The sequence below is a fragment of the Eschrichtius robustus genome, chromosome 11 (assembly GCF_028021215.1).
Source record: "Eschrichtius robustus isolate mEscRob2 chromosome 11, mEscRob2.pri, whole genome shotgun sequence".
Taxonomy (NCBI): Eukaryota; Metazoa; Chordata; class Mammalia; order Artiodactyla; family Eschrichtiidae; genus Eschrichtius; species Eschrichtius robustus.
The window spans coordinates 109,243,630-109,365,525 of record NC_090834.1 but is presented as its reverse complement, the minus strand read 5'-3'; the positions used below and the strand labels follow the sequence as shown (position 1 = coordinate 109,365,525).

Genomic DNA, 121,896 nt, shown 5'->3' with positions numbered 1-121,896 from the left:
CGGGGCAAAAGCCCCCGCCTGCCTCTCCATAAGACAGAGGTGTGGCGACTTCCCTGGTGGCGCAGTGGTTAAGAATCCGCCTGCCAATGCAGGAGACACGGGTTCGATCCCTGGTCCGGGAAGACCCCACATGCCGCGGAGCAACTAAGCCCGTGCGCCACAACTACTGAGGCTGCGCTCTAGAGCCCACGCGGTGCAACTACTGAGCGTGCGTGTTGCAACTACTGAAGCCCGCGCGCCTAGAGCCTGTGCTCCGCAATAAGAGAAGCCACCGCAATGAGAAGCCCGCACGCCACAATGAAGAGTAGCCCCCGTTCACTGCAACTAGAGAAAGCACGGGTACAGCAATGAAGACCCAATGCAGCTAAAAAAAAAAAAAAAAAAAAAGACAGAGGTGTGGTTACCAGGGACTCCCAGGGGCAGAAAGAATGGTACCCAAGCTTATGACGCTGCACCAGAGGGATCCAGGCAGTTGGTGGTTTCTGAGTCCAGCAGGCGCTTTCAGAATGTGGGGATCAGAGCTCAGTCCTGGACATGTGGCTTGAGATCCCTGGAAGAAGAAAAGGGGGGAGAGACTGAAGGAAATAGAACGAAGGCAAACTGCCCCCCCCCACAAGCCTCCTGACCCTGAGAGGTATGAGCGAAGGGCTTTGGGGACTCTACCCCAAGCTGGAGGTGACCAACAATAGCGGGGAGAATCTCATCACAAGCAGCGTCTAAGATGAAATTTGGGAGAAGGCAATGGAGGAAGAGACTGGGTACTATGTTATGCTTGTTATACTCTTCTACGAAAAGCTTTAACAGATATGAAATGGCCAATGAGTTCATGAAAAGATGCTTAACATCACTAATCATTAGGGAGATGCAGATCAAAACTACCAGGAGAGGGAATTCCCTGGTGGTCCAGTGGTTAGGACTCCGGGCTTTCACTGCCGAGGGCGCAGGTTCAATCCCTGCTCAGGGAATTAAGATCCCACAAACTGCACGGCGTGGCCAAAAAAAACTACCAGGAGATACCACTTCACACCCATTAGGATGCCTATTGTAAAAAAGGAAACAAAACAGAAAAGAATAAGTGTTGGTGAAGAAGTGGAGAAAGCAGAACCCTTGTGCAAAGAGGGAATTTGACATGGTACAGCCGCTGAGAAAAACAGTGCGTGGACCTAGAAAAATGGTACAGATGAACTGGTGTGCAGGGCAGAAATAGAGACACAGATGTAGAGAACAAACGTATGGACACCAAGGGGGGAAAGTGGCGGGGTGGTGGTGGTGGTGTGATGAATTGGGAGATTGGGATTGACATGTATACACTCATATGTATAAAACAGATAACTAATAAGAACCTGCTGTTTAAAAAAATAAATAAAATAAAATTCAAAAATTAGAAAACAGTGTGTGGTTCCTCAAAAAACTAAACATAGAATTACCATTTGATCCACTAGTTCCACTTTGCAGTACATCCCCCAAAGAATTGAAAGTAGGGACTTGAACAGATATTTGGGCACCAGTGTTCCTGGAGCATTATTCACAATAGCTAAAAGGTGGTAACAACCAGTGTCCGTCAACAGATGAATGAATTTTTAAAACGTGGTCTAACCGGGACTTCCCTGGTGGGTAGGACTCTGCGCTCCCAATGCAGGGGACCCGGGTTCGATCCCTGGCAGGTAACTAGATCCCGCATGCATGCTGCAACTAAGAGCCCACATGCCACAACGAAGACCTGGTGCAGCCAAAATAAATAAATATTAAACAACAACACATGATCTATCCATACAACGGAATATTTTTCGGTCTAAAAAGGATAAAATTCTGACATATGTTATGACATGGATGAACCTCAGAGACACTGTGCTGAATAAAATCGGCCAGACATGAAAGGACACATATTGCATAGTTCCACTTATATGAGGTCCCTAGAATAGACAAATTCATTGAGACAGACAGTAGAATGGTGCTTTCCAGGGGCCAGATGGGGGAAGGAACAGGGAGTTGTTGTTTAATGGGTACAGAGTTTCAGTTCTGCAGGATGAAAAGAGTTCCAGAAATTGGTTGCACAACAATATGAATTTACTTAACCCTACTGAACTGTGCACTTAAAAATGTTTAAGATGGCAAAGTTGGTCGTCTCAGATGAGAAAGACCAACTTCCTAGGATAGGCAGTAGGACAGTGTGAGGACCCCACTGGGCCCATGGTCATGAATTGAAAGGAAAACCAGTTGAGCCAGTCACGGGATGTTCCTCTGGAATATTCAGCCTTTTCAGGGGCAGTTGAGAAGGGCAGGTGGAGAGGAGCCAGTTGGGTTTGCCTAAGGTGGGGGTTTGCCAGGTGGATGTAAGAGAGGAAGAGAGTGATGTGTTAGGATAGGCCAGCTGCTAAAACAAAGAGCCCTCAAATCACCCTGGCTAAATAGCACAAAGCTTTGCTTCTGGCTCACATAAAATCCTTTTTTGTTCTTGGTCAGGCGTCTCTCCTCCACACGGTCACTCTGGGATCCAGTTTCCCTCCTTCTTTCAATGCTGTTGTCTTCACTCTCAGCTCCCTAGGTCTGAGAGTGGGAAAGAAGGTGTGAGGAAGGCATATCAAATATTTAACCTCCTTGGCCCTGAAGGGACACGTTTGACCTCTGTGTGTGTCTTAGTCCATTCATGTGGTGGGCAGGCAGCCTTCCTTCCATGTGGAGATTCAGGGAACCAGGTACTTTCCAACGAGAGCCACTGCCTTGGCTTTCCTCCCTTGGAACCAGGGAAGCAGGAGGGCAAAGAGGCTCTCCCAGGAGGGAGAAGTGACCCACACAAGGAGTCACGTGGTCCTAGTCCATTGCAAGGGGGTGGGGGACCGGGAAATGTGGTCTTCCCGTGTTCCCAGGAAGGAGAAGGGCACCTGTGTAGAGGAAGTACTCATGGAGTCTCTGCCAGGAGGGGCAGGCGTGTTTATGAGGGCGTGGAATCTACACTGGGGGTGGGGAGAAGGGAAGGCTGGAGGGGAGAAAGTGGTAATTACAGCTTGCACGGAGGGTTAAAAAGGGTCAGAAATGGTAGCCAGGTAAGGTCCCAGTGGAGCGCCCTAAGCTCAGACGATAGGAGCTGGCGGACCCAAAGTAGGATGCTGGAAATGCGTTTCAGGACTGGGCTGTTTCTGGTGGTGAGGCAGTGCAGGGCCATGTGTACGGGTCAGTGCGGGTGGACGGGTGGATGAGAGGCCAGGAGACCAGGAGCACAGCATTCTTTCTCTTTTCACCCTCCAGCTGTGGGTCAGGCTCTGTTGGAAGCTCTTTGTAACTGTTCGCTCATTTAATCCTCTAACAACCATATGAGGCAGTGACTCAAATTGTTCCCACTACCTAGGGAACCCCAGCCCATTCATTCACGGCGCACCCACGATGCGCAGCCACTGAAGGGGGAAGATGGAAGAGGGGTCGGTAGACGCAGCGGCCAGCCCAGGAGAGGGTGAGGAGTCTCACGGCAGGAGGGCCAGGGCTGTGGGGCTTTGGGGGAGGGCTGCGCGGGTCCTTGGCCTCAGTCTGGAGGCCTGGCTTCCTGGGAGGATCTGCTGACCCATCGCTGCTACCAGGATCACTCGTGCCTTCGGGGAACCAGAACCTTTGTTCTGTCCCAAGTCTCGAGCTGCTCTCCGCCCAAGAGCCCTCCCCCGCACCCTCCCCCCGGCCAGGCTGGCGCCACAGCTTCGGGCGGTGCCTTGTTGTTATCGTGGTAATAAAAGCTCTAATTGCAAAAGCGGCTTCATCAAGCCTGTCGGCGGAAACCAGAAAAGGCTTTCGCTCTCCTAACCGAACACCGGAGCAGCTCCCACCGGGTCCCAAGCGCGGGGAAGGGGCTTGTAGAGCAGGGAGGCCCGGCGGTCCAGCTGGGACGCCCCCCTGAGACCCTGACGCAGAGGCACGTCTGGGGCGCCCCCAGCCGCCCCCCACCTGACCCTCGGCGCAGCGTGCTCTCACCCACAGCAGAGGGGCGCAGGAATCCCAACCGGCCGGATTCCTTTCCCCAGGAGCAACCCCTGGCCTTGGAATTTGGCCTGGCAGCTGGGCTGGGAGTGGTGGGTACGCCCACTGCTTCCCAGAACCCGGTGGATTCCAAAGCCATCTTCCCCCCTTCTTCATTCCCGTGTCCCCCTCCCTGACACCAACCGTCCCTCTGCCCTGTCAGATGGCCTCCTGAGAAGCTCTGGTACTGGCCAAGGTCACACAGAGGGTTGCCAGGGGGGCCTCACCTCTGGGAGGCTTCTTCAGGCCGGGGTGGGAGTTGGGGGCTGCCAGCTCCCTTGCTTCCAAGCTGGTCACTAAGGAGGGGGTTGGGGATGGAGCTCGGGGCATCCAGGCGAGGGTGTCTCCTCCGAGGAGGAAGGGGCCAGATCCTGAGCTTGGAGAATGCGGAGTGGGGATGGCCCGGCGCCAGCCATGGCATCCTGGGTAAGCAGAACCACTGCCTCGCTCCTGTGCCCCTGGGGCTCAGCTTATGCATCTGCTCATGGGGCCCTTGGGCCCTGCTGGCTTTTCTCCACAGAGAGGAGAGTCACCCCAAGGCCACCTGACACAAGTCCAGCCTGCAGGGCCCAGGGCTGACCAAGGAGAAAGTAGTCCAGTGGGGTGCAGTTCCTGAACCAAGGTTTCCCAACTGCTAGCCCAGGAGTCTGGTCCCCACAGTGTGACTTCCATCATAACAGGGATCTTTTAAAAACCGCATTTATTTATTTATTTTAAAATTTATTTATTTATTTATTTATTTTTGGCTGTGTTGGGTCTTCGTTGCTGCGCGCGGGCTTTCTCTAGTTGCGGCGAGTGGGGGGCTACTCTTCGTTGCGGTGCGCGGGCTTCTCATTACGGTGGCTTCTCTTGCTGCGGAGCATGGGCTCTAGGCGTGTGGGCTTCAGTAGTTGTGGCACGTGGGCTCAGTAGTTGTGGCTCTCGGGCTTAGTTGCTACGCGGCATGTGGGATCTTCCCAGACCAGGGCTCGAACCCGTGACCCCTGCCTTGGCAGGTGGATTCTTAACCACTGTGCCACCAGGGAAGCCCAAAACTGCCTTTATTGTGTTATAAAAAAGTAAGGCAGGGACTACCCTGGTGGCGCAGTGGTTAAGAATCCGCCTGCCAGTGCAGGAGACACAGGTTCGAGCCCTGGTCCGGGAGGATCCCACATGCTGCGGAGCAACTAAGCCCTTGTGCCGCAACTACTGAGCCTGCGCTCTAGAGCCCGTGAGCCACAACTACTGAGCCCACGAGCCACAACTACTGAAGCCCGCGCGCCTAGAACCCATGCTCCACAACAAGAGAAGCCACCGCAATGAGAAGCCCGCGCGCCGCAACAAAGAGTAGCCCCCGCTCACTGCAACTAGAGAAAGCTGGCACGCAGCAACGGAGACCCAATGCAACCAAAAATAAATGAATAAATAAATAAAATAAAAGTAAGGCATGTAGGGCACAAAACCACGGGACAGGTTTTCACCAAAATTGGAAGGTGACTTGGGAAGGCTCTGCTGTGGGGACACAGGAAGTGCACTCAGGGCTGCCCCGGGGATCACTGCAGGACAGTGATGGAGAGCCGTTATCAGGGTCTACCACTGGGGCCCCAGGAGGGCCTCCTGTGCCCTAGGGCCTCAGATTTAGATTTCTGGTGTCATTTCTAAATAAGGATAATCAGAGACATGGTCAGGCTTGAAAACGTTCTTCACACCGTACCACTTCAGTGCTCCAAAAACCATAATTATTTTTGATTAATCTTGCTATTAGCTTGTGAACAGTAAAATTATCTTGTATAGGACCCTTTGCATGTGTGTTAAAAGCATTGATTCGTTCAAATTCAATGTTTCAAATATGCCCCAGTTTTGATAATTATGTTGAGGTACCAGCATGCCTTGGAAATATTGCAGGTTGGGTTCCAGACCACCTCAATAAAGCGAGTATCGCAACAAAGCAAGTCACATGAAATTTTCGGTTTCCTAGTGCATATCAAAGTTATATTTACAGTATACTGTAGTCTATTAAGTGTGCAGTAGCATTACGTCTAAAAAAACAGTGTACACCCTGTCAACTGAAAAAAAGCGCAAAGCTTAAAAGTTGAAAATTACGTTTTATTGGGAGGACATTCTGACAGCTCGGAGGAATTGCTCCGAAGAGGTAAGGGAGGAACCAGGATATATAGGGATTTTTGCAACAAAAACCAGGTAGTCAGAACATTAAAGGATTACTGTTAAATAAAGAAAATCAGACATCTCGAGTTAATGAATTTAGCGCTTTTCTGTGTATGGGAAGATGCAAGAGTCTGGGCTCATTGAAGTAATTTCTTTGAAATGCACCTTAACTCTCTAGGGCCAGCATCCTATTCTTTCCCATCCTGAGTCCCCTGAGAGTGCACTGTTGAGTACAGCTGCAATGGCTGATGGTTTGACAGCCACAACATCCTTTGTTCACTAATATGGCAGGTGACATTCTTCGTCCACATACTTTTAAAAATACTTTATTGCCAAAAAATGCTAACCATCATCTGAGCCTTCTCTGAGCGGTAATCTTTTTGCAATATGTCAACTGAAAAAAATGCACAACCTAGGGGCTTCCCTGGTGGTGCAGTGGTTGAGAGTCCGCCTGCCAATGCAGGGGACACGGGTTCGAGCCCTGGTCTGGGAGGATCCCACATGCCGCGGAGCAACTGGGCCCGTGAGCCACAATTACTGAGCCTGCGCGTCTGGAGCCTGTGCTCCGCAACAAGAGAGGCCGCGATAGTGAGAGGCCCGTGCACCGCGATGAAGAGTGGCCCCCGCTCGCCACAACTGGAGAGGGCCCTCGCACAGAAACGAAGACCCAACACAGTCAAAAATTAATTAATTAATTAATTATTTTTAAAAAATGCACAACCTAAAAACTGAGTTATGTTTCACTTGGGGACCTTCCTGAGGACTACAGTCTGGGAAACAGCCTCTCAGATAGCTCTGAGGAAACATTCCAAAGAGGTAAGGAAGGAGCCGGGATATATAGGATTTTTTGTTGGAAAACAAACAAACAAACAAACTTATAGTCAAACATCAAAAGATTACTGCTAATCACGAAAACCAGACATCTCAAGTTAATGATTTTAGTGCTTTTCTCTGTGTGGGAAGATGCAAGAGTCTGGGCTTGTTGAAATTATTCCTTTGACAGGCATCTTAGCTATCTAAGGCCAGTATCGTGTTATTCTCCATCCTGAATTCCCCTCACGGTGCGATGCAGGGGGATGGCTGCAGTGGTTGATGGCTTGATGCCACAACATTTGTTTTTTACTGAAATAGCGGGCAATATTATTTGTCCACAAAAACATCAAAGATCACTGATCACAGATCACAGCGGCAAATATAATAATAATAAAAGTTTGAAATATTGCCAAAATTACCAAAACGTGACACAGATATGAAGTGAACAAATGCTGTTGGAAAAATGCTACCAATAGACTTGCTCCATGCAGGGTTGCCACAAACCTTCGATTTGGAAAAAATGTATCTGTGAGGAGCAATAAAACAAGTTATGCCTGCATTTCTTCATTTTTGAAAGTGCTAGGAGCCTCAAAGAATGGAAGAGTCCCCAGGCCCTGGTAGACTTCTGGGAGGTCCTGCATCGCTACAGTTCCTGCAGGCTTTGCTTCCCTCATGGTACTTGGGATGAGTTGCTGCAGGGCCACTCTTACTAACAACAGATGATGGCTGCTCTCTGCCAGTCTCTGGGAATCCAGAGAACAATCAGTAGAAGGGCACAGCTACCCTTTGTGTGGCCTTGACTTTGAGCCCAGCCCTCTCCCTGCTGGCTTCCGTGACTCCCCCCAACAAACCTGTAGGGTAGGAACAATTATCTCCATCTGGTATAGAGGGGTAGGTAACTTGTCCTAGGTCACACAGTTGGTGGAGGCAAAAGCTCCAAAGACAGGTTTTTACCTCTAATGCTATACTCAGGATACCTGCATATGGGGGATGGGGCGAGGGCCTGTCCCAACCACCGGACGCATGGGCATACAAGTCACCTGCTTTCATTAAACTCTCTGGGCCCTAGGTCCTACCTGTGGCCTTGAAGCATTGAGGCTAGGTGTACGGTAGAAGGATGCCTCTGAGAAAGGCTGAGACCTCTGGAAGCTGCTGGCCTGCCAAGTCTCTAGCTGACAGAGCTTCCTGGGCTGGGGCCAAACCCAGGCACTGAGTGAAGGGGCCCAGTTCCATGTCACACTGCTGGCAGGGCTGTAACCCAATCTTTTTTTTCTTAATTTATTTTTTTTATACAGCAGGTTCTTATTAGTTATCTATCTTAATTAATTTTTTAAAAAATTTATTTATTTATTTATTTTTGGCTGTGTTGGGTCTTTGTTTCTGTGCGAGGGCTTTCTCTAGTTGCGGCGAGCAGGGGCCACTCTTCATCGCGGTGCGCGGGCCTCTCGCTATCGCGGCCTCTCTTGTTGCAGAGCACAGGCTCCAGACGCGCAGGCTCAGTAGTTGTGGCTCACAGGCCCAGCTGCTCCGTGGCATGTGGGATCCTCCCAGACCAGGCCTCGAACCCGTGTCCCCTGCTTTGGCAGGTGGATTCTCAACCACTGCGCCACCAGGGAAGCCCTATTTTATACATATTAGTATATATATGTCAATCTCAATCTCCCAATTCACACCCCCCCCCCTTGGTGTCCATACGTTTGTTCTCTACATCTGTGTTTCTGTTTTGTAACCCAATCTTGAGCAGGTAGGATTTCAGTCCATTGATCTCTCTGCGCTCACATTAATATTTTAAGGCTCAGAGCTGAAGTTGGGGTGCTGGGTCTTGAGTGTAGCCTGGGAGGGGGTGGTGAGCACAGCCCAGACAGGGCTGTCCTTCTCCAGCCCTCTAGGGAACTCCCACTGTGCCAAGTGCCTAGGACTTTCTGGGTCAAAGGTGCTTTTGGTGCAGAAGGATGGGATTCTCCTACATTCAGAGGGTGGAGTCCTGGGTGGGTCCTGGGTCCTGTCCTTACCAGCTGCCTGCCTTGGACAAATGGTTTTACCTCCTGGTAAACCATTCTCACCTGAGAGATGAAGTGCTAATTACACTCACCACACTGCTGGCAGTGAAAGTTCAAAGATGCTGGATACAAGTAAGGGGCTTGCACAGGGCCCGCTCCTACCAAGTGCTTGACAAGTGGCCCCTCTCTTTTGAGAGGAGGTAGACTCACAAAGCCTTTCCTAGGAACAGGCCTTGCAGCTGGAGCTGGGGGCAGGGCTGGGGCCCCTGGGTGGATCCCGTTGTTCCTTGGGGCAGGCCCCTGGCCTGTGCAGTGGCCCTGGTGACTCCTCTGCCAGGTTCCTCAGGCCAGACCAGAGGAACCAGTCTGCAGGAATGCCAGAGACTGGACAGGGACCTCCTAATCTGCCCCCTCTAATCTGTCCAAGGCACATCACCCACACCGTGTGTCTGCTCTCAGAATTCAGCATCAAGGAGCTTTTGGAAAATTTTTTCCGATGTCCTAGAAGAAAAGATTTTACACTTGGAACACACTCTCTCCAGCACCAGTGGCTGCCACAGCAAATTCCTCTCCAAGCTCTGTCCACCTGTGCACAAATGATCACATTCTGGTCATCAGAATGTACATTCCAGTTTGCATTCTTTTCTTATACGACGTCGTCTTCCGAGGCTGAGTTGCTACAAGTGTGTGCATTATTCATTGCCGAATGCCAGCTGCTGGCCGAGAAGCCACGCCATGCAGCACGCTGCACGTAACAATACGGGGCGGGGGGGTTCCTGCTCGCCGCACACTTCCTGTACATCCTCTCGCTCATCCCTCACAACAACCCTGTGCCCTGTGGATTATAACCCCCATGTTACAGCTGAGGAAACTGAGGCTCAACCCAAAGTCATACAGTTAGGAAGTGCTGAGCCAGAACTTCATTTGTTCAGCAAATACTTCCGAGGGCCTACAAACCTCAGGGCCTGCTGGGCACTGTGATGAAGAACAAGATACTTAGGTGCCTGCTCTCCTGGAGGTTCCAGTCTGGTGCGGACACGGACAATACACAATAGAGCAACTAACAAGGGGGAGGGGGGAGGGAGAGGGGGGCGTGGGGTGGGCAGCGTTGCTCGTCCAGATTGGAGCAGGGGCCAGGCAGAGCTGCTTTCCTCACTGCCCAGTACTGCCAAGCCCTCTGGCTGGCACACTGAAGGCACTCGAGAAATGTGCGGAAAATGAACCCTGCTTACCAACTTCCCTCCTGTCTGATACACCAACATCTTTTATAGAGCAGTCCAGGGCGCTAGACAAACATTGAGGTTATTTCCAGCTTTCTTCAGTGAGAGACAACACGGTGATGGGCAGCTTTAGGCATAGGGCTTTTTGCTGCTGATGACTTCTTTTCTTGGGAGGAAGTCTTGAGAATAGGGTTGCTACCTCAAGGGTCATGGGCATATTTATCCTTCTGGATTTCTCCTTTGGGTGGTGATACGCCTGGCACTTCTCCTGAGCACCTACCGTGTGCTGTATACATCATCACAGATGACTCTGGAAAGTAGCTATTATTATGCCCCTTGCAGAGGTAAGCAGACTGAGGCTCCTGACTGCCCGGTAGAGATGCCTTCTCAACTAGCTCAAACACCCCTAATGTAAAACCTAATATTTTAGCATTACTATATGCCAAGCTTCCTCAGTCTCTGCTTCGGCGGTGTTGCGTGGAATTGACCACCCCGGTGCTAAGGGTGGGTCCTGACGGGCCAGGCCAAGGATGGGCCATTGAGAGCTAAGTCCAGGACTTTAGTTTGACTGTAGGAGAGGGAAGTTTTGTCCATATGGACATGGTGCTCTTCACACAAAGGAGCCAGGACACCTGCCTTGCTCCTCACCTTGGCCAAGGGACCTCACCTGAGTTGTTCAGCCTCTGCAGGACTCAGTCTTCATATCCATTTAATGGAAGCAGTAACAGATATAACTTTCCAACACTTTTAATGAGGCAATTTTTTATTCCCACAGGGAACTGCGATCCCACAAAGGGGTCTGTGGGTTCTAGTAGCCTAAACCGGGCTTGAAATGACAGAGGCTCAACCCCTACTTCCTGTGCCCCTTCCTCCTGGCCAGGTTTCTGGCGTTCCTCTGAGATTACCAGGCTGCTGTCACGGGACAGTGGGATAAAGGCCTGTCACCTGGGCAGGCCATAGACACAGCCCCACCATCTGAGGGCTGGTATTTTTAGACAAAGTCCTTGGCTCTCTTATCTAAATGGCCTGACTGTAGACCTTGATTTCTCAGCTTTTCCAACATCCAATGGGACTCCTCCTCCGCCCCCGCCTCATGCTGGATGGCTCCCAGCTCCCTCCAGTTCAATGTCCAGGCCCACCTCCACAGTTGCCTTGACAAAAGCCCCCTTTCATCATAATCCTTTTGTTCAATGAGCGCATTTTTCTGGGAGCAAGTTCAGCCAAGTGCACACTGCTAAAAAGAGATGTTTTCTTCCCGAAGACTGTGAAACCCCCACATAGAAGCCATTTCCTGCATGCCAGGCGCTGAATTTCCTAAGCAGCCAGGGAACCCTGTTGTCCCAGCTCATGCCCGGTAAAAACAGGATCTGTAATTTTAAAATTTATCCATACTCCAATTGCTTTAGGAAAGGATTGGGGCGGCGGGGTGAGAGAGGAGTGAGGGACATGGGGCAGTTCATGGGGTAAATGTGGTAAATGGGAGCAGGGGCCCTTGCCTCCCCTCCGCGGGCAAAGGTGCGTTAGTCACAGTCACGGGGCTGCCTCCAGCGTGGGGGCGGGCGGGGCGGCACCCACAAAGCCAGCAGCCCCGTGGCACTCACCTTTGGCCAGTACTCAGGGCAGCTGCGGGGATGCCGCCCCGCCCGCCCCGAGCCTCTAGGCCCTGGCATCCTCAGCACCACGGACAGGGAAACTGAGGCTGCAAGAGGCTTCAGAGGGCTCCGCGGCCAGCTGTGCGGCCTTGAACCAGTCGCCTCTTCCCCCTTTCGGGCCTCGGTTTGTGTGACCCGGGGACAATAATTTCTCAGGCTCCAGCTTGGACGGGGCGTGGCCGCGCCTCGCAGGGAGCTGAGCCGGCGCTGGGAAGTGTTATAAAAACACAACGTACGGAGCTGCAGAAGGAGGTGCCTCGCCCCAAGGTCATGCGGAAAGAGAAGCCAGCCTCCAGGGATCGGCTTCCTAACTGCCCGCGGCCAGGTCCCGGCCTCTAATGTCCTGAAGGATTCGAGGGGTCAAGCAAAGTTTCAGCCACCAAAGCCAAGTGCTGGCTCCCCCGAGGCTCAAGGGCCGCGCAGCCCCCACCGGCTCTCGGCCACCCCCGCCCCCACCCCGCCGCCTCGCTAGCTTTCTCCATTCTCGCGACCCCGGGCACCGGCTCAACGCCCCGCCCCCTCGAGGCCCCGCCTCCCGCGGCCGCAGGAAACGAAACGGGGGGGGGGGGCCGTGTGCTGCCGCAGCCAATGGGGAGGCGGCGTGGCGAGAGCGGAGGCGGTTGTGATGCGCCAGGCCGACGGGCGGCGGCCAATCAGCGGCGAGCGCGAGGGCGGGCTGTGACGCGGAAGGCGCTCCTCGTGCGGCGGCGGTATAGGAGCGAGCGCTACGACCAGCAGGACCAGCCGAGCGCCGCCGCCGCCGCCCGCCGCTTGCCGCCTCTACGCCGCCGCCGCCCCGCGCCCGCCCGCCGCGCCCCCAACCGCCGCCGCCCCCGGCCTGCCCGTCAGCGAGCGGGCGAGCGGCCTCCGCGCCCGGCCTCCGTGAGGGGGGCGTCCAGCCGGACCCTGAGCCTCGCCCTCTCGCGTTGCGGCCGACCGCGCCTCCTCGGTCGCCTGCCCGGCATGAAGACCAAGTTCTGCAACGGGGGCGAGGCGGAGCCCTCGCCGCTCGGACTGCTGCTGAGCTGCGGCGGCGGCAGCGGCAGCGCGGCTCCGGCGCCCGGCGTGGGGCAGCAGCGCGACGCCGCCAGTGACCTCGAGCCCAAGCAGCTGGGCGGGCGGCAGCCGCAGCTCGCGCTGCCCCCGCCGCCGCCGCCGCCGCTGCCGCTGCCCCCACCGCCGCCGGCCGACGATCAGCCCGAGCCCAGGACGCGGCGCAGGGCCTATCTGTGGTGCAAGGAGTTCCTGTCCGGCGCCTGGCGGGGCCTTCGCGAGGACCAGTTCCACATCAGTGTCATCAGGTTGGTGTCGGCGGCGCGCCGGGGCGGGCGGGAGGGAGGGTGGGCTGCGCGGATGCGGTCGGGGGGCGGGGCCGGGGGCTTTGCGGCCCGCGAAGCCACCTTTCAGGAGCCTTTGTGAAATCCAGGCCAGATCCCGTGAAACGGGCCCCCGAAGACCTTCCAGAAGGCAGGCTGTTGAAAACATACCGCTTTCGTGGGAAAACACGTCTCTTCTAAGGAGAACAGTACTGTTCAATCATAAAGTACATTTTGTCCAGAAGCTTAAACTGTGTCTAGCAAGTCACTTTGGGTTTAGGGCCTTGAATGAAGGAGGGATGTTTTGGCTGGCTTAAAAAAAATCACTTGGTGACTGACTTTTAGTTCCTCAATTCCATGATTAGGTTTTTCCCACTGAAAGAGACATTTGTTAGCGGTGAAGGGGTGACGTTTGTTAGTTCCCCACTAACCGCTCAGACATGTAGGTGTGTGACCAGCCAAAGTTAGGGTGTGTGGCTCCAAAAATAACTAGGAGCAAGGGAGAAAGAATTTCCCCCCCTTTTCTAAGCTTAAAAGAACTAATCATAAGTTTAAATTACAAAAAAAGTAAGTGTGTACGTATTCAGACTTAACAGCAAAACATAAACTTGGCTTTTGTCCCTCTTGCTCCCATGAGATGATCACTTAACATTTAGTGGGCATCCTTCTATTGAGACCTTTAAAAATGTGTTTTCTTTTTCTGCTAATTTTCTTGTAACTGGTTGACCAGGTTGAGTGCAGTATCTAGAAACTGGCTGGCTGCCGCCGATAAGCCCCAAATCCAATTTTAGTCATTTGATTCCTTTTCTGTGCCCGGTGCTTCGCCAGAGCCGCAGATGCAGCAAAATTAACTGAGCTTCACTTTCTTTTTGTGCCTGTGGCCTCTCTTACAGATATGCCTAGGAGCAGTGAGAATCATAAAGGTAGAAAGAGAAAAGAAAACCAAAGAATTGCTTAATGAAACCTTTTTTTGTTTTTTCCTGAAATGAAACTGTCTCCCAAACTATCACATTTAGTTAGGGCTGAAAATTCTCAGTGAGAAGATCATCCTGGGCCATGTGATCTTCAGAAGGTCATCCAGCTGTAAAATGGAAAACGTAGAGGGGCAGTGCCTGAGGTCAGTGGCTCTGTGCTGACATCAGCGTGAGCTGCCAGGTCTCTTGAACCCACGTCCTACTCCAGTGCTCTTGCCTGTTGCCTCTGAAAACGTTTTGGACACCCTGGATCCAGCTGTAAGATGTTTTTGAGGTGCTTTTCTGGGGAGTGTCACTCATTAGATAAACCTTTGTGTTTTGCTCAAACCTGACATTCTGAAAGCACTGAGGATGTCGATGAAAAAACTAATCAGTAGTCAATCTAAGAAAGAAATGGAAAATTTTATTCAAGTCAGACTGAGGGTTATAACCCAGAGACAGCCTCTCACAGAGCTCTGAAAACTGTTCGGAAGAGGTCAAGGGGGAGGCCCAAATATATGTGATTGTTGCAAAGGGGGTGCGCGTGCAGTCAAGCACACATCTCAGCCGAAGGTTGCTGCTAGTCACGAGGAATGACTTCTCAGTTAATGCTCTTAGTGCCTTTCTAAGTGTGGGAAGGTGCAAGAATGAAATATTTCTCCAGAAGATATAGTATCTCTCTGAGGGTCAGTTCTGTCATTTTTCTGAGGGCACAAAGTACTTCATCCTGATCTTTGCCCTGAATTCCTTTCAGGGTGTATTGTAAGTCAGCGACTACAGTGGCTAATGATTTGATTCTCATTGAACTGGATAGTGGGCAGGATTCTTTATTCTGCAGTCCCTTCCCTTTCGGTTGTAATTTCAACCAAGGTTTGGGAGGCATTTCGTGACCAATCTGTCCCACTGCGTTAAGAATGCTCATTCCCAGGTCAGGTGAAGATTTCGTTAATAGGCCACTTAATGTGCTGTTAGTGGACTAGGCCCTGTTAACAGTAGCGAAAAGCCTCTGGACCACCTATCTTAGTAGTCTGTTATGCTCCAGGAAAAGTTTCCTTCTTTTCTTTTCTTTAAATTTTTTTTTTTATTATTTATTTTTGGCTGCGTTGGGTCTTTGTTGCTGTGCACAGGCTTTCTCTAGTTGCGGCGAGCAGGGGCTACTCTTTGTTGCGGTGCGCGGGCTTCTCATTGCGGTGGCTTCTCTTATTGCGGAGCATGGGCTCTAGGCACGCGGGCTTCAGTAGTTGTGGCACGCGGGCTCAGTAGTTGTGGCTCGCGGGCTCTAGAGCACAGGCTCAGTAGTTGTGGCGCACAGGCTTAGTTGCTCCGCGGCATGTGGGATCTTCCCGGGCCAGGGCTCGAACCCATGTCCCCTGCATTGGCGGTGGCTTCTTAACCACTGCGCCACCAGGGAAGCCCCGAAGGTTCCTTCTTGTTGCTTCTTCCCATATCTAGAGCTATACTATTATAATCGTTGGTCTTATAGAACTATAAGTTTGGTCAATCATTTCAAGTTGGCTGATCATCATTAATTTTATTGGAGGCTTAGTCATACACTTGGTAATGCAAGAAACAGTAATCTTGTAAAATAGGCAGATTACTGGTAATATAGCTAGTGACATTAATAAGATCATAAGTAAGTATTTAAACTAAGAACTTCCATTAGGTTTGGCCCAGTATCGCCCCAGGTCGTCTGACCAGTCTGTTCTGGGCCAGTTGCTGTCTTTAAGGGAAATAATATACTGGCGTTGTATGTGAAGTTCACCAAAGATGTCTTCAAGTGCAAGGTGAGTGAGTGGCGGGTCATTGTGACCCCTAACAGGATTGGGAAAGGAGTTACATGGTTGGCTCCAGAAGAAGAAAAATTGATCTTTATGGTTGAGCAGGTGTTTCTGTCACTGGGGAGGTCTGGTTAACACGTAATGCAGATGCGCGATGCACACCAGAGGGGAGGGAGGAGGCCAAATGGGCAGAGAAAAATTTTATGTTTAAATTTTTCTTGTTTTGCCTTAAAATATGAATTTTTATTTCATCAAGGATGTTTTGTTTCTTTTCTCCAGGAATCAGTGGTCTTGGAAGACACAGCTTTCCTTTTGGTTTGGTGGACCTTTTAAAATAATGTTGTATGGTATGATACACTGCCTCTCAGTCCTGTTTTCTGGAATAGAATGTAGTTATGGAATGAGTTTAATAAGGAGAAAAGAGGTGATTTAGGATATGGGAAAGTGGGTGATGCCTAGCTTTAAAAAAAAGGCAAAAGAGGTAGTTCAAGTGGGGAAAGGTATACACTTGGTTGAAATTCAGTGGCCCTCCGTAGACAGTTCATGCACAGGTTCTGGCTGTCACGTGCTCTGATCCATCTCTGCAGCCCCGGCTTTTTGCTGAGTGCTGGTCTCTGGGGTGTGTGAGACCTCACCGCCTCAGTGCAGTCCATCCAGTCTGTCCCACACTTAACCCTTTTGCTCCTCCCCACCCTGGAATATGCTTCTCCTGCTTTTTTTCTTTGAGTTATTAACAGCAGCTGGCTGGTGCCTCAGGATTATTTCTCACCCTTTGCATTTGCTCAGAAAGCCCTCCTCAGCACTCAGTGGCAACTCAACCCTAGTGAACTGCTTTTGTGCCCACACCTCCTGTCTGCTCCAGGCCCGCTGTCCTTGCTTAGACCCTGTAACAGGAGGCACCTGTGGATATCCTTGTGCTTTGGGTGACCCACCCCCCTCCGTTCTGTATCCCATTGCCAGGGATTTCTCAAATATCCTGACTCCTTTGTTTAAAAGTTTACTGTGGCGTCCTGTAGCTGGAGAATAAAATCCAAACTTGTTTGCATGGTTTATACTTGGGCCCCAGCCTTAATTTTTCAGGGTGGTTCTTTTTTTGTTGCTGTTTTAAAATCATTCCTTTCCCCTAACCAGCAGCAACTAACAGTGAGCTAGTTACACTTGTCCTTGCACTTCTTGAATGAGCTTTGTGGTTTCAGTCTCCAGACCTTTCTTTGTTCCTACACTCTGCTTGGCAGCCTGGTGTCTGCCTTTTTTTTTTTTTTTTTAAAATAAATTTATTCATTTATTTATTTATTTATTTAATTTTTGGCTGTGTTGGGTCCTTGTTGCTGCACATGGGCTTTCTTTTAGTTGCGGTGAGCGGGGGCTACTCTTCGTTGCGGTGTGTGGGCTTATTGCGGTGGCTTCTCTTGTTGCAGAGCACGGGCTCTTGGCACGCGGGCTTCAGTAGTTGTGGCACACAGGCTTAGTTGCTCCGCGGCATGTGGGATCTTCCTGGACCAGGGCTCCAACCTGTGTCCCCTGCACCGGCAGGCGGATTCTTAACCACTGCGCCACCAGGGAAACCCCCTGGTGTCTGCTTTTAAAATACCTCCTTCAAGGCCTAACTTAGAGAGCCAGACAGAATTAGTTTCTTCCTCGTTTAGGTTTCTTCCATATCACTTCATGCATACACACCTTTATGTCACAGCACTTACCACATTGTGTGTGTTTATTTGTTCAAGTCTGTTAGATTGAATTCCTAGAGGGCATGTCGTGTTCATCTTTGTATCTCCAGTAGTAGAAGAGTGCCTGAGTTTAGCCCCTGGATTTTAGCTTAAATTGGCTTCTTTGCTGTCCTCCTAATGTGATGACAGGGCTCTTTGTAATCAGACTACTGGTTGCCTGAGTCCCTCCAGCTATGAGTGGTATAGGGAAAGATAAAAATTACCGTAACATGAAAATTGTCATTAAGGTACTGACCACTTGGAAATTTTGTCCATGCCCGGACATCACAGCTGAACACTAGCTTCTGTCTCCGCCCGTCAAATCAACGTTTGTTATTATCACTCTCATTGCTGGTGGATAAAACAGTCACAGTGAGTTGTGAAATGAAATTGTAAATCTTGCAAAAGATGCAAGATATCATGAAGTTTGATGAAAGAAATGTTTGTGGACTATTAAAGTTATACACACATCTCCCCACAGACCCACTACCAGTTGAGAAATGATAGGATAGATGGTACCATGGGCCCTTCAAAATCAGATCATTTAAATATCAAAAGACAGAGAGGGCCTTGAAAAGACTGGCAAAGTCCTCAGCTGTATTTGCAAAAGTATACAGTAAAAGTCGAAGGAGTGAATTGTGCTTTATGGTGCTATCTTAAAGGGTTTTGGAAAAATTATGCCAAAACTCCCTACTTGATTTCCTTTATATGTACATAGTTACTTTGATAATCTAAATTATGTTACATGTAAAGACATAAATCTGTTTCATTTTTCAAGATAAAGTTTCATTTACACTTTGTTTTTACTACACACTGTGAAAATTTGGTCCCTTAAGGGGCCTTACTTCTTTTTTAAAAAAAATGAATAAACTTAACTTTTTTTAGAGCAGTTTTAGATTCACAGCCAAATTGGGCAGAAAGTACAGAGTTCCCATTATACCCCCCCTCCCCCCACAGCCTCTCTCACTGTTGACATCATTCTTCTCCTGCAGTGGTACATTTGTTAAGTCCACGAACCTACACTGACACATCATCACCCAAAGTCCACTCTTGGCGGTGTACCTTGTACAGGTTTGGACAAATGTATAATGATGTGTACTGTATCCACCACTGTAGGATCCTGCAGAATAGCCTCATGGCCCAAAAAGTCCTCTGTCCTCTGCCGATTTATCCCTCCCTCCCCTCAAACCCTGATCTTTTTAGTGTCTCCATAGTTTTGCCTTTTCTAGAGTGTCATATGGTTGGAATCATACAGTATAACCTTTTCAGATTGTCTTCTTTCATTTAATAATATGCATTTAAGTTTGCTCCGTGTCTTTTCATGGCTTGATAGCATATTTTGTTTTAGTGCTGAATCATGTTCCATTGTATGGGCGTACCACGGTTTATCCATTTGCCTGCTGAAGGATATCTTTTTTTTTTTTTTTTAAGTCTTTATTGAATTTGTTACAATATTGCTTCTGTTTTATGTTTTGGTTTTTTGGCCCCGAGGCATGTGGGATCTTAGCTCCCTGACAAGGGATCAAACACGTACCCCCTGCATTGGAAGGTGAAGTCTTAACCACTGGACCGCCAGAGAAGTCCCTGAAGGATATCTTGATTGCGTCCAAGTTTTGACAGTTACGAATACAGCTGTTGTGAACATCTGTGTGCAGGTTTTTCTCTGGACATGTTTTCAGTTCATTTGGGTAAATACCAACAAGCCCAGGTGCTGGATTATATGGTAAGAGTATGTTTAGTTTGGTAAGAAACTGCCACACCATCTTCCAAAGTGGCTGCACCATTTTGCATCGCCACCAGCAGTGAATGAGAGTTCCTGTTGCTCCACATCCTCACCAGCATTTGGTGTTGTCAGTGGTCTGGATTTTGGCCATTCTAGTAGGTGTGTAGTGGTATCTTGTTTTAATTTGTGATTCTCTAATGGCAAATGATGTCGAGCATCTTTTCCTATGCTTACTTGCCATCTATCTTCCTTGCTCAGGTGGTTGCTTGGATCTTCCGCCCATTTTTAATCAGGTTGTTTTCTTATTGTTGAATGAATTTCAAGAGTTCTTTGAATATTTTGGATAATAGTCCTTTATCAGATGTCTGTTGCAAATATTTCCTTCCAATTTGTGGCTTGCTTTGCGTTCTCTTGATAGTGTCTTTTGCAGGGGAGAATTTTTTAATGTTAATTAAGTCCAGCTTATCAGTTATTTCTTTCATGGGTCATGTCTCTGGAGTTGTATCTAAAACATCATCACCATACCCAAGGTCAACTAGATTTTCTTTAATGTTAAGTTCTAGTTTTATAGTTTTGCATCTTAGGTTTAGGTCAATGATCCATTTTGAGTTAATTTTTGTGAAGGTACAAGGTCTGTGTCTAGATTTAATTTTTTTGTCTGGGGCTGTTCAGTCCTTCCAGCACCATTTGTTGAAAAGACTATCCTTTCTCCACAGTTATTGTTTTTGCTCTTTGTCAAGATCAGTTGACTGTATTGATGTGGGTCTGTTTCTGGCTTCTGCATTCTGTTCCATTGATTTATTTGTCTTTTTTTTTTTCTTTTGGCCAGTATCATGCTATCTTGATTCCTGTAGCTTTATAGTAAGTCTTGAAATCTGTACGATCAGTCCTCAGACTTTGTTGTTCTTCAGTATTGAGTTGGCTATTCTAGGTCTTTTGCTTCTCCATGTAACTTTAGAATCAGTTTGTTGATATGCGCAAAATAACTTGCTGGGATTTTTATTGGGATTGCATTGAATCTATAAATCCAGTAGGGAAGAACTGACATCTTGAGAATATTGAGTCTTCCTATTCACAAACATGGAATATCTCTCCATTTATTTAGTTCTTTGATATCTTTCGTTAGAATTTTGTAGTTTTCCTCATATAGATCTGGTACATATTTTGGTAGATTTATACCTCAATATTTAATTTGGGGGGGTGCTAATGTAAATGGTAACACGTCTTTAATTTCATTGTCTACTTGTTCATTGCTGGTATACAGGAAAGCAACTGATTTTTGTATATTAACCTTGTATCGCATAACCTTGCTATAATTGCTTATTAACTCCAGGAGTTTTTTTCTTCAGTCTAGTCTCTTGGCTTGCTCATCTCTGACCCTTATGCCCACGGCCTCCTTCCCGGTTTTCCTCTCTGGCGGAGCCTGGCAGTCAGCCTAGACTCCCTCCATGATCTCACCATCCTCTGTCCGCTGGCAGGGAATCTTGTACTGCCCTAGGACAACCCTCATCTTTAGCTTTGCATTAGCCCATCTTGCATCCACAACCAGACTGCCATCTCCCTGTAAATCAACATTCACTCATCTCATTGTGCCTAGTACTTTTTTTGTTGAATATCACAGAAGTCCAGGGCCTGGTGATGAAACAATAAAAACATAAGGCCCAGGAGGTCCATGTGGGCTAGAAGGGATGTGGGGCACTTTGTGGAGAAAGTGGGAGCATCCCTGAACTCTGAAACGTGGAAGGACCTTTCAGGTGGGAAGAGGAGGCAGAGGTGTGCTGTGTCCCAAGGATGCTAAGGTTGGTGGCTTGAAATGGGTACTTTAGAAATACTTTCTGAGGGACATTTGGTAATGTCCAGACACATTTTTGATTGTCACGATTTCGTGGTGGTGGTGGTGGTGTTACTGGCATCTAGTGGGTAGAGGGCAGGGGTACTGCTCAACATCCCACAGTGCACAGGACAGCACTTCCCTCTCCGTGCTCTGAACGTGGACGGTGCTGAGGTTGAGCAGCCTGGAGCAGAGGACTGAAGCCCGAGCTTTTCTCTGTCCCGCACACTTTTTTTTTTTTTTTTTTTTAAATAAATGTATTTATTTTATTTGTTTATTTTTGGCCGTGTTGGGTCTTCGTTTCTGTGCACGGGCTTTCTCTAGTTGAGGCGAGCGGGGGCTACTCTTCGTTGCGGTTCGTGGGCTTCTCATTGCGGTGGCTTCTCTTGTTGCAGAGCACGGGCTCTAGGCGCGTGGGCTTCAGCAGTTGCAGCATGCGGGCTTCAGTAGTTGTGGCATGCAGGCTCAGTAGTTGTGGCTCACGGGCTCTAGAGCACAGGCTCAGTAGTTGTGGCACATGGGCTCAGTTGCTCTGCGGCATGTGGGATCTTCCCAGACCAGGGCTCGAACCCATGTGCCCCGCGTTGGCAGGCGGATTCTTAACCACTGCGCCACCAGGGAAGCTCTGTCCCACACACTCTTAAAGATTAACCTTTGCTTTGCAGTTGGTAATGATAATAAGCAACTGACATTATCTTCTGTAATCTTCACAGACCCCTACTAGATACTGTTACACCATTTTACAGAGTAATTTGCCCAAGACCATGCAGCTGTCTGCAGAGCCAGCAACCCACCTGGGACAAAGCCTGTTCTCATAACTGTGCCTGCAGACTTGGTGTTGAGAGGGCTGGGAGTTAAGACACCTGTTCCTGATTACTGTGTATTGATGCTGTCATTTTACTCAAGTGCTTTTTTCCCCCTGAGCTGTGGTCGTTTCAAGTTGAATTTTAGATGGTTAGAAGAAATTTTGCAAAAATCTCCTTTATTCTTGTTTGTGCTCTAAATTCAGTAGCTCTTTTGATATTACGCTTCTATTTTCCGTGCAGGCCCTGAACCTTAAGGAGACTGAGTCCTGTGTGTGCTGGGCTTTGCGCCATGTTACTTGCGGACAGTTTGCAGAGGTTTCAGTGACTTTTTTGGTTTTCAGCAAAGTACAGTTGGTTCGGTGCAGACCAGAAACTTCCCATCTCAGTTTAGCAGGTGAAAACCTTTGTGCTAAAGGCTTCTCTGGAGCAGGCAGTGTCTCAGGTTTCTCGTTGTCTGAGCTGACTCACCTAGATGGACTCCTTTTCCAAATGGTTAAAGATACCTACATGTTTTTGATGGATGAATGGATGAGCAGAGTGTGGCATATACCTGCAATCAGATGTTATTCAGCTGTGATAAAAAGGAGAGTCTGACACGTTACAACATGGCTGAACCTGGAGGACGTTCTGCTAAGTGAAATAAGCCAGTCACAAAAAGACAAATACTGTGTGATGTCACTGCTGTGAGGTCCTTAGAGAAGGCAAATTCATAGGGACACAGTAGCCTGGTGGGTGCCCGGGGCTGGAGGATGGGGAACGGAGAGTTAGTGTTTAAAGGGCACGGAGTGTCAGCTTTATGAGATGAACAGTTCTGGAGGTAGAAGATGGTGATGGTTGCACAAGAGTGTGAATGTACTTAATGCCACTGAACTGTACACTTACAGATGTTTAAGATGGCAAATTGTATGTTATGTGTGTTTCACCTCAACTTAAATATGGGGAAAAAAAGGTAATCTAGAGGTTTGACGTGAGGAATGGCATATTTCAAGACCATGGGCACTTCACTAACTTGTTGTATCACTACAGCATGCATTTTCCCCATGTAGAATGCTGTAGAATAAAACAGAAATAACCTCGTTAAGACTTGGTAAGTCTGCAAATAAAGGATACAAACCATTTGTAAAGCTACTTGTATTAAATACATGTTGCTAAAATAAAAACTGTGTTATACAGTAAACTACTATCTAGTGAAGTGATTTTACTCCAAAACTTAAAAAATTGTTTCTGTGGGGCAGAGAGTCCACACAATAGTGCAGAGGCTCTCTCCCCTGCATTCACTTTATCACGTGTAGTTAAAATTACCAACTACTTCCTGTCACACACTGAGTACTTGAAGCACAGGGTGTGACATTCCCAAGTGCCCAGGACCTGCTCCGTGTAGACCAGCTTCCTGCTGCCGTGTTAAAGTGACACACAACACAGCATGAATGGACCACATCTACTGGACTGTTCGGCCTTATCATTGACTCGGATTTGACCTCCTTTCTACACATGGAGTATATTTTCAATCTATGAGAACTTTTCAGAGCAAGCAAACTTGAATGATAGTTTTTATAGCCAACACCTGCCAGTAGCATTCAGTGTTTTTCGCAAGGTGGGTGAACAGTCTGGGAGGATTTGTGAAGCGGCCAGGAACCAAGATGGCATCTTGCGCTGCAGCTTCGTGGTTGGAGAAGGAGTGATGAGGGAAGCGCCATGTCGTGGTCCCACCCTGAGGACTGAGCCATAGCAGGTGGGGAGCTGGAAGGATAGTTTTTACAGTTGCTGTGGCCCAGCCACCTTCCTTTGCTTCCCCGTGTTACGGTTGAGTACTCTCTGTATTTGAGTGGGGAGCCCTCTTGCCGCCTCTGGCCTCCTGGGTAAAGTACAGCCGTGCCATAAATGGTGAGCTGATAGACCTTTAAGTCAGGAGTGTTTCCTCATTTGCCTCATGGCGGGGAAATGTTCATTTTTTCCTTCCTCCTCGAAAATCTCCACTGCCATTAAGTCTGGAAATAAACTGTACTTTATCCCAAATGTGAGGGTAACCTGTTTGAAGTGTAGTGACCTGTTAGCAAGTTAAGAGGATCTTGATTGATTTTGTGCCTTACCAGGGTTTTGGGGTTTGTCCTGTGTTTAGGTAGCATGTAAATTTCCCCGAGACGCTTCATTGTCTAACACAGTCGACTTTTGTTGGAAAAGATTATGCTTCAGGTTCTGGAACAGTGGGGCTAACGTAGAAAAAGATGAGTTGAGGGAGGAGAGAATCAACTTGCCTAAACCTAGAACTGCCTCTAAAGTTGAAGGTTGGAAAAGTCACCAAGAAACAAATTGATCATTATTATTATAGATTGATATCATTGAAAAACATTTTGTCTTTTTAAAGGGCTCAGTCAGGCAGTTCAGGGCTGAAAATGAGGCCCGGGCCTAAAAATCCTGAAACGTACACAGGGTATTATCTGTTATGTGACTAGAGGAAAGAAATTAGCAGGAAAGTTTCAATTAACTGGAGCCCAAGTTACTAAACATTTTCCTTACTTTTTTTTATTTTTATTTTTTTTAATTTTTTTAATTTAATTTAATTAATTAATTAATTTATTTATGGCTGTGTTGGGTCTTCGTTTCTGTGTGAGGGCTTCCTCCAGTTGCGGCAAGTGGGGGCCGCTCTTCATCGCGGTGTGCGGGCCCCCCACCATCGCGGCCTCTCCCGTTGCGGAGCACAGGCTCCAGACGCGCAGGCTCAGTAGTTGTGGCTCACGGGCCCAGTCGCTCCGCGGCATGTGGGATCCTCCCAGACCAGGGCCCGAACCTGTGTCCCCTGCACCGGCAGGCAGACTCCCAACCACTGCGCCACCAGGGAAGCCCTCCTTAATTTTTTTTTTAAGAGAAAGTGTGAAAATAAGAAAAAGCAGGGCTTCCCTGGTGGCGCAGTGGTTAAGAATCTGCCTGCCAAAGCAGGGGACACGGGTTCGAGCTCTGGTCTGGGAAGATCCCACATGCCGCAGAGCGACTAAGCCCGTGAGCCACAACTACTGAGCCTGTGCGTCTGGAGCCTGTGCTCTGCAACAAGAGAGGCCGCGACGGTGAGAGGCCCGCGCACCGTGATGAAGAGTGGCCTCCGCTCTCCACAACTGGAGAAAGCCCCCGCACAGAAACGAAGACCCAACACAGCCCAAAATAAATATAAATAAATAAATAAATTTAAAAAAAATAAATAAATAAAAAGCAATATTACTTTAAGCATTAAGAACATTCCCTGGCCCGCCTTGGAAGCCGTTCACATCTGAGTTCCTCTGTGTGTGTCTTAACCTCCCTAGCGCTCTGTAGTGATATTTCATGTTCAGAATAAGGGCCCCAGGCCAGGGAGGGGCTTGAAACGTGAACGGGTACATCACATTTGCCACCCCGTGTTTAAAGCAGGAACGGAGGGAGGTACAAAGAGTTTTTAGATTTTCCACAAGAGTGTTTTATTTGTTAGCCTCTCATTATCTTGTGGTTAGGATGGTACTTCATACCGACCTGATGATTAACCAGGAAGTCAGTTGAGTGGGATAGCTCCCTCCTTGAGCATTCATTCCTTTTATTTGTGAAGGGATTACACAGGACAGTTGGAAAAAAACAAGGGTTATTTTTGCTCATTTTGTTAAAGAAAAAAAATCTTTGAGTAGATAATCAGTGTACTGGCTTTAAGATTCAAACATTACGAAAGGGTGTCTTTCTCCTATCTCTGACCCCGGTGCCTCTCCCTAGAAGCAAGCACTTCCAGAGAGATGTCATGCATATATTAGTATGTGTGGGTGTATTCGTTTCTTCAGCAAACACTGAGAGCTGCAATGTGCTAGGCCCTGTGCGAGGGGCTGAGAATGTGTAGCTTCCCCTCCCTCTTTAATACTTAACAGTAGATCACTTTTTTTTTTTTTAAACATCTTTATTGGAGTATAATTGCTTTACAATGGTGTGTTAGTTTCTGCTCCGTAACAAAGTGAATTAGTTATACATATACATATGTTCCCATATCTCTTCCCTCTTGCGTCTCCCTCCCTCCCACCCTCCCTATCCCACCCCTCTAGGTGGTCTCAAAGCACCTAGCTGATCTCCCTGTGCTACGCGGCTGCTTCCCACTAGCTATCTATTTTACATTTGGTAGTGTATATATGTCCATGCCACTCTCTCACCCTGTCACGTCTTACCCCTCCCCCTCCCCATATCCTCAAGTCCATTCTCTAGTAGGTCTGTGTCTTTATTCCCGTCTTGCCACTAGGTTCTTCGTGACCTTTTTTTTTTTTTCTTAGATTCCATATATATGTGTTAGCATACTGTACTTGTTTTTCTCTTTCTGACTTACTTCACTCTGTATGACAGACTCTAACTCCATCCACCTCACTACCAATACGTCCATTTCATTTCTTTTTATGGCTGAGTAATATTCCATTGTATATATGTGCCACATCTTCTTTATCCATTCATCCGATGATGGACACTTAGGTTGCTTCCATGTCCTGGCTATTGTAAATAGAGCTGCAATGAACATTTTGGTACATGGCCATCATCAAAAAATCTAGAAACAATAAATGCTGGAGAGGGTGTGGAGAAAAGGGAACACTCTTGCACTGTTGGTGGGAATGTAAATTGATACAGCCACTATGGAGAAACAGTATGGAGGTTCCTTAAAAAACTAAAAATAGAACTACCATACGACCCAGCAATCCCACTACTAGATCCCTTTTTTTGCACTAAAAGCAGCACTGTGTCTTGGAGATTGTTTTATATTGGTATTTATTGAGCTACCTTATTCTTTTGAATAGCCATATAGTGTTATATTTTAATTGAAATATCATTTTGATCTTTTCAGGACAGTTTGAATACTAGAATTTCTGCTTTGTTAAGTTAATCACGGTAATAAAAGATTCCATTCATTAAGTGCTCACTCTTGCCAGGTACTACGCTGACTGTGCTTATCTCATTTAACCCCGGGCAACGAGCCTCAGGGAGAGGAATTCTTAACCCCTGGGGCCCAGAGAGGCTGAGTAGCTTGCCAGGAGTTAGTGTTAATAAGTGGTGACTCCTGTCTAGTTCTAACACAGTGTGATGGTTATTTCAGCTAGTCACTCAGGTACGCACTTCAGTTTAGGCAGAGATTACATACACCTGTCTCTATTTTTGCCCAGATTTTTTTGTAATAAGCAGTTCTCTACAATAGCACCTATTGCTTGCAAGGTATGTGCAAAAGTATCCTGAGAGTATGATGTCTGGCAAGGCCTTCAAATGACCTTGAGCGTGTTGACGAGTCCTATATTTTAGGTAAGTAGTAAAGTCAAGTGGCATCTCTACGCTGAGATCCAGTCGGTGCTCCCATGGGTCGGAAACCTCCGCAGGTAGGCATCCTGCCACAGTCCAGGGCCGAGTGACATTCGTATGGACGAGTCATGTGGAGAAGGCAGGGTCGCCCCAGGGGTCTGACCTTTTCAGGGACCCTGTTTTACTGATGAGAGCTGCAAACAGACCTGGTTTGTGAGTCACCCTTTGTCCGTTTTGGACTGTGAATAAGGGTGAGTAGGATTCTGTAGGGTGTACATACGATGGCAGGTAATTAATGCCTGAAGTTATGGTTGTGGCCTTTTACTGCTTTCCCCTGCACATAGGCTACTGGAAATTTCATCTCTTCCGAGTCTTCCTCTCTTAGTTTTCCTGCATTGCGTTTGGCCTGCCAGCGCAGGGGTGGAATTCAGGATGCTGCACTAAAGAGTACCGTGGAAGCCACCCGGTTCAGAGATGTTCACAACTACTGAAGCATAATTTTAAAACTTTGACAAGTCCAGAGATTATGAACAGCACGAAAGTGAGCCAATCGGCAGGAGGAGGGCAAAGGGCACGGGAGGCCGGTGTTGGCAAACCTTCCCTCCCCAGGCTTTATTCTGGAATCTTTTCTCTTGACGGTTTTGACAATGGCCTGGATGCCTGGATGGTGGCAGGTGCCTGGGCTGTGGAAACCAGGTAATGGGAGAGTGGAGGAGAAGGCGGTGGGCTGTGTGTGTGTGTGTGTGTGTGTGTGAGCCCTCCCTGACAGGCCTCGAACTGGGGGGCTGCGGGAGTAGGCCACAAAAAGATAACGTGGGGAGGAGAAAAAGAAGTGTATGGCCAGGACCAGAGGGAAGCACCTTTGGTCGTGCTGGTGGGGGACAGGTGCCACCTCCAAATAGAGTTACAGGTAGGTGTGGGAAGCTGGAAACCCAGTGTGACACAGAGGTTTCCTGAAACTCGGTAACTTCTCTCATTCCAAAGTCCTTAGTAATGCTTCTTCTTTTTCCAGATCCTAAAATCAGAGGCATCTTTTTGAGGGCTTGATTTCTCCTAGGGTCTAGCAGTTTCATTGGAAGTGTTCACTGCTTGGGAGCAGATTTTAATCAAATGGTGATTGCCATGGATCATACACACGGAGCTTAATATTAAGAGGACGGTCATTCATAGGTTCAAATAAATCAATGAATGGTCGATTTAATAAACTACTTAAGGCAAGTTATCACTGGTTTAGAAAGGAAAAAAACAGCATTATTGAGACGTAATTCACGTAATACAAAATTCACCCTTTTAAATGGTACAGTTCAGTGTTTTTTACTATTTTTACAGAGTTACACAGCAATCACTGCTGTTTTTTCAGAACAGTTTCATCACCTCAAAATGAAACCCTGTACCATTAGCATTCTCTTCCCATTCTCCCCTCCCTAGCTCCTGACAACCACTGATCTACTTAATTTTTATGGATTTGTCTCTTCTGGACGTTTCATATAGATGGACTCATACAACATGTATGGCCTTTTGTGACCAGTTTCTTTCACTTAGCATCGTGTTTTCTAGGTTTATCCATGTTGTAGCATGTACTGGTACTTCATTCCTTTTTACGGCTGAATAATATTTCATTGCTTTATATACCACAGTTTGTTTATTCACTCATTAATTGATGGACATTTGGATTCTTTCCCTTTTTTGGCTATTATAAACATTTGTGTTCAGTGTTTGTGAGGACATATGTTTTCATTTCTCTTGGGTATATGTCTAGGAGTGAAATTGCTGGGTCATTTGGTAACTCAACATTTAACTTTTTGAAGATGTCACTGATCTTTTGAGCCCTCTGTCAGAGGATCTCCACAGACCCCAACAAATATCCCTATTGAGTTTGAGAGGATATTGGACAAGATTATTGTTGCTTTGACCCATTGTGATCTTTTTACCAGCGCCTTTTTTCCCCTTGCTACCAGTGATCTTGGTTTTATACATATACTAAATTGCCAACTGATTTTTGAGAAGAGTTCATTATAGTATATGCTGGTGATTGTGTATTAGATGCCATAAAGTTTTATGTGAAACAACCTCTCTTTATTAAAAATTACAAACATTTATAAAGTAGTAAAGAATAAAATTTTGAAAATAATAAAATAGCTTTATCAAATCTGAACATTTGGCTTCGGGTTCCCTTCTTTTGCCCAGAGGTAACCACCATTTTGCATTGGTGTTAAAATTCTGTTTCATTCTGAAATAAGATTCTGATCTTTAGAACAGAATTTTGAAGTCTTTTATAACCTGTGTATTTGGTCTGAGTGCTGAAACATTAGAGCATTTTTTGCGACAGGTGTACTTGTAGTAGGGTGGTTCACGTATGGGGGGTTAATAATCCTGTGAGTCATGGAGCATTTGGTTCATGTTTGACTGTAGGTAACCAATTGTCATCTAGGCTTCTATTTTAAGAAGACGTTTCACACCAGGAAGGCGTGATGATATTTCCTGCTGCGAGGAACTTTGAGAGACAGTAGCATCAAATGCCAGATCTTAGTTTCGTGGAGTGGTTTTTGTTTTGAAATGATTTTGTGGAATTTGTCAGGGTTCTTTAAAAATTAATTGCAATCGGGCTTCCCTGGTGGCACAGTGGTTGGGAATCCACCTGCCAATGCAGGGGACATGGGTTCGAGCCCTGGTCCGGGAGGATCCCACATGCCGCGGAACAACTAAGCCCTTGCACCACAACTACTGAGCCTGAGCTCTAGAGCCTTCGAGCCACAGCTATTGAAGCCCGCGTGCCTAGAGCCCGTGCTCCGCAACAGGAGAGGCCACCGCAGTGAGAAGCCCGCGCACAGCAACGAAGACCCAACGCAGCCATAAACAAACAAACAAACAAGTAAATAGGAAATCTCTTAAAAATATAAATAAATAAAATTAATTGCAATCAATATGATGCCAACTGTGACACAGTTCCTTTGACTGCAAGATGTAAAATAGATAATCTAAAATTTTAGTTGATCAGGTCTAGATCAACTAAAATTTTAGATTATTTGCTATTTTACATCTTCCAGTTTTCTTTTCTCCTCTTAATGATTAGTGCAGTAAATTGTATGGCTTCATTTGAGGCAGGTAATGAATTGACATTTATCAGTTTGGGGGGAAGTTACTTAGCATAGAATCACTAAGGCATATCATCAAGAAATCCATTTAAATAAAGTTGCTAACTTTCAGTATGTTTCATAGTTTATTTTCGTTAACTATTTTTCCCATATTGATGTACTTACAAATATTCCCTTTGCAATAATTTTTTGACTTTAAAATATTTCATGCCATTTGTTAACTTTATATCTTGAAGCATTAAAAAATTTCATTATCTTCACTAGCAGTTTAATGTTTTAAAAAATTATATTTTTGATAATGTCAAGTTTTAATTGATTAAAAAACAGGTCAATTGAGATATGAGACAGGAGTTCTGACACTACTGACAGGTGAAGAGTGAACCAGTGTGGCTCTGTTTTAGGACACTTTGGCAGTAAGCATCAAGAAATTTTAAAATGGTAGTGCCCCTTGGTCCAGAAAACCCAGCTTTAAAGGATCTCCTCAGATTGTGCATAAAGATTGAGATATAGGTATACATTTTATAGAGTTGTGTGTAGAAGTAAAAAATAATGGGAAAACTCTAGCATTAGGCAGTTGGTAATTTTGCATCTGATCAGCAGTCTGTAAAAGCAGCTCTGTATTCTGCTCGTTATTCCGTTGGTACTGTTTGAGGGACCTGTGGGGTGACGATTAGGGACGCACACTCAGCTGGATCCCTAGGGCACTGTAGAATTCTCGCCAGCAGTGACTTCTCTTTTCAGTGTCCTACCTGCCATGGCTTGCTTACATATGTTGAATATGAAATAAATATGTTATTCTCATCTTATTTGATATTTTGCTTATGTGAGTATCTCTGTGCCTCCTAAATTTAATTGACATGTATGTTTATTATAAAGATCTTCTGCCACATGTTAAAAAGGTAGAAGTTTCAGACTTCTTTGGAATCCTTGAGCGTTCCTGGGGTTTTACTTGGAAGGATATTCTTGACAAATCCCATGGTAAATTGGCTGTTGTGTTTCTGCTGTCGTTTCTGTGGCGTATCTTCCCATCGTATCTTCTTCCTAGTCGTATTATTTAGCTCGTTGGTGTCTGACTTTTTTCTAGGTGGTTTCTGACAGTTTGGGTCATCTGTGACAATGACGTTGTTTTATTTATTTTGATTGTTACTTAAAAATCATCCATGTTTTACTTCTTCCCACTAGGGCCTATTGGGCGAGCGGCTACAGATAATACAAGAGATGAAGGATTTCCAGGTTGTGGGCTTGTTTGTGGCCAAGCCGGCCTGCTTTCCTTCTTTGGGACTCTGGGGATAAACTGAGTCGAGTTACACAGCTTAGAACAGTAGTTCATCTGTTTGCTCTCGCCGTGGACTGAGCTTTCGAGAGTATGTGACAGGAAGGAAAACTAGGGCTTTTAACTGATGTCATGCCTGTCCTGTTGCTTGGTAGCCAGAAGCCCGTGCTGGCTGTGCCTGGACGTGGCAGGCCCTTGTGACAAGCCATGCACTTGGGGCGTGGGCCTGAGTGGAGGGGAAAGGAGAAGGCTGCCCGGGCCCTTCTGTTTCTGTGCTTTCCTGCTCCCCATGTCTTCCTGAGCTGGGGTGGACAGCTAGCTTGCTTCCTGGGAAAGTAGGTCCTTATTCTTGCAGAGGTTCCAGATGCCATGATTGCTTTTCTTTAAATAAGCTGTTGAAAAATATTCTTTAAAATGACTTTTATTTACATCTGTGAAACGTTGTTTCTGTAGAAGCACATTCAAGTTTCATTGGTGAAGAAAAATGAGATTTTTTTTTTCTTTTCTAAACCATTGAGATATAGTTCACATATCACATAATTCACCTGCTTAAATTGTAGGATTCAGTGGTTTTTAGTATATGGGTTTTTTTTTTTTTGGCCGTGCAGCATGTGGGATCTTAGGTCCCCCACCAGGGATTGAACCCGCGTCCCCTGCATTGGAAGCTCAGAGTCTTAACCAGTGGACCGCCAGGGAAGTCCCAGCGTATGGTTTTTAATATATCCACAGGTATGTGCAGCCATCGCCACAATCAATTTTAGAACAATTCCATACCTCAAAAGGAAACCCTGTCCCCTTTAGTCCCCTTCTGCCCTAGCCCTAGGCACCCACTCTGTAGATTTCCTCGTTCTGGACATTTCATATGAATGGAATCATTTAATATCTGGTCTTTTGTTCTGGCTTCTTTCACTGAGCATGTTTTTAGGGTTCATCCATGTTGTAGCATGTGTCAGGACTTCATTCCTTTTTTAAAAATTGTGGTAAAATATGCATGACATAAAATTTACCATTTTAACCATATTTAAGTGTATAGTTTAGTGGCATTAAGTCGGTCACGTTGTTGTTCAACCATCACCACTGTTCATCGCAAGAATGTTTTCATCTTGCTAAACTGAACCTCTGTGCCCATTAAACCGTAATTCCTCATCCCTGCCGGTAACCCCTCTTTGAATTCATTAGCTCACTCCGAATCTGTTTTAGTTATTTTGTGTGTGTTTCCTGGAATGAGGTATGTCCTTTTGAAGTCTAGCCCTGCTGACAGCTTGATTTTAGCCCTGTGAGACCTGTCTAGAGGCATCTGACCTCCAGAACTGTAAGATAATAAATGTGTGTTGTTTAAAGCCACGAAGTTTGTGGTCGTAAGTGACAGCAGCCACAGGAACAGAGCCATTTGTCTTATGCAAGTTAGTACAGACTTGTCCTGACGTTGGGCTCCTGTGATGGATGGCGGTGCCCGCAGCACCACTGTGTGTCTGGCATGGCACGTGGGGCCCTCCTGCTTGTGTCCCGTCTCTCAGCATGAGGGTTAAAAGCAAGGATTCTGGAGCCAGATGCCGTCTTCCATCGTGGCTCTGCCACTTTCTTGCTTTGTTTCCTCCTCTGTGAGATGGAGGCAGTACTGGCACTGCCCTGTAGGTTGTCCGGAGGATGGAATGACCCCACCCTTGCTGCATGCTCAGGACGTTGCGGCCCCAGGGCTCCGTGACCCTGAGGTCTTACAGTGACTGAATTTAAGTGCTGCTCCTTTACAGAGGAGTGCATTTTTGAGGGTCACAGAGGTTTAGCAGCGTGCCCAAGATTACACAGCTAGTAAGTGCAGAACTAGGGTTTGAATCGGCTCCCTGGCTCTGAAGCCTGTGGCTTTTCTTTTACATGATGCCCTCCCCCAGGAGGAGGGGACTGTCCCTTGGGGAGCTTACAGTCTAATTAGAGAGCCAAGGCTGACCGCCAGCCTATCAGAGAACAATGTGAGATGGTCAGTTACCCAATGTAGCAGGGAGGAGTTTGGAGAAGGGAGGTTCCGGGAGAGTGCTGTGGGTCATTGTCATTTTCAGAAAGTCTCCATTGAGCATCCACCATCTGGGGCTGCTGGGCCTTGAGAATTGAAGTTAGACGTGGCCCCTGTCTTCAGGAGCTAGCAGGGAAGACAGCAGAAGATTCTTGAGGAGGTTGGGCTTTGAACTTGGTTTTAAACAGTAGGTAGTTTTTATTTTCTTATAAACTTATTTATTTTATTTATTTATTTTTCGCTGCGTCGGGTCTTCGTTGCTGCGCGCGGGCTTTCTCTAGTTGCGACGAGCGGGGGCTACTCTTCGTTGCAGTGCACGGGCTTCTCATTGTGGTGGCTTCTCGTTGCGGAGCACGGGCTCTAGGCGTGCGGGCTTCAGCAGTTGTAGCACACGGGCTTCAGTAGTTGTGGCTCGCGGGCTCTAGAGCGCAGGCTCAGTAGTTGTGGTGCACAGGCTTAGTTGCTCCGCGGCATGTGAGATCTTCCTGGACCAGGGCTCGAACCCGTGTCCCCTGCATTGGCAGGCGGATTCTTAACCACTGTGCCACCAGGGAAGCCCAGTAGGTAGTTTTTAGATGGCAGAGAAGAGTGAGGAGTTTCCAGACTGGAAGAACAGGAGTAAGTGGATGTGGTGACACTGTATCAGTTACTACTAGGTTTAGCTGCTTATAACAGAGGACCCCAGAGTCACAGGGGTTAAACAATATGGAAATTTATTTCCGTTGTGCATTAAAGAGGTCCAGGAGTAGCCAGGCTGAGCAGGTGTGGCAGCTTCACGGCTTGATGGGGATGCAGACTCCTTTCAACTAACCGCTCTGCTGTTCCTAGGATGTGGCCGTTAATCTCGTGATCTAAGAAGCTGCTAAAGCTCTGGCCACATGTGCTAGTTAGGATCCTGGCAAGAAAACGGAAACACCACTAGGTATTTCAGCAGCCATAGAGGATTTAATATAGGGAACTGGGTGAACAGGCAGTGGAGAACCAAAAAAGCAAAAAGGGAACACAAGTGATTAAAATAAGGAATACTAGGTGGTGCAGGAAGCAGGCTCCCGGGGCTGGGGGACAAGGGAAGAGGTTGGGGTGATCAGAACCTGGAAGCTGAGAGGAGGGACCCACGGAGTTGGGATCCCGACCTCCAAGGAGAGGGCACTGCTTGGCTATTGCTGGGGACCCCGAGGCTGGTGTGGGGTCGCCCAATGAAGTGAGGACGGGAACGGGCGGGTTGCTGCCGCAGCACGCGGGCGGGAACGGGCGGGTTGCTGCCGCAGCACGCGGGCAGGAGCGGCAGGCAGACACGTCTGTGCCAGAACCTGATGAATGGGAGCAGCTGATAAAGGAGGTTTGTCATCGGCAGTGTCCCAGCCCAGCATCACAGCAGAACTGGAGTGGGAATTTGGAGCCCAGAGGCAGTAGCTTAGCTCTGACCCACCACTGTCTCCTCGGTCCACACAGCAGGATGGATGGGGAAGAGGGGGCAAGCGCGTGAGCATGTCTGACGTTGATTTCCCAAAAGCCACATAGACACTTCCTTGACATTTTATTTGCCAGCACTTGGTCGAACAGGCCCGGCCAGCTGTAGAGGCAGCTGGTAAATAGAGTCCTGACGCATTGCACGTTGCTGCCTGAGCACAGCCCAGGTTCTCTAACCCAGGAGGGTGGGGAGTGTCCGCCACAGGGGTGGAACTTTGAGCATTTTTGTGGCACCGTTAATGCAGCAACGTTAACAACCTCCAGATAAAAAGTTCTCCCTGTTATCTTTCTTCCTCACACAAAGTGAACTCTGTCTCTTGGACCATTTCTTGGCGGTGCTTGTCACTGCGTGCTCAGGATCCCTGTCTGACTGGGTGTGTGATGATGCAATTTAGGTTTGTATTTAGCCTCACTTCGGGGAACGTAGCTCCACTAAGACTGTCAGTGGATAGAACAGGGAAAGAGGCTGCTGGCTTCTGTGACTGGGGGACGTCGTTCTAGGAAGCTCTGGTCCACCTTGCTGATAACTTTTTCTCCACGAGTTTCACCTATACTGCTGTGTGACATTGATGCATCTGACAGGCAGGTGTAGACTCAGGGTTTGCTGAAGCGTCTGGTTCAGACATTGTCCCATGATTTTGAATTCTGTCTTACAGTTTTATGTCTGCTTTCTTCATTAGAGCGGAAGTTTCTCGAGGGCAGGAACCAGAGCCTGTTTCAGTTTTGTGTTACCCGAGCTTCCAGCATAGTGCTTTGCTTATGTAATAGCTCCTTACAGTTTATTGACTAGCTATGAATGGGGTTTGGGGACTCTGAAGTCTACTACAGATGAGGTGCCTCTGGTCTCGAATTCCTGATTGTACAGTATTTTGTGTTCAATCCCTGCATTAACTAACCACCCTCTGCATCTAATCATTTCCAACCCAGGCAGGTGATTTGTCCCCGGGGCTATGCTTTCCTGTTTAAACGTCCCCTGTAACTTGTTGCTTGTCTTTGGTAGTCACAGTAGAAGGTTTAGGGTGTTGAGAGCTCTGAGAGCTCCAATAATTGTTAATTATTAGAGCTCTCAGAGCTCCAGTAATTGTTAATGTTGCAAATTTTTTGAAAAGGCTGTTAGGCAAACCTGGTTAAGAAGGGGTGGATCTTTCCACTTCATAGTGGAAGGTCCTGGAGGAGATGGTTTAAGTATTGCCCCAAGAGTTTAACCTGGCAGTGATGGGTATATGATGGGAATTTTGGATCATACATGAATGTGGGCTGGAAGGGAGGCATCTGGGATTTCCCCCCATTACCAGGGCTGAAGAGGGTCTCCTCGCTCCTTGTCACTCTCTGAGGCAGATGCCACATGCAATTATAAAAACTCCCCCCATCACTATCCTAGAAGAACAGATCCAGAATTTGCCTGTTTTTAATGTGACTCGTGGAATTGATCTGAGAACTGCGGAGTTAATCGTTTATGTTGCTAGTATCCTGAGAGATTAAATGAAGACTTAGATGAGGACAGTTCTTGTGGAATGGGTCCTGACTTCTCATCCACAGCGGTTTAGCTTGCTTCCAAAATACAGGCACTTATGGTCCTCTTGTTTCTGGCAGAGGTGGCCTCAGTAACATGCTGTTCCAGTGCTCCTTACCCGACACTCTGGCCACCGTTGGTGACGAGCCTCGGAAGGTGCTCCTGCGGCTGTACGGCGCGATTCTGAAGATGGTGAGTTCCTCGGCTGCTTGGGGATGGGAGGGGCCTGGTCACAGTTCTCCTCCTCTTTCCCAATTACCTGGGAAGAGACTTAAAATACGTTGTTAGTGGTGTTGTAAGAGCTATTTAAATATATCGCTTTTGCTTTAATTGGGCTGCACAACTTGGTTTTTTGTTTATATTCTAAGTAAATTCTGTCTTTACTTATTATCTGTTAGTAAACTAGTACAAATACGCCCAGCTTTATATCCAGAGGAAGTACAATGTTGGTTAAATCTTTAATAGTGCTGGATAATGCTTGGATTTTCCACACACTGAAATTTTCAGCTCAGATTTAGGTTGTAAAATTCGAATGTGGGGAAAGTATTGTTTGTATAGCATCATCAAAAAGGGTTTACAGGATAGTCCCAGTGGAAAAGTATGAGCTCAGTGAAGCCGAATTTATTAACTACCTCCCTTTGAGATTTCTTTAAAACTTTGAATTGGTTAGATTCCTAATCTTTCTAAATTTTTATATTACTTAAATAATTGAATCTTTCAGTTAAAGTACCTTATTTGTTGAATTGTCTTAACCAATTATAGGATATCCCAAATGTCTGGATTTAAAAAAAAAACTATACCATGAATTTATCATTTTACTGACCACACATATAAATGTGTGTATGTTTCTGTGGTAGAATTTTGATATCCATTTAAATCTTCCTTGGAAGGGCCCATTTTGATCTTCATGAAACAGAGAATAGTTTTCTGACTCAGTTTTTTTTTTTAAAGACTAATCTCTTTCAGCTCAGTCTAAAAAGCAGGTCATGTCCATATCTGTGATGATTCGATTATATGTTGAGAAATACTAAATTTAAAATTGGCACTCTGCATATTAACTCATTTAAAAAAATTGTCATGATGTGACTACTGAACCTTTTCATTGCGTAATTTTCCCTTAACCCTGTCCAGATGTGAGAGTGGTCAGGGTCTGAGGTTAGGAACAAGCTAGCGTGTCTGAGGAAACCTGAGGCCACTTTGGCACTAGGTTCACGTGCTGACTGACAGCCGACCCTGCCCCCTGACTGACAGTGTACAAGCAGAACAGGGTCTGTGCTTACCACGCAGTCCAGTTTTTTATTTAATCAAGTTGCAGTTTCAGAACAGTTCTTGAACTACCCAATTAATGTCCTTTTGGGACTTTTAATGAAATCAACCTTCAGCCATCTTTTTCTCTGAGGACCTTCTGTAACAATTAAGTCCCATTTCTGCCCGTTCGTTTCGTGTGCTTTCATTTAAGCAGCACTTTAAAAATACTTTAATAGCCAGCTGCTGGAATTGCATGCGATATGAGACTGTTGTTTAAATCTGATTTATGGAGGCTTTGTTTCTGTTTCAACTTAAATAGGAGCGTTTTCAGTGTGCACGGTGCGCTCCTCCTAGGCCGGGGGCAGGCCCTGTGCCCTGAGAGCAGCAGAGCCCCGTGGAGGTGAGGGGGTGCTCTGACGCATGCTGTCCAGGACGCCGGTCACCAGCCACGTGTGGCCCTCATATGCCTGAAAAGTGGCAAGTGCAGCCAAGGAATGGAGTTTTACATTCTACGTAATTTTACTTAATTTACATTGCAGTGGTTACATGGCGCTGGTGGCTGCTGCGTTGGCTGGCACGTGTGCCCTGTTAAGGACAGGTAACTTAGCAACAGCCGGCTGCAGCGCAGGCTGTGACCTCGCGGTTTTCTTTTCCCCTAATAAAGATTCACCATCAGTAGTTAATGTTTTGTCCTTTTCGAAATTTTAGCAGTCTAGAATTATTACCTGATAGTACTTAAGTGCAATAGAAATGTCTGGAGATAGAGTTTGTTTGAACAGAATTCGATGTCCCTATTTATTTTTAAGGGGAAAAAAAAAGACTATTAGGTAACTCAGTAGAAAAATAGAGAAGAGTTGAAGCCACTTAAAATGGAATTAACTTTTACCAAACGAATGGATCAGAGTATGTTTCACATGCAGTTAATGGGGGAGGAGGGGGCAGCACTCTAGATTTAGCTTCTCAATTCTATTTTTACTAGGCTGTTAGTTTCCATTCCTGAAACTGCATCTGCTGATGAAGAGTAGAAGCTATGCTTGAAAGCACATGGGTAGAAAGGGAAGCAAGTAGCTCACGAGATGGATAATGAGCAAACGTCTGACAGTCTCACAACTGACTCTGACGACAAACTCATTTTTGTTAGAAAAAAGCTGTTCCTTTGCTTTATAGGTGGGACTCAGTGTTTTCAATATCATTACTCAGTTGATTGAGTCCCTAGTTCAAGTACACTTTTTTGTTGAAGTTTGAACTTAGTAAAACCATGAAACCTACAGCCTCAAGTATTTTTGGTTCCCAAGTTCTTTGAGGTTTGGCAGGGGCACTCGCTGCCAGTTTGAGTTTCGGACATTAATGGCCATTGTAAGCTGCTGGCCATTTGAATACTTTGGCAACATGAGGAGGGGAAGAAATTCAGGAACTCCGAACAGGAACTTCAGTTTAAGAGAGAAGGAAAGTAAGGGGCCGAGACTAAGCAGTCAGTAAGACTCGAGGCCGGCGGCAGTGCCGTGCGCTTTACAAGTTGAGCTCTCACAGCTCGGTGCCAGGGATTTCACCAAAAATGGCCAAAATTGATAGTAACTTGCCAGGATTTGCATTAATTACGAGATGTGGCTGAGCAACTGTGGAACCCAAATAATAAGTCACATTACTTTCATAAATGCATGGATTGAAGACAAATATCACACAAATCAAACGTTATGCTTTCCTTATTTTTGACTCTACTTAGAGGAAAGCACACACGCACATCCCTATACATGCATGTGCATTTGTACAAATATAACTTTCCTAAATTGGCCATGTAAATGCAGTTGTCACATCCTTCAAGGTGGATTAGAATGAGCTCCTTCCCTGAAACATGTTAATTGATGACTGCACATAATGATAGACGTATGTGTTTTCTCGGAATGTTTAGCTGTTTTGCTTAATTACGTGATAGACTGGTTTAGTTTAGTATGTCCCTTCTTTCCCTTTCTCCTCCTCGTTCCAGCTTTGGAATTTTTTACCTCTGTGAGAATCAGATATTATGTAGCAGTATTTTTTTGATTTACATTTGCAATCATTTACAAGTAACTTGGTTTAAAATAACGAGATGCTTCTCGACTTTCTTGTTTTTCTTCATCTTGGTGTTGCGAGATGTCTGACTTCCTTTATTTCCATAGCAGCCCTGAAATGACTGCTCTCTGGTGCAGGTCACTAAGGGTTAAGTAGCAGAAGGCCAAGGTAAAACCTCCTGGTTGGGTTTAAGGCCCACAGTTCTGTCCCACAAACAGCTACCTCTGCCACCCCCCATTTCTGTATAAGACGAGACATAAGCAGACTTCCCAGCTGTACCCTGGAGGTTTTGTTTAGGATTAGTGTTAATTTTAGGGCGTATGGAAAGTCCTGTGTTGGACAAGGGGAAAAATGGGTCCTTTTGAGAATAAAACAAGGTAAGACACACACAGCTTCGAAAAACTGCCACACCACACGATATTATTTGCAGGAGATTATTAAACATAAAAATATTGGTGTGATCTTAAAACAATGAATGTCAGTAGAATTCAGTGTCTATTTCACATAGGCCAGCTTTAACTTTAATGACGAGGAGGTTATTCTCATTAGCTGCATAGACGATGGAAACCGAATTCAACTATAAAATTACCCGTGACTAAAGCAGGTAGGATAGCTCGGTAGAAGTTTTGAGAAGTACTGGTTTAGCCTTTGCCATTGTGGAAAGAGATATAATTGCTAGAAGAGAGCTTGAAACGATAAAATTAGCTGTCAATGTAACTTGATTTTTTTCCTTTCTGGTATTGGGAAGGAACATGAGCTCTGCATCGTCCAGTAGCAGCCTTTTCCCAGAAGCAAGTTTGGCTGATTACAAATAACCAGTTTGCTTATTTATCATGAATTGTGGAAGACACAAATGTCAGTACGTATTGTTCTTTCAATGTAACCTGTGCCAGTTGGCGGAAGTCTCAGAGGGCTTTGTCCCTGCCTCTGTCAGAGCAGTGACTGTGTCGAGCCAGTCCCTTCTCTGCACGAATGGAGAGATTTGGCCTCACCGTTTTGCACGGTCTCACAGGCATGAACGTTTATAATACACCAACGATCTCTCGAGTGCTGTCTGGGAAAATTTTGTTTTTGTTCTTTGAGTAGTAGAAGGCTAATATTAGTGTTTGTTGATGTACTAACAATAATTAAATGAGAGGCATCAAGGCACAACGCAGATTTGTATCAGTGACTCAAAAGAGTACCGTTTGGGACACGGTCTTTTTTGAATCCAGAAAACAAAATGTCTTCTTCCCTGTTTTCTCTTAACCCCAGTTTAATTAAAAATTCAGTCACGATAAATTACAGAGCAGCCTACAGATAGTTGGCAGTAACCTCTTGGCTGCTGAGAAGCTGCCTGCTTGCAGCACTTCCCGCTGGAGCTGAGACGGCATGGCTGCTCCGTGCAGAGCCCTGCTCGGTCCCGAGAGGCTGAGCGCGTGTCCCCGCTAACTGAACACGGCGCATTCGATTTTTTTTCTCATTGTATTAGGTCATCATGACCTAATTTACTCTGCTTTTAAAAACCCCCCTTGTATGTGTTGAGCATGGTGTAATTATACCTATTTCTAAGGCAGTCAAAACCTCCCTCTCAGAAGTGAAACATGTTTCTAGTATTGCATGTTCCCATTTGGTCTAACCTAGTATTTCTTCCATTAATACTCTCCAAAGATAGTTGCCAAATTACAACCTACAGTGGTATCACCTTCCGTACCTGCTTTGGTGCCTTCTTTTGATAACTAAATAAACCACAGACTACTGTGTCTAATTTTGACATATGCGAAGTGTCTTTGTCTTGCTGGTCTTAAATGTTTGGGCTTTAGAGCATGAAGCCAGTACAGATTTCTGGTCCCTGGAACGCTGGTGTGACCGCAGCCCGCCCTCTTGGGAAGGAATGTCTTTGTGTTGGGTGGCGTGAAGGGCGTTGGGGGTAATGTACCACTTTAGCTGTATGTGCATGTGTTCTCTGCTGCAGGCTTGTCCATGCGATCGTGCCTGGAGCACTCTGGTTTCCAGGTGACAGACACGATTCACGGTATAGTATGAGTCCTCTGAAGTTGGAGCATTCTCTACAGCTTTAATTTCTTTCTTTTAGTTCTTGGTTTCAAGAAATGTTTTTTTAAAAACAAAGTTGTAATGCTTATGTTAAGTAGCACCAGCTACAGTTTGTGCTTGCTTAAAGAGGTACAGTAGTTAAGATTTCAGAATGTTGAATATGTCACTTTGGGTTTTTTGTTTTTTGGGGGTTTTTTTTTGGTCCAAAGCAGATCAGACCCTTTCTTCTGTTTCCTCAGTAGAAAATGACAAACATTTCGTAATTTTAGAAATTTATGGGCCTCGACTTGAAAATTCATTTGAAGTATTTAGCTTCTTCTTCCTTCATACTACTTTCAGCCTTAAGGAAATGCCATGTACATACTGATATGTTGGTTAGAGTTAGAAACTTCCTTTTCTGTCCTAGTCATTTAGTGTCCTTCTCCCCCACCCTGTGCCTCTATGAAGCTCAGCAGTGCTGATCTGACGTGGCAGGACACAGGCTGGAGAAGCGAAGGCGCTCTTCCTGGAAACGTGTTGCTTACAAGTCAACCCTTGGGGTGCTCATGCCGAAGGAACTCAGAAGCCTTTGGAGTCTTGGGGCCTCAGGTTACCCTGGATCAGACCTCAATTTTGAGAAGGTCCTGAAAGGCGCCTTCTTTACCTGGACTTCCACTCACCTGTCTTTCTTCTAGCTCATGTCTGCCTAGAGCCTTTTAGACATTCTAGTCTCCTCTTGATGTTCATCAAGGCATCCGATTTTGTGAAGTTCAACAGGATCACATTGTCTTAGATTGGTCCTTGGGTAGATCGAACATACTCTAGAAAAATGTTAGAAATCATTTGTCCAGTAAAACGTTAGGAATCATTTGTCTATTTAAATTCTCATAATCCGTATGTGTTCACTAGGTAATCACATAAGCTATACTTTAAATCATTGCATTGTCATCTCACATTTTAATGTGTTCTATAAAATATTTTCAGAAAAGGCTGTAAGAAGCCATGAAAGCAGTAAATGCAGAATGTTTTCATAGAGATCAGGAAGCAGGAAGGTTAGGGTCCGTGATACTGAGAAGAAAACGTGAGAAGAACCACATGACTGCTGTGCATTCTAGGGAGTCAGGATTCTCACCCTTTCCTGCCCCAGCTCACCTGAGAGGTGGGACACAGTCCGATCGATCGTTAACAGGGATGGTGACAGGTGTGCCCCCCCCCCCGCCCCGCCCCCCGTTGAGAACCTCTTCTCTCGTAGAGAGTCGACGTGGTCAGATAACCAGGGTGGACCTTAGACTCTTCAGAGCCACAGGCAGTATAGTCAGGAAGCCCGTGTCCCTCCAGGGCCAGACGAGCATCACAGCTACTGAACATTCAGGCTAGTGCAGCAGGATAAACACTGATAGTCTGGAGTCCCTCGGGACTCAACTCAGGAGGTTAATCTCAGGTTAGTGAAGAGATGGATGATTTTCCTAGACCAGATCTTAGATGCCCTAGAAGTTGAGTCTAGCTAACATTTGGATTATTCTTTCTTAACCACTCATTTATAGATCCCGAAGCACTTTATCAAGGCTGCAGCCAGCTTACTCCTGTTTTAAAAGAGCCTTTATCTCCACACAGCCACACATACACAGACTAGGGAAAGTGAAGATGCTGCTTTGTTTCATCTCACAAATGTGGTTTTATTAAAGTAGTTTAATCATAAAACTAGTTCCCTCAGCATTAGCAGAACCTTTTGTTAAGAACTGGCCAAGCGATGAGCGTTTATTTGGCTTAAACAAATTTAAAGAAATAAGCCTGTTACATTGCGGAATATCAGGTAACTTACTTTTTTCATAGTCTTCTTTAAAAAGTACGAAAACCTCTAAAAGCCTCTAAATGAGATTTTGCCAAAAAAGTAACATTTGAAACCTTGTACCAAATATATTTATTGTAAGAGTAACATATACTTCTAAACACTTTTTAAAGTATAGGCATATGTAAAGTAAAAAGTCAGAATCCGCTATGCTCTCACCTTACTGCCTTAGCTCAGGGGTCCCCAACCCCCGGGCCGTGGACCGGTACTGTCAGGAACCGGGCCGCACAGCAGGAGGTGCGCGCCCAGCGAGCGAAGCTTCATCTGCCCTGCCGCCCCCCATCGCTCCCCATTTCTCACATTACGCCTGAACCATCCCTCCTGCCCCCGGTCCGTGGAAAAATTGTCTTCCACGAAACGAGTCCCTGGTGCCAAAGAGGTTGGGGACCGCTGGCCCTAGCTAATAGAGTTTAGGCTTTTAGGAATTTAGGTTTTAAATCTACAAGTGCTTGGTCAATCACAGATCCGTTTCCTCTTTTGAACTCTTCTATAACTGTAAAACAAAATATCAGCCACACCCCCTTTATTATTGTTACCACTTTAGCCTATTTGTTACAGCACAGCTAATGAATACATGGGTCATAGTGAATACTTGTAGATTCTCTTGAAAACCAAGCCCAAAATAGGAAGAAAAGAATGTGGAAGATGGGAGGAAGCCATTGGCAGTATATTTTTATTACCATTGGGTGTCTTCTCTTTTTGTGTTTATGACGTCTTTGTAGCATACGATTCACTTATTTATTTAAGTGTACAATTCAGTGGTTTTTAGTATATTCACAGAGTTGGGCGTTGTCTTAAGCATGTGGGATACATTCTGACTTCTTAGGTCTTGAAGTTTCAGCGTTTATTTTTAGAAACATTTTATTATGGAGAATTTCAGATGCACACAAAAGTAGACCAGAAGAGCATAATGAACCCCAGGTACCCAGTATCCATCTTTCTCTCTGACCAGCTTTCTTTCGTCTTTACCTTCATTCATTCTCCAAGGTTATTCCAGACATTGTACTGTTTCTTCCATGACGGTTTCAGTCTGTACCCATATAAGCTGATTAAAAAAAAACATGACTACATTAGTGTTCACATTAAAATTTTTAATAATTATTTAATATTAAATAACCAGTTAGTGTCCAAATTTCTAATAAATGTTAAAATTTTTTACCTTTATTTTATAACTTACTGAAAGCTAAGTTTTATTAATATACAAGTTAGTTGGTGAAGAATTTGGAGTCACGTTAAATGCTTGTACAATATATTTTAATATCTGCTTCAAATAAATTTGTGCCTCTGAAATAAAATCCCACAGATTCCAAGTTATATTTTACCTCCTTTCTTCCTGGACAAAACAGTCCTCTGACTCTTTTTTGGCCACTCTCTCTTGTTGGCTTACCTGTGCAGGAGGCTGCTTCTCTCATCTTTCCGTGAATATTCAGTCCGCTTGGTTTGCGATTTCCTGGTCTTGCCCTTATTACCTACAGGATTGAGGGAACCTGAACATTCTGTACTGAGGAAACAGAACAGAGGGCTGGGTATGGCAGAAGTCCATCTTGCCTTCCTGATGGTGCTCTGATGGGATAAGTAATGCATTCACTTGGGGGTGGAATGGGGTGGGCAGGGGTGGGGAAATTATTAATAGAATTTATTTCGACCTAACAGCGCTAATATGTTAAAAAGCAGTGGCCTTGGAAGCAAGCCAATTTGTAACTTGGATGAGGTGACTTGCTGGCGTTGAGAGCACCATTAGACAAGGGAAAGGGAACTTCTGCTGGCTGAATAACCCCTTAACTGTATCTCCCTAAGAAGATACAGTTCAAGTAACAACAGCATAGGAATAACCATAGCCATCTAGAATTTTGTACAGGTCAAATCCCGTTACAACAAATTTCAGTAGGATATCCAAATTCCTTGTTTGTCTTTTCCTACAAAGTATCAAAATTAAAAAAATATGTACATATATTATATGCAGTATATCAGATTATAGAACTTTTTTTGTTCTTAACTGTCTTTGGGGAGAAAAAGCACAAGGATTTAATATTTGGGGGACATTTCAGCCCCATCGGTCATTCTGACACTGTTGCCAGTTCCCCCACTACTGGGATCACAGATGTAAGTCTGCCCGTCGCCCTTGGTTGCTCCTTGAGCTTCCCAGCGCAGGAGTGTTTATTTAGTTGTGCCAGCCACAAAGTGCGGTGAGCACCAGGATTTGCTGGGGAGACCAACAGTAAAGAAAAGATGGAGTCCCTATTCGCTAGGAACGTGTAGGCCGCTGGGGAGAGGGAGCAACTAAGGTATAGGTCTGAGGCCATGGTGCAGTCAGGAGGGTATTTTGGAGTTAAGGAAGGAGCGACGCTTTCATGGTACCTAGATACGCCTCCCTAGGGTTTCTATCACACCCTACGTCAAGCCATCAGCAAAAGTCTAAAAGTATTTCGGTAGTATTTTCATTTTGTAGCTTTCATTGTAACGGGATTTAACCTGTAACATCTTTTCATCGGAGAAGTGCAGATTACACAAATGAAAATATCATATATCCCCCATTTGTACTTTCTGTACTTTGTACAAAGTGTACTTAACTGTGTGTTAAAGATATTATTTGAGTATGTGTAAGTGCAGGTCTTTTGCAGATAACTTCATATGAACGTGGTTATTTATTGTGTTTACTTTTATATCGAGTAAACTAGAACATGTACTGTTTACACAAAACGTTAAATGTCTGCGGGACGTCATTTCCGTGTATGATGGACGGGAGCTGTCGCTTTAAACCACTGAGGTGTTTTGAATGATGCTAGAGTAGCTGGTGGTGCTTAACGTGGCATTTTTTTTTCCTGTCCACACTTTCTGCCCTTGGTACAGGTATTTTTGATAAAGCTGTGGAATGGAAAGGTATGTTTTTCACGGGATGTTCAAGAATCTTTTACCTTAACATTTTAAAAGAGCTTCCTTTATGGGCTCCTGTGTCTGACGTAAGCAGACTTAGTTTAATTTTAACAAATAACATTGTTCTAGGGGCAATATTTGAGTATAAAATTTTGACAGGACACGTATGAAGGTTTTTAAAGCACTTGGGGTGGGGGGTTGCTTTTAAAAGATAAGATCTGCCATGAAGAAAGGATGTGGCCAGAGAGTTGCTTATGGTAGTTCGTGGTTGAGGTGTGTTATTGACTGAATCCTGGTTACCAATAATTTGCAATTTCATTGAGGAAAGTGATGAAAGTATCTCTCAATACGTTAACATACGAAATAAGTTTGGGCCTTTATTAAACTGGCACGGGCCTCTCTTGGGTGGAGGGAGACCCCACGCTGAGCTCGTGGTGCCCTGATGGTCAGGCTCGGCCGCGCAGGCCAGGCGCCGGGCTTCCTGCCCACACAGGGCACCCTCGCCCACCCTGTGCTGACCTCGACGGCCGCGAGCCCATGTGCGCCCCCTGCCCTTGCAGGACAGCACCTTCCTGGGGCTGGCGTTGCCTCCAAAGACCCACCTGGCTAAACAAGATAAGCCAGCCCAGCGCCTATCTTGAGGAGGCCTGATTGGGAGAGCAGCCGCCACTGACTTTCCTCCAGCAATGAAATTGTGAAAAGGTACTCGGGGTGGTGGTGAGACTCACAGCTGTGTGGTCTCGACAGCACATCCCTTTTCTCGTAAAGAAATGAAGTGCTTCCTCAGGTGTCGGTCCTAGTGTGGGACGCTGGTGGTGCATTTAGACTGCGCTGAGAAACACTCGCTAAAGATCTGAGATGTTTTGTAAACCCCGACTGTTCTGATGGTTGCAAAGTTAGTGTCTGCTCAGTGTTCCCCATCTCACTGGAAGTGTTTGCTTTTTCTCATTCGTAGCGGTCCTGTAATAAGGAGGGATCCGAACAAGCTCAGAAAGACAATGAATTTCAAGTAAGTAATTCAGTCCGCTCTGCATTTGTGTGAGGTGTGAGCTGGTGGTGGGCAGCCTTGCCCCCCTGCTCTGGCAGCGCCCCTTCCTGCCCTGGAGTCCTGCTGTGTGTCCCAGAGGAGGGGCTCTGGGGGTACTGGGAGCCGCCGCAGTGAGACCCAGCGAACAGCCTGTGTTCCATTTCCTACTGAGGGTGTAGGGAGTGGACGTTGTGCCTTTAGGGTGATCTGAACAGCATTTGGGGTGCTAGGAGGTGGCGGCTTGGGGTGACCTGCGTGCGTGATATTCTGATGCGGAGGTAGTCTGTCACTGCCCAGGTGTCTCAGTGGCTGCCCTTCCCCGGGGCAGGCAGGAGTGTTTTTCCCTCTGCGTGGTACCCGGCTCCCAAAGGCTGCTTCCTAAAAGACGAGATTTCACTCAGAAATGCGTATATTCAGAAGAGCTTGAGGTCAAGAGCACCTGCCCCTCTTTGAGGCTCAGAGGTGGGGCGTCTGGAGCCGGGGAGAGAACAACTTCTGAGCCCACTCCCCTGGTGTGTGGTTTGTGTGTAACGGGGGGAGTGTGTGGGTGTGCGTGTGTAGCATACACACCACACACCCCGTCATATCGACCCACGTAAATACACTGGTTTTACTAATTGTATACGAATTATTAAAGTGATCAAGAAATAGAAATGTAAAAGAGGTGAGATCATATAAAGGAATAAAAGCGCTGCTGTTTTTTCCTCGTGGTTCCGTGGATGTTTTGCACGGGCCCTGCTCCGGAGACCGTGGTCTAGAGGATCTGGAATGTGTGCTCTCTGGGGTGACGCTGACTGAGAAGCTGTCAGTGGGACGTGACTGACGTTCTGTCTTCAGCCTCCTGGGCCCTTTGTGTATAGACTTCTCGTCCTTCCTGGGAGTTGAAACTGTTGGGTCACTAGGACCTCCATGACGCTAAATCTGAAGTGTGTTTCCAGCTCCCGTTTTATCTAGACTTCTTAGCAGCTAAGGCGGCCAGGACATAGGGACACGAAGTAAAGGCCCCTCGTTTCCTGCACCCCTCCTTCCCTCCTTTGTGGGCTTATTCTCCGATTGTCTTAAGTACTCAGAGTCCCCAGGCCTGAGGCCCTATTTCCACCCCCCCACCCCCCACCCCCCCGCCTTACCCGGCCACCTGATCTAAAGCTGGTCCTTGCGTTTCTCCTAGGGGCCAAGGGTCTGCAGCTCCTCCAGCCCACAGCCCTGCTTGGAACTAACACTAGCTGCTACCCGTCTCCTGGGGTGTCTCACCAGGTCCAAGACTGAACCCATACTCTCCCCACCCCTCCAACCAGCAAAATCTAAATCCGGCCTTTCTGGGCAGGCCAGGAAGCAGGGAGTCACCTTCGGTACCCTTGTCCCCTCACCCCCGTGTCCCATCCACAAGTCTGTTGGTGGTTTTCCTTTGAACCATATCTTGGATCTGTCTCCTTTCTCCCCATCTCTGGACTGTGCACCTGCCTAGTCCAAGCTGCCACCAGCTCCCCCGCTGGGCTTCCACTTCCACTCTTACTTCCTGCAGACCATTCCCTTCGTCTTTGCCAGAGCCAGCTTTTGAACTGCTCATCCGATCGTGTCAGCCTCTTGCTTAGTCCTTCGGTGGTGGCTCTCTGCCCTGGTCCCAGTTAGGTGGGCTTTTTATCCTGCCAGGTCCTGGCAGCCTGACCCCCGCCGAGCTTCCCAGTCTCATCTCACAACGCCCTCCGCCTTCCCTGCTCTCCAGCCGTGTGGCCCGAAGCTCTGTGGTTTCCTTCCTGCCACGGGGCCTTTGCAGATGCTGCTGTTTCTGGCTGGAGCGCTCTGCTCTGCAATCCGCACCACTCCCCCAGCTGCTGCTTACAGTCGGGATCTCAGCTCCCAGGTTCCTTCCACAGGGAGCCCCTTCCTGCTCTCTCATCTAGGCTTGCTCCTACAGCACCGGGTGCCTCTCCTTGGCACTTTCCGTGGCTGTAAGTTTCCGTATTACGTGTTAATGTCTGCCTGTTCTTGTGAGATTCTAAACTCAGGGCGGGATCCCGCTGCTTGTGCACACTCTTCCGTCCCTTCCTCTCGTTAGTCCAGCGTGCCCTCGCCGCCGGGGACCCGTGCGTCACTGCCACGCCACCTCCTCCTCCTGCACCGGCTGGATCTCTGCTCGGGGCCCAGCAGGCAGCGGTAGTAGGTGCTGTGATTTTGGTTTTGATCCTCCGCGTCAGAAGGTGGGCAGTTGGCTGTCAGAATGGGGAAGGTGGTTTGTGTTCTTTGAGCCTCTTTGAATGGCTGGTCTCCTCCAGCGGGAGGCCTGGCTCCACTCCCGTTTGTGGGGCGAAGCCTCGGAAGGGGGCCAGCGAGTCTCTGGTAGGCTCAGCGCCCTGGCCTGCGCTGTGTGTGTCTCACCTTTGCTCTTTGGCCTCCCCTCCCCACCAGAGAAATGCTGTTACGTCTTCTCAGGAGGGTCATAATCTCGATACTATTGCTGGACTTTTTAAAGGAGGAAAACCACACAGATGAAGTGAGAAGTCAGTCTAACCCTCCCCCAGCCCCCACCCCGGGCCCTCCCCCTCTTCTGCCCGCTCTGCCCGGGTCTCCGTCTGACCCTGTCCCCGTTGCTCCCAGAGCCACTCTTGGCTCTGTCACCGGCAACTTCTGTGTTGCCAAATCCAGGGCCCACTTTCCTCTGCCCCCTGTTCGCTGTCTCCACAGTGTCTGACACAGGACACGCTGTCGCCCGTCCTGACAGCAGGCGTCTTCGCCTCCCGCACTACCGGCTGCCCCGGTTCCCCTCCTGCTGCCCCAGCTACATCAGGGGGTGTTAGGTTGCCGTGTAAAATGTGTTTCTTGCTGTAGGCACAGCCGGTTGGAAGCATTGCTGTAGGCGCTGGGCGTCCTCAGGTTCTGTGCTGCTTCCCCCTCTTCGGCCAGTTCGTTAGCTTTAATGCTCTCCGTACACTGAGGACTTTGTATCTGGCCCAGACCCCGCGGCAGCCCCAGCAGCTTCTCTGGGCTGATTCGGGCCTCTTCTTCCTCGGTTCCTCTGCTCCGGGCATCGGCCCCTCCCAGGCCCTGCTTTGCCCCCGTCAGGGTCACCGTATCTGCTTGGGGGTGGCCACCCCGTCACGCTCCGCCAGGATACCCTCTGCTCCTTCTCTGCGCTGCCCCGATCTGCCCGTGGCCCTGCTCGGTTCCGGCCCTTTCTGTCCCTGGAACGCAGGCTCTGTCCGGGCAGCAGCCGCCGTGTGTCTTGTTCTTATTGTTTCCCTGGGGCTTAGCACATGCCGGGTACAGAGTACATGTCCAAGTTACATTTGGGGGGTGAATACATGAATGAGTATTTCTGAAGCCATCGTGATTCGTTTCAAGTTGAGGTATTGAGCTGCTCTCCTGAGAAAGCAGAACCAGCCGTGGGTGGATGGTGGGGGCCGAGCCCGGGTGCTGCGGGCGGTGGACCGGGTCACGCCCTTGCGCCCGTCCTTCACTGAGCTCGCTTTCCTTGAGGGTTTGGAGACCCGAGGATACCTGCTGTCCTTCGTAACCTACCCATCTTTCTTGCTTGTGACTTGGCATTTTCTTTCATTTTTTTCCTCTCCAAATTCTTCCCTCCACACACCACCCCCCCTTCTCCCTACTGTGAATAAATATTGAACTGCAGTATCACAGAAGAACAGAGGTATTTCTTGTTCACAGTGTGCAGAGCAGTGCTGAAGAGAATTGGGAAGTTCTTTAAGTCTCTTTCCATCTTCTCTCCACCATCCTGGCACCGGGTGGACCCTGCTCTGGAGGATCCTGGACAGCGTGGCTTTGGCCTGGGTACCAGTGATGGTGCCACGTGTGAAGTCAGCTCCCAGCAGCCTTTGCGCTGCGTGGGCACCACGTGCACTTCCTGAAGTCATACTGTGGGTTAAATCTGTGTCTAGAACTAGACATTTCAGACGTAAAGGGCTATTTCAGATTGGCTGCAAGTGTGTGTCTTACATATGCCAACCCCAGTGCCCTCCAGCTTAGTCACTCTACACAGAAAAGGGTTGAAAAACCAAATTCTAATCCCAACAAAATTCTGGCTACGTAGGACAGAGGAGATCCCGATCCTACTCTTTGGAAACAGTTGGGTTGGAGTTTTGAGGTGGGAGACTGTACAGAGGGCAAGGGGCTGCCAAGAGGCACTGACCGCAAACGGCCTGGTCTGGGCCGAGCCCGGCACCTCCTCGTCCACGATGCCAGCCTCCCATCGCTTGTGCGGGCGGCAGCAGAGGGTTCACTTCCCGTGGGGTGTCTCTGAGGCCGGAGTTGAGGTAAACGGGGCCGGCACTGACCGTACCTCCTGCCTAGGTTTGCTGTGAGGTCAGATGAGTGAGTGAAAACATTTTGCCAGCTCAATAGAGCTGTTAGGAATTCGTCCTCATTCTCTAAGCGTTTAAGAAATAAAACCCGTCTGGTCGCAAGTCCTCCTAAAATCCATTAACTTGATAGATCAGTGCTGTGTCTGGATTGCTGTCGTCTTAGTCTGCTCGGGCTGCCAGAAAAAGCTACCTGGGTTTATTCTTCATAGTTCTGGAGGCTGGAGGTCCAAGGGCAGGGTGCCAACATGGCCAGGTTCTGGTGACGGCCCCTTCCTGGCTTGTAGATGCCGTCTTCTGCCTGTGTCCTCACGTGGCGGAGAGGGAGACAGAAACGGAGAGAGAGGGCAGGCTCTCTGGGGTCTCCTCTTATAGGGATACTGACCCCATTAGGGCTCCACCCTCGTGGCTTCACCTAAATCCATCACCTCCCAAAGGCCCCATCTCCAAATAACATCGCACTGGTGGTGAGGGCTTCAACCTCTGAATTTTGGGAGGACACAGTCCAGTTCATAGCAGTCATATGTACAGGACCGCAAATTAGTGAATATAGATTGGGCCTCACAAGGTGACAATGGTTAGATCATAATTGTGGAGATTATACAAGATGGTGGATGGATTACCAACAAACCCATTTTCCCCAAAATGTAAAAATGACTGAATTACTTTTTACTTTAATGTGGCCCCGTGTCCTTTGGAAGTAGCTTTTCTTTTTTCCTTTCTCTTTTCTTCTCGCCAACTTTAGAATCATGTCCCTGCCTGATGAGTTTGTCCTGCTGAGCCTCTCCATCCATTTTGGTAAAATGAGTGTATTTAAAAGAGCTCTGTTTTATTGAGCAATGTTTCTCTGAGATCCTGTCCCCACAGCCCGTTTCTGAACAAGGGGTGACCTAGAATCACCTGAGAGTGTTTCCAGACCACACCTGGTGCCCCTCCCGACACATCGACCTAGAAGCTCCATCTGTAGAAGCTCCTTAAGAGACTTGGGTACAGGACTCCTTCCCGCCCTTCACCCCAGCCGATGGAAACTCTTAAGCTGTAATTTCCTGCTTAAGGGAAGAGGACTAAGGAATGGATTTGAATTGAGACCAAAAGGTGGATTTTGAAGGCAGAATGGCTCTAGATCCCACTTAGTTATTAGGAGTAACTAAAGGTGGAACGTAGGAGTGTCAAAGAGGTGAAGACAAGAAGACAAACATTAAATGACAGAGGGGACTGGGGATTAGAGCAGAAAACAGAAACCTTGAGCGCCCTATGCTAGGGTGCACTTTGGCACGGACCCCGCACCCCGTGGGGGACCCCGCAGGCCAGTTTCATGGACAGAGGGCCCTTTGAACCATTTTCTTTCCCTGGGCACTCTCGACCGAAAAGCAGATCGACCGTCGCCAGAATGGATGGAATTGTTGTGACCTTTGATAAGATGCCAAGGGTGAGACTCATATGAGTTTTAAAATAAATAGAAGCAATAAAATATCGATACTGTTCTATTTTTAGAACCAGTGACCTAAATTCAACTTGAATTTTAAACCTCATCAATATAGTGTGATGTTTGCCAGCATGGATCCTGAAGTTTACAGATCTGTTTCTTCGTATTTGAAGTGGGGACAGTGGTAATAAAAACAACTGGTGAAAATAATAATGATGATGATGTGCAATCAGGGTTGCTGTGGGAGTGGGTGAAACGGCTCATGTGAAAGGACTGCTGATGCCTGGCACGTGGTCCACACTCAGTAACCGGCTGGTGTGTTGCCATCTGTTTCAGGGCGCCGAGGCCATGGTTCTGGAGAGCGTTATGTTTGCCATCCTCGCAGAGAGGTCGCTGGGGCCAAAGCTCTTTGGCATCTTCCCCCAAGGCCGCCTGGAGCAGTTTATCCCGGTAAGATGTGCGGAAGGCTGGTCAGGTGATGGGAGCCACAGCGAGAAGACGGAGTCTGCCTCGTCACTGCAGGAGCCCGAGGCGCTGTGGTCCGAAATAGTAAATGTGGCCTGTGTTATCACAGAAGTAAAGAAAAACAAAATTTCTCTTGAATTTACATCAAAACCTCTGTCTTTCCTGCAAAGATACGTTCATCCATTGAGAAACATGCAGGCAGACCTTGTTTAACTGAGCTTCGCAGATCCTGGGTTTTTACAAATAGAAGGTCTGTGGTGGCCCTGCATTGTCAGACAATGGTTAGCATTTCTGAGCAATAAGATATTTTTTAATTAAGGTATGTACATTGTTTTTTGAGACATAATGTTATTGCCACTTAATAGACTGCAGTATAGTGTAAACATTACTCTTGGACATGCTGGGAAACCAAAAAATTCACGTGACTCGCTTTGTTGCGGTCGCTTTACTGTGCTGGTCTGGGACCGAACCCCCAGAATCTTCGAGGAGGCTGTTTGTGAAACCTAACAACTTCCGGGCCTTGGTTATAGAACTCGCTGCAGGACGTGGCCCTGCCCGCACTGTGCCACGTGTCTGGGTTTGCCCTGCGGGCGCCACCACTGTTCTTTCCCTTGTCTCCCACCGCCCCCCCCTCACTTCAGGGTCTCCCCTGCCCTCCTGTGCCGGTCAGGATCCTTCACGTTTCAAGGCCTTGCTCAGATCCTCTGTTTGCGGGAGTCAGGACTGTTTTCCCTTCCCTGCTGTGCTGAGCCATTGTTAGTGTTGCCCTAGCATCCGCCAGCACGCCTCGTTTAGAGTTCTGTGTGCTTAGCCCCCGCCCCGGCCCCGTGCCCCGAGCCCCGAACCCCGAAGAGGGCTTTGAGCCGCAAGAGTTCCCTGTGAAGTTGAGTGTGGGGCAACTCTGGGCCTGGTGACCGGCTCGTTTGGGTGGAGATGCCGAGCCTTGCTGGCCTGTGTTTCCGCTCATGGAAGGGCTCCCCTTCTTGAGCTGTGTGAGCTCCCTAAGGGCTAGGGGCTGCTGCCTTCATGTCTTGCCTCATGTGATGACTTGGCCACGAGAGGCCTCGGTGTGCAGGGCCGCCCGGTACAGTCGTGCAGGTGGTGCAGAGCACGAGGACACCTGGCTGACAGGGTGCTCTGCTCGCCAGGCCTGCGTCCAGCGGGGGCTGGAGGGGGCGGGGTGCCCTCTTCTCGTTCACAACGTGGTGCCGTGTGTGCCAGCTGCCAGCCCTGGGGTGTGTTTGAAGGAATGGATGTACCTCCCTGTATGGAAAAGTCCTTTCAGTCTCTTCCCTGGCGCCTGGCTGTAGGTTTGTTTTTTGGGTTTTTTTTTTAGTATAAATTTATTTATTTATTTTTGGCTGTGTTGGGTCTTTGTTGCTGTGCACGGGCTTTCTCTAGTCACAGTGAGCAGGGGCTACTCTTCGTAGCGGTGTGTGGGCTTCTCATTGCGGTGGCTTCTCTTGTTGCGGAGCATGGGCTCTAGGCGCATGGGCTTCAGTAGTTGTGGGACACGGGCTCAGCAGTTGTGGCTCATGGGCTCGAGAGTGCAGGCTCAGTAGTTGTGGCGCACGGGCTTAGTTGCTCCGTGGCATGTGGGATCTTCCCGGACCAGGGCTCCAACCCGTGTCTCCTGCATTGGCAGGTGGATTCTTAACCACTGCACCACCAGGGAAATCCCTGTAGTTTATTTATAGTTTTATTTATAGTTTTCCCATTAAAGACAGTAACATCTTGTCTAGCATGAGAATCAAATGAGATAGCAAAGTATTAGAAAGAATTTTAGAAATACAAAACATTTCGTATGGTTATAAGTGCTAACGTGGATCCATCTTAAAAAACATAACGTTGATAAAACCAAATTGCAGAAGACTACAAATGGTATCATACCATTTGTATAAAGCCCAATAAAAACCAAGATACAAATTGTTTAATAAATACACATGTGATAAAACTTCTCTTTTTAGAAAAGGTAGAGGACCAGTGAACACAACTTAGAATAATGGAAATGTCTCGAGGAGAAACAAAGCTCCTTGAGATCAGGGCACGTAGGTGGTTATGTCTGTGGAATAGTTACTGTTCTGGTTTTTTTGTTTTTTGTTTTTTTTGTAATTTTTTTTTTAATCTGTATTAAATTCGTTACAATATTGCTTCTGTTTTATGTTTTGGTTTTTTGGCCCCCTATCTCCCCCACCAGGATCGAACCCACACCCCCCTGCATTGGAAAGTGAAGTTTTAACCATTGGACTGCCAGGGAAGTCCCTGTTCTCCTTTTAAAGTTCTGTACTCGTGTACACGTTTACTACATAACATAGTAAAGATTTTTTTTTTAATTGTTTTAAAATACTAGGTTGAACCATATGAAACTGCCAGCGTTCAAGTGTTTCTGCCCGCCAGAAACAGCGATTCCATTTGGCTCAGCCTGATAGCGTATGTTATTTCCAGGTTTACCCTTGATCGCTGAATGGGGTGAGATGAAGTCCATCTCACCTGTTCCCATGGCTGTCTTCCAGCGGACACATGAGAGCAGTGACCTCTGAGAATGGTAGTCAGTCTTATATTTCTTTGTGCTGGGAAAAGAACTTGGATTCCAAGATTTGTTCACCTTTGAGCACGTTAGCTTTAAATTATCCTCGTTGCCAAACCAGTTACGGGCGTTTTTTAACAGAGCCGAATGAAGGCTGCGCCAGCCGCCTCGAGGAATCCTTGGTGTCCCGCCGCTAGACGCCGAGTCCCCTGTCCTTGTCACGACTTGATAACTTGGGAGATTCTGGGGTTGAGGGGACGATTGAGCCTGATGCTCTCAGGGAGCTGTCAGCTCCAATCACAAGGCACCTGCCATCTTTTGAGACTTCCCTGGCCGGGTGCTGGCCCGGGGCCTTGGCCTGCAGCGTCTGCTTTAGTTCAGAGCGCCCTGTCGGGGACTTGATGTCCTGGTTCCCATTTTACAGAACCCGGAAAACGAGGCACAGAGGTATAAAAGTACACCCTTGGCCACGTAGCGTTGAAATGAGCGTTAAACCCAGAATTTGAGCTGGGGTTTCTCTAACTTGGGGACACTCACTCTTAACTCCTGTGCTGTATGGCTTCGGATTCTCAGAGGAATCTGTCTTTGGGTTTCGGTAGGGAAGTGGTTGGTTTGGAAAAGATAAGAGGTGCTCCCGTGGGTAGCCGTGCAAGCGCAGCCAGGACGAGTGTGGCCTCAGGCTGCACTTGCAGGAGACGGAGGAAGCCCCCCGCCACACGTGTCCCTGGTCGGCTTCGCCCCGAGCGCCTGGCGCCCCTTCTGCTGGGAGGCTGCTCTGAGCACTGCACCGCCTGCCCTGTGTCTGGGAGGAGGGCCGCGCCGGTGGGGGAGCTGGACGCGGGCCACGGCATAAACCGCTGACGACCCGGCGCTTTGAGCCTAGGGAGGAGGCCCCCGCAGTGTGGGGTAGAGTGACGGGAGGGCAGGACCATAGGAGCGTGAGAAGGACTTTGTCACCGCGAAATGGACCTCTGTGGCTGGCCTGCCCCTCCCTGAGAAGTGCTGTCTGCAGGGCACAGTGCCCATTCTGGAGGAATTTTGTGCCCTGGATGAGACTTAGATGCCCTACAGAGACGCTTCTAGCTCTAGGGTTGTGTGATCTCATGCTTCAGGGTTACCTGGATGAATGCCATTTTCTAACTCCCCTTTTTAATTCCAGAGCCGGCGATTAGACACTGAAGAATTAAGTTTGCCAGATATTTCCGCAGAAATAGCTGAGAAAATGGCCAGATTTCATGGTATGAAAATGCCATTCAATAAGGAACCAAAATGGCTTTTTGGAACAATGGAAAAGTAAGTGATCAGCCACTGGGCTGTCACCTAGCTTCCCGCCAGTGGCTCCCAGAGGCTCCAGAGCAGCTCTTGCTTGCCGTGCGGGTCAGAGGGCTTCCCTGGTCCGCCGGCGCACAGGCTGTCCGCTGGTGATGATTGTCTCATGAATAAATTGTTCTTGCCAGTAAAAATCAATTCCTGAACCAGGAAGGAAGACTGTTTGCAGAAATGCTCCTGAACAGGCTGGATGGGCAGAAAACCCACATCCTCGAGTGTGCTGAGCCCCGGCCCTTTCCCTCCTCTCCGTCTGGGGTCAGGGGCCCTGCGGGTTTTGCATGGTTACATTGAACTAGAGCCCCAAAAGCAAGCTAGGTGAATTGAGCACTGATCCTTTGTTCCCCTCTTTTGCAAGATACCTGAATCAAGTGCTGAGAATTAAATTTACCGGGGAATCCAAAGTTAAGCAGCTCCACAAATTCCTCAGTTACAACCTGCCTTTGGAACTAGAAAACCTGAGGTGAGTGTTTGCTTCCATTTCCTAACTTAGTAAGTACATCTGTCCAGAAATGTAAATGTTCTTAAGTCACCACACCTGCTTTCAGTGAACGTTAGGAAGCATCACCTCAGGCTTGGTGTTTTACATTGGTTTTGTGGGATGAGTTTAAACATTAATTCTGTCGTCTGGAATTACAGTTTTATATGAGTGGCTTCACGGAGGAAGTAAAATTCCAGAATTCTAGTCCTGGTCAGTGACTAGGGCGGTAGGTTTTTTCTGAAACAAAAACAAAAAACAAGAACCATGGGGGCAGGCCAGCGAGTGTCAGCAGATGAGGGGAACAGATCAGCCCAAGCTAGCGGGGGATGGAGTAAGAAGCTTGACGCTGGCTTCTGAGTAGAGGCTACGCTGGTGTCTCCGGGGTGCAGCGGGCACGCAGGCTTCTAGCCTTCATCCGTCGCCCGAGTGTCAGCGTTTCCACCTTTAACTACTCACATATTTGAGTGTCTGCTGAGCCAGCATGAGGATTGGCTCTGAGGAGATGTGACCAAGACAGTCTGCAAGGAGCTTCTCTTTTGTTAGGAGAGAGAGAAAATAAGTAAATAAAAAAATGTCAGGTTGTGATGAGAGCTATGAAGGAAAGCAGAGGTCAAAACAGACTGACACAGAGGGCTCTGCCTGGGGTCCGAGGTCCGACGGCTCCGAGGAGGGCCCCCCGGAGTGGGGAGAGCGTGTGCAGAGGTCCTGCCACGGGAGGGAGCTGAAAGGGTGAGAAGTAACAGCAAAACCTTCCTTTTCCAGATCATTACTTGAATCCACTCCATCTCCAGTCGTGTTTTGTCACAATGACTGTCAGGAAGGTGAGAATTGCTACCTGTTACGCTGAAGATGGGCTCGTGTGTCTGCTGAGAAGATTCCCTCCAGTGTGTGTGATAAATGCCAGGTGCCCATGACCAGAGGGTTAGGTGCATGGAATTATGGCACAGCCATGCACGAAGTGTTGTGTGACTATTAAAAAGAGTGAGGTCGAGTTTTATACAAACCAACAGAAAAATCTCCAGGATACATCAAGAGGAGAAAAAGCAAGTTTTAGAAAAACGTGTAGGGTATCATCCCATTTCTGTAAGAAAAAATGTGAGAATATCCACTAAAACGAAGTCACATATTTGTTCAGTATTTAACTCCTTTCGGTAAACATGTCAATTGACTTTGTCAGTCTGAAAGGCATTAAAGAGTAAGATGGCCCCCTCGACCAGTCCGGGGGCCCTTGTTGCCTTCTGCACCCTGCAGCCCACGACACTGGCCAGAGCCCCCTTCTCTCTCAGCATTGGCTCACATGCTTCTAATGACTTTGGGTTTCTCTGCTTTAAAAAATTGCACTCCCATGTACCCCTTACTGTAACCAGACTCTACCCAGTGTTATTTCAAACATAACAGTTTCGTCAGAGGCCCCATCCGGCCGGGCACCTCCCCCCGATACTGCCGTGGCGCCTGGCTTTGCCTTGCTGTCCTCATCCTGCCCAGCACAGCTGGCTGAGGTCCACCCTCGGGCCCTTTCCAGGCTCTACGGCTTGTTTTTGATTTTGAGAACAGTCCCTGGTGAAGACTTGTGATCAGTGAGACGTTAGTTTGAGCCAGAATACCTGTTACTAATTAGCTGATGATTGCTGGGCAAGTCAGGTCAAGCAGGGTGTGGCCAAGTCAGCCGCAGCCTCGTGTGTGTAGCGGGTGATGGTGAACGGCCCAGACGTCACCGACGGGCTGAGGGAGGCCCCCGCCGGTGACAGCAACGCGGGGAGAGTGTGGAGGGGGCGGGAGCTGGACACTGGGTCTGGCCCCGGTTCTCCTATTAATGGCTCCCGGAAACGGACGATGTGTGCCGAAAAGCCTTGAACCTGGCTCACCAGATCCCACCCGCCAGCCCCGCCGTGAGAGATGCAGCACGTTGGGTAGGGCGTGGGGCTCTCCGAGCATGTGCCTGGGGAGCCAGTCTGGCAGCCAAGCCCCTTCTGCCCAGAATTCAGCCGTAAGGGAAGTATGGTCATGGGAGCGCTGGCTGTGCTCTCCTCCTTGGGGGCAAAGCAGTGGGGCCTGTGTGGACACCAGGACCCAGCTTCCCAGTTGGGGGCCACAGCCCGCCCGCCTCGGGGCTGCTGGGGGTGCCAGAGCTCCAGGGTACCGAGCAGACCTTTCCTTTCCTGCCCCCATGTGGAAATGCAGGGGAGCCCAGGGCCACGCTGCTCTTGGGCTGCTGGCAACAGGGCTCTCGGGCCAGACCTCCCAGGTCAGTGCTGCTCCTGGCACCCTGTCCCCTGTCCCGTGACTCAGGGCCACGTCAGCTCGCCGCGTGGTCAGGATGCCCTGACAGGCTCAGAACCACCCTGGGCCCTGCGGTTGGAGACCTGCGCCTTCAGTGACAGAACATGCCCAGAGCAAAGGTCATGTCATCCAAACCTTTTTGCAGGTAATATCTTGTTGCTGGAAGGCAGGGAGACTTCTGAAAACCAGAAACTGATGCTCATCGACTTTGAATACAGCAGTTACAACTACAGGTAAAGTCAAATGCTTTTATTTCAGGATTCTGTTAGTATTTTAACATGTGTGCGAAACGAAGGAGAAAGTAGGTCACGGTACCATCCTGAGTTGGAAGTTTCGTCCCTGGAGGCCAGCACTTTCTGTCCCAGCGGCCGTGATGGCCACGTGGGGCAAGCACAGCCTGTTCTTAGCTGTGTCAGTGGGGAGCAGGGGCCAGGTCCTCAGAATCCAGAACTTGGCCTTCCGTTGGCTTCACCAAAGCACTGACCGCAGGACGGCACTCCTGAGCAGTTGCTCAGACAGCGGGCCAGGGTGCTTTGGTCTGTCCTGTCACTGAAGCAGTCATGCTTTCGGGACCCTGGGGTCCGGGGTGGGGGGGGCTCTCAGCGGGGCTGCTGCCTCATTTTCTGTGCCTCTCGCTCTTTTTCAGGGGATTCGACATTGGGAATCATTTCTGTGAATGGATGTACGATTATAATTATGAAAAGTACCCTTTTTTCAGAGCAAACATCCTGAAGTATCCCACCAGGAAGCAACAGGTAGGAGACTCGTGCTTGTATTCAGTACACTTGCTGAGAAGTAAATCACATACCTCAGTTTTACCCAGTCAGAGATGATTACGGCTTCACTTTTAAAGATGCCCTTTTAAAACCATGGAGTTGGTTAAGCAGGTCCTTTTGCTTTAAAATGTTATTTTGTGTCAAGATAGAGACTCAGTATTTGAGTCCAGCCTTTTTAAATCCCTGTGCCAGAGGTAACCTGCATCCAGTCAGAGAGGAGCACAGCCTCCTTCGTAACTCCTTCTAGTGTTTCCCCAAAGCCCAGCCCCCGTCCTGCTCTGTGGCCTCCTTCCGGGGATCCCTGACTTCCCTCTGTTTGCTGCACTCTGTGCAGGCGGAAGTAGTCTTGTGGGCACCGTGGTTCGGTAGCTGTGGCCGAGTTCCCAGTCCCCTTTCCTGTCCTGGGTTGTGGGAGTCCAGTGACTGGAGAGTCAGTCCTGTGGGAATCTCTCCCCAGGAAGCCCTCTGTTCCATTCTTCAGCCTCTGCCGAAGCCTTGGGTTGAGGGTAAGTACGTAGTGATGCAGAAGCTAGCAGGCTGGGGAGAGGGGCACCGCGCCCACCTCTGCCAGCCTTGCAGGGCAGCAGCTCCGCCCGCGCTGGGCGGCCCTGCTGCCCGACATCCCTTCTCCCGGGATCCCCGCCTGCTCAGAACGTTTCCCAGGGGCTGGGGGTGAGGACAGGGATGCAGTCAGTTGCTGCAGTAGCTCACTCAGGAGATGTTTCTCAAGCACCTGCCTGAGTTGGGCATGGGGGGAGTCTCCAGCAGGTGGCCACGCTCAAGGGCAGCCGTTCAAATACAGACTTGCCGTGTGGCCAGACCTGGGCTGCTCTCTTCTGGCCTCATTTTCAGGCTGACCTGATGACCTTGAGTGTGTCCAGAGCAGAGTGACCAGGACGGTTTTGGACCTCAAGTTCAAGCTGTGTGGGTAGGAAGGGTGGGAGAACGTGGGGCTGTTGACCCCAGGGAGGGGAACACACAGCAGGCTTCAGGTTCCTGCCATGCTGAAAAGAAATTAGACTTTTATAAACACTGGGCAGGCAGCTCCAGAGATGAGAACTCTCAAACCAGTAAGGGGAGATTTTCAGTCAGAAGACACATTTCATTTTAGTGGAAGGCAGAGCTGTGTAACCCCTGACGCTGCACAGCAATGGAAATGTAAAGAAGCTCCATTCCTGTTTTCTGAGAGGTTTTAAAATCACATACAGGTGTTGGTCTCTATCAGATAACCTGTCTGTATCTACTGAGGTAATCTCATGCTTTTCTGTCTTTAATCCATTGAAGTGTTTTAAAATGTTAAACGATACTGAAATTCCTGAAATAAACTATTTGAACGAGTTAACGTTCTTTTGTAATGCGCTGTTGGATCCAGTTAGGCAATTTTTTATTTTAGGAGTTTTACATCTATGCATATATGTGAAACAGGACTTTAATGTTCACTTAAAAAATTATTCATACCTGCTTTTGGAATAAAAATTATACTAGTCTTACAAAATGAGTTGAGTGTCCCTTTTTATTTTCTGGAACAAATTTATCTAAGATGGTGTTGTTTGAAAGTTTGGTAGACTTTGCCCATAAAACCATCTGGGCCTAGAACTTTTGGGGGAGGGAGAGTCATTAATTACCACTTTCTTAGGGTTTCAGTCTCTTCAAATTTTCTATCTTCATTTGCCACCTTCAGCGTTTAGTGTCTCCAAGAAATTGAACCATCTAGGGTGGTGGTTCAAGCATGGGTTTTAAAAACTAATGGGCCTGGATTTGAATCCCAGATCTGCCACTGCTGGTTGTACCGTACTGACTGTTTCTGTGCTTCAGTTTTCTCATCTGCAAAAACTGTTTTGTTGTCATGGGGAGTGTGCCTGTTACACAGAATTTAATAGGTATCAGCAGTCATCTTTTTTGTGCCAGGTTTACTTCAGAATCTACGGCCCCCTGCCTAGGACAGTGCTTGATCTTGAGTGATGCCTTCTGGTGGAGGAGGGGGCGTAGTGTAAGAAAGCCAATTTTAGAGCAGGAAGATGGAAGAGGCGACACAGGGAAAGGGTGGGGGTTGCCTTCCAGCCGGGTAACCAGGTAGCAAGGGTTCTTACAGGGAAGAAAGACTGACGGCTGTTTTCTTCTTTACAAAAGCAAACAAGCCGAAGTTGGCTGTGTTCTGTGGCCTTTTGATATGGTATGAAATAGTGAAGAACAAGGCCTCTCATAAATCCTAATTCATATGTAGACTCAACGTGCAACCTGGTAGAACCTTAGGGTAAACTGTGTCTTCTCCAAACCAGAATCAGGCGCTGCCAGTTTATGGACATAAGTGTGGAAATCATCACAGCATCTTAGGGGTGGAAGGCACCTTCACAGCGCTTGGTCCGGCGCCTGCCCTGAGGCAGCAGCTGCTGACGAACGTCAGGGTGCCGTGGTGCCTCGTGCCGGCGCCGCGTGGAGCGCCAGCCAGGCTGGGGAGGTGTGGAGTAGGCTGACGCTGCTTTGCGGTCAGTGGAAGACAGGAGTGTGAGTTAGAAGAAACAGCTCTACCTAAATTACTTTCTGCAGAAGCAGTGGTCTTGCCGACAGTACGGCATCGAGTCCATTAGTTCTCTGACTGTAACCCGGTGATCCCAGCCGGGTGGGTGAGCTCCCTGGACCACGCCCCTGGGCAGAGCAGGGTGGTGGGCTTCGCTGACGTCCGGAAGAGTCACGCTTGACGTGTGCGCTTCGTGACAGCATTGACATCATCTGTTTTTTAACCATCATTGATCCTAATGTCATTGCTTTTTTTTTAAGCTCCATTTCATTTCCAATTACTTGGCTGCATTCCAAAATGAATTTGAAAACCTCAGTAATGAAGAAAAGTCCGTTATAGAAGAAGAAATGTTGCTTGAAGTCAATAGGTAATTTTTTTCCTTTGTCGGTTTGTAACGATAGCTTCCCTCTTTATATAGCGCGTACTTGGGATGGCTCCTTGCAAACAGGAGTATTTTAGGAGCTCCCTCACAGCCATACATCTCGAGGTCTTGTACGTTGTCAGAAACAGAACGTTTGGTTCTCGTCCACGTGGCTGGGTGTGTTCGGATCCCCCAGATGTCAGCACACGGCCAGTGAGGAGAGCAGGGCCTGTGCACCGGGTCAGGGCGCGTGCGTGGCGTTCCGAGCCATCATCCCCGCCGCGGACTCTGCTGCACAGCCGCTGCCACCAGGGCCTGCTCACTCTTCTCACTCGTGCTCCTGGAGAGCTGGGTGCCACCGAGTAACATGGTTCTCCTAGAAAATAATTAAAAATCTGTTTCCTCAACAGCTGTCAAAGCAGGGCTGAGAAAGCTCCAGATTCCGCAAAGGTCTAGACCGCTGTGTACTCACACTCACTTGTCTCTTTGGTCAGGAGGCCTGAGTTATTCCTAATCTTTGGGGTCTTCCATGAGATTATTAGTTAACAGTGACGGTTTGAGTGACCGTGGCCCTCCTCCCTCAGCACAGAGCCCCTCCTCGGTGTCCTCGGAACTGTCCCCAGTCCTCTCATTGCGCTGAGGCCACCCTGGCGGCCCCTCGGCTCCGCCTGCAAAAGAGAGCTTCCCTCCCGGGTTCTCGATCGGATGGAAATAGGAAAGCGGAGGTGGAGGAGACCCAGACAGAAAGGGTAGCACCAGGGGATCTAGTGGGTCAGGGATGAAGAGAAGCAGAGTCAGGTCTGGTGAGGGCACTGAAGCCCTCGTTCCTGAATTAGAGCTTTATATTCATTGTTTTGAGAAGAACTCGGATTCGCAGTGAAGAGGCGCATGGCACAGCCTAGAGGTGGGGGCCTGGCCACACCCTCCTCCTGATTCACTTCCGGGGGAGAGGGGGATGGGGAATGGCAGCAGGTTGTGCGGAGGCCCGCGCTTTCCTCCACCTATTGCTGGTGGGGTAGGGGCCGCCGAGGCTGTGTGCTCACGCGCGTGGCAGAGGGTTTCCCTCCCTGTGTGACCCACGCTTCACCAGCAGTGGCCACTGAGGCCTCCGGGTGGGTCCCGCGAGTGTTGTCCGTGTGCCAGGGACAGGGAGTCGGGGTGTTCACACCTGCAAGGTCACTGGCCAGCGGTGGGGAGAGGATGGCTGTGGGCTCCCACTGTTCTGTTGCTGTGGAGTATCGTCCCGCTGGGTCGGCCAAGGCAGACAGTTCGCACGCAGATGAGTTAGAACGTCCATCTGGCAGGAAGTGACGTCATCGGTCCTCCAGCTGGTCCCACACGTCTCATGTGCATTTCCTGCTTTTGTAATTACAGGTTTGCCCTTGCGTCCCATTTCTTCTGGGGACTTTGGTCCATCGTACAGGCCAAGATTTCATCCATTGAATTTGGGTACATGGTATGTTTTGGGGGTGGTTTTTCTCTTCTGCTCCCAGGAAAGAAATGCTTCCATGTACGTGAATGCTTGGCAGTACATGCCTGTTCCTTCCAGGGGGTTACCTGTTCCCCTCCGAGTACCTGAACCAGGTGACCAGCACCAGGACAGCGGGCTCCCCCCGGGGAAGCTGAGGGAGAAAGGAAGGCTGCATAATTGAAGCCGCTCTTGCTGATGCTGTGTCTGCCTGTGGAAGTTGCCCTCACTCCCAGGGCCAGCAGGTCCCGCCTCCCCTGCTTCAGAGAAGTGCTCTGTGCTCCTGTGGTTCTGATGGGGGATGTAGAAATCCAGACCCTTGAGGTCCAGCCCCGACCTCAGTCCCCTGTGACAGAAGGGACACTGAGTGGGGGGGGGGGGTTACCTACCGTACCTTCTTTTATTTGCCTGTTATCACCCCATCCTCTGGCCTACAGCACCCAACTTAAGAGTTGGAAGCTGGTGCTGATTGAGTTAGACCCCCTTTTGTGCAGCAAGTTTGTACCAAACCAGGCTATCTTTTTATTCTAACCTAAGCGCTGTCCTTGGCATTTTACTTTGCTCCATAGTGAGTGGTGGGGGGCGTCCTGGGGCAGGGGTGCACACAGGTGTAGCGAGCACCTTGCTTTGGGACAGGTGGTGGGAAAGGACTGGTGCATTTTGTCCTCCTCGGTCCTCAGTGAGGATGGTTTCTGCTTCTAGGCAGAAGGTTTGGTAATGCACAGATGCTCTTAGGCAAAAGAAGGGGAAATTTGGATTTTTAAAGCAGATTTGGAGTCATGGTTCGATGTTACTGTAAGACAAAGTGGACTTCAGAGAAGGAAAACCACTGAAGGTAGAGAAGGGCGTTGCATCCTAGTGAAGGCAGTCACTTCATCTGCAGGACATAGAGAGACCCTCAGTGTGTGTGCCCCTGAATTCTTCAAAAGACACAGAGCAGGGACTTCCTTGGCGGTCCAGTGGTTAAGACGGCACGCTTCCACTGCAGCGGGCATGGGTTCCATCCCTGGTCAGAGAACTAAGATCCCACATGCCGCACAGCACAGCCAAAACAAAACAGACCGAAACAAAAGACAGAGAGCAAAAAGTGACAAAGCTGAAAGGAAAGAGGGGCATATTCACCAAGTAGATTACACACCTCTAGGTAGCGGGTGGACCCAGGAAACCCTGCCACAGGTAGGGTGGACACCTGAACGTCACCCCAGCCAGCTCGACCTGACGAACACGTGTGGAGCCCAAACAGCTGCAGGACAGACATCCTTTTCAGAGAATGTGGAGTCTTCGTCAGGATAGGCCACAGGCTGGGCTGTGAAACAGGCCTCAAATTTACTGCAGAGTAAGTTCTCTGACCACGGTGCAATTTAATTGGAAATCATTAACCAGCAACCACAAAAATATCTGGAGAATTCTCAGTTATTTGGAAATTAAACTGGAAATACTTCTAAATAAACCCTGGATCAAATGAGAAATTACAAGGACAATTAGAAGATATATGGAATTATAATAAAAACACAACATACCAGAATTTGTGGGATGCAGCTAAAGCAGCATTTGGAAACTTACGGCTTTGCAGCTTAAATGTCTTGGATACGAAGAAAGTTCTCAAGCCAGTGATATAAGCTGCTACCTTGAGAAGCTAGAAGGAGGAAAACCAACTAAGCCCAAAGTAGATAGAAGTAGAATGAAGGTAAGAGCAGAAATCATTGAAATATAAAATGGACAAAAAATAGAGAAAATTAATGATACCACAAAAGTATTTATAAACCTCTGGCTGTACTAAGCAAGAAAGAAAAGACAAACATTACCAAAACAAAGAGAGGCCATCACTACAGACTCTATAGATGTTCAAATAGAAGACGATGATGAACAACTCTGCCTGCAGATTTGACAACCTGCCTGAAATGTGCCAATTTCTTGGAAGATACAGATGACCAAAACTGACGTAAGAAATGGCCATATAGTTATTAAATAAGTTGAACTCATAATCAGAAACCTATAGAGTTGGGACTTCCCTGGTGGCGCAGTGGTTAAGAATCCGCCTGCCAATGCAGGGGACACGGGTTTGAGCCCTGGTCCGGGAAGATCCCACATGCCACGGAGCAACTAAGCCCGTGCGCCGCAACAACTTAGCCTGCGCTCAAGAGCTCTCGAGCCACAACTACTGAAGCCCGCGCACCTAGAGCCCGTGCTCTGCAACAAGAGAAGCCACTGCAATGAGAAGCCACCGTGATGAGAAGTGCACCGCAATGAAGAGTAGCCCCCACTCGCCGCAACTAGAGAAAGCCCACGCACAGCAGCGAAGACCCAATGCAGCCGGAAATAATTAATTAAAAAAAAAACATAAATGCTACTAGCCTCCTTAGCCACGCATTCAAGGCTACATACACCCTCTTAAAAAAAAAAAAAAAAACCTATAGAGTAAACTTCAGGTCCTGGTGAATATCATCAAATATTTAAGGAAGAGATAATAACAGCCCTACAGACTTGTAGAAAATAAAGGGGGAGGGATCACTTCAACTCATTCAATGAGGCTAGCATGACCCTGACACCAAAACTAGACAAGGACATTTCAAGAAAACTGCAGATCAATGCTTTTCATGAACATTACCCAAAAACCATTATCAAAATACTGGCAAAAAGTAAATCCAACATACGTAAAAGGATAATATTTTATGACCAAGTGGCATTTATCCCTGGAATGCAAGGTTAACGTCAACATTTGAAAAACCTATTAGTGTAATTCACCGTATTAACAGAATAAAGGAGAAAAATCATACAATCATCTTAGTGAATGCAGGAAAAGCATTTGATAGAATTCAACACCTGTTCATGATAGAAAGTCTCAGCAAACTAGTAATAGAGGAGAACTTCCTGAACCAGGTAAAGGGCATATATACAGCTCTTATACAGCTGCCGTGGTAATCGATGGTAAAGGACTGAATGCTCCTCCCACCTCTGCCCCAAATATAGAGCAGCAAGGCAAGGGTGTTCGTGTTCAGTTCTCCTCACAGGCTGCTGGGGTGCCTAGCCAGCATAGGAAGGCAAGAAAAAAAAATAAAATGCAAAAGTACCAGAAAGGAAGAAGAAAAACTGCCTTTATTTTTATAGGTGACATGATCGTGCACATGAGAAAATATAGAGGAATCAATAGAAAAGCTATTTAAACTACTGAGTGAGTTTATCAGGGTCGTAGGATACAAGGTCAATATGCAAAACCCAGTTGCATTTCTACGTGCTAGAAGCAACTGTAAATGAAAAAATTTTAATTGTGTTTACGATGGCATAAAAAACTTGAAATACTTAGGGATAAAATTTTTCAAATATGTGTATGATCTGTACACTGACAACTATAAAACATTGCCAAAAGAACCTAAATAAAGAGAGATACCACATCTGTGGATTTAGAAGACCTAATCTTAAGACGTCCATTCTCCCCCAAACTATCTGTCGTCTCCGTGACCCCAGCAAAATCCCCACAGGCTTTTGGTAGAAATTGACAAGCTGATCCTAAAACTTAACGTGAAAATGCAAAGGCCCTGGAATAACTAAAACACTAAAACTAACTAGAACCACGTTGGAAGACTTAGGCTACCTAATTTCAAGACTTAGTAAGCACAATAATTAAGACCATGTGGTGTTGGTAGTAAGATAGACATAAATCAGATGGAACAGACTAGAGTTCCCAGAAATAGACTCCTACACATATAGGTAACTGGTATTCCACAGGAAGGCCAAGGTAATGCATTGCGGAAAGGATTAGATTTTCCAAAAATGATGCGGGAACAACTGAATAAGCCATATGGAAAAAAATAATGAACTTTGAACTTGCGCTCTACACAAAAATTGACTTGAAACAGATAATAGACCTGAATGTAAAAGCTAAAACGGGAGAGAAGCTTCGTAACTGTGGCAAAGATTTCTTAGGTCACATAAAGCACTAACCCTCAAAGAAAAAAAATACAGTAAATTGGACTTAATCAAAATTTAAAACTTTTGTTCTTTAAAAGACACCATTAAGAAAATGAAAAGCCCAGCCACAGACTGGGAGAAAATAAGGCAAATCTATATCTGACAAAGGACTTGTATTTAGAATATATAAAGAACTCATAACTCAGCAAGAGACCAAACAACCTACTTTATAAGTGGACAAAAGATTTGAACACTACACGGAAGATAAATGACCAGTAAGCATCTTTTCATCTGCTTGATATAAAGTCATAAAAGAAATGCAAGTTAAAGCCCCAGTGAGATGCCTTGCACACCCATGACAATGGCTAGAACTTAAACTCACAGTACCAAATGTTGGCAAGACTGTGGAGCAGCTGACCTCATATACATTGCTGGTGGGAATGTAAAAGGGTGAAACCAGTGTGGAAAACAGTTGGACAGCCTCTTATAAAGTCAAACATACACTTACCTTACCGGGACCTCCCTGGTGGTACAGTGGTTAAGAATCCGCCTGCCAACGCAGGGGACACGGGTTCGATCCCTGGTCCAGGAAGATCCCGCGTGCCGTGGAGCAACTAAGCCCGTGCACCACAACTACTGAGCCCATGTGCCACAGCTACTGAAGCCCGCACACCTAGAGCCCATGCTCCACAACAAGAGAAGCCACCGCAATGAGAAGCCCGCGTACCGCAACGAAGAGTAGCCCCCGCTCGCCACAACTAGAGAAAGTCCGTGCGCAGCAACGAAGACCCAACGCAGCCCCCAAAATAAAGAAATAAATAAATAAATTTAAATCGACTATACTTCAATAAAATGAAAAGTTAAAAAGAAAACAAAACAAAACAAAAACGTACACTTACCATACAACCCAGCAGTCCCTCTCTTTGGTATTGATCCAAGAGAAATGAAAGCCTATTTCCACGCCAAGACTTGTATTCAAGTGCTCAAAGCAGCTTTATTTTCAGTAGCCCCAAACTGGAAACAACCTGCATGCCCATCAGCAGATGAACGGGTGAACACACTGTGTTGGAGCCATATCACGGAAAACTACGCAGCCACGAACGCTGCCGCCCACGGCAGCGTGGATGTGTCTTAGACACAAGCCAGACACCAGAGGGGACGTAGCGGATGCTTACATTCACGTGGAAGCTTTCTCTCGCGATCTGGTGGGCTTGACTGCAGAGACCCAGGAGAACTTTGAGGGTGATTGTGGTGTTGGTGTTGAGCTAGGTGTGTGCATTAGCGAACACCGCACATTATAAATGAGCTAATTTTTGTGGTATATAAATTATACCTCCACGTTAATTTTTTTTGAACTGACGTTGTAATCTTGGCAGTTAGCACTGCAGACTTTTCGATTTGGAGTGGTCCTTAAGAGACTGTGTTCCGCACACCGGTGGGCAGACAGAGGGGAAGGGACCCAGGGGCCCGGTGGCTGGCCAGGTTTTCTCACTTCCCTCCTGGTGTCCTTTTAGTAATCGTGCTGCAGCAAACAGGTGGCACCTACCATCTGTCTACACTTGCTAACGCCCCAGGGACCTTGGGCTTTGATAGAGAAGCCTCTGTTGTGTCCGTCAGTCCGCGTCTGTAGCGTTCAAGGTGAATGAGTCGGTGAACTGTGCTGCACCAGATACATAGACAGAAGTCCCATCTCCCGTCTGGGATGGCAGGGCCGGGCCGGCGCAGCTGATCGAGCAGGGGACGTTGAGGGTAAAGGGAAGCCGGTGACCGGGGCTGCTGCCAGCGGGAGAGGACCGTCCTGAGAGCAGCGTGGCTCCTGGATGGCCTGCAGCGCACGGAGCTGCTCTGCTCTGTGCCGGGGGGCGTGTGGGACCCTTGGTGAGGCCCCTCTTCCTTCTGTCTCCTAGGAGTATGCCCAAGCCAGGTTCGATGCCTATTTCGACCAGAAGAGGAAGCTTGGGGTGTGACTGGGGAGGCCCGCCTGCGCTGCATCCCTGGACTGCGCGGGGGCGGCCACGCCCGAGGGTCCCTCTGTGCACCGACTACTGTACCTGCAGCAAGAAGGCTCGGACGTCTCGCTGCCGAACACAGATGTGTATGATACGAAAGACTGTATTAAAATTGAGGAACATTTATTTCATATCTTGTTTACAATTTCACTAGGACTCTGACTTGAGATCAGGAAGCAGAATTATAGTACACTAGTGCAATAGTGCAACATCTCAGACCCCCTTAATCTAGAGAAGGCATTTTCTACTTCAGTCAGGTGGGGCAAACAGCACGAGTAAGCAGTGTCACTGCAGGTGCCTTTTTGGTTAATGTTGATCTTTAAAGGATGTTAATGACCGCGCTGGTGAACAGCGCTGACCGGGCTTTGTGTAGGTAATGGGTGTGTAGGGCGGCGAGTGGGCTGCGACACTGCCGATGCCCCGCGGCCTGACCGGGTCCTGGGAGACGCAGACCGCCCCCGAGGTGCGGGGTGCACAGAGGCGGGGATGACTGGCTGCCCGCTGACTGCTGCCTGTCATCCGTGTTCTCCTCTGCAGGTGAATCTCAGATGAATCTCACCCTAACTGGATGCAGCCCCGCCATGCCCTCTAACTGAAAGTGCTTTATTAACCCCGGCTCTGGGGCCGGCAGTGGGCCGTGGCCACAGAGCGCCAGCAGGCGGCACGGGGACATGTGAACACACATGCCCACCGCCCCCGCCCAATCCGCGTTCCTGGCAGGGAGCGGACTCCTTTGTCCCGCACTCTGCAGCCTTTTCCCCTCCACCTCTGCTCAGCCTGGAGCTGGGCTCCTGTGACAGGGCCGCTGCCCGCCCCCAGGCATGGTCGTGCCCCAGGGAAGCCTCCTGCCGCCCCGGTGCTGGGGCCTCGGTGTGCTGGGTGCGGGAGGGAAACCTTGCCCTCACTGCTCCCCGGTGTACCTCGTGGTGGTTCTGGTGGGAAACCGCAGCCCGTGTGTGGAGTATGGGGGCGGGGATAGAGTATAGCTGTGAAATCCGTATGTATTAAAAGTCCTTTGGGATAAATCTTTTTTTTTTCACTCTGAACTTTTATTTGAATTGTTTTTTGTGCATACATTCCTGCTACCACAAAGACTGTACTATACAAACAATAAAAAAGGTAAAAGCCCATCCTCTGCTGTCACCCTCGGATGCATCCCTAGTCTCGGGGAGGTCTACGGTGCGTCCACCCGGCTCCGGAGGCAAAGCCCTTGGGCAGGAGGGAGGGGGGAGCACTGGGCTGTCCAGGAGGGAGACTTTCCACTGCCCGGCCTTCTGGACACCGAAAGTTTTAGCCAGGTGAGTGTGTTATGATATCCAAGCAATAAAACTGAGTCCTAGGGACTTTCCTACGGTGCAGTGGTTAAGAATCCGCCTGCCAATGCAGGGCACACGGGTTCGAGCCCTGGTCCGGGAAGATCCCACATGCCGCGGAGCAACTAAGCCCGTGTGTCACCGCTACTGAGCCTGCGCTCTAGAGCCCGTGAGCCACAACTGCTGAAGCCCGTGCGCCTAGAGCCTGTGCTCCGCAACAAGAGAAGCCACTGCAATGAGAAGCCCGCGCACCGCAACAAAGAGTAGCCCCAGCTCACCGCAACTAGAGAAAGCCCGCGCGCAGTAACGGAGACCCAGTGCAGCCAAAAATAAATTAATAATTTAAAAAAAAACAAACCACCGAGCCCTAGATGCTGCTGCCCTGTGTGTGAGATCGTAGAACACAGCTCCCAGCTCCTGCCTGTGCCCACGGGGCCCGACCGGCCTTGCCAGCCCCCTGCCCCCAGCCTCTCTCGTCCCTAAGACACCAGGCGCTCTCGCACTTTCCTCTGCCAGGCGGCTTTGGGGTCAGGCTCCCTCACATCCCCTCGCTGGCTGTCACTTTCATTCTCTGTATGTGGAATTCCTGGGATGCCCATCTGTTCGCTCAGCCATCCTCCTGGATTAGACCGAACGAACGCTCTCGCTGGAGCAGGCCTGTCCCCAGTGCAGGTGACCTCCACGCCCCAGGGGCGCCCCCTCCAGGGCCTCTGCGCACGCTGGTTCCGCAGCATCCAGCCCTCCAGCCAGGCTGCCAGCTGCCCACGTGTCAAAGCCAGGGCAGGGCCAGCTAGCGTCTCCCTGGGGTCACGCCTGCCACCCACCCCCGAGACGTGCCATGTTCTTGGCGCTGAGCACCGGCCTTACCCTGCGAGTCTCTGCACGGCTCTGCTCCCCAGGAAGGTAGAGCTTGGAGTCCTGGGCTTGGGCCAGATCCTGAGACGCACACCGCTTCCTCCGTTCCTAACCAGACGCTGCTCTCAACGTTTCTTGGAGCCAAGTCTCTGCCTGGTGTGTCATACCGCAGCCAGACAGCCCCTCATACCCCAGCCCAGCATCTGGGGGCCCTGAGCGGGGCGGCCCTGGGCTCTGGAGGGACAGGCTCCCCCCGGCAGCTGGCCAGACGAGAGCCACGGTGATGGGGCCAGGCCTCCCGGCTCGCCGCGCCCAGGGCGTCTCTGCCTTCAAGGCAGCCTTTGTTCCTGGGGCCTCCAGCCGGAAGAACCACTTGGCAGCTCCTCAGCAGGAGAGAACGAGGCCTCTGAGAAGCACTGGCTCTGCCACCCAGCTGGTGGTGGGACCCAGACCAGAGAGCCCCGAGGATGCCACCTCCTTCCCACCAGCGGAAGGATGGCCTGGGAGCAGGACATCCCACCGAGGAGGGATGGGGGAAGACTGTGGCCTCTGGGGCGGCAGGGCCTGGAGTCCGGCTCTGCCCTTATCTGACCTTCGGAGCCCTGGGCAATTCTCAGGGCGCCCTGGACGAGCCTCTGCCCTTGTCTGCAGGAAGGTGGCCTTGGGTGTCACACCACTGTCCCACGTGGAGTGCCGCGTTCGGCTCAGGTGTCCCAGGCTGCTCTCTGCTGCAGGGCATCTTGAGTGTCGGGGGCCGGCGCCAGCACAGGGACGTGAGAATATTGGCCGATTCGTGCCAGGCACCACCCTCCATACCCAGGGTAGCCCAGACATCATCGTACAGCCAGTTTGCATAGCCCCAAGGATGGGGAGCTCACTCCCCCTGGCCCAGCCTGGCAGGACAATCTTTCTGAGCTAGAATGTACTGGAAACAGCGCTCCCGTGTCCTAGTTCTGCCCCCCTTCGCCCCAAGAGTCTGGGATTGTTGCAGATGTGCTCGTGGGTCCTCTCCTGACATCCTGAGGCCCCAGATCGTAGGCCAGTGGCTCCCACCTCCCCCCACCCCACACCAACTTCATCTGCAGAGACAGACATAAGGGAGATGGGCACAGAGGCTGGCATGGTGCCCATCCAACCAAAAGGCTCCCAGGGACAGGACCAGCCCACGCCAGAGCCCAGACTCCTCCACACCCAGCCTCCCCAGCCCCTGCCTCCCAGACAAGACCAAGACACGGGCCCTGGGCCTTCCCCTTTATTTCTTCCGTGTCCGGCAAGGCAAGGGCAGGGCTGTGGCCCCTATTCATCCTCCACGGCGAAGGTGAAGGGGCTCAGCTTGTAGCCAGTACCCGAGTAGAACTTGTTCTGGAACTCCACCCTGGGGTGAGAAGGGAGAGCCGGTGAGGGGATGCCCCCCCGGCCCCCCACCGTGCTGCCCACACCAGCCGGGCGGCCACTCACCAGTGCAGCCGCAGCGCGTGCAGGAAGGCCGAGAGCCCCTCCATCACCAGCAGGATGGCCACGGTCATCACGGCGAAGGCGGCGAAGACGGGGACCAGCACCACAGCCGCCACACCCATCTCGCCGCCCAGGCTCAGGCCGGCTCGCATCACCATGGCCCACAGGACCTGTGACAGCTCTGCAGGTGAAGGAGGGAACCGTGGGGACCACCACGCCACCTCGGCGTCCCGAAGCCCGCCCTCCCCGCGGGCCAGCGGGGGACCTCCTCCAACGTTCCCCCCTTTACAGACAGGGATACTAAGAAGTGACCAGAGGAGGCCACCCATCCAGCAGCCGGGTGCGGGAAGGAGCCGGGACTCACGGGCGTGGGCCAGGCTCAGGGCCCAGAGGCGCAGGTAGGAGGCCGTGTTGGAGATGCAGCCCAGGCAGAACTCGATGGTGTGGATGGCTTGGTGCATGAACACCTCGGAGAGGACAAACTGGGGGAGCAGGCGGCAGTGAGGGGCGAGCGGGGCCAGCAGCCACCCCCCACTCGGGAAGGCACCATACCCACCTCGGCCTCCTCCTGGTCCCCTGGGCACCCTGCCTTCTCCTCATCAGAGCCCTGGCTGGCCAGGGACGCGTCAGGCGGGTCCAGGAGCCCGGCCGTGTCCTCGTCCTAGGGGTGGAGCACCGGCCTCACAGATCCCCAGCCCCAGACGGGGCTCACGTCCCGGACAGGACCCCACCCCCAGGCTCCCCTGCCTCTACCGGCTGTTGCCTCCTCCGAGAGTGGCAGCGGCGGTGCTCCCGGTGCAGGAACAAGGGCGTGCCGAGCAGCAGGACGGGCACCATGGCCAGGGCCAGGACCACCAGCGTGGGCTGCACCACCTCCTGCGGGGGAGGGGGCGATGGTCAGGGCGCCCCTGCGAGCCACCGGCCAGCTCGGGCCACGCGAGTCGCCGGGGGCCCAGGGAGCCCGCAGCCCACTCCAGCCCAGGGCCCCTCGCTAGGCATGGACGTCGCCCCGTGTGGAATTCTTCTGGGCATAGAAGCCGCCAGCCCTGCTGGGAGCTCCCAGGGAGGCCCCTCTACCTGCCTGTCTCACGGCCTCAGGCCTGCATCCCACCTCTCGGACGAGGATCCTGCAGCTGAGAGGCCCAGCAACCAGGGGGCCCCGGGGCGGGGTGTGAGCCGTCCCCCTCCGCCCCAGCCTACCTGCCCGGAGAAAAGCGGCCGGTTGGTGGGGCTGCTGGAGAAGAGGAACATGTTGATGAAGTGGATGAGGATGCTGGGGGCCGAGGCAGCGCTGGCGGCCGTGACGCGCAGCCACTTGTAGGCGACCAGGAAGACGAGGTAGCCGAACAGCCCCAGCAGGAAGACCAGCTCGGGGAGGGTCTCCAGCAGCAGCCGGTGCCACTGGCCGAAGTGCCTGGGGCAGGAGGGTAGCCGGGTCAGCAGGTCGCCCTGGCCCTGCCCGGCCCCCCACCCCAAGGCCCCCGGTCCTCACATGTGGTTGAAGACTCCCAGGACCACCCCGAAGGTCATGTGAGTGACCCCCAGGATGACGGACATCTTCATCTTGAAGGAGTTGAGGAAGCTCAGGTGGTTGACAGCCAGGCTCCAGACCTGCGGTGGCGGGAGGGATGGGTGTCGTGAAGGGGCCTCTCCACCCGAGTCACTCCCATCGGCCCGTTTGCCCCTCCAGGGCCTCCGCACAACCCGTCACCCGCCCGACGAGGGGCAGCAGAGGGGAACAGTTAAGAGCACAGACTGGGCCGGGCAGCCTGGGCCCCAACCCCAGTTCTTCCTAGCTGGGTGACCTTGGGCGTGTAACCTCAGCTTCCTCACCTGTAAAATGGGGACGGTACTGACGTGCTCCCATGGAGCTGTCACGAGGACTAGACATAAAATCAATTCGACAAGGGCTCAGAACGGTGCCTGCCTGGCACAGAGGGGACTACAGAGTGCTGCCCTTATTAGGACTCGCTTCCCTGCTTTTCAAGTGGCTGCAGTGCAGGCCCCCCTGCCAGGCAGGCCCTGGTCTAGGGGGGCTCCTGCCTCCTGCACCCAGAACCGGGCCTGGTGCTCGGGAGGGGCTGGGCGAGCGGGGAGCCCCGGACCCGCCCTCCCGCCCGCCACCGCCTCCGACAGGCGGCCGGGACTCACCGGGTCGATGCCGAAGGGGTACGGTCCCAGGAAGACGCCGGCGACGTTGGGGTCCAGGGAGAGCAGCGGCTGCTGGGCCAGGAAGGCGTCGCTGTGACAAGAGCAGGCGGGCTGGTCAGGGGCCCGGGGGCCTCGGGGCTGCGGGGCGGGCGCGGCTGGGCCTCACCTCCAGCCCGACTGGTTGGCCATGGCCGCCACGCTCCAGCCCGAGGGGAAGACGGCCGTGGCGCAGCTGAAGCACTCGTTGTAGATGAAGCCGGTGTAGACGGAGAACAGGCCCATGAGCAGGAGCAGGTAGCGGCCCCCGAAGAAGGTCCTCCAGATCTGGGGGTGCAGGCGCGGTGAGAGCCGGCCTGGGCCCCCTGCTGTGCCCAGACCCCCCCCCCACCCCCCCTCCCCCCAGACCACCCACCCCCTGCCGCCCCTCACCTCGTTCTGCGCCGTCTTCACGGCTGGCCGGTTCTCGGCCAACACCATGGCCAGGGCGAAGAGAAACATGAGCAGCCCGTGTCCCACGTCACCGAACATGACGGCGAAGAGGAAGGGGAAGGTGATGATGGTGTAGGGTGCTGCGGGCAGAGGGGCCATGCGGTCAGCCAGGACCCCCATCCCTGTACCGGATGCCACAGAGGCCCCCCAAGCCAGGCTCCAGGGCCCCAGGAGACGTGAAGGTGGTGTAGCCAGGCAGGGATGCCACACCGCCTGCCTGCATTCAAGATCCAGGCACTTACTAGCTGTGCAACCTTGGGCTAGTGTCTTAACCTCTCTGAACCTCCACTGCCCCATCTGCAAAATGGAGATAACAATACCACCACTTTATAGGGCTGTTATAAATGAGTTTATCCATGGACAGTACCTGGGAGACCATAAATGCTCAATATAACGTTAGCAGTTCTAGCTATTATTATTTATGAGAAGAGCTTAAAGCAGAAGCACAGAGAGCCCAGTGGTAGTCCTGGCTGGCACATGGCAAGTTCCAGAAGGCCGAGTTGGTCACTTAACCTCTGGGGCCTCAGCTTCCCTTTAGTAAAATGGGGAAATTTTCTCATAGGTGTTAGGATTCTAATGCACATCCCAGTTATGGTTTGAATTGTGTCCCCCACACCAACAAAAGATATGTTGGAGTCCTAACCCCCAGTACCTTAGACAGTGACCTTATTTGGAGATACAACCTTTACAGATGTAACCCAGTGAAAATGAGGTCATTAGGGTGGGTCCTAATCAAATATAACGGGTGTCCCTATAAAAAGGGGGAAATTCAGACCTTAGACACATACACTGGGAGAATGCCATACGAACACGAAGACAGCTGTCTGCAAGCCAAGGAGAGAGGCCTGAACACATTCTCCCTCACAGCTCTCAGAAGGAACCAGCCCTGCCGACACCTTGCTCTCAGACTTCCAGCCTCCAGAACTGAGAGACAATAAATACCTATCGTTTAAGCCGCCCCATCTGTGATGCTTTGTTACAGCAGCCCTAGCAAACGAATACCTCCGCAAAGCTATTGCTTTGAGAGCTGGTGGCATATTACCAACCGTGGATATCTGGTGATCAGGCCTGCTCTAACCGGACTGGCATCCGCTGATGCAGAGGGCCTACGGGCCGGTGAAATGGGCTGGGGGTCCCACGTCAAGCTCCCAGATGCTGGTCCTGCAGGGTCAGCAGGCCCCAGAGCACCACGTGACCCTGGTCTCAGTCCACACGGCCCTGGATTCTGTCCTCATGTGCTGCCTGTACCGCCCCGGGGACCCCAAACCCTGCCTCTTGCCCACTGGATGAGGCAGGACCCCTCCCTGGCCTCCCGTAAGGGACCTCATCACGGTTCACCCTCACACCCATCCTTTGGGCTCACACAGAGATGCACTGCAGCCCCTACCCAGTGACAAGGGGGACGCTGGGCCACTGGCCACACCGCAGCCAGCCTGCTGCAGGGAGGGTGGTGTCTGGAGGGAGAGGAACCGGGAGGATGACAGGCCAGGTCCCACAGGCCTCAGGAAGGAGGAGGAGGCCAGGAAGGGAGGAAAGCCAGTGCCTGCTGCCCTCGGGAGGGGCACTGGCAAACGGGAGGGGGCTGCCACCACCCAGCTCCAGCCTGTTGGAGGTGGGCCATGTCGCCAAATCTCTCACTTTTCGCCAGTCTTGAGAAAATGCAGACTTCTGCAAAAACTCCCACTTTAAACCCTGGCACCCGCAGCAGACACTGAGGCTCTGCCCAGGCGGCCGCAGCTCCCTTGGCAGCTCTGTGCAACCCTCTGCCCAGTGGGCCACTTACAGAGCCTCGCCAGGCCAGTGAGCACCCAGGTGGACGTGCCTGGAGCTGACAGCCTCACTGCCCACCCGCGAGGGCCGGCAGACGACTGAGGGCGCTGGGTTTGAAAGCCCTGCTCATCAGCCTTGAGGTGGACACACCATAGTGTCCTTCATGCTCTAGAGCTCCCTGCAGGCTAAGGCTGAGGCCGGACTTCACCTGAGACTGGCCCTACTCAGCTCTCCCCTTCCTGCCTGCTTCCCCATCCCCTGAGGTCCCTGACTGGTTTCTCCCAGGAACACCTCTCTTAATAGGCCACTTGCATCAGAGACCCCATCTCAGGGTCTGCTTCTGGGAGAACCTGACCTGGGGCTGCACCCAATTCAAACCTTTCAATGTGGCCAGACAACGTGGCCAAGCAAAACACATCCGCAGACTGATGCTGGCCTCGTGGACCGCTGGTTTGCAACCTTTGGCGATCATTAATCTTCCCAACACTGCTCAGGTCTGTACCATTATCCCCATTTTATAGATGAGGAAACTGAGGTTCAGAGAAGCTAAGAAACTCATCAAAGTAAGTGAGTAGGACCTCCAACCTGGGCCATTCCTACCGCAAAGCTGCTATTCTTTGCACAACTCTGCTGGTTCCCCTGTTAGCTTAACAGCAGGGCAGTGGGGGTGTTTGCGGGGGATAAACACGAAGCGCCTCCACTGGACCCCCAAGAGCATGACTGGGAGTGCGCCTCTCATCTCAGGAGGGCGGGACAGGCCCAGTGTGGGGACGCAGCCCTCCCAGGCCTCCACCCAGGGCGGCAGCTGAGCCTCCCGAAGGCTGGGGCTGTGCGATGTGGCGACTCTCACCGGGGTTGACCTCCTGGTAGCGGCCCACACCGTAGGCGTCCACAATGCCCTGGAAGCTGGCCGTGAAGCGGTTGGTACGGATGAGTGTGGGGGGCATGTCCCGGCAGGGGATGCGGTGAACCACGGCGCTCACACCCGCCTCGCTCTGGGGCACCCGGCAGGCAGGCAGGCAGGCAGACAGACAGACAAGACTGATGGCAGGGGCTTTCAGGGACCCTCGGACCCTCCAGCCACGGCCAGCTAGAGATGGAGAGCACTGTGGGGACTCGCTGAGTGGGACCCAGGGGACCCAGGGCAGCCCCTCCGCTCCCTGTGAAATAGCATGACCAGCCCCACCTGCCCCAGTTCAGGGGGATTCAGGGAGGGCCAGAGATTGGCCCAGAAGTCACTTGGGAAACAGAAGCGTGCTTCTTCCCATCCAGGTGGCCCGGGAGAGGGAGCCCCACTGCCACAGGTGAGCACCTACCACGGCGACCCCTGGAAGCAGGGTCAGCAAACCCATTTCACAGATGAACCCAAGGCTCTCTCCAGTTGGCCCAAGGTCACAGGGCCAGTGCCTGCAGAGCCTGGATTTGAACCCGGTTTCTAACTTAACACCCAGTGCAGCTTCTAGGGTGTGACGGCCCATCCCAGGGCCTCTGGGAAGTCGGGGCAGGGAGAGGGCTTGCTGGACCAGGGCCATCACGGTGGACTCCCTGGAGGAGGATGAGCCCCAGCAAATGCACGGCGCTGATGGCACCGGGAATGGGAGATGTGTTGTGAGGAGGAAACCAGCCCCTGCCTGGCAGCAGGGGAGGGCGGGAGATGTGCCCCCCCCATGCTCACCGAGCTGCCCTGCAGCGCCTGCTGCAGGGTGGGCAGGTCGCGCGTGGCACACCAGGCCTCGGCGATGAGGCACTTGTGTGTGGTGCTCACGCTGCACTGGTTGAGGGCCAGGTACACGGCCTTCATCTTGCGGATCTGCACCTGCCAGGGTGGCAACAGTCTCTGCACCCGGCCCAGCACCTGGCTCAGGAAGCGCTCCGTCTCACCCAGGACCTGCGGCCAGAGCAGGCGGTCTGGAGGAGTGGCGGGGGGGTGGGGCCAGGAGGAGCGGGGGGGAGGGGGAGGGGTGTCCGGAGGGCAGGGGCAGGGGGAAGGCAGGGGTCCAGCCAGGCCACGGGCACCCACCTCCTGCAGCTCTTGGCTCTGCTGCTGCAGCTGCTGCAGTGCTGTGCGGCGGGCCTCCTCCTGCTCCACAAATGGGAAGACATGGCAGTGGAAGCTGGCAGGGAGGAGGGGGGAGGTGAGGTGGGCACAGGGTCCAGGTCTTGCAGAGGCTGAGTCTAAAGGGAGCCCACAGGGCAGTGTGGCAGACAGAGCGGGCTCGGTGGAGGTGACACGCAGGGGCCTGGGCACGAGGGCAGCGGGTGGCCAGTCCCCCACCCGATGGGCGCTCACCAGTCAGTGATCTTGCGGATCTTCTGCCCGATCTGCTCGCCCCAGTAGGAGATGAGGAAGGTCATCCAGGTCGCAGGCTCACCCTGCCGGAGCGGGGCCCAGATCACCCTGCAGTCCCCGCTCCACCCAGGATGCACCCCACCCTGTGTGCTCCCGGCCGGCTCACCGTCACGGGGTCCTCCAGCGGCTCCATCTCCCTGAAGCTGGCGATGAGGAAGCCGCGGCAGGCCCTCCAGAGCAGGCGCTCCAGGGCGGCGGCCTTGTGGGGTTCCACGGCACCTGCCACGAAGCTGCGGGGATGGGCGGGGCTGGGCAGGGGCTGCTCCGACCTCCCCCAGCCTCACCCGGGCCAGGCACACTGCCCCCGTCCCCACAGAGGAGGCAGGAGCCCACGAGGCGGGGCCAGAAGAGACCCCCAGGGGCAAAGGAAACTCCAGGCCTGAGGGCGGCTGCAGAAGGGCCCCGGACAAGAAGTCCGAGCTGGCCTGCCTCACCCCTGCCCCAACCGGAAAGAGCAAAGCTGCCCCTCACTCACTTGACCCTCAGGTCCTGGTGCGGCCCCCCGGGGGACTGGAGCAGGGGGCTGCTTTCCAGGGGTCCATCTGTGCGGCTGGCTGCCAACTAGGAGCCGAGAGGCGCCATGAGTCCCGGCCCAGGTGGGGCCTGGGGCCCCCGCCCCTCCCCGCGCCCTGCCCAGGCCGGAGCTGACCGGGGGGCCGTGGCCCTGGCCCAGTACAGCCGAGTGGAGCTGCAGCTGGTGGAGCTGGGCCCGCAGGGCCTGCTGGTTGCCCCGCACGTCCCGGAGCTCCTGTGCTAGGCGATCTGTCTCCTCCTGGATGCGCAGAAGGTCGCGGGGCAGGGGCGCCGGCAGCCCCGCCTCGGGCAGAGGCAGCGTCAGCCCAGCCCGCCGCACCTCCGCCTGCAGGAAGGCTGGGTGCAGAGGGACGGGCGTCAGGGGATCCCGCTCAGGGGCCACCACCAGCCAATGGCCACTATTAGCCAAGGGATGGCTAACACCTAGGGAATTCCAACTGACTCCCCAGACTCCGCTGGCCACCAGCTAACTGATTCACTGAGTCTGAGACCCCGGAAAAACCTCAGGCTAAACCTCCATCCCTGCAGGTCTGCTCCGCCTCCCCCCGTCCTGGGGCTCTTCTGGGCTGCTCTCCGTCCCCAGCCCCTGGACTGGGTCCCACAGCGGTCCCCCGGCAGGTGGCCCTAGCACTCACTGCAGGGGATGAGAGCTTGAATGGAGGCCCACAGGGTACCTGCCTGATGACTTAAAACCTATCAGTCAAGCGAACCATTAAACAGACATGCTCTATCCTCCCACCTTGCAGGATCCTCCTAAGAGGGGTTTCCAGGATAGAACCCGGGGCAGGGGTCCCTCTTGCCCAGGTCCAAGAAGGAGCTGCTCCGTGGGGGCACCCAACCCAGGATCCTGGCCTCTGCCCACCCCAGTCCATCTGCAGCAGAGGAAGTTCTGTCCATGCTTCTCTCCTGCTTAGGAACCTATGGGTGGATCCTGGCGTCCAGAGGATGAAGTCCCGAGCCCTCATTCGGTATTCAAGGCCTCTTCCAAGCCAGGCCTGGCCCGGACCCTCTGCTCAGCTCACCCAAGAACACCCCAAAGATCCCAGCTGCCCTGTCCCGGCTCTGCAGGGCCTGGCCAGGACCTCCCTTCTCTGCCGTCCGCCTGGGCAACTCGGACTCTTCCTTTCAGACCAAGCTTGACTGGCGCCTCCTCCAGGAAGTGTGCCTGGGGTGTGGGCCCAGGGCCAACTCACCGAAGGTCTTCTCCAGCTCTTCGCAGCGACGAACATCTACCACAAAACGTCTCTGGAAGGCACTCACCGAGGCATTGAGCTGTGGTTGCCAAACGGAGGGGTCAGTTTTCCAGGCAGAGGGCCAAGGAGGTCCCCCCACCAGGGCCCAGGCCTGGCTCTCCTCAGGCCATAGCTGCCTCCCCTAGAAAAGTGCTGAGTACACTATGACCCTCCAGATGCCCAGCTGAAGACACACCAGACCCCATGTGGCCTGGGAAGGGTGAGGCAGGGCCCAGGAGGCCTGGCTGAACCCAGGCTGGGGCAGGGTGGTCTCAGCCACGAGTAAAGCTGGCCTGAGAGCAAAGTATCTATGGCAGAGGTTGCCGGGATTCAAGCAGGGCCAGGGGTCGGTCTGGGGAAGATGGTCCACCATATGGGACACCCAAGGACGAGGCCTCCTCCCACGCCCACCCCGGCCCCACTCACGTCTCTGAACTCCACAAGGCCCAGCTCCCCAAGCTGGCTCACGCAGGCGTAGGCAGCAGCTGTGGGCAGGAAGAGCTGGACCAGCACCACCTCCTCACTCCGGAACATGGAGCCCATGGTCCTGCGGGGCCGGCAGCGGGGGGAGCTCAGGCGGGTGGGGTCACAGGCAGTTCCCCACCAGGTGTGAATTCTGGGTTCACATGATCCTGCAAGGTACCGTTACCACCCCTATCTGACAGATGGGGAGACTGAGGCCCAGGATGGCTCAGCGGGGTGCTGAGGTCACACAGGAAGTAAGCGGCACAGCTGACCTCACAGCCGGACCCACAGTCCAACGTCAAGCTCCTTCCCAGCTGGCTCTGCCCCATCTGAGACCCCTGCCCTCCACCCCTAGTGGTCTCACACCTGGCCCCTGCTCCTGCTGTGCCCTCTCCGTGACCTGCCCTCACCCGAGATCCTACACATCCTCGGGGCCCCCGGCCAAGGGCCACCTCCAGCACCGGTCACCTGACTGCCCTCGCCTTTCCACCCTGGGGAGCATCCTTGACAAGGAACAGCAGGGCTGAGGTCCTCCCCATCCCCACAGGCAGCCAGGGCCCTCCTCCCTCCCTGCGGGTCTGTGGGCGCTGAGGGGTGGGGGCCTCCGCTGGGACTCGGGAAGGGTAGAGGGGACAGGCAGGGGGCGCTGAGGAAGCGGGACCTTCCCCTGAGGCCCGCGGGTAGGGGCTGAGGGAGGAGCCCTCCAGGTGTCGAAACCAGCAAAAGTGAAACTGTGGAAACTGAAATGGGCAGGAAGGGCCTGGCCAGGCCTTTGCTCAAATGCCGGCAGGGCAGGGGGAGGGCCAGGGTGGCCTCCCTGGGCCCTGGAGACGCCCAGCCCACAAGCCAGGACTCCATGGCCACTGCCCTTGGGGCCCAGGGCCGGCCCCTTCCCCTCTGTGGGACTCAGTTTCCTTAGCTCTCAAATTGAGCAGGGGAGGGGAGGGGACAGGAACAGGGCAGGGCCCAGCTGAGAGGGTGAACATCTGACACCCGGCCTGCTGTCTGGGCTGGGCTGGGGCCTGCCTAGTTGGTCACTTCCTCTCCGGGGTCTGGTTTACTTAAATGTAAATAGGAAAAGCAGCCCCTTCCCCAGCCCCGGGAGGAGAGAAGAGAGAATGCGGAGAGACAGCTGGGGGCTGTGGAAGCGCCAGGCCCTGAACAGGGAAGGGCGGGCAAGAGGGCCAGGGACCAAGGCTCTGAGCCCTACCAAGCTGTGATTAGCTGTGTGTTCTTTGGGGAGTCTCTCACCCTCTCTGGGCCTCCACTTCCTCTTTGGGTGAATGGGACTTGGCCACCCTGGCAGAGACAGGACCTAGGTGGGGAGATAAAAATAACCATGGCCCCCATGTAACTCCCTCACCCACAATACCTCATTTAAATCTAACAGCAGTCTTTGGGGGAGGGGGCACTGTAGCCCTGTTTTATAGACAGGACCAAGCCAGGCAGGAGCCAGGCCCTGGGGCTGCAGGTTTGGAAGTCCCAGCCCACAATATGCGCTCAGGGGAGGGCTGTCCTCTGCCCCCGGTACCCCGAAAGGCTGGGCTGGCCAAATGGCAGTTGTAGGGAGCTAGGTCTGGGGATCCAGGCGGGGCAGCAGCCCTGGGGCCTGGGCACGTCCCTTGGATGGGACAAGCCGTGGTGAGCACAGGGGTGCAGAGCCCTGGGCAGATCCCTCCCCTGGCATTTCAGGCCTCCACTGTCTCATCCCCTCCCCCTCATCCTCCCTGGTCCCTTCCTGAGGCAGGGGCCACCCCAGCGACATTTACAGAACAAATGAAGGTGCCTCCGTCCTTCAGGGTCCAGACTCTAGTCACTCTGTGCCCCTCTCCTCCTGCTCCCTTGGGAGGCTGGAGGCTTAAGGCCAACTCCTCCAGAAGACCACCAGATCTCTCCTCTGAGCCCCTGGCCCGCTACGATGAGCTGGGCTGGAGGCGAGGGTCTGTGCTCTCTTCTAGCTCCGCCTCTTCCTAGTTGGGTGGGCCTCAGTTTCCTCATCTGTAGAATGGGTCCCTCCCTCCCTGCCAGGAAGATGCAGCAGAGAACGCTCTGAGCACCACCTGGCCCAGCACAGCTGAGCTCAATACTAGTTGTTTGTTACAGGCTGCTAACACCCCCATTCTCCTCTTCTTTCTCCTCTTAGTCGCCTCTGTGGCCCCCAGCAACGGCTGACACCCGCGGGCCGGCGGACTGAGCTGCCTCTACTGACCCAGCTAGGTGGGGGCGCCATGATCCCCCCCTTCCCGGGGCAGTGGGAAGCGAGGGTGGCAGGCAGAGCTGGGGGCTCTGCAGCCCCCGGCTGGGGCACTCACCCCCGGGTCGGCCGCACGCGGCGCTGCTCGGCTCTGCTCTGCGATCCCGGCCGCAGCGCCCACGCAACTCACTTTCCGCGGCGGGCGGGGCCGGGAGGGGCGGAGCCATGGAAGCTCCGCCCCTGGCCCGCCCCGAACCCCCACCCGGCGTCCTGGGAGCTGGAGCGCGGGTGCGAGGCAGGCCCTGGGCTGGGATCGCCTGGCAGCCTCGCTTCCTCGCTCAAGGCTGGGAGACCATTCGGAGCTGTGGGCCGCCTAATCCGGGCGAGGAGGCCCGAGACGGGAGCAGACACTGACCAGCGCCAACTGCGCACATCTCCGTGGCCGGGATGTGGGGAGATGCCCAGCCTAGGCCCAGCTCCGGGGCTACAGGGTGGGATCTCCACCATCTAGAGGGCTCACTGGGCCTATGGCTGATAAGACCCCAATACGCTCAGGCCTGGGGCCCAGGACCTACGTGTCCCCACCTCTGGGATCCCCTCCCCCTTGCGTGAGGCCACAGTTACACAGGTCCTTATAGCTTCCTGCTTCTGACCACCACCTTGGACTCCAGGTCCAGTGGTCTGGGCCTTTGGATGGGTGGCTGCCCTTCTCTGGGCCTCTTTCCTCAATGGCAGCAGGACACCAAGGGCCAGGGCATGGGGCCCACACCCAGCAGGCACTGGGCAATGATGTGCCCTGGCTGTCACTCCTCCCGTGGCTGGATGTGTCCCCATGACCTTGCTCCTACTGAGCTCCATGCAGTTTGTCCTATCGCAGCACCCCCAACCTGGGGCTCACGACTGTCCAGGTGCCTGCACTTTGGACAGGCCAAGCCTGCACCCGCTGGGGCCCCTCAGCTCTGGTGATTCTTGAACCCCGACAGGGCAAGGGCCTGTGAGAGGTGGGGGGAGGGTGGGCAAACGGAGCCCCAGAGCTGGGGGCTGGTAACTGAGTCACAGCCAAGGCTAGTGTCTTCAGAAAAGTGGGAGACACTTTCTGGGGCACGGTAGGGCTATTTTCAAGGAGTAACCTCGACACAATCAAACTGAGTACCAGTGGGGACCTCGGGTCAACACTTCCTGTTCAGGGCAAACTGGAACTCTATCATGTTACAAAATGGTGTTAGAGCTGCACTCTGACCCAGCAGTAAGGGAGAGAATCAAGTCAGGAGCTGGATAGACTCATCCATTTTATTATTATTTTTTTGGCTGCGCCCCATGGCATGTGCCATCTTAGTTCCCCAACCAGGGATCGAACCCCACAGCCCCTGCACTGGACGTGTGGAGTCTTAACCACTGGACCGCCAGGGAAGTCCCTAGACTCATCCACTTTAAATGAAACTATTCTATTTACCTGCGTACAGATATAGGCTTCATGTCAAGCATCTAGTGCTGGTTATGTGTGGGAAAAGCGAAATTAGAGGCGATTTAGGATTTTAAAGCCTGCCTCTTACAACCGGCCTTGTTTTTGGAGAGCTCCTGCCCCCAGCAGCCAGCAGGACTAGTGGACACTCCCCGGGCTCAAGTCTTCCTTTCTGGTCCTGCACTTCTCACCTCTGTGCCATTTTGTGGGTTCAAAGAGCCCCAAAACCTTGGCCAGTGGTGGGGCCCACACAAGTCCTGGGCCACTTCTGCATCAGGAGATGGCCCAGCCTGGCCTGGTAAGTAGGTCCAGGTGTCAGCAAGGGATCTGAGAAAAGGGGCTCCCTGGTAATGAGCTGGGTAATCTGGGTTTCTTTGCTGCAGGCCTTCTCAGAGCCTTGAATGTGCTATCATGCAGTGCCTGTCCCAGAGGGGAGAGGCACTTGGGGCATTTCCCACACTTACTGGTCCATAGAACACCCTTCCAAGAAGCATCTTGGGAGATCAGTGTTTTGTAAAAAGCACTTTTGGAAATAATGGAGAAAGGGAACTCCGAGATCTCTCAGGCCTGGATTAGTTTTTTCATCAGATGTGTGCTGTGTGATCCTGAACAAGACTCTTCACCCCTCTGAGCCAGTTTCCTCACTGCTGAGAACGAATTGAAATCCTCTCACACCTCTTAGCACCAAGTTAGAGGGGGTTGTTTTTGGCTATTCTGCTGCCACTGGGCTTGCGTGTGGCCCCAGAAGGAACCACAATCACTTGGCTGAGACTGCAAAGCAGGAAGTCCTGAGCAGCAGAAGCCAAGCCAGCAGCCTAGTCTGCGGAACCTGGGGAGAAAAGGGGATGTGGCTGGAGGAGAGGCAGAGCCAGCTCACAGGCAGCAGGGCCTGTGTCACCCCCTCGTGACTGTCACCCCCCCCCCACCCCGAGCAGGCTTTCCCTGCCTCCCAACAAGGATGCCCTGGCCTTTCCAAGTTCCTGCTCTTGATGTATTTCTGCCTGCGGCCTTGGGAGAGGCTCTAGGTCCTTAGGGTCTCAGCTGTGGGTGGCCCTCAGGAGAGGACAGGCCCCAGCCCCACCCCTTGGGCACACAGGATCATGGGAACAGTGGACCTGGGCCGACCTCCAGCCTGCGGAGCCTTGGGGAATATGCCCAGGAAGATGTGTGGGCCACATGCTGACGCGGGCCGGGGCCCAGCCACGGGGAGGGCCTGGCAGGTCCCACAGAGCCGCGCAGGAGGACGACTCTGTCCGAGGACCTGGTCCAATGCAGGAAGCCACAGGCCGTGGTCAGGCCGCGGACGGTCTCGGCCTGGACGGCAGACTGCTGACAGAGGCGGTGGGCAGGTCAGAGCTTTTTTATTGGGCAGAAGGGGACCTCGGGCCAGCCGGCGGGCCGGTCACCGGTAGAGGTAGTCGGCCTGGATGTTGGCAGCGATCTCGGCCTCCCACTTGTCCCCGTTGTTGAGCAGCTTCTCCTTGTTGTAGAGCAGCTCCTCGTGCGTCTCCGTGGAGAACTCGAAGTTGGGGCCCTGCGAGCAGGGGAGCAGGCGCAGCCACGTCAGGCCCCTCCGAGGAGCTTCCGCCCCGGCCTCCCCCGCCGCGGGGCCCGCTCACCTCAACGATGGCGTCCACAGGGCAGGCCTCCTGGCAGAAGCCGCAGTAGATGCACTTGGTCATGTCGATGTCGTAGCGTGTGGTCCGGCGGCTGCCGTCGGCCCGAGGTTCAGCCTCAATGGTGATGGCCTGGGGGGTGGCACAGGGTACTGTCACCTGCCAGCCACGCTGGCCCCAGGCACAGGATCCAGCCCCCGCCACGGCTCATTCCCACTCCTGGGGGACTGGTCCCCCGGGGCCTACAGAGCGGACCCTCTGTCATCCACTCTTGGCCCGCATGTACCTTTCCTGACCCCTCTCCTAACAGGCCGCCCGGTGCGGCTGTGACGTTGGCCTCTGAGCGCTTGCCCTAGCTGACATTCTCTTGTTTGTGAACTGCCAGCACCTCCTGCCTGAGAACGTGAGTCCCACGAGGAGAGGGCCATTGCCTGCCTTGTTCACCATAGCACCTGCAGCCCCAAAGGGTCCCACCCCGTAAAAAAAATGCCCCATTACTGTCGGTTGTATGTTGAACAACCTTCCCAATTACATCTAGTTATCCCCATTTAATGGATGAGAAAACTGAGGCTCAGAGAGGTTGAGGGGTTTCCCAAAGCCACAAAGTAAGTGAGGGGCAGAGCCCAGACTCAAACACAGGTCCTTAACTCTCACTTCCTGGGCACACACTTGCACCAGCTGGGGGAAGGGGTGGCCTGGGGCCTCCCACGGCTGGGAGGACCTTCAAGGGGATGTGGCAAAGGCCCTCAGATGTCCCCAGGAGTGTAATGCCCACCACTCACAGTGGGACCTTTGGCTAGTAGCCTCATCTCTTTGTGCCTCAGTTTCCTCATCTATAAAAATGGGGATAATAATTTCTACCTCCTAGAGTTGTTGCAGAGATGAGTCACGAGTTTGGCTCAGTGCCTGGTCCACAGCCGGCACTCACTGTCTGGATGCCACCACTGTTATTATTTTTTCGGGGCTCTCCTACGTGCTCCAGGTCGGTGGCTAGACTGGGGACAGCAAGGCCACAACCCGAGGCCTGCAGGACCTGGGAGTGGTCCAGGAAATGAGGCAGGTCGTGGACAGGAGCCATCCTGAGTCACAGAGATGCGGCCTGGAGCAGCCGCTGGGAGGGGGTCGCTGTGTGGACAGTGAGGGCCCCCGAGCCTGCTGGGCTCCTGCCAGGCACATCCACCAGCCCAAGAGCCCCAGCTGTGTCTTTCTGTTTCTGCACTAACAGGCCGTGACTCCAGGCAGTCTGTGCGGGACCCTCCGACAGAACCAAATGCCAGGGGCTCAAAGGAGCAGCAACCGGGGGCAGTGAGGGCCTCGGCTGCGGCACACGTGTCCCTGGGTCCGGTCCTGTGACGGGCACACAGGCAGTGCTCCTGAAACTGCTGCTGCATCCGGGTAAAAGTGGAGACCCTCAGGCGCCGCCTCGTGGCTCGAGGCCTGGGTTTCACGCCCCCGCCCAGACCCCCAGGGGCAGGACCCACGTGCGTCACGTGGCCTGCTCAGGGCCGGAAGCTTCCCTCCCCTGACTCACTGCCTCTGCGTCGGCTCCCATTCACGGGGTGGGGGGTCACTGCCTCTGAGTCGGCTCCCATTCACGGGGGGAAGTGGCTCAGAGCGGGAAAGGGACTTTCCGGGGACACACAGCCAGCAGGGGGGGCAGAGTGTGGGCCCAGGGCTGCCCGCTTCACTCTCTCTGCAGCAGGCTGTGGCCTCCCTCTCCCAGTGGCAGGGGCCGGGGGCGGTCAGGTGGGGTCAGGGGCTCACCTGGGCTGGGCAGACGGCCTCGCAGAGCTTGCAGGCGATGCAGCGCTCCTCCCCGGACGGGTACCGGCGCAGCGCATGCTCGCCACGGAAGCGCGGGCTCAGTGGGCCCTTCTCGAATGGGTAGTTGATGGTGGCTGGCTCTCGGAACAGGTAGCTCAGGGTCATGCCCAGGCCTGGGGGTGGCACAGGCACGGTGGGAGGGGGCCCTCCTCCCTAACACATCTGTGCCCCCGACCAGCCGGCCTCTCCCCTCCCCCCAGGGCCCACCTCGGATGAGCTCGGTCCACAGCAGGGTCTGAGCTGCCCGGTCGGTCACCGACTTCATGTCCATTGAGGGCTCCCGCATGTTCACATATTCTGCAGGGGAGGCGGGCACAGAGGCCGTGGCAGGAGGCCTCACACGAGCCCTCCCCAAGGACTCCAGCTCAGGGAGATGAGGCCTGGCCTCCTTCTAGGTGCAACAGCTGGGCCCCCCAGGGGTTTGTTCATTCACCAAACCTCCCCCGCCTCAGTGAGCACCCTCGAGGCCAGCCTCAGGCCCTGGGCAGTCTTCGCCTGCTTCTCCCCGTGCCTGTGTGGCCACCCAAGCCAGGAGTTGATGGGGGTTGGAAGGGGCTCGGGTGCTGGGGTCCTGATGAAGAGGCACAGCTCCCAGGGCTCACACCTGGCAGCTCCCTCCTTGTCCCACACGGGGAAGGTCTGAGATCACACGGTGTAGCCACGTGGAAGGCCCTCCACCCCCTGCAATGACAGACCCTGCCCCCAAGAATCATATTCAATCTTGATCACCATCCTCTTTTTACAGAGTGGAAACTGAGGCTCCGAGAGGGCGAGCCCCCAGCAAAGCCAGGACCAGAACCCAGGCCTTCTCCCCTGCCTCTGGCGGGACCTTGATCAGAAAGCCTGAGGCTTGAGGCGCCCCGGGACTCACTGTAGGTGGCTGCCACTGTGCTTCTGTGGAGGCTCCGGCCGCTGGGATGCCCTGCAAGGAGAGGGGTTACGCTGTGCAGATGCGACCTCATGCTAGGAGGCTGGGCCCCTCACACCCAGGAAAGGCTCCCTTGGTCCTACCTGCACGTGCGGCCTGGGCCAGGGCCCGAAGCAGCATGGGCGTGGTCAGGCAGCGCATCTGTGGGCATGAAGAGAGTGAGGCATAGGTGGGTCTCAGACAGGCATGGTTCCCCACCCCCACCCCCCGGGAACCCGAGCATTGCAGGAGCCTTGACCCTTGACCCCAGTGCCACTGTGTCAGCTTGTCCCTGCTCACCCCCATTCCTGTCAGAGGCACAGACGGGTTTCCTGTTCCCAGGTGCAGCCCCTCCCGGCCTCCAACCTGACCCAGGTTAACACTGCCAACTGCCACTGGCGTTTATTCAGAGCTCACCGTGCCAGGCACTGTGCTAGGGGTCACGCGCACTGTCACTTTGTCCACATGAGGACCTCAGAGGGAGGCACAGATGAGAAGCCACAGCTCAGTCGTGTTAAGTGACTTGCCCAAAGTCACACACTGAGGGGGGTGGGACCAGGATGTGAACCCAGGCCAGACCCCTCCCTTTACACCCCCAGCCCTCCCCTGCTGAACCTTTTAAAGGCTTAAATAACCCTCAAGATCAAATTCCTCTCCCCAGCATCAAGGTCCTTCTGGAACTGTCTCCCAGCCTGCCAAGTGACCTTGGGTTTTCTCACTTGTGAAATGGGAGGTCACGAGAATGGAGGCCGCTCGAAGATGCCAAGGGTTTAGCCCAGAGCCTGGCACTTAGCCGGAGCCCAAAAGTGCCCCTCTCGTGACCTGTGACCTCTAGCGGGACCATTTCTTTTGACCGCTGACTTGAGTGCCAGGCGCCCAACCCGGCTCCTTCCCCGACCTTCCTCATGACCTCTGACCCGACGGGCGCAGGAGGTGCATATGCGCCCTGAGGGTGCCGGTTTCCCGCCCTCTGCACGCTCAAGGACACAGAGGCCGCGGGTCCTGAGCGGGCCGAGATAAAGCCCGGGCGCGGAGCCGGCGGAGCCAACGGGGGCCGCACACTCGACCCCGATGCCGCGCTGCCCAGGCTGGGCCTTAACAGCTGAGCCCCGAGCACCCACCTTGAATCGCTGCCTCTCCTTCCAGGGCCGAGGGTTCTGTCCGTCGAGAGGAGGAGCCTACATTCTGGGATGCTGCCATTGGGCGCGGACTCTTCATGGTGTGGTCTGATTGGCTGGTGGCGCAGCCGAAAGAGGCGGGATCAAAAAAATCTTTTCTCCGATTGGCTAGGGGAGCAGGCAGGCGCTTGAAGTGGTGTAGAGCGCCGCCGGGTTGGGTGCGAGAAGCTAGTGAGCCGGGACTCCCGAGCTCTTGGAGGCGGGACATCCGAGGCGTGGTTTAAGGTTGCGGCTCATGTCGGACCCGGCGCCCTGGGCCGGAGGACACCTGCTCGGCCTCGGCGGGGCGTGTGTGATAACGGTGATGAGAATCGTAGCCTGTGGTGATTCCGCGCGGGAGCCATGCCTACTCTATGCTAAGCCTTCATCCTGGCGTCTTCATTTAATCCTCCCGGCAGCCCTGTGGGGAGGAACGATTATTCTCGCTTTATAGATGGGGAAACTGAGGCACGGACTTGTGTAGTAACTTGGCCCAAGCCTTAGATCTGCGAAGCGCGGCCGCCTGAACCACTCCTGGATCTGTATGACCCGGTAGCCCCGTCCCTCAACAGCCCCCAAACCCGTGTTTCCTCCCAGTGAATTGTGTGGCGGAGGGACCCCAGAGGCTGCGGACACTGAGAAAGCCCCTGAGGCCGCCTGTGTGTTGGGGGGAGTGGGAGGTGGTCAGGGAGGGCTTCCTAGAGGAGGTGATATCCAAGCAGAGCGCAAGGAGGAGTCGAGCAGAACCAGGAGGGCCAGAGAGCATGCCCAGCTTCTGTGCGGAGGTCCACCAGCGAAGGAGGACACATCCAGTGCACTAGAAGAGGACAAGGATGGGGGGGGGGGGCGTGCACAGGGCTGTGCGGAGCCTCCCAAGGATTGTTATGGGTCCAGACTTGTGAGCCAGGGGAACCACTGAAGGGGTTCAGGCTGAGGGCTAGTATGGTCCAGTGGGCTTTGGGAAGATCTCTGAGGGGAAGGGCTGGGCCCCGGGGGAAGAGGGTAGGTGATGGATGGCCCGGGGCCCAGCGATTAGTGTGTGGATTGGAGAGGTCTGCGGTATTTTATAGAATCATCAAGAATTGCTCAAAGATGGGACTTGGGAGGTGAGAAGGGAGTGTCTAGCAGGAGGCCCGGGAGTTTGGCTTTGTGGCTGAGTGGATGGGGGATCACTGCATGGCATGGGGGCCCAGGAGGACAGGGAAGAGGAAGAGTCCAGTGTGGGACACGGTGAGGGGAAGGTGCCCAGGGCCAGCCACCTGGGGGACATGAGCCAGTTCAGAGCTCCTAAGAGGCCCGAGGTGAAGGGAAGGGAGATCCTACCGTGGGCATCTCATCAACCTGACCTGGAGGGAGAGGTGCGGAGAGAGTAGAGGGAAGCAGCCTCCCCCCTCCCAAATGAGGAGACAGGACGCCTGGAGCCTGGAGTCGGCAATTAAGCTCCAAAATTTAATCCTCACGATGGTCTCAGGAGGTGTTAATCACCTCCTCTGTGCAACAGATAGGGAACCAGGCTCAGAGAGGGCAGGGACGACCCAGGTCACAGCAGGCCTGCAGTGTGTCATGGACCGGATGCCAGGACCCTTTCTGCACCCTCCACAGAAAGGGGGGTCCTGAGAGGTGCCCACATCTGCCCTCGTCTCCCGGAACACAGGTGGCCAGCGTGGGAGCGGGAGGGCAGGTTACTGCACTGTTTCCCATGCTCCCAAACCTTGGCCCATCCTGGCTGGGGGGCAGCTGAGGGCCTGAAAAGAGAAGCCCCAGGAGGGAGGAGGGCAAGCACTGGTCTGGGCCGTGGCCCCGGCAGGTGTTTTCCTCCTGTGTCGTGGACCCCAGGTCGTGTCTCCACCAGCCTCAGGTGGCCACGGCAGCGGAGGACGCGTAGACATGAGCTGGGAGGGATGCTCGGAGCCCCTGTGCGTGGGTTGGCTCAGAGCAGGGCGCAGCTGCAGCTGCGGGTCTCCATGGCCATGAGCAGCACGCTCAGGTTGCGGGGAGTGTGAGGCGGGTAGCGGAGAGCGTAGACCTTCTCCAGCCCAGGGCGGCGCAGCAGGCAGGCACGGTGGTGGGAGAAGGTGTCGAAGGAGAACTTGCCGTGGTAGCTGCCCATCCCACTGGCGCCTGTACAGTGACAGAGAACACAGCAATCAGGCCCCCAGTGGCCAGCCGAGGAGCGTCAGACAGACCTGGGCTCTGCCAGTCACACAGTATGACCCGGGTGGGCTACTTCACCCCCCGAGCCTTGGTTTCCCCAGCTGTAAAGTGGGCTAATCATGAGATGCTGTGGGTAAAGGGCTTAGCCCTGAGCCTGGCCCCAGCACCCACTCAAATAAATATTGGGGACACCAGGTGCTGGGGCACGATGGGTAGACAGTGGCCAAGAGTGGATTCTGGGGGGTGGGGGATGTATTGGGAATTTGGGATTAACAGATACACACTACTCTATATAAAATAGATAAACAAGGACCTACTGTATAGCACAGGGAACTATATTCAGTATCTTGTAATAACCTATAATGGAAAAGAATCTGAAAACAAGAGCGTGTATATATATATGTAACTGAATCACTGCTGTACACCTGAAACTAACACAATATTGTAAATCAACATTTTCAATTAGAAAAAAAAGAGGGAAAGTAAAAAAAAAAAAAAAAAAAGTGGATTCCAGGGCAGCTGCCCAGGGTTGAATCTCAGCTCTGAAGTAGCCATGTCACCTTAAGCAAGTGACTTCGCCTTGGTCTCCTCTGTGACATGGGGTGACAGTGGCACCCACCTTCTAGAGTTACGGGGATTGGGCAAGTGTTCAGACCCATAGATACAGTAAGTGCTGTGTTGTTATGAGTCGCAATGTCCAGGTAGGGAGGCAGTCAAGGACCCGGCAGTGGGAAGTCCAGGGGACCCAGCCTGGTGGAATCAGGGGTAATCCGGGAGGGCTTCCTTGAGTGGGTGAGGCCTGAGGGATGTGGAGTTGACCGGATAAAGTGGGTGTATGGGGCAAGAGGGTCCCAGGCTCGGGGACAACTCAGGGAGCCTTGGAGGTGGCTGACCGTGGTGTGTTGGGACTTGGGCAGAGCTCTGTGTGTCTGGGGCAGCAACCAGAGAAGCGGGGAAGGAGGCGGGAGCAGGACTCCATGGCCGGACCAGGAAGGGCGGCCTCAGGAAGCTGAGTCAGAGCCCTGGCTCCGTCTGAGGGCCTGGGTGCCGTGGAAGGCTTTGTCAGGGAAGCAGCAGGACCAGATTCCCCCGCAGACAGACCCCCACGCTTCCCTGAGGAGGGGGTGCTGGGGAAAGGGGTTCCAGAACCGGAGACAGCAGCGGTGCGCAGCCCTGGACCTCCACCACCACAGCATCGATCTCAGCCTGCCGTGTGCCCCTGTGACACCAGCCGCTCCCCAGGGAGGGTCCAGGCCCACCAGGGCAGCCCGCCAGGACCTGCTGGTCATTGACTCTAGTGCCAGGTGTGGGCAGGTGGCGGGACCGCAAGTCTCTGGCCCTCTCGTCCCCTGAGGAGGAGGTGGGCTCAGAGAGGGGAAGTGGTGGCCTCACATCACACAGCCGTCAGGCTTGCTGGGACCAGCCTCAGAGGCCAGGACTTCACAGCGGTACTGGGGGCTGCTGGGGCTTGGTGGAGGGGGGAGCCGGCAGGAGCCCCTGTCTCCTGTGCGACATGCCGAGCATGGGACAGAGGGGACACAGGAGGGGTTAAAGGAGCAGCATGTAGCCTCACTGTGGAGTAAAGAGAACACCCAAGGCCGCCCTGCATGTGCTAAGCCCTAGCAATCACAGTGATGTTTAAAAAAAACCTAAACTGTGTATCTGTGGGTCCACCTACATATGTACGTGCAGAGACAGGTATGGAAGGTTCCGCCTCAGACTCTGCAGAGGGGAGCAGGGTGAGAGATGACGGTAAGAGATGGCATGGCTCTGCTGGCACGTACCCACTCCTCCGAAAGGCAGGCTGGCGACAGTCATGTGCATGAAGCCGTCGTTCCCACAGAAGCCCCCACTGCTGGTCTGGGCCAGTACCCGCTTGACCACCTGGGAGAGAAGCAGCTATGAGGCTGGTGGCGGAGCTGCCGGGGCCGTGGGGGCTCTGTCCGGCCCCCTCAGGGCCCTGGGACCCACTGCAGGGTCTGAGGCCACCGTGAGGGCTGAAGGGGGTGGCTGTGGAGCAGCCTGCCACCCATCCCCAACTGGAGACGTGTTTCTTGAGCGTCCCTTGCTTGTGGCCCATGCAGGTGACTGTGGACACAGACTCAGGCCTGATGGGGAGGCGGGAAACCCAGCATCCTCCTGGGGACGTGGAGGGTGCAGGGTGAGGGGCGGGCAGTCAGGGAGGCGTTCCCGGGAGGGATGTGAGGTGCCTGCTGAGTCTCAAGGGGGGGCAGACATGAGTAGGAGGGCCCCCCAGGCAGAGTGAAGGGCAGGTGGGGAGGCCAGGGGTGGGGTGGGGCAGGGACGCAGCGAGGGGCCTGTGTGCAGCACAGGGAGGACATTGAGATTTGGGTTTTGGAAACATGAACTTGATCCTTGCTTGACTTAATGAAGGCCCTTCGTCTTCAGTCTGTAGGTGTATTTGAAGAATGAGGGCGGTGGGGTGGGGTAGTGGGGGGACTTCCCTGGTGGCACGGTGGTTAAGAATCCGCCTGCCAATGCAGGGGACACGGGTTCGAGCCCTGGTCCGGGAAGATCCCACATGCTGCGGAGCAACTAAGCCCGTGAGCCACAACTACTGAAGCCCTGCGCGCCTAGAGCCCGTGAGCCACAACTACTGAAGCCCACGTGCCTAGAGCCCATGCTCCGCAACAAGAGAAGCCACCACAATGAGAAGCCTGTTCACTGCAATGAAGAGTAGCCCCTGCTCGCCGCAACTAGAGAAAAGCCCACGCGCAGGAACGAAGACCCAGTGCAGCCAAAATTAAATAAATAAATTTATAAAAAAGAAGAAGAAGGGGGGTGGGAGATTAGTAGACACTAAACAGTGGTTGCACGAAAACTTGGCTATAGTTAGTTGCAACGTGTGACCCTCAGGTAACAGCTAGGTTGGGGCTTGCCTGCTGGTGGGTGGAGTGGACCCCCATCCGCCGACTCAGAAATCCCACTGAGAGAAATCCCAGGGAGGGGCAGGGGACCAGGGCTCATTCTTGGGCCTGCATGTCCTGGTCATTCATCCTCCCCCAGTCGTGCCATCCCATGTCGTGTGTGCCTTCCATGAGCCAGGCAGAGAAAGGGGACACTGCCGCCACCAGGCCATGATGCAGAAGAATGGAGGTGGGGCTGACCTAGAGGGGACACTGGACCCTAGAGAAGACCCTGGGGAGCCGCCCACTAAAGGCCCAGGAGAATGTGGCCTAGACTGGAGGGCAGGGGGAGGCCCGGCTGCCCCGAGGAGAAAGGAGAGGGACAGAGCCAAGACAGCACCACCGTCCCAGAGCTCCTATGACTGTCCCCGAGGGACCAGGACCCCCTCCCCTCCTGCCAGGCCCCTTGGTCCACTCTGGTCCTGGAGCCACCTCACCCTCTGCTGACCTCACTCCACCCTCCACTGCTGCCACCTGCCCCCACCTCTGCCCAGCCCCACCTGGTTGCTGTTGGAGAAGGTGTACAGGGCCAGGGGCTTCTCCCGACGGTTGATGAAGTCGATGGCCTCGTCCAGGCTCCTCACGTTCATGATGGGCAGGATGGGCCCGAAGATCTCCTCCCGCATCACCGGCTCCGTCTCCTGCACGTCCACCAGCACCGTGGGAGCTGCCCGGGCACAGGGCACGGCTCGACCCTAGGGGTGGGGCCTCGGGCAGGCAGGGCCCAGGGACCCAGGGCTCCAGGCTCAGGGACCTTCCGGGGAAGGTGATCTCCCCACAGCCCCCGGGAAGTGACCTTGAGGGGCTCCCCAGCCTGACCGGGGCCCGTGGGGCCCAGAGAGGCCCTGAGCCTTGGTCTTACAGTCAGAGGGTGACCGGACCCGAGGTCCCGGGTCCCAGCCTGTTGGGGAGCAGTGCCACCCTCTGAGCCGTTCGGCCCAGGAGACTGGGGCTGCTCTGTTCACAGCATAGCGGATGCTCAGGACGGGCTGTTGAAGTTCAGAACCAGGAACCGTGGGCTCATAGGACCTGGGGTCATGGCCCCCTGGAGCAGCAGAGCTTGGGGCTGAAGTTTGGAGCCTGGGCCCTAGAACTCTGGGGTCTGAGCTTGGAGAAACCAGAGCCTGGGCCAGAGTGCTGAGTCGTGGGGTCACAGGCTCAGACACGGCAAGGCGGAACACTAGTGACACAGAATCGTGGCACCAGAGCCGTGGACCAGGCTGGGCTCTAGCAGTGGGGTCGGGGAGCCTCAGGGCCCCAGGTTACAGGCTGGGCCCAGACTCGGGGCCCAGCTGTGGCCCCCAGCGTGGAGGGGCCGTAGCTGGGGTGGGCTGGGAGTGGGGCACAGTGGCAGGGACGGTGGGACTCACCGACGTAGCGATCGCTTTCATCACTCTGGCCCCCGATGGCCACTCGGCCACAGCTCAGCAGGCCCCGGAGCCGCTGGAAATTCTTCTCACTGATGATGCGGCCCAGGTCTGGGGAGCTCTGGGGGTCTTCGCCATAGAAACGGGTGATGGCACTCTGCAGGGCGGGCAGCAGTCGAGCCTGCATTTCGGGGCTGCACAGGATATAGTCGGGGGCCACGCAGGTCTGGCCGGAGTTGAAATAGCGGAAGAAGGCCACGCGGTTGGCCACGGTCTGGGGGTCGCAGTTGTCGTCCACGTAGCAGGGGTTCTTGCCCCCCAGCTCCAGCGTGACGGGCGTCAGGTGCTTGGCGGCAGCAGCCATGACGATCTTGCCGACTTGGGGGCTCCCTGGGGTGGAAGGAACCAGAGTGGCTCTCGGTCACTTGGACCAGGCGGGATGGCCTCAGCCCAGGGCTGGGACCCCTCTAGGAGGCTCACTCCCTGCCCTGCGGCTCCCTGGAGAGGCAGTAGAGCGGAGGGCGGGCGGGGCGGGGGGCGAGAGTCGCCCTCACCTGGCTTTTCCTTGTCAGTTGCTGCTGCACTGGGACCTTTTTCAGGTCGTCCCCCCCTCCCCTTCCTCCCACCCTCCCCCACCAGCCCCACACAGTGGAAGGTCCCCGAGGAGCTCTGCCCACAGCTGCAAGCCAGGCCCTGCTCCCTCTCCTGACCTGCCCAGGTAGACACCCAGGAGCCCCTGTCTCCCTGCTTCTGATCCCAGCTGGGCCTTCAGGCGACTCTTTCTGACCTGCCGCCAGAAGTCCCTCCCCACTCTCCACTCTCCTCTGAAAGTGACTCCTATGGGCCGGCTCCAGCTCTAGCTTGTCCACATTTGGGTCTCCCCTCCCTGACCTAATCTGGCAGCCGTGGCGCCCTCCACACCCACCGTCTGCCCCCCCTTCCCCTACGTCCCCACCTCTCCTCTGGGCTGGTGTCCTGGGTCTCACTGTCCCCTCCTCCACTCAACCACCCCCAAACACTCCTGACAGCGCCCCCAGGCCTCGAGACACTCTTGCCCATGCCTGGCCCAGGGCCCCACGCTGCCATTTCTGTCGTGATGACCCTGGCCTTTCTCGCCAGCCACCACGGCCCGAGGGAGCCCAGAGCCCAGTCACCCCTCTGGTCTCACTTCCTCCTGCTTCCCTGCCCTCGTTCCCTCCCATCCAGGCCCCCGTGTCCGCTGAGCCTGCCCCAGGGGCCTCCCCCTACCACGGCTCCTTCCTTAGTTCTTCCTATCTTTGTTCAAACACCTCCTTGTCTGTCAGGCCGTCCTGACCACGCCCACAACTGAATTCCCCACCTCCACCCTGATCACCTTTGCACGGGCTCCAGGACAATGTAGGAGGCTTTGTCTTCCTAGCCCTGCTTTATCCCAAGGCCTCGCGGTGCCCGTCTGCGCTCTCAGTAAACATCCACTGAGTGAGGGAGTGGATGCTGCCCAGGCCACGTGCTGTGACAAAGGCTTTCATTCATTCATTTGTCCTTAAGACAGGCCTGTGACTTGGGGATGGCCCCTATCATACCAATAAGGAACCTGAAGCCTGGAGAAGTCAGGAGATTATGGCAGAGTAGCTTCTGGCGGTCCATCGGCCTCTGCACAGACTGCCTCGGGGACCTGGCATAGAAGCTGGCCTCTGGGGGTCTGCCTGTCTTGCCTCTGCACCCTCGATCCTGGGGGGCCGGGGCCCAGAGTCCACCGAGCTTCGGGGTGTGATGGTGGAGGGTGGTCAGGCCCCCACCCCGGCTTCCTCCTCCTGGTGCTCCCACCCCCTGGGAATCCGTAGGAGCAGCTGAGGACCCTGGCCCCTCTGCTCCCACAGTCGCCCTCCCTGTCTGTTAAGGTGGCGGCTGGCAGGCCTTGTCCTGGGCTCGTGGCAGGGTCTGGGAAGGAGAAAGGCAGAGACTGCACGTCCCCTGCTCTGATGGGGACAAGGTGTGCAGCACAGGAGGCGGGTGTGCTCCTCCCTCCCCCAGGGCCTCGTCTTGTCCGTATCCTCCGCCCCTCCATCTCTTCTGGAAGCTCCGTCCTGGTCACTGGAAGCTAGGTGGTGTCTGGACCACATGGGCACATGTCAGGGTGATGGCAGGTGACCTCTGGGAGCAAAATACAGCCTGCCCCAATCCTGGCTAGTGCAGTGGGCACTGCATCTTTTTGTCCCCCGAGCCCCGAAACCCTCATCTGTCCAGTCCTCCAGAAGGGCCGTGGGCTCCCGAATGAGTGCCTGGCACAGCGGGAGCTCAGCCAGGGCAGGTGCTGTGATGCGTGAGATTGTGGGTGGTGGAGAGGCCTGTTTCCGGGATGGGGCCCATCCCTCCCAAGGGTCCCCAGGGGCCCGGGGCTGCTCCCCAGCCTGCTCAGGGAGCGCGGAGCAAGCTTGTCCTGGGGCCGAGAGCACCACCCAGCACTTGCCCCAGTCTGCATCGTCCCTGGCTGTCTGTCTGCTTCTGTCCCTTGCAGCCCCTCTCAGAGTTGGGGATGAGGCCCCTAAGGGTGGGGCTGGGCTCAAGCCTCTCACCTCTCCCATCCTGCGCAGCCCCCAAACTGGCGCCTCACCTGTGAAGAAGATGTAGTCGAACTTGTGCTCCAGTAGCTGCCCAGTCTCCTGGGGCCCGCCCAGCACCACGGCAAAGCAGCTCTGCAAGGCAGACGGGCGGAGGGCTCCCTCTGGGACGCCAGCCTGAGAGCCCAGAGGGCACCTGCCTGCCTGGGACGGCTCCCCCCTTGCCTGGCCTGACCCACAGGTGCCAGGGCTCCAGGTGGGCTGGGTCAGGGGGAGCGGGGAGCTCCCCAGGGGCACTGGGCACATGCAGTCCCAGCCCAACAGGTGTAAGGTTGGGGCCTGGCGGGTTTGGGGTTGGGACTGAGGCCGGGGCTGGGCCAGCAGGGCTGACCAGAGACAGACAGGGACCCCCAGGGGACAGGCCCCACCCCTCTGTTTCACTCAGAGGGAAATGGGCTGAGAGGGGCGGTGGCCTGGCCAAGGCCACACAACCCAGAGGAGGCAGGAGTGAGGCTGGAACTCACGTCCTGTCTGAGGAGCCACGCCAAGGGCTGCCCGGCCCAGCGGGGCCTGCTTAGAGCCCTGCTCAGCGCCAGCGTAGCTGCTTGGTCTGTACCTGGCCCTGCTCACCTGGTCCAGGTATCGGGGCAGCACCTCGGCCAGGACCTTCTCAGTGCTCTTGCTGATCTCCGAGGGCTTCAGCAGCACGCAGTTCCCTGAGGGGCGGGGCGGGGAGAGGAGGGGGCCAGTTGTAGCCACTCCCCGTCTCCATTCAGTCCTCACACCTGCAGGGCAGGTGCCGGCCTCACTCCACCTTCAGGTGAAGAATGTGGCTCAGAGAGGTGCCATGAGGCCCCAAGGCCACACAGCCTGGGGATGCTGGGCCAGATGGGAACCAGGCCTTCTTAGCCACCTGGTGCCAGCTCCCCCCTCCTCCCTGGTTCTGTGGGCGGCTGTGAGGCTGGGGGGATGGGTGGGGGGTGGGGGGAGAAGGTGGTGGTTCCCTCTCACCTGCTGCGAGGGCGCCCACCAGGGGCTCTAGGCTCAGGTTCAGAGGGTAGTTCCAGGGGGCGATGATGAGCACCAGGCCGAAGGGCTCCTTCCGGATGAAGGCCGAGTCCAGCTGCGTGGCCTGGGCCGGGGCCGGAGTGATGGTGAACGGTGAGGTGCCAAGACCCCAGCCCCTCAGCACCACCTGCCACCCAGAGAGGCTGCCTGCGGCCCTGACCCCCAGGGTCACTCACCAGGTTCTTGGGCACTTTCTCATCCTTCATCCAGGCCCGCAGGTTCCTAAGGGCCGAGTTAATCTCGTTCTGGCTGATGCTGATTTCAGACACCTCTGACTCGAAGGCTGACTGCAAGGGAGGGGGAGGGGCAGGGGCAGGGGCAGGGCTTGGGCCAGGGTACCCATGATCCGCAGGTGGCCGGAGCCGTGGGGTGGGCAAAGCCTCCCCAGGCAAGGCCTGTCTTATCCACTCATTCATTCATTCATTCATTCACTCCATGTTCACTGAATGGTTACAGTGTGTGGGTGCCGTTTCTGTGCTGGGGATGCAGCGGTGACTGAAACAGACAGAAAACCTGCCCCACGGAGCTGACATTGTAGCGGGGACGGTCGACGTGATGATAACACTGACTGCTCCATTAGGACGTGACAAGCGCAATGGGAGGGGATGAAACAGGATAGGAGGGATAGAGACGGCTGGAGTGTGTGTGCGTGCGTGTGAGTGCGTGTGCGCATGTATGCGTGTGTGTGTCTTTGCTCTATTTTATATAAGATGGTCAGTGCCAGCCTCTGGGATGGGGTGACATTTGAGCAGTGAGGAAAGGGAGGGAAGGAGCCCATGGATACCTGGAGGCAGAATATTCCAGGCAGATGGTATGTCCTGTGCAAAGGCCCTGGGGCAGGTTCAGGCTTGCTATGTTCCTGATTAGCAGGGAGAAGAGTGGGTGAGGTGATGAGGCCAGGCAGCTGGGGTGAGGACTGTTGAGCAGAGCAGGGACAGGATCTAACTTAGGTTTGAACAGGACTGTCTGTGTGGCCCTCTGTGGCCTGCTGTGTGGATGTCAGTCTGCAGGGGACACTGGGGACAGGTGTCTCTGGGTCACTGGGGACTGGTCACTGGGGACAGTTGTCTCTGCCATCAGTGCCCACAGCCCAGGGGCCAGGGCAGATTTCAAGGGCAGGAGTCGGAAAAAGGAGAAAATCAATAGGGCTTTTGTCCTGATCTCTGCCTGCCGGTATGCCTGCTCCACCCCCGTGAGGGAGGAGGGACCCAGCCTGTGGGCTGCAGGCAGCTGGAGGCCCATGGCCTAGGACACAAGAGCCAGGCTGTCCTGATGCCTGAGACTCAGCCATTACGGTGCAAGTTCCTTCCTGTCAGAAGAGAGGGCGATGGGCCCAGGAGTGCCAGAGCTGAGCCTTGGGGGGAGGGTGAGGGTGCAGGGACCTTGGGGGGGAGAAGCCACGCCCACCAGCGCTTCTAGGAGCTGAGCCTGCTTCAGGCATGCCTTCTACTATGTCTGTGTCCACAGCCCACACTCCTGCCCAGTGAGGTCTCCTGTGACCTGAGTGAGGTTTGGGCCTGTTTAAGGGATGATCTGGACCCTGCTGAATGCCAGGAGCTTGGAAGAGTAGGCTGTTTTGAGCCAGGGTTCTGTGCCCTTAGGCAAGAACATGCCCTCTCTGAGTCTCCTCTGGGGGTGACTGGGTGTGACCACCTCTACCTGGAAGGGCTGTCGGGGGGTTAAATGGGAGGATTTGTGCAGCTCAGACAGGGCAGTTGCTGCCTGCTGGGAGGGTGGGGGACAGGGCTGGCCGAGCCCAGAGGGAGGGACCAGACCAGAGGCAGGGACCAGATTGGATTTTCTGGGCTTCTGCTCCCTTTGTGGGGGACGGGCTCCTGGAGCCTTGAGAGTTGCAGGCAGGAGGTGAAATCTGAGCCGTAGGGAGAACAGGGACCAGATAGACCATCGGGTCAGGTCTCACGGAGGCGGCCAGGCCAGGCCAGCTGGTGGGCAGGGCAGAGGCTCAGTGGGGTGTCAGTCCCCAGGGAGCCCGACATGCCAGGGTAGGGGATGTGAGCCCCCTCTGTCCTGGACCAGGTCCAGTGAATGGACAGTCCCCACAGGAAGGCAAAGCCAGGCCCCTTGGGTGTCAGAGAGCCAAGGAGAGTACGACCCGGTGCCCTGGTTTCATAAATGGGATAGCAGATGATTCCCGAAACGGCTGACGAGGGAGCCCGGGTCTCACCTGGCTACAGTCCCGGAGCGTGGTGATAAATAGAAAGTTTGAGGACCCTGAGAAAGGGAGTAGGCGTCACCAGGAGGCCACGTCCTCAGGACAAGTCCTTGTGGCCAGCTTTTGCTGCCCCCGTGAACAGGGGTGCCCTGATCCATGACCCCAGATGCCACAAGATACTAGTCTCGAAGTCCGTGACTGCTCTGGACACCTGGCTGGGTGCCTGCAAATCAGGTGGGGCCCAAGGAGGCTGCAGAGGGCCTCCCAGGCCTGCCAGTGCCGGCATCTCTTTCATGACCTGGGTGGAGCCAGTAGGCCCACCGGAAGGGCAGGGGAGGCAGGAGGGCAGAAAGGGATGACCCCAGGGTTCTGCTCGTGGGCTCAGGAGGTCTGGGGAGAAGATGAGCTCAGCGCCCAGCATGAGCCGGTGTGGGACTGCTGCAGCCCCCTGGGGACAAGTGGTGACCACAGGGGCTGGCCGGCAGCAAATATGCACCGTGGGCCTGTCCTGGGTGTTAAGTATCAAAACAGCACCTTACCAGCTGGTAAAGAGTCACAGCCTTGGAAAGTTACAGGTGGTGAGGGGCCGGCGGAGTGGGGCGTCAGGGGTGAGCTTGGACACCGTGGCCTTTGTGGCAAGCTCAAGGGACATTTTGTCCAGAGAAGAAGCCCCTGGACAGTTGTCCTAGGGTAGCGGCAGCCACACGGGTGGGGCCTGCTAGCTGAGATGGTGGAAGGCTGCCTACAAGGAAGTGTATTTCTTGAGGTCCTGCTGTGGCTGCTGCTGGAGATGGGAAGGGCCGAGCCCCCAGGCCTCCAGGGTTTGGACAGAGGCCATGATGCCCACAGTACCTAGTGAAGCAGAAGTCCTGCACATGCGGCCCTAGCGGTGTGACCCAGCTCCCTGGACCTCATCTCTTGCATACCTCTGCCTCTTCCACTCCCCTTCAGCCACTCTGGCCTCCTTGCTGCTCCTCAAGCACAAACACACCAAGCACCTCCTGCCTCAGGGCCTTTGCACATGCTGTGCCCTCTGCTGTTTCCCCCCCTTGTCCACGTGGATCCTTCCCCCTCCTCCTTCAAATGCCACTGTCTCAGAGAAACCTTCCCTGACTCCCACATACAAAACAGCACCCTGACCCTGGCCCTCTCTCACCCCCTTCACACTGGGAGTGTCTCTCCATGGCATTCATTACCATCCAACATGCTGTGTATTTATTTACCGTCTAGTTGTGTCTCTCCCCAGGAGGCCAGCTCCCTGGACACAGGGACTTTGTTTTATTTGTTGTATCCCCAGAGCCTACAACAGTACCTGGCCCATAGTAAGTGTTCAGTAAATAGTAGTGGAGTGGGGGAATTCCCTGGTGGTCCAGTGGTTAGGACTCCGCACTTTCACTACCGAGGGCGCGGGTTCAATCCCTCGTCGGGGAACTAACATCCCGCAAGCTGCACCGCGCAACCAAAAAAAAGAAAAAAATAGTAGCGGAGTGAATGAAGAAATGAACGAATGGGTGAATGCAGAAGGGCGGGTTACGGCACAGGAAAGGAGGTGGGGTTTGACGGCTTTTAGTTCCCCTTCATGGAGGATGCAGCTGTCCCCATCTCCCCTGTCTCAACCTCCCCACCCCTGCCCTCCTCCTCCTGCCCCTGCCCCTCCCCCCCAACCCACCTTGTGCAGGTCCTGCGCCAGCGCCTCCTGCAGAAGCTGCTTGTTCTCTTGCAGGAAGCGGCTCAGGCCCTTCAGCTGGGCAGCCCGGAACTCGGCCGGCCGCGTGCACCCTGAGCCGAAGGCCTCCCGCAGCCGCTGCAGCGTGTCCGCGAAGGGGTCCATCCTGCCAGGCGGGGCAGCGTGGGCCGGGGCACCTCACCTCCAGGCGCCCTCCACCGCCCCTGCCTGCACCCGCGTGGGCCCACGGGCGCCCCCATGGGGACTCACACGTCAGCCCAGGGACCAGGGCTGCCCCACCTACACATACACACACACAAACACACACGCAAGGGGCACACTTGGACACCCACTGACAGAGCTACAGACCACACCTCTTAACCAGTGGGCAGGAGGGCTCTGGACCCCAAGGCAGTCACGGGACTGGGTGTGGGCTTGGGGACAGCTACTCCGTGGCCCCTAAGAGCGAGCAGGGAGCCAGGGGGTCACGCTTCTTCCTGCCACGCGGAAATTAGCCCTAAGCCATGGCCCCCACCCTACTCCGGTGCCCCTCCTGGAGACGGGTAGCCCTTACCCCAGCAGGCCTGAGTGGAGTAAGCAGGGGGAGTTCGGTAACTAGAGGGAGAGTCCAGCAACCACCACTTTGGGACATTCCCAACACGGAATGCTCTGTTCCCACCGTCCCCAGCCTGGGGGCCCTGCCCAGGGTGGCCAGGCTGGCTGGTGGTGGCTCAGAGGGCTGGGTGACAGGACTCCTCTCCCTGTGCCCCAGCTCCGCAGCAAGACGGGGAAAGAAGAACCCCACCTCCCAGAGGCCCTGCTGCCCATCCCAGCCCCATCGGCCACAGTGTTGGAGAAGCAGGGAATGTTGAGGGGTGAGGGGTGAGGGGTGAGGGGTGAGGGGTCAGTCATGCCTCCATGCTGTCATCAGCCAGGGCTGGCAGGCAGGGTAGGGGCTCTGACATTCCCCCGGGCGCCCGCCTGCTTACTTGAAGCTCATCAGAGGAGCTCTCTGATGCACTCAGTCCTCGGCCTGGTGCCAAGGACCAGTGGGGACCCTTTCCTCCTTCTCTCTCTGACTCACTTCCCTTCTGGTCTCTGCTTGGCTGATGCTTCCTTCAGGCAGCCCACCATGATTACTCCCTTACACATTCTCACAGTGGGCCCTTGGCTCTGCTCCCCACCGCACTGTGTCATACCTTGTGATAAATACCTGGTTTCCTTCTGTCCACCTCCCTGCCCCGCCTCCCCATCCCTCTCTTTCCCCTCCCACTGGACTGGGCAGCAGGACCCCTCTTTGCCTACTTAACTTATCATTTGGGTCTTTGTGCCCCAATCTCCTCATCTGTTAAGGTCACCCTTCCACCTACCACCTGATGGGTGTTTATCAAGGATGAGACCATGCTGGCCAGTTCTAAGCCCAGGACAGGGCGTCAGTGCCCTCAGGGTTGCCAGCTATTGTTAAGTGACTACTGCCACCACGGCCTTAAGTTTTCTGGAGGACTCCATGACCCCAAGGGCTGAGCTGTTCCAGCCAACATGATGGCCTGGCCTGGTGGGCACTCTGTGCTGAGAGCCTGGCTGGAGCCCTATGCTGTCCCCATAGGCACGATGGGGGCCAAACTGACCCCACAGGCCTCCTACTCCGATCAGGAGAAACGGGGCAGTTGTCTCGGGCACAGGGCGGGCACCACATCCCCCAGAGAGGGTGACTGTAGCAGAAGAGGGACCTCATCAGAGCCCCTCTCGCTCCAGGCTTGTCCCCAGCTCCAACCCTCCTCCAGGGAGGAAGGCATACTGGCCAGAGACCCAAGAGCCAAGAGACTTGCTGACCCCTAAAGCCGCCACCTGAGCTCAAACCCTGACCCTGCCTCTCTGGCTGTGTGACCTTAGGCAAGTCACTCATCTTCTCCCTGCCTCAGTTTCCATGCCTGTAAAAAGGGGGTGCTACCGTTCCACCACATGAAGCACTGGCCATTGTGTGCATGGTAAGAGCTTAATAACGGTCAGCTGTGGTTATTGTTACCAAGTATTCAACAAATATTTATCCCTCTTCCTTCCTCCCATCCTCTCTCACCTTCAGACTTCTGCTGAGGGCAAACCACACCCGCCCCTCTCCCGCCTCCACAAGGTTCTTTGCACTTTCCTAAGAGTCTGCAGAACCCACAAAAATGCAAGGCACGTCACTTGAATAGTGCATCTCCGAGTACAGTGTGGGGTGGGGAGCTCTGCGGGGGTGGAGGTCTGGTTGGAACATTCCAGCAGCCTCTCCTGGCAACACGGAGGCCAGCTCACACCATATTGCAGTTCGGTCAGGACCGAGGCCCCAAGGGGTGACTGCTGCAGGGCAGGGAACTGGACTCAACCTCTGCCCACCCTCTCATCCTTTCTGCCTCGGTTTCCCTGTCTATACCACAGGCCTTCTAAGAGCACCCTCTGTATGACGTGTCGGGGGCCTGAGGACCTGGGTCCAAATCCCAGTAACTCTGTTTATCAGCTAGGAGACCTTGGGCAGGTGGCTTGGCCTCTCTGTGGCTCACTTTTCCCATCTGTGCAATGGGGATGGTGTCTTGTAGGTACCCCATAGTGCTGTGAAGTGCTTGGTGCAGGGCCGAGCCCCGTGAGTGCTCAGTGAGGATGGCTCTGAACGATGGTTATTCAGACTGCAAAGGACAGCTGTGCTGGGGGGGTCTCGGGGAGGAGACCCTGGGGTGGGAACCCGAGGAGACCTTGGCCCAGTGTGGGCACCAGGGAGTCAAGGACATCAACTTGAGACGCAGGTGGGGGCAGGGATGCGGGGCTGGCAAGAGTGACAGAGGTGAACATGGCGATCTGAGGGCCCAGGGGACCCCCATCAGCCTGTCAGAAGGTGGACGGCACGGGGCTGCCTTGAAGGCTCTGCAGGTCCCAGTACCCTAGAGTCTCCAATCTGATCTCCCCTCCCTGTCCCGTGTAGCCTTAACCTGGATTTTTACAAGGTCTCCCAAACTCTGGGGAGCAGCCCCCTCCCTTCCATGGTGGGTGTGGGGAGCTGGGGACCAACCCTTGGCCGTGGGCCAAGCCAACCCCCGCCCCACCACACGGAGAGGCTGTGCCACCGGCTGCCTGATGCTGGCGAAGTCTCTCCTTCCTGGACCCTGGCAGAGTCCATTCCCAACAACACGATCGCTCAGAACCGCTCGCTGCATAGCCCACCCCAGCAGTGGGCATGCGTGGCAGTTGCCCAGGAAATGTGTTGCCAAATGGATGCTTGACCACCCCCCCCAGGGACAGGGGTGCATTCCTTCCTGGGGCGACCGGTCCAGAGCTGGGACTCTTGGCTCCCTTGGTAACTCCAGGGAGAGGAGGGGTGTCAGTCCAGCTCAGACAAAATAAGGGTGCTGCCTGGCCTCGGGGACTCTTGGCCCTCTCTCTTTGCTCTCTTAGGCTGGGGCAAAGGGAACTCCCTTCCTCCTTCCCCTTTCTCCTCAGGTGAGCAGAGAAGCCCCGAGAAGACAAAGCTAGTCCCCGTGCGTGGCCATGAGTGGCCAGGCTTGCCAGGACTGACGGCAACCCAGAGTCCCCAAGCCAACCTGCCAGCGGGTCCCTGGCCCCGACTGCTCGCTGCTATATCCCCAGCCTCTGCAGAACACCGTACCTGAGGCCCTGCCAAGCTGCCCTTCTTCCTGGTCGGCCCTGCTCTACCCAGCTGCCCTTCCGTTACGAAATGTCCAAGGCTGGGCCAGCCCCTGGGGCGGGGCTGCCCTGGCCTCGTGCCTGACTTTGACTCTGGGCTGGCTGGAGGCTGCAGGCTGAGATTTCCCCATCACTTCCCTCAGGGGCCTCTAGATCCTTTCCTGGACCACAGAGAAGGAGCCAGGGCACAGAGAGGGCCAGCACCAGGCCAGGGCCACACAGCAGGTCTCCAGGGAGCTCTGAGCTGAGGGGTCCATCTTGACCCCTGATGGGAAGGATGGAGGATGAGCTCAGGGTAGTGGGTCCAGGAATTACGGTGTGGGGTGCGGGCTGTGGCTGGAGTAGCAGGGAAAGCCCCGCTCCCCACAACCCGCCCCCCACCCCCGCCAGCCCCTCTGAGCCTCAGTTTCTCATCTGCAAAATGAAGAGGTCAGATCCAAAGACAGCTGGAGTCCAGAAATACAATCCCAGGGCCCAGGCCCACTGCAGGCTTCGTCCCTGCCCTCTGCGCGTCTGTGTCCAACAGCACCACCTCATCCAGTACCCTGCTCACAGCACCTGTCACCCCTGCAACCTGACATTTTACAATGAGGAAACGGAAGTCCAGAGAGAGGGCACAGGGCATGAGTGACAGGCTGGGACCCACATGAGAAGGTTGTTGCTCCAGAGCGGGGCTGGGTCCACCCTGCTGCTGTCCCCTCCTACCTCCCGGGAAAGAGCGCCACCCTCTGCCCTCTAGGTGAGCCGTCATGATATAAGCGTCGCCATGAGGTTCCTGTGTCCCCGCCCCTCTGCCTCACCCCGCCCCCACCCCGGGCACACCTGTCAGAGCCAGCACAAAGGGGGATGATCCCCTGGCAGGTGCTGGTGTCAGACAGGCAGGCGATTAGGTTACGGGTAGGGGGACAGGAACATCCTTTGTGCTATCGCCCCATGCCTGTCGCCCTGGGCCCACTGCTGCCCTTCCACCTGGGTGCCCTAGGTCTTGCCTGGGATCCGGGCCCAGGGCCTCTGGGCCGACTGGGCACCTGGGAGATGCTCCTCACTGCCCCCGCCCTCCCCGCTGCCCCTGCCTACCTGGGAGGGCAGGAGAGGTCTCCCGGCCCACACCTGCTCTGGTAGCCCCTGGAGGCTTCAGCCGTTTGGGACTGGGGTAAGGGGCTGCAGGGGCCCCGTCCTCTGCGTGGGATGGAGCCCCCAGCCACTGCCTGTCACGTGGCTCAGCATGTGATAGCCCTGCCCTGCTGTCTGGAGCTGAGCCAGGCAGAGGCAGAGCCAGTGTCAGGCGGGGCTGGGCTGGAGCTGAGCCTGGCAGCGGTCAGCCAGGAACCAGGTCCAGAGAGGGGCAGCCACTGATCTAAGGCCACACGGCAAATCAGGGACCCACCTGGGGAGGTACTGGTGGGTGGGAGGGGTATTGCAGGATCCTGAGCGGCCCCTCCCTGACCGGGGATCCCTCCAGCTGGGGTTACCCTGAACTTGTCATGAATTCAGCCTGGGAAGTCCCCAAAGAGGCCTGTCCTCCTGACACAGGGGTCCTAACCTGGCCTGGGAGTGAAGCGCTCGCCAGTCTGAGGGGGCACTGCCCCTTGGGGAGGAACAGGGACCGGCCCTCTCCCCTCTCCGGTTTGGATGCCTCTTGTTGATCCTCAGAGCTCCAGGAGCAGGACGTCCCTGGCGGTCCAGTGGTTAAGAATCTGCCTTCCAATGCAGGGGACGAGGGCTCGATCCCCAGTCGGGGAACTAAGATCCCACACGCCGTGGGGCAACTAAGCCCACGCGCCACAACTAGAGAGAAGCCCGTGCACCGCAAAGAAGAGCTCGTGTGCTGCAACCAAGAACTGACGCAGACAAATTAATTAATTTTAAAAAAAAGAAAAAAAAGCAGCTCCAGGGGCTCTGTGGTACCTAGGGGTGACATCCTTGTCGCAGGGAGCTCGGGATAAATGGGGGATGTTGCGTGGGCTACCACTAGGAGCCACTCTTACAACCAGCTCCGGCGGGTGGCAGGCTCTGCCGGGGTCCCAGGTCAGCCGGTGGGGCGGGTGTTGGCGGGAGCACAGAGGTTGGTGGGGACACATCTGCCCAGCCAGGCTCTGCTCTTCTGCAACTCCTCTGGGTTTTAGTTTGGAGAACAGGATGAAAAGACCCTCATGAGTGTCACTGTTGGCCTCCCTCTCCGGGCAGAGGTGGGGGAGGATGAGCTGGTCATGGGCTAAGGCATCATTCATTCATTCATTCATTCATCATTCCCTCCCTCACCTGGTGAGCCTGGCTCACAGAGCCTCAGACCTGCCCAAGAGCACCTCACCATGTCGCCTGCTGAAAGATTCAAACCTGGCTCTGCAGCCCACCTGCTGGGTGACCTCGAGCAAGTTAGGCCCCTCTCTGGGCCTCCGTTTCCTGCCCCCAAAATGGGATTGATTCGACCTGCCTCACAGGGCTGCAGTGAGGGTGAAATCAAAGCACATCTGGAATGCACCTGGTATACAGTAGGTGCTCAATAGGTGCGAAGGCTTTTCTGTCCCTTTCCCCACCTTCCTAAGGGAGTGGCCACCCCAGGCCTTGTCCTGGGGCCCTGGCCCCGCCTCCTTCCCCCTCCCAGCCTTGAAGGCAGGACCACCTGGCTCCCCCCAGCAGCCACCCTCAGAGGCCAGTGTGACCCTGGGGTGCAGTCAGAGGCCACTGGGGTGCAGTGCCTGGACACAGCTGGCACTCATCCATGTGCTCACTTAGCAAAGCTTTACTAAGCACCTACTGTGTGCTAAGCCCTGCACCAAGCACTTGACACAAATTCTCGTATAATTCTCAGATGTTATGGTCTGAGCTTTACAGATGAAACAACAGGCTCAGAAAGGGACAGTGGCCGGGCTGGGGCCACACAGGAGAGGGACAGATGGGGATTCTAACCCAGCCAGCCCCAAGTCCCCAGCCCGCAGCGTCTCCAGGGTGCCCCGATCTCTTGCTTAGGAGCTGGGTGGGGGTTACCCCCACTCCCAGGAGTCTCAGCCGAAAGCAGCATCTCTCCTGGACACTTGCTGTGCCAGGCGCTGGGCAGGGTCTTTGGCACATCCCAGCTCGGGGACCTCCTGACAGCTTGGGACGATCATCATCCCCATGGTTTTCAGTTTAAAAAATGGTAAAGATTAGGGCTTCCCTGGTGGCGCAGTGGTTAAGAATCTGCCTGCCAATGCAGGGGACACAGGTTCGAGCCCTGGACCGGGAAGATCCCACATCCCACATGCCACAGAGCAACGAGCTGGCAAGCCACAACTACTGAGCCCGCGTCCCACAACTACTGAAGCCCGCGCGTCTAGAGCCTGTGCTCCGCAACAAGAGAAGCCACCTCAATGAGAAGCCCGCGCACCACAACGAAGAGTAGCCCCCGCTCGCCGCAACTAGAGAAAGCCCATGTGCAGCAACGAAGACCCGATACAGCCAAAAATAAATAAACTAAATAAATTTATAAAAAACAAAAATGGTAAAGATTTGCCTCAATGCCAGGTAAGTGGTGTTAGATGAATCAGCAGTGGACCCTGCATGCTACTTTGGATACAATGCAGGGGTGACACTTCACAAGATCGCCGGAGCTGTCTCAGGGTGTTTGAATCGGGAGCAATATGTATCTCTCCTGTTTGCTTTTCTGCAAGGAACATCTATTATTTTCATAGTGAGAACAAAAATGGAACCTAGTATAGAGAAAACCATTTGACAACAGTGAGGGTAGATGTGACAGGGAGTGCTTGAGGTCTGGATGGGGTGGGAGGGGCCGCTGGCCTTGCTCCGTTCTCTGCCCTGCAGGTCACATGGGCTGTGTTTATCTGGGTCCCCTCTAGGACAGTCTCACAGGAAGTCTCAAGGCTCCCTGACAGCAGCTTATTAAGCCATGGAAAAATTCTTTCTGGAAACAAGGGGATTTATAAGTCAGGGTTTAGTGAACAGAAACCAAGCTAGGTCTTCTGAGTAGGGAAGATTGAGTACAGGGAATTGGGTTGGTGAGGGAGCCTGGAAAGGTCAAAGGCAGGAAGTGGTGTCACCAGACCCCAGAGGGTCAAGGTCAGCCAGGGAAAGCTAGACCATGGTAGGACTGCTCTGTGGACACTGGGACCCTGGAGGATCCAAGCCACTCTCCACGTGCTCCCCCATCCCCACCCTAGTTACAGCCCTGCTCTCTCCTCCTCCCAAACCCAGAACCTCCCACTGGCCAAGCCTAACCAGGGAGCTTGTTGCTCAAGTATTTGTCTCTCTAGGAGCAGTTTGCCAGTCACATCCAAACCCCAGTCTGGACTGATCCGGAGATGTTTCTCTTGGTAATTGACAGAGTTCCTGAGCAGTCAGCAGATCCTAGGAGCCCTGAGCCTGAAAGCACCTGCTTCTCAAATTCATCCAGGGTCACTGTGTCAAACGCTAACAAGACCGAAATTACTCCTCACTCAACTTGGGACATTTGAATTTGCATTCTTCATGTCAGTGTTTTTAAAAATTAATCGATATTTAAAATTTAGATGTAAGTATATTTCCTTTTCGCTTTTAATAAGATTAGGACAGTGTCATTAACCACTGGGTGCCATAATGTCAGGTTTGGAAACAAGCTACCAGGAACCACCCCCCCCCGCAACAAATCTTCTAAAATGAATTGATTTTAATAATGCAATTCAAAATTAAACGTTACCAACATCACAGAAGGAGTCCACATGTAACAAGGACTCCAAGGACTTAATTAAATCATTTTAGGGCCCTAAACTGTACACTAACCTCTTTTTTTAGGCATGGACCAAGACCCCACAGAAAGCAAGCAATATTGCAGAAAGCCAACATCTAAGAAGTAGCTGCCAGAGACTTCCCTGGCAGTCCAGTGGTTGACTCCGAGCTTCCACTGCAGGGGGCGCGAGTTTGATCCCTGGTCAGGGAACTAAGATCCCACATGCTGTAGCGCGGCCAGAAAAAAAAAGAAAAAAGAAGTAGCTGTCAGTGGGGCTCAGCACAGAGGAGGCCAGGGGGACCCACTGGTATAGGCAGACCACCCACTTCCTGCAGCAGTGTCCCTGCTCCCCTCCTACCTTCTCTCTGCTTTCTGGCTGGTTCATAAAACACACTGCACTTGATTTCGTCTTGGGGGGTCCCTCCTGGTGGGAGATAAACAGCCTGTGAGTTCTGGGTCTGCCCAAGGCATCTGCTGTTCAATAAGCCTTGCCCCCTTCCCCATGAGCACATAAGCCCGCCCAGGAGGCCTTTACCCTTTCTTGGACGACACACAGCCGCTCTGGGTAAATACTGGGCCACCTGGAAACCTCAAAATGCTGGATGGGGGGCTCTCGGGCAGAGGGAGCTTCAGGTGGCTGCATCTTGGAGCTTCCTGACCCCTTCAGAGGTCACGCCATCTTCCCTTTGTCCCTTTATAGGACTTTCGTGGGCTTGTCCTCTTTCCAACATAGTGACAACTAAAAATCTTCCCTGTCCTCTCTCTCTCTAAGAGCCATTGGGCCTGGGACACTGCCCCTCTCTTTCCTTGGGTGCAATAAAAGAAATGCTCACATATTGATATCTGGGGAAGTCATTCTGGCTTATCCATGAGTTAACTTGAATTTGATGCGAACTAGAACAGCCTGTTTGTGGCCCATCAAGCATACATTGTACATCTGCTTTAATCATTAAAGAAAAGGGCGCATTGACCAGAAGTAAAGAATGTCCATGTTAAAAATAAAGATGAAATGCGTCCCTTCCTGGGACGCCAACACTGGTGCTCCTTTGATAATAAGACTTCTTTCCCAAGTGCCAAGGCCATACTGACTCACCGTGTTGGTGCTGATCTGTTTTTTCTGTGAGACCTTGAAGGAATGTCTCCCTGACTTGTTTGGTGTTCTTTGTTCTGACAAGGCATAAAACTGTGCTGAAAACCATGCTTCTCCGGAGCAGTTCCTCGGAGTTACCTGAGAGGCTGTCTTCCGGGCTATAGTCCTCAGTTTGGCTCAGATAAAACTCTCTTCTATTCCCATTACAGATTGTTTATTGATTATTTTCATTGACAGGTGTCACACTCCTCTCTCTTGCCCCTAAAGGTCTGCTCTGGCCTCTAAGATGCTTCTCTTCCTCCTGGCCACTAGGCTGGCCCCCTCCAAACTGTTTTCAGTGTGCAGAAGCCTTTTTCACCTACTCCTATTTTGCAAGGGAGGAAATATTGGGGTGAGGGAAGACGAGGTGAGGGGGCTTCCCACACTAACGCCCAGAGAAGACCGGGCACCCTGGGGACCCCGCTGCATGGCAAGAGGGCCCTTCGCCCACCCTTCCTCCCTGGCTTGTCCCACGTTCTCCGTTCTCCATCCAAGGAGCTGGAGGAGCCAGGTGAACTTGGCTGAGTGATTTCTTTCCATAACTGCCTCAGGTGCAGAAGGTGGCAGACAGGGAGGTCATTTCCAGACCACAGATGCTAGTCTCCACCCAGGCCCAAGGGCCCCCTTTCTGATATGGTTTTAGGAGGGTGCACTCTTAGGAGGGGCAAGGACCCCTCCTTGGTGTCCTCCTCACTCTCCCGTTGAGCCTCTGGACCCCCTGCCTGCTACCTACCCTCTGCTTCACTGAACCCACCCTCTGCAGTCACACCAGCCACCTCGGACAGTTACCTTCGCCTCCGGCCTGGTCTCCTGCCCGCCCGCTGAGATCTACAGGACTGCGTCCTCCTGGGGGCGACAAAGTCCACTGCCTGCGTGCGCCCCAAGCCCCGTGACCTCCTGGACCTCATCATCCTTCCCCACCCCGTGCCATGGCCATACCCTGGACTTTGTCATCTCCCAAGGTAATGAGCTCTGCGTCCACTCTCCGACCACAGCCCCCCGGTGCCCACTGCATCCCTGCTCTCCCGCCTCCTCCTTGCCTCTGGACCCCTTGGGCCCCGCCCTCTCTCTTGCTCCTTCCGTATCTCCCACTGCCAGGTCCTGCCTGCCTGACTCCACCTGTCTGCTTTACTCATATCTGCACCTGGGCACGGTCTGGAGAAAGTTCCACCACCTTGCAGACAGACGCCTCTGTAAATTCATACCCTGCACACGGCCAGCTCTCCACCTTCCCAGCAACCCTTCTGGGGTGGATATTTGTCATCCATTTACCCGTCCATCCATTCAATCACATTGATTGAACACCTACTAAGCGCCTGCGACAATCCTCTGCATGAGCGGTACGTGATGAAGAGTCACCCGGGGGGACAATTAAACTACAGAAAACCAGAAGGGAAATAGTTGGGGTGGGGTTTGTACCCCTCATCAGGGATGGCTTCTTATTCTGAGGGTGGGAAGGACCCCTCCTGGAAGGAGCAGGGGAAGGGGCTCTCCAACCGGAAGGAACAGCTTGTGCATTGTGCAGAGTGGGGGGAGGGAGGGGAACTGGGTAATTTTTTAAAATTAATTAATTTATTTTTGGCTGCATTGGGTCTTGGCTGCCGCACGCGGGCTTCTCATTGCAGTGGCTTCTCTTGTTGCGGAGCACAGGCTCTAGGCGCACGGGCTCAGTAGTTGCGGCACGTGGGCTCAGTAGTTGTGGCACGCGGGCTTCAGTAGTTGTGGCGCACGGGCTTAGTTGCTCCACAGCATGTGGGATCTTCCCGGACCAGGGCTCGAACCTGTGTCCCCTGCATTGGCAGGTGGATTCTTAACCACTGCGCCACCAGGGAAGCCCCCTCTACATATTTTTAAATCGGTTTTTGTTGTTGTTGTTATTGAGTTGTATGAGTTCCTTTATGTATTTTGGATATTAACCCCTTATCAGATGCATAGTTTGTAAATATCCTCCCACATTCCATAGGTTGCCTTTTTATTTTAATTATTTCTTTTGCAGTGTACAAATTTTAAGTTTGATGTAGTCCCACTTGTTGATTTTTTCTTTTGTTGTTCATGCTTTTGATGTCGTATCTGAGAAGTCATTACCAAGACCCATGTTGAGGAGCTACTATATTTTCTTCTAGGAGTTTTAGGTTATTAGGTCTTATGTGTCTTTGATCCATTTCAAGTTAATTTCTGTGCGTACTGTGAGACAGAGGTCCAATTTCATTCTGGGCATGTGGTTATCCAGTTTTCCCGACACCACTTGTTGAGGAGACTATCCTGAAACCAATATTTTTAAAAGCTTCCCAGAGTATTTCTAACCAGGCTGACACCCAGAGCTGTGGAGTGTCAGCTCCAGCAAAGCAGAAATTTCATGGGCTCTCACTGCAGCCCCAGCCCCAGTGCCCAGTTAGGCAGGGCCAGGAGGCTCTGGCCCCTGCTGCAGGGTGGTGGTGGTGGGGGGGTTGCCCCGTTGCAGTCCGGCAGCCCCCACAATCTCGGCTTCCCAGGGGCCCTGCCAGAGCTCCCACTTACGGGTGCCCAAAGGAAGCTCAGGGTGAGCGGGAGGTGGGCACGGGCTGCCAAGTCCTGTGGTGGGAGCCCTCTCCCCCCGCTATGAGGGCTCTTTGCTGACCTGCAAACACGCCAAATGGGTCAGGGATGACAGTGGTAGGGGTAGGGCTGGAGGTGGGGTAGGGATGACAGTGACAGCGGTAAGGCTGAGGGGAGTTTTTACGGGCCTGGCACTTTCCTAAGGCTTTGCATTAACTCAGTAATCCCCAAAGAGCCCTTGGAAGTCGTGCTGAGTATCCCTGGTTTACAAGTTAGGAAAATGAGGCACAGAGAAGTGGACTTAATCTCCAAAGTCACGCCGGGAAGTGGCAGACGGGGGATTCGAAATCGCACCTCGCATTCCTGAGGCCGCGGAACGCACGGACACTCCCCTACACACACGCACACGCACACGCACACGCACACGCACACGCACACGCGCTGGGCACGCCCCCAGCGGCGCCAGGCCCTCCCCTCGCGGAGGAGGTGGGCCCCGGGGCGGGGCGAGGCAGGTCCCGGCGCCCGGAGGAAGTGGCCGTCCGCTGCCGGACGAGTCCTCCGGCTGGTCCAGCCATGGAGGCGGAGCCGCCGCTCTATCCGGTGGCGGGGGCCGCGGGTGCGCAGGGCGATGAGGACCAGCTCGGGGTCCCAGACGGGCCCGAGGCCCCGGTGAGCGGGGACGGGGAAGGCGTGGCGGCGCGGGGACCGGGAGGGCTGGGGTCTCCCCCGCGGGAGTGGGATGCGACCCCAGGGCTGGGGTGAGGGGGGCCGGGGGCGGCCGGCGATGGACGCGGGGCTCCGGGGGTGCAGTGGCCGGGTGCGAGCGCCGTCGTGCCCCGCAGCTGGACGAGCTGGTGGGCGCGTACCCCAACTACAACGAGGAGGAGGAGGAGCGCCGCTACTACCGCCGCAAGCGGCTCGGCGTGCTCAAGAACGTGCTGGCGGCCAGCGCGGGCGGCATGCTCACCTACGGCGTCTACCTGGGTAGGTGGCCCGCTGCGCCCCGCGGGTTGGCGGGATGGGTCTCTGGCCACGCCGTTCCGCCCCGGGCCGGGCGAGGTGGCACGGCCCGGCGGGTTCTGCGCTGGGACCCAAGTCCTTTCCCCTCCACCCGCGCGCCCCTCCCCAGACCTGAGGTTTCTCAGGAAAAGAGAAACTTTGGGGCCAGTCGGCTCCCTTCCTCTTTCACTTCTCCGTCTGCGCCCTCACAGCTGCAGCTGCGGCCTCCGCACATGGGGGGACGGTGCAGTGTCCCCGGGGCCCAGCCACAGGCTTCATGAGTGTGTGGGCGGGCCCTGGGCGCCCTGGGCAGGTCCGCTGCCTTTGGAATCAGGGGCGCTGGGGTCCAAGTGGCTGGTGGAGGGACGTGGCGGGGCGGGGGTCTGGATTCAAGTCGCTGTCGTGGCCACTGGCAGGTAGGACCCTTGGCCCAGCCTGGGCTTCCCCTCTGTCCCTGGAGCTCCCTGCCAGGCTTGCGTTCCAGCCTCTGCTTGGTTGCCCCCAGAGCCGGGTCGCCCCCTCCATGCCTCCTCCCTGTCCCCAGGCCTCCTGCAGATGCAGCTGATCCTGCACTACGATGAGACCTACCGCGAGGTGAAATACGGCAACATGGGGCTGCCTGACATCGACAGCAAGATGCTGATGGGCATCAACGTGACCCCCATCGTGGCCCTGCTCTACACACCTGTGCTCATCAGGTGCGACACTTCTGTCCCTATGAGGGCTGTCTCCCTGCTCTTGAAGGGGTGCAAGGGCTGTTGGACATGGGGTCTCCAGCTGCCCTGGTGTTCTTGGGGGGTGGGGTGGGGAGAGAACTTGCCTACCTGGAGGGGTGAGAGAGAAGGGGTGAAACCCAGGTTTGGGGAAGAAACAAGAGCTTTGCAACCAAGGCACCTTGGGTTTCAAGCAACAGAAATTCACTCAGGCTCCTTCCCTCAGCTTGCCCGTACCCCATGTGGTGTCATCTTCATGCCCTCCTTTGTGGCCTGGAGCTACAATGACCTTTTGATATCAGGGCTGTGGAGTTTCTGGAGAGAATCTGATCAGCCAGCAAAGCCCAGGAACGCACCAAGAGCCCCATCAGCTGTGACAGTGTTGAGGGACATTTCTCACTGAAAACGGTGTGGCTGGGCAGGTGCCCCAGGGGGTCTACTCCATACCTGAGCCTTAGTGGCGTCTGGTGCAGTGCAAAAATGCCCTCCACAAGTATCCTACCGCCAGGCAGTAGATCTGTGCTCAGATGGGACCCAGAGATCAGTGGACACATTAGATGAGTTCCCCTGTCTTCCCGAAACAATTACAACCCCCTCAAACCCTTTTATCACAATCGCACAAACAACATTAGAATCATAATTGAAATCAGAAAAAAGAAAACCCCTCCCAAGCCCTCCAGGCAGTCGGCTAACTTTGTTTTTCCACCGGCATGCATGGATAACATTTCTGTCCTTGTCAACTGGAGTAGTGTATGCGTGTGCATGTGTGCATGTGCAATGTCACTTTTGCTTTCTTTTCACTGCACACATCTTGGCTAGCTTCACAGTGGGGACTTTCGTGATGTTAGCATCTTCTGCAGACATGGGGGCACTGAACTGTGGCTCAGGGCTGGACATTGCGGCTCCCTCTCCTTTTTTGCATGTTCTCTTTATGGTTCTGGCTGTTTCCTCGTCTTAAAATTAAAGAAAGAAAG

The 121,896-nt window shown here is 53.2% G+C and overlaps 5 protein-coding genes and 1 long non-coding RNA gene across 13 annotated transcripts in view; 2 read left to right on the top strand and 4 right to left on the bottom strand.

Moving 5' to 3' along the window:
• Nucleotides 1–407: 407 nt before the first annotated feature.
• Nucleotides 408–3,998, bottom strand: LOC137771167 (uncharacterized). Its single transcript, XR_011075333.1, has 3 exons — nt 3,958–3,998; nt 2,437–2,547; nt 408–550 (listed from the first exon to the last, which is right to left on the bottom strand). It is a non-coding gene; the product is annotated as an uncharacterized lncRNA (long non-coding RNA).
• Nucleotides 3,999–12,653: 8,655 nt separating this feature from the next.
• Nucleotides 12,654–72,525, top strand: CHKA (choline kinase alpha). Of its 4 annotated transcripts, none has more exons than XM_068554659.1 (12): nt 12,654–13,133; nt 36,662–36,773; nt 47,570–47,623; nt 53,717–53,830; nt 57,532–57,665; nt 58,057–58,161; nt 58,942–59,000; nt 60,605–60,692; nt 61,106–61,214; nt 64,014–64,120; nt 65,489–65,570; nt 71,399–72,525. In XM_068554659.1, exons 1-12 carry the CDS (start codon nt 12,796–12,798, stop codon nt 71,456–71,458), a joined length of 1,362 nt encoding a protein of 453 aa, XP_068410760.1. In that variant the 5' UTR covers nt 12,654–12,795; the 3' UTR covers nt 71,459–72,525. The 4 variants fall into 4 exon arrangements, with proteins under 4 accessions (XP_068410760.1, XP_068410761.1, XP_068410763.1 ...); XM_068554663.1 differs by lacking the exon at nt 12,654–13,133 and adding an exon at nt 16,156–16,226; XM_068554660.1 differs by lacking the exon at nt 47,570–47,623.
• A 2,380-nt stretch (nt 72,526–74,905) lies between these two features.
• TCIRG1 (T cell immune regulator 1, ATPase H+ transporting V0 subunit a3) lies at nt 74,906–86,502 on the bottom strand. Its single transcript, XM_068554658.1, has 21 exons — nt 86,427–86,502; nt 85,366–85,429; nt 84,076–84,196; nt 83,611–83,689; nt 82,533–82,753; nt 82,359–82,444; nt 81,990–82,113; nt 81,824–81,906; nt 81,554–81,647; nt 81,209–81,421; nt 80,384–80,528; nt 77,704–77,843; nt 77,441–77,598; nt 77,275–77,365; nt 76,616–76,734; nt 76,324–76,537; nt 75,877–75,999; nt 75,680–75,784; nt 75,488–75,605; nt 75,127–75,304; nt 74,906–75,043 (listed from the first exon to the last, which is right to left on the bottom strand). The coding sequence occupies exons 3-21, from the start codon at nt 84,190–84,192 to the stop codon at nt 74,965–74,967; spliced, it is 2,487 nt and encodes an 828-aa protein (XP_068410759.1). The 5' UTR covers nt 84,193–84,196; nt 85,366–85,429; nt 86,427–86,502; the 3' UTR covers nt 74,906–74,964.
• A 2,613-nt stretch (nt 86,503–89,115) lies between these two features.
• On the bottom strand, nt 89,116–93,294 carry NDUFS8 (NADH:ubiquinone oxidoreductase core subunit S8). 2 transcript variants are annotated; one of them, XM_068556779.1, is made up of 7 exons: nt 93,239–93,294; nt 92,222–92,279; nt 92,082–92,132; nt 91,418–91,507; nt 91,151–91,323; nt 89,390–89,518; nt 89,116–89,304 (listed from the first exon to the last, which is right to left on the bottom strand). In XM_068556779.1, exons 2-7 carry the CDS (start codon nt 92,277–92,279, stop codon nt 89,173–89,175), a joined length of 633 nt encoding a protein of 210 aa, XP_068412880.1. In that variant the 5' UTR covers nt 93,239–93,294; the 3' UTR covers nt 89,116–89,172. The 2 variants fall into 2 exon arrangements, with proteins under 2 accessions (XP_068412880.1, XP_068412881.1); XM_068556780.1 differs by lacking the exon at nt 93,239–93,294 and adding an exon at nt 92,535–92,646.
• Nucleotides 93,295–94,702: 1,408 nt separating this feature from the next.
• On the bottom strand, nt 94,703–112,027 carry ALDH3B1 (aldehyde dehydrogenase 3 family member B1). Of its 3 annotated transcripts, none has more exons than XM_068556776.1 (10): nt 111,922–112,027; nt 107,173–107,335; nt 103,507–103,617; nt 103,274–103,394; nt 102,893–102,978; nt 102,316–102,397; nt 99,726–100,112; nt 98,856–99,050; nt 97,213–97,312; nt 94,703–95,395 (listed from the first exon to the last, which is right to left on the bottom strand). In XM_068556776.1, the coding sequence occupies exons 2-10, from the start codon at nt 107,332–107,334 to the stop codon at nt 94,957–94,959; spliced, it is 1,683 nt and encodes a 560-aa protein (XP_068412877.1). In that variant the 5' UTR covers nt 107,335; nt 111,922–112,027; the 3' UTR covers nt 94,703–94,956. The 3 variants fall into 3 exon arrangements, with proteins under 3 accessions (XP_068412877.1, XP_068412876.1, XP_068412878.1); XM_068556775.1 differs by lacking the exon at nt 111,922–112,027 and adding an exon at nt 110,807–110,882; XM_068556777.1 differs by lacking the exon at nt 111,922–112,027 and adding an exon at nt 110,807–110,882 and having other exon boundaries at nt 95,085–95,395; nt 98,856–99,022.
• A 7,668-nt stretch (nt 112,028–119,695) lies between these two features.
• UNC93B1 (unc-93 homolog B1, TLR signaling regulator) overlaps nt 119,696–121,896 on the top strand; it is a 10,757-nt gene continuing 8,556 nt past the window's right edge. The window contains exons 1-3 of one of the 2 annotated variants that reach the window (XM_068556293.1): nt 119,696–119,879; nt 120,053–120,194; nt 120,754–120,907. In XM_068556293.1, coding sequence (XP_068412394.1) covers nt 119,784–119,879; nt 120,053–120,194; nt 120,754–120,907 — 392 coding nt within the window. In that variant the 5' untranslated portion in view covers nt 119,696–119,783. The remainder of the gene's footprint in view (nt 119,880–120,052; nt 120,195–120,753; nt 120,908–121,896) is intronic. The other variant, XM_068556291.1, reaches the window with a different exon arrangement.

Coding starts and splice junctions, on each gene's coding strand:
- CHKA (XM_068554659.1), top strand. CDS start 12,796: ATGAAGACCAAGTTCTGCAACGGGGGCGAGGCGGAGCCCTCGCCGCTC. Junction 47,624..53,716: donor AGAAAGACAATGAATTTCAA/GTAAGTAATTCA, acceptor CATCTGTTTCAG/GGCGCCGAGGCCATGGTTCT. Junction 53,831..57,531: donor GCCTGGAGCAGTTTATCCCG/GTAAGATGTGCG, acceptor TTTTAATTCCAG/AGCCGGCGATTAGACACTGA.
- TCIRG1 (XM_068554658.1), bottom strand. CDS start 84,192: ATGGGCTCCATGTTCCGGAGTGAGGAGGTGGTGCTGGTCCAGCTCTTC. Junction 76,538..76,615: donor CTGGGAGTCTTCAACCACAT/GTGAGGACCGGG, acceptor CTCCTGCCCCAG/GCACTTCGGCCAGTGGCACC. Junction 75,785..75,876: donor CTCGGAGGAGGCAACAGCCG/GTAGAGGCAGGG, acceptor CTCCACCCCTAG/GACGAGGACACGGCCGGGCT.
- NDUFS8 (XM_068556779.1), bottom strand. CDS start 92,279: ATGCGCTGCCTGACCACGCCCATGCTGCTTCGGGCCCTGGCCCAGGCC. Junction 91,508..92,081: donor CACAGTGGCAGCCACCTACA/GTGAGTCCCGGG, acceptor CCTCCCCTGCAG/AATATGTGAACATGCGGGAG. Junction 91,324..91,417: donor GTGGACCGAGCTCATCCGAG/GTGGGCCCTGGG, acceptor TGCCACCCCCAG/GCCTGGGCATGACCCTGAGC.
- ALDH3B1 (XM_068556776.1), bottom strand. CDS start 107,334: ATGGACCCCTTCGCGGACACGCTGCAGCGGCTGCGGGAGGCCTTCGGC. Junction 102,398..102,892: donor TGCCCCGATACCTGGACCAG/GTGAGCAGGGCC, acceptor TCTGCCTTGCAG/AGCTGCTTTGCCGTGGTGCT. Junction 100,113..102,315: donor CGACTACATCTTCTTCACAG/GTGAGGCGCCAG, acceptor CTTCCACCCCAG/GGAGCCCCCAAGTCGGCAAG.